General features: G+C 37.2%; 3 protein-coding genes across 4 annotated transcripts; all 3 read left to right on the top strand.

Moving 5' to 3' along the window:
* The first annotated feature begins 16,749 nt into the window (after positions 1-16,749).
* LOC124393553 lies at positions 16,750-22,038 on the top strand. The gene is given in 9 exon segments (XM_046861462.1): positions 16,750-17,092; positions 17,193-17,502; positions 19,050-19,198; positions 19,201-19,980; positions 19,983-20,507; positions 20,700-20,939; positions 21,119-21,230; positions 21,293-21,755; positions 21,830-22,038. Coding segments are annotated over 9 exon segments (2,973 nt in total). The 3' UTR covers positions 21,881-22,038.
* Positions 22,039-27,112: 5,074 nt separating this feature from the next.
* ufm1 (ubiquitin-fold modifier 1) lies at positions 27,113-41,375 on the top strand. Of its 2 annotated transcripts, none has more exons than XM_046861623.1 (7): positions 27,113-27,177; positions 27,361-27,438; positions 27,520-27,576; positions 32,317-32,374; positions 36,163-36,202; positions 38,475-38,507; positions 41,048-41,375. In XM_046861623.1, the coding sequence occupies exons 1-7, from the start codon at positions 27,128-27,130 to the stop codon at positions 41,131-41,133; spliced, it is 402 nt and encodes a 133-aa protein (XP_046717579.1). In that variant the 5' UTR covers positions 27,113-27,127; the 3' UTR covers positions 41,134-41,375. The 2 variants fall into 2 exon arrangements, with proteins under 2 accessions (XP_046717579.1, XP_046717580.1); XM_046861624.1 differs by having other exon boundaries at positions 27,166-27,177; positions 27,348-27,438.
* Positions 41,376-73,621: 32,246 nt separating this feature from the next.
* On the top strand, positions 73,622-138,516 carry frem2a (FRAS1 related extracellular matrix 2a). The gene is made up of 24 exons (XM_046862055.1): positions 73,622-78,680; positions 82,359-82,448; positions 89,774-89,920; positions 100,690-100,920; positions 105,240-105,365; positions 106,862-107,113; positions 112,735-112,884; positions 115,387-115,596; positions 115,700-115,897; positions 117,452-117,616; positions 118,319-118,501; positions 119,278-119,408; positions 120,104-120,262; positions 125,559-125,862; positions 126,501-126,632; positions 128,003-128,334; positions 131,810-132,002; positions 132,488-132,592; positions 133,148-133,275; positions 133,556-133,690; positions 133,852-133,978; positions 136,432-136,619; positions 136,901-137,047; positions 137,233-138,516. Exons 1-24 carry the CDS (start codon positions 73,664-73,666, stop codon positions 137,734-137,736), a joined length of 9,354 nt encoding a protein of 3,117 aa, XP_046718011.1. The 5' UTR covers positions 73,622-73,663; the 3' UTR covers positions 137,737-138,516.
* The last annotated feature ends 3,612 nt before the right edge of the window (positions 138,517-142,128 follow it).

The following is a 142,128-nucleotide window of genomic DNA, read 5'->3' as shown; positions in this document are numbered from 1 at the left end:
AATGTGATAAAATTCTTTCTACCTTTTTAGTCTGAGACCTTGAAAATCATTTATACTTGTACGTAGGCCATTGTATAAAATCTCTGTTTTTCCCTGTTCTTCTAATATATCTTCTGTTTCTGAAATCAGTTCGAGATCAGATAAATCTTCCTCTCCAGTAAAGCTGCATTTATATCCAGTAGTGCAATAGCTTAAAGCTAACTCTGCATTGGAACACCATCATTTGTTTTCTTTCTCAGAGACAGAAGTGTCTTGTAAACCTGCACAGTTTCCAGGATGTAGTGGGATTTCCGTCAAGCTCATAGTCATATTAACAATGCTTCTCTTTATCATACATGCTTAGACCCCAACCTCCCTCAGTGGAAAGTGAATGAAACTTTTTGATCATAAGATTTAGTTTTTCCTCAATTTCTTGTTTTTCTTTTGTAGACAGTTGTTAACATTTTGCAGTCTGGATGTATTACAAAGAATATTGGCTTTGATGTGCTGAGGATTTGTTATCACATACAGTGCAGAGTGTGAGAGAGTCAGAAGCAGAAGTGATCTGTCTTGACCTATCAAAATGAATCCACGCTATTTTGCTGTGATCTTTATCACATAAAGTACAACCTCTAAATCCAAAAAAGTTGGAATGCTGTATAAAATGAAAATAAAAACAGAATGCTATTACTTGCTAATTTTATAAACTCATATTTTATTCACAACTGGAGAAATAGTGTTCGAACTATCTGAAAGCTTTCTCGAGCTTTCTCGAGATTCTGAAAGAACATCCAAGCTATTGGGCTCGGAGTGTACATTCCACCTAGTGCTAATGCTAAGGAAGCACTCTGTGTACTCTACGGGACCATCAGCGAAATACAGAACACACACTCTGATGGATTGTTTATTGTCGCTGAAGATTTCAACCATGCCAATCTCAGGACTGTGCTCCGTAAATTTCACCAGAATGTGGACTTTGCAACCTGAGGAGAAAACATGCTGGATGTTGTTTAGACAAACATCCTGGGTGCATACTGAGTACACGTTAACAGTGACCAGCTACATCGGCAAGTGCATTGACGACGTGACCATCTCCAAGACCATCACCACACGCTTCACCCAGAAGCCGGGGATGACCGCTAAGGTGCGTGCACTGCTAAAATCCAGAGACTCTGCCTTCAGAGCCACGGCCACTTCCAAGACAGCAGAGACACCCGGCCCATGTGGCAGAGCATCCAGGCGATCACAAACTACAAGACAACTTCACCCGCTTGTGATCATAACACTTCCCTCCCAGATGCGCTGAACGACTTGTACACCCGGTTCGAAGTGCAGAACAACATGGAGGCGAGAAAGACCACTTATCCTCCCAGTGACCAAGTGCTCTGTCTACCCACAGCTGAAGTGAAGAAAACTCTATGCAGAGTTAACCCACGAAAATCTACTGGTCCAGAAAACATTCCTGGCAGAGTGCTCAGGGAATGTGCAGAACAGCTAACGGACGTCTTTTCCGAGATCTTCAACATCTCCCTGAGCAGCTCCGTTGTTCCTACGTGCCTCAAGGTGACAACCATCATCCCCGTGCCAAAGAAGTCTACAGCCTCCTGCCTCAATGACTATCGGCCCGTCGCACTTACATCCATCATGATGAAGTGCTTCCACCCTCACTGAAACCCATGCAGTTGGTGTATCATCCAAACCATTCCACGGATGATCCCAGCTCCACAATCCTCCATCTGGCCCTCAACTACCTGGACAACAAGTACTCATATGTACGAATGCTATTCATAGACTTCAGCTCAGCATTCAACACAATCATCCCTGCACCTGAACACCTCCCTCTGTAACTGGATTATGGAATTTCTGACTGGGAGATCTCAGTCAATCCGGATCGGCAACAGCATCTCCAGCACCACCACACTGAGCACTCGGTCCCTTCAGGGCTGTGTGCTCAGTCCACTGCTGTTCACGCTGCTGACTTACAACTATTTAACAATGCACAGCTCAAATCACATCATCAAGTTTGCTGATGACACGACCGTGGTGGGCCTCATCAGTAATACAGAGAGGAGGTTAAACAGTTACCAGCATGGTGTAGAGCCAACAACCTGTCTCTGACATGACAAAACTAAAAAAGATGGTTGTTGACTTCAGGAGAAAACAGAGTGACCATTCTCCACTGATCATCGATGGATCCTCCATGAAGATCATCAAGAGCACCAAATTCCTTGGTGTTTATCTGGAGGAGAACTTCACTTGGTTGCTCAACACCAGGAAAGCCCAGCAGCGTCTCTACTTTCTGAGAAGGCTGAGGAAAGCTCATCTTCCCCCATCCTGACCACGTTCTACAGAGGGACCATTGAGAGCATCTTGAGCAGCATGGTTATATATATGGTTGAAATGACAATAAAAGCTTCTTGACTCTTGACTTGAAATTTACCATTTTAAGGAAAAAATGAGATCATTTTGTAGCTGCAATTAGTCTCCAAAAAGTTTCAGCAGAGGCAACAAAAGGCAGACAAAGTAAGTGACCCTAAAACAGCTGATTTTAACATTTTGCAACTAATCTGGTTAACTGCCAATTGGTCATTAACATGATTGGGTATAAAAAAGTGGATTTCAGAGAAGCAGAGTAGTTGCAAAAAAGTGCAACTACAAATTGTGGAACACATTCAGAGTAATGTTTCTCAACATCGAATTGCAATTTAAATATATTTCATTATCAAAAGTACATAATCTTATCAAAATATTCCAAGAAATATCTGCATACGAAGGGCTATTCAGGCTCTCAGATGACACTGCATTAAAAACAGGCATGATTCTGCAATTATTAATGGGTTTAGAAATACCTCAAGAAGTCATTTTCTGTCAACACAATTTGCTGTGCCAAGCTCATGCAAAGAAGAAGCCATACGTGAACAAGATCCACAAATGTCTTCTCAGGGCCAATGGAAAAATGTTCTGTGGTCAGACGAATTAAAAATGAAATTCCTTTGGGAAACCATGGAAGTTGTGTTCTTCAGACTAAAGATAAAATGGACCATCTGGCTTGTTATCAGCATTCAGTTCAAAAGTCTGCATCTCTAATGTGTAATTTGGGCTGCTGGCACACCTGGAAAGGCTTCTTTTTCAGAAAGGCAATGTTAACCAAACTCTGCATCTATTATAACAGCATGGCTTCATGGTAGAAGAGTCATGGTGCTGAACTAGCTTAGATGCAGTCCAGACTTTTCTCTAATTCAGAACATAACATAAAATGAAAAATACTATTTAGAAGACCCAGAAATGTTGAGCAGCTAGAATTCTGCATCAGACACCAATGGGACAACAATACTCTCTGAAAACTCCAGCAATTGCTCTCCTCATTTCCCAGATATACGAACTGTCTCTAAATGTATGCAACTTATCTGAGATATGTTGCAGCCATCAAATTTAAAATGACATTTTTCCTTTAAATTTCACATTTCAGCAATTTAGACATTTAATATTTTCTTCTAATTTGAATAATTTTTTTTTTCAAATTTGTAAATCATTGCATTTTGTTTTTATTTATAGTTTACACAGCATCACAATATTTTTTGGAATTGGGGTTGTAATACAGAACTAATATTTCTGTTGCACAATACAACATTCAAACTATTACTTTCGTGTTAAAATGGATTGTCAGTTCAAAAGTTCAAAAGAAAGTGCCGTACTTCTGAATTCCTTCAGTAGGGATTTGTATATGCTATGCCATGCAGAATTATTCAGCTTTTTGTGTGCTTACTTAAAAGCCTTTGTTATAACTGTTAAAGAAGTTCCATTCCACAAAGGGAATGTAATCTCTACCATATAGAATGTTGATGAATCTTCTTCTTCTTTATTTGTGGTTCGCATTCTTAAGAAGAGCATTACCGGCATCAGCTGTGGTAATAGATCAGGGACTTATATCTCTAGTCCCCAGATCAAAGAAACGCTGTGGTGCACAAATCCATCAATTAAAACCGTCCGTGTGAAAGCATTGCAAATTTTCCGTTTGGTGTCCTGATGATTTCAGTAATTTAAAACATCATAATCACTTAAAAACATTTACAGGTATATTTGTGTTCATGCTTTATGTTGAGTTTGGATTTGATTATAATAAACATACATTTCCATTAAGCCTCCCTGTTGATTAGAGTATTAAAAACTTGAAAAGTATACATTTAGAACAGATAAAAATGTGCGATTAAGTTGTGATTAATCGTGAGTTAACTCATGACAATCACAATTAATTATTCTAATCGATTGACAGCCCTAATAAAAACTATTCTATAAAAACTATTATACTCCACTCCTGGCACTCTGTTACTTGTTGCACTATGAAGTCACCATGAAGTCTGTTTCATACAGACAAACATACTGAAGAAAAAATGCTACTTTATTACACACCTGCTGCTGACATCTTGAATAATATGTAAGCAAATATGAATATTGCATGTACCAGATGTGTCACAGTACAACTGTTGGATGCTAAGAGCAAGAGCCTAAACATTCAGTTGTTTACATTGTCTTTTCGCATTTATAAATAAGAAAAATTATGAATTTGAAATCATAGGCAAAATGTAATAAATGCAAGTGCAAAAAATACTATAACATGCAATTTTCAGTTATCTTTGCTATTAATAGTTGACAGGATTAAAGGCATCTAGCCTTTAACAATTATTTGGGTGGCTTGTTCTTAATACAAGTTTTGATAATGTTAAAATGAAGCATTTTTAACATTTACATTATATTTTAGTCATCTAGAGGAGTGCTGAGAATGGAGCTGCCAGGAAGGAGGAAAAGAGGAAGACCACAGAGGAGGTTCATGGATGTGGTGAGAGATGGTTTGAAAGAGGCAGATGTAGAAGACAGGGGGGTATGGAGACGGATGATCTGCTGTGGCGACCCCTAATGGGAGAAGTTGGAAGAAGAAGAAAAAGAAGACATTGTATTCATCGAGTTAGCATTTATTTATCAGCAAATAATACTTGTATTATGGAATGCTTATGACTACAGGATATTTTAGCTGGAATAAATGTGTCAAAGAAACAACAAACTATCTTAATGATCTTTGTGTTCATAACTGTCAAGAATAAAATTCCTGTATTGCATAAGATAAATTACATTGTCTCTGTTTAATCTAGAGCAGAGGTCAAAATTTGAACAACAAAACATAGATAAGTCTTTCTTTTGGATCAATGATTATTGCGGAATTAATAAGTGTATATAATTAATAACATCATAAATAATTAAATTAATCATGTTTGCAGCTGTGGTGATAGTAAAGGAATCTCACCAGTTCTATTTCTATTGATAAATATTATTGATAAATATTAATTATTTCTATACAGGTGACTATTGATATTTTGTTGCTGCATGTCTCACTAACTCATCAGTCTCAACCAACTTCTTTTCATTTTTCTGAGATTTCTCAGATATTTTTTGTAGCTCTCAATCTCAGTTAAAAAAACTCATATAAAAATGCCACTGCAGGAATTCTCTAATTTCAACAAATACCCTTACATTACACTTTGAAACACTACAGAAAATAATTAAGACATAAGAAAAAAAGAATTACATAAATTGCAGCATCATTAAGTGGTTACAATTCAGAAGCAATTATTCATTGTGGCTTTGGAGAAACATATATTATTCTGTAAGTAATATAGTTAAAGAAAAGATCTTTTTTAAATAAGACCTACAGGGGTCAAACCAACATGTATCAGGGAATGATACACATTTGAACATATTGCTTCAAAAATGTAGCTTAACACTGCAATGTGTTAACATGTGTTCCAGAGCAACAGCCCTGAACTTATTCTATTAAACCTAAACCCTGGGAAGTGGTCCAAGGTGAAAAATTCATGTAAGTCTAATAAGGAAGCTTGAGCTTGTGCACACCACCAACTGCCATCTACTGAAGGTAATTATCTGGCAAATAAGCCTAATTTTCTTCTCTGCATATGCAGTGAGACACTCTCTGGACATTTTAAGTAACTGGGTTACTTCCTATATACTGGAAAGCTTACAGTACCGTCCAAAATAAAATTGCGTAATGGATGGCTGTGTGTCTTTGTGCTTGTAAGTGACCCCAATACCCACTGGTTTACATTCAGTTGCTCATCAGGGGTTTGTCCTACAGCAAGCTAATGACCCAAACCAACCTCCAGACTGTATCACAACTGCCTTAGAACTGCCAGAAGAGTCTTCAGACTTCACCCTTATCATGCTAGTTTGGGATGAACTGGACTGAAGGGTAAAAGCAAAGAAACCTACAAACGCAACACATTTGTGGGGAATTTTGCAATAGTGTTGGAAGACCTTTTCGAACAAGATTTGAATTTCGTTGTAGAATGGATGACATAGGAGTGTATCGCTGCTATATCTGCAAATGGTACAATGATCAGTCAAAAATTTAGATTAAATTCTGCTAAATGGAATGATTCCTTGATTTCTTCTTTATGTCCAATTTTCTCTTTTGAGCTTTAACTTCAGCATACTTTAAAAGATCCTTTAGAGACATTTAACTACCTAAATGTCAATGCAAACTGGACAAGGGAGGTGTTCTAAAAACTTTTGACTGTATGTATAGACTCAGGTAGAGCTTTGGAAATAATCTATTTTGGCACAAAACATGCAGGCTGAAGAACAATTTCACATCTGGTAAGATAAAAAGCCAAAGCACAAATCCAAGTCAACAAAGAAATGGCTTCCGAAGAAGAATATCTAGTCTAAACATGAAGAGGTATGCACAGAAGATCTCCTCACAATTCCATAGATCCATAGATTTCATTTTGGGATTTTTTCACTTTTGCAATTAGGTTATAATTGCTTTTTTTAAACCCCCCCCCCCTTAAAATTTAATTAATTAATTAATTAATTAATTAATTAATTAATTAATTAATTAATTAATTAATTAATTTATTAATTTATTTATTTATTTATTTATTTATTTATTTATTTATTTATTTATTTATTTATTTTTATAATTTTGCTGGTTGTTATATCACATTATGGAAGAAGATCTGACATGATTCATCTTGGCTGTTATTCATCATAAACCCCTGCCATTTCTACAGGGTATGTATGCATTTCTGTATCTAATGGATATCCTTTAGGAAATCCCAAACATAAAGCAGAATCTTTTAACAGAGAATATTTTTTTGGCTGTAACTGAAATAAGGAGTCACAATAAATGAGTGGTAACAGAACAATGTTTCTGTCTAGTTAACAAATGGCATATTTATATGTACTGTGGCAAGAAGCTAAAATGTCAGAACAATAATATTAGTGTGACATGCCAGCTGTAATCGAGCAGAACAGTGCAACACTGAGTTTGACTTTTTTGTTTGTGACTGTGTGAGCTAATGGGCACCAACTATCAAAGGAATCATTAATAAAAATTAAAAGGCTATTCTTTCTCTTTAGCACATCAACAAAGTACTGTATGTAATAAAGATAAGTAAAAGGTAAGCAAAATATAAACACAAGAAAAGATTAATAAGGGATTAAGATGCGGTTTACTTTCAATCTAAAAATACATGCAAAACATTCCTCATTTAAAGTGTTATGTACAACCCTAATAAAAATAAAAAAAAACAAAAAAAGGAACACTATATAAAATGTAAATAAAAACAGAAAGGAATGCTGTATAAAGTTCATAAACATCTACGGTGGCTGTGTAGTGCAAAACACATTAACAAATCGGAAAACAAATTAACAAATTAGAAAACACTAACAAATTTGAAAACAAAATAACAAATGCAAAAACAAAATAACAAATCCGGAAACACCGACAATTTAGACAAACCGGAAAAGATAGGTATAGTTTGTGAATTGAACACTTACCGATCTGTCATGTATTACAAATCAGTATATTCACAGTAAGGGATTAATGTGTGGTTAGAACTGGCACACTTAAAGCATTAACATATTTTGTTCTTAATGGGTGATTTGTCAAGAGTAATAAGTGTGTCAAAGAACAAATAGGCAAGATTTGAATTGATGTCCAGAACAGAGGGTCATGAAGCAGCCATAAGTGAATCCCATGCTACGTTTTAAAGAATAATAATGGATAGGCTCCGCCCATATAATTTAACTGGAATGAACCTGGGCATTTGAAGATAATTGTAGAGGATAAGGGAATGATTGGAAAGCAAAAAAGATGTGCAGAAGAGAATATTTAAAGATTGTGTGTTAACTGTGTTTTTAAGGTACTTCTATGGAACTGCCTGGCTTTTTTTCTGCTGACTAAAAGCTTCTTCTTTGACACAACCACCTGGTTCCTGAACTTAGTTTGTTTCTTTTACTTGGTATTTTAATTTTGTTATTGAATTTGTTACATTTGATAATAATTGGCAATGACACAACATGTCTCAAAAACTTTGGAACGAAAGGCTGGAAAAGAAAGTTGTTACTGCACATACCGTAAATAGAAACATCAAATGCACAATAGTGGAAAAGCATGAAAAGTTGACATCATGATTATTACCAATATTACCAATATGTAATATATTACCAATATAAAAGCTAGCTCGCTTTTGGTAATTCACACATACTGTATTTCCAGCTATATATTTTCCAGTTGCATAGCTAAATTTCCCCCCTTATGCATTATCCTGATCAATACATATAGGCTATAAACGCACATCAATTAAAATATATTTAAAAGGGGAAAAACATAAAAGTAACATTGTACGTTTAAGATTTTGCTTTTATATGGTAAAAGATATATTACATTTTGCTCATACTGTCTTTTAATTGGTTTAAACTCACATGAGGTTAAAAGCCATATAGACACTTTTTTTTTTTTACTTTGTAATTGTGATCAAACTTGAAAGAAGCAAGGTTATGATATTAATATTATTATTATTATTATTATTATTATTGTTATTATTATTATTATTATTATTAATAATAATAATAATAACTATGTAGTAAACTATGCATTAAAGTATTGCAACAAGAGTGAAATTACATATTTATGAAGCCTGAGTGTTTGTCAATTCCACCTCTAGTGACAAGAACATATTTTACTTAAAGCCTGTAGTCTTTGACTCTGTGAATATTAAAGAAGTTGCCATCTGGTTTAAAGTTGACAGACATCCCACCGATTCTCTGCAGGTCTAGGATTAAATCTTGTAGCACGCCGTTACACAAATATGTATAATGAATTAATAATAGGGGGACAAGGACACTTATTTGTGCCCTTGTGGGCTATATGTCTGAGCAACATCATGGAACTTCTGAAGGAACCTGGTGGACTTTGTTGAGCAGCTATACTTTCAGTGAAATTTTCATTGTATTTATAGTATTCATAGTATTGTATTCATAGATAAGTCTATCAGTAAATTAACTTGCAGTTTTGTCTTCTTCTAGACTTTTTGTGTTATTCACACTGAGATTCTATTAGTAAGTATTCTGGGATATTCCGTTAAATCTTGTTTAGCATTCTGCCTGCTATTGACATCATCCAGTCCACTCTATTGCCACACTCTGATTTGTCATTGTTTTTTTTAACATTGTGACTATAATTTCCGCTCTCAATTTGTGTGGGCTGCAATATGTAGTCCACACTTCCTGAATGAATAAATGGACAACTCTGGTTTTGAGCAGATAAAAATGCAAAAACATTTAGAAGCTAAATGCACAATTTGTTATGTAGCACCAGGGTTCTGGAGAAACATTTTCTTCTTTGACTGTGTACAGCTATACAGTATATGTTCAAAATGACAATAAAAGCTTTTTGACTTAACTTGACTTGACTTGAAAAAGATAACTAAGGGACGAGGCTGGCTTTTTTTCTAAACATTTGTTTCCACTTTCTACCTAATCCCTGCACCATTATCAATTTATACATGTATTATTTTTGTCAGCAATTCAATGCAGGCATATAATACAGTTTTTCTGCTGCGCTCTATTTGTTTCACCATGTCAGAGGACTTTAAGGGGGTGGCTTTCAAAGCAAGTTCAACTTTATGATAATCACTTTCTTCTAAAACTCACTGTTTAAAGCCAAATAAACCCGTCTGTTCTCTTACTTCAGATAAAAACCTGAAAAACATCAAATAGATTTTTTTAACATGTATTTCCCTTGTTAGACTCCAGTGCTGAATAAAAAGGAAACAGAGACAGGGAGTTGGAGAGACATACATTAAACCTTGTTTTTTTAAATGAACATGGCTGTTGTGAATATAATAACTTTACAACACAAGACAATATTATTTTTAAAAGAAAATACTTAACAAAATTAATATGATTACAGTTCTGTTTTCCTTTTATAAACCTGCAGAGCCTAATAGTGTATTCACATGTACTTGCACATGAAGAGAGTAGCAATCCAACATTTTACCACTTTTTCTGTTTACATTGAAAATATGCATTACAGCATGTATTAGTCCTAGTATGGTAACCTTTGGAAAATGTAGATTTTGTTGAAAACTGCAAACACTTGCTGCTACAGAATCAAGGCCATGACTCTGAAAATCACCACCCGGAAATCGAATCCAGAACAGCAAGAAAAAAAAATTAGAGTGGGGTTTTTTTGTTGTTTTTTTTTCTCTCATGTATTGCCTTGTTTTTTTAGTTTCCCCTGTCTTAAAAAAAAAAATTATATATATATATATATATATATATATATATATATATATATATATATATATATATATATATATATATATATATACAACACTAAGATAAGGAGGACAGTGTGTACAAAGATTAGTGTCAGAACCTGGTGATTAACTAATTTGTCCCTAGAGTAATTTATGTCTGTTTTGTTCCTATGCTCATATGTGTATACAATGAATAAGGCCTGGTCAACAGTTAAAGTTTACCCTTTTTAAATACATTACATTTAATATTAAATACAATACATTTAAATTGCTTGCTTGAATTCTTGATATCTAAGTCATCTCAGTGGGGAAAAGAGCATAATGAAAAAGTTGGTTTCGTGCAAATTGCCCACCCCAGATATTAAATAATAATGATTCCTCACCTCTTATTCTGAGACTCTTGTTATATTTCAGCTTTAAAATTACCATGTGCAATAATAGTTTCTGACAGTCAAGAGCCAAACCTACAGTCCAACCTATTTTGCAACAACCATCTATTTAATGAAGCACTTGCATGAAGCACATTTACAATAATTTATGTTTATCTAGTTACACATAAAAAAACTATTTTTTATTTTTTTTAAACTATTAATTATTTTAATAATAAATAACATTATATCTCTACAAATTTCAATATGCTGTGTTTCAAGATTGCAAAACATAGTTCACAGAAAGTTTTGCACAACTGTTTACACAAATATCTTCAAATCCTGGACCAAGTGGGATTGAATAAACCTAGTTATATTGCCTAAAATATGAGCTAGCCTGATGCAAGCTTACACATTTCGTTGTTGTTTTTGTGGTAGAACATCATTTGCATACCAAAGTTATTAATACAACTAATGATCACAAAAATAAAGGACTAATACATTTAATAAAGGATAATGAAAATTTTTATTTGTCTAGTCAGGGTGCAAAGTAGTCATTTGCTTTAATGTGTGGTACCGTCTGCTACTTTATACTCTTAGGCATATCTAGTATTCTCCTCCATGTGGGCCAAAGGGAGATTTCATTCAATTGATTTGCAGATTTGTGCAGAGGGTCTTTCTCTGATCATGTAAACTACATCAAAAGTCTACATAGACTACATCATAAAGCCTTTTATGTGGGTGAACTATGTAGGTATTTTTGCATTTTGCAATGCAATAAATGAGTTTGTACGATGCACAATCTGTTTGCTCCTAAACATTTTTGATTATCCAGGTAAATTTCTCTTGATTAGAACACAATTAAGAGTTTGTCTCTAAATATCCTCTGAATTTTAACGGTTTCATGCTTCCCACACTCATTAACTCACTGCAAAAAACATACTGTGGTCTGCACAAACCATGCATGTCTTCTGTGCAATACAGTCATACTTCATGTAAATTTCCCTTGCAATGCTGTTTCCATTCTTTGGTGGAAGATATGGAATTTCACCCTGTTTTTTAGCACCCGTTGTTTACAGATTACCTGGCAAAAAAGCTGACACAATTTGATTGGATGCACAACATGAGATAATTATTTGTTTTACTGGCTGGTTACTGCTAAAGGGATTTTTTTATTTGTAAATACACTACCTGAACACGTTAATAGGAACAATTGTAAACCTATTCCGTCATGCACTTATATTATTAGGTAATTGTGTGAGTGCATGGTATCAAGCAGATATGCATCAGCAGCTTCAGGTAATATTCACATCATCCTTTGAAATGGGAAGAAATGTGATCTTAGTGATTTTGACTGTGGCATGGTTATTGGTGCAAGACGGGCTGGTTGGAGTTGTTCTTTCTAATGACTGGGAGTTCTAATGTAATAGAAATTAGCAAGTACAACAAAAAATTGCCAAACTGGTCCAATCTGAAAACAAAAAGCATGTCTGTACACTTGTGGTGCATGGGCTACAACAACAGAAAACCACATTGTGTTCCACTTCTGTCAGCCAAGAACTAAAAGCTGAGGGCAACTGAACTTGAAATGTAGTCTGGTCTGAGGAAATCTCGAATTCTGATGAGGCACACAGATGGTAGGGTGAGAATTTGGCACCAACAGAATGAATTCATGACGGAACTTGCCTAGTGTTAACAGTCCAGACTGGTGGAAGTGGTGAACGGGTGTATACAATGTATAAATGCAGCATTCACAAGATGGCATGTCTGAGCCAAAGAATTCTGTCTGATATATTTATAGCAATTTCATCCTCAGTCCTCATCCTCATTGTGTCCCACCTAAAAACTTTCTGTCATGGTTTTGACTGCTATCATACTGTTTTGACCTGAAAACTCAGATCTTATACTCAAAAGTATTTACTGCTTTAGAAAATCCAGAAGACTGTACTTTCTGTCATGTTTGAAGGAATGAAGGGTTTAAATAAAAAAAAAAAACACCTAAACTTGGAAACACATATTGTAAGTATGCTACAAAACTGACAATGCATACCTCATTGTTACTTCCAGCTACTCTCTGTTGACTATGAAATATTCTGATATAAGAAGTTGCTTAGTAGCAATCAGCAGCAAGATTTTGTAATGAATTCGACTCAAAGTTCTCAGTCATTTCACCGTCAATTACAAAGCTCTATTCCTTCACCTGTTTGCTTAAAGGACACATAAAGGGAGCAGCTTCAAGACACACAACAATAAGAAACCTGGAATGAAATCTAGGAATAACAAAAAAATGTGTAGGTTTGAAGGAGCTTATTTTTAGAGAAGCTCAGCATGCACAGTTGAAGTTTGGTCCCTTATTTGGTAGATAGCTGAGTCATGTCACAGCTGTTTGCCTTTTACATTTATGTTTGTCTCCAGTGCTTTCCCAATCACTACGGCAACAAGCTTGAGAAAGATGGATAGGGAACGGGTGGGAGAATTGGTTGGGGGGGGGTGCGAAGGGGGAAATTTCAAACTCATTAATAGGGTAGTTTAATGAGCCTTTAAGCCCAGTTTCTAATAAAAAAAATATGTAAAAAATAGCTCCTTTGTTCTTTGCTATATAATATAAAGGATAATTAATAGTGTTATGCAAGGCTATGTAGATGTTACTTAGTATATACATTTAGATCGTTTTTTTCATTAAAACAGTTTGTCATTATTATTTTAGTTTTTAAAATGGGTTCGTTTATGACAGTCAGTGGCAAGTTATAAATAACTAAGCCTGGCACAATCTTTGGAAAGCAGTGTATAGAAAAAAAGCAGGAAACAAATGCAAGGTTCATTTAACCTATTAATTTTAAGAAGACACTGTCCACATTATAAAATGAAAAAAAAAACACACACAAAAATAGGCTACCAGACATAAATACACATATATGTCCTTGATAAAAAAGATTAGGATGGTTGTTTGTAGCCTTTTCAGATAGAGGACTGAAAATGTCACTCAAAATCAGTTAGAGGTAGAAAGGTAGAGGTAGAATGGTTGTCAGGGAGCACCCTGCTTCTTCTCCTGTGCTTGCCCCGTCCGCACGGAGCTCCTCGCCATCATACTAACTACCCACACGTGGCACTCATTTCACATGCACATATAAATCCCTCACTTACCCTTTGCCCGGCGTCTGTTATTGTTTCCCCGTACGTCCGTTCTGCGGCTAAACTCTTTTCCTCCAATCCTGCGATACGCTACTTTCGAGGCGCTCGCCGGATTTCTCTACACGGACTACGTTTTGTTATTTCGGGACTTTTGTAGACCGCGCTCCCGGAGCGCACCACAGATATTCCCATACACTCTCCTCTTCACTGCTGGTATTTTGCTGGTTTTGCATTTCTTCTAATAAACTGTGTTCGCTTATACTCCGGCTTCCGCCTCCGTTACTGGCGCGTAACAGAATAACGGACCAAGTAAATTAAAGAAGGATTAACCAGCTTTACCTCGCTATGGAGCCACAACCCGGCACCTCGTCCGACATGGTTCGGGATTTCGTCTCCGCCCTCTGAACCACCTTTCCATCCGCCGCTGCTCGCCAGAACCCGCCCGCGCTCACCGGCAACCTGATGGCGCTCCCGGCTGCCTTTTTGGGAGAAGCCGCCGAATGCCGCGGCTTCCTTCTAAAGGTAAACCTGTACATCGAAATGCAACCACAGCAGTTTCCCTTTAAACGCTCCAAGTTGGCTTTCCTAATCTCCCTCCTTTCCAGGAGAGCACTGGCTTGGGCACAGTCGCTGTGGAACGCAACCAGCCCCCTGACAAACTCCTATGCCCAGTTTATTACACACTTCCTAGAGGTGTTCTGTGCCGCTTCCGGGGTCCCCACCACGGCCGACCAGCTGCTCAGCTTACATCAGGGGAATGAAAATATCACCGAATACAGCCTCCATTTTCGCACCCTGTCGACATTTAGTGGCTGGAACGCGGTGGCGCTACTAGGTGTGTATAGGCTGGGTCTAGCTCCAGAAATTAAACAGGCGATGGCTGTGCACGATGACACCGTGGGGCTGGAGGACTTCATACAAAAGTCCATCGGGCTTTCACAACGCCTGGCGGCTTGCCACCCAACTCCACCTCACACTGGTGTTCTGCCTGGATCCGCAGCCATCCTTGACTCCGAACCAATGCAGCTGGGTATACAGAGGTTGTCCCGGAGTGAAAGGAACAGCCGCCTGGCCGCTGGGAGATGCCTGTACTGTGGATTGTCGGGTCATTCCATAAACAGATGCCCCACACGCCCTTCTTGTCCTGCGGTGAGTACCATTGAGTTCCCTACCGACATTTCACCCCTGTCCAAACTCACCGTGACTCTCCTAACCCCCGCTTTCTATATCTCCGTGCGCGCTCTAGTCGACTTTTAGCTGGGAACTTCACACACCAGTTGTCACGCTGCAGGTGGGGTTTGTTCCATTGGGAGGAGATCCGGTTTATGGTGTTGGAGAACTCAACGGTCAGCGTGATCCTGGGGAGGCCGTGGTTGCAACAACACACGCCAAAGTGTTTCTGGGACCCCTGTAACATCCTGGAGTGGAGTCCTCACTGCAAGGAGCACTGTCTCTCCCAGCAACACATCAGGGCCGCATGGCCATGGTAGGTGCCACCCGGGTGGAGGACTGGTGGTGATTCCCGAGGAATACCGGGTTTTCAAGGACATGTTCTGTGCACAGGCAGCCACTCGTCTCCCCCCTCACCGGCCCTGGGATTGCTGCATCAACCTGCTTCCTGGAGCTAAGCTTCCCAAGGGTCGGGTGTATCCCCTGTCCGCTCCGGAACAACAAGCGATGGAGGAGTACGTTCAGCAGGCTCTCCGCCAGGGTTTCATCACTCACTCCTCCTCCCCAACAGCGTCAAGCTTTTTCTTCGTGGGAAAGAAGGGCGGGGGTCTTCGCCCCTGCATCGACAATAGGCAGCTGAACTGCCAAATTGCTCCCCCTACCTTACCCCCTCCCGCTTGTACCAGCAGCTCTGAAGGACCTAAGGGAGGCAAAGGGTGTTCTCCAAGCTCGATCTCCGGAGCGCCCACAATCTGGTACGCATCAGAAAGGGAGATGAGTGGAAGACCGCCTTCATTACGCCCTCGGGACACTACGAATATGGGGTCATGCCATACGGCCTCTCCATCTCTTTCGCAATCTTCCAGGGGTTCATGAACCAGGTGTTTCGGCCATACCTACAGAGGTTCGTCATGGTGTACAAAGATGACATTCTGATCTACTCACGGGACCTGGAGGAGCACCAGAAACACGTTTGTGACATCCTGGAGGTACTTCGTTCCCACCGGTTATACCTGAACCTCTCCAAGTGTGAATTCCAACGCCCAAAGATCCGCTTCTTGGGCTACGTCATCAGCGCGGAGGGGATCCAGATGGACGAGGGGAAGGTAAAAGCTGTGAGGAACTGGCCCGTCCCAGAGTCTATAAAGTAGCTCCAGCGTTTCCTTCGGCAACCTCTATCGTCGGTTCATCCAGGGGTACAGCCAGATCACTGCTCCCCTCACCTCTCTCCTCAGAGGAAAGGCAAGAACCCTGAGGTGGACCCACGAGGCCCAGGAGGAAGGAAATAGTCTCTGACCGCGGGCCCAAGTTCACATCTCGGGTCTAGAGGGCCTTCTTTCAACTCCTGGGCGTGTCCGTCAATCTAACGTCTGGCTATCACCCACAGTCCAACATCCAGGCGGAGCGGAAGATCCATGAGCTGTACTTGAGGACCTACTGTGGCCGGGACCAGGCGGGTTTGGTGCTGTTTTCTACCGTGGGCCATGTATGCCCAGAACTCGCTCCGCCAAGACTCCACGGGTCTCAACCCTTTTCAGTGCGTGTTGGGGTTCCAACCACCCCTGTTCCCTTGGTCGGAAGAGCCGTGCAACATGCCCTCTGTGGATTTCTGGTTCTGGGAGAGCAACCGGGTCTGGGAGTCGGTGCACACACAGCTGCGACGGGCCATTCGTAACACCCGCCGACGCGAGATGGCTGGAGTCCCCGTGTTTCCATCCAGGGGACCTCGTGTGGCTGTCCATGAAGGACCTAAAGCTGTGGCTGCCCTGTTGCAAGCTGAGCTCCCGGTTCATCGGGCCCTTCAGGGTCACCGACCAGATCAGCGATGTGTCCTACAGGCTGGAGTTGCCATCAAGGTACCCCATTCACCCCACATTTCACGTGTCTCTGCTAAAGCCCTGTGTCTCACCTGTGTCTCGCCCCCAAGGTGACCCCGTGGCACTCGCCCAGCCGGAGGAAGTGGATCAGCCCGGTGCCTATGCTGTGTGTGAGGTCCTGGATTCCCGTCGGCGCGGGGGTCGCCTCGAGTACCTAATAGACTGGGAGGGGTACGGACCGGAGGAACGATCTTGGGTGGCCTGTCAGGACGTGCTGGACCCGGCGCTACTTCCGAGCGCTACTTCCGAGGCGCTCGCCGAATTTCTCTACACGGACTACGTTTCGTTATTTCGGGACTTTTGTGGCCCGCTCCCAGAGCGCACCACGGATATTCCCGCACAGGCTCCTCTTCACTGCTTGTATTTTGCTGGTTTTGCATTTCTTCTAATAAACTGTGTTCGCTTATACTCTGGCTTCCGCCTCCATTACTGCCGCGTAACAATGGTAGAGGTAGACCAAGGTTCAACACTTGAAGGAAACCTACCTTGCTTCAGCATTTTCTGCAAATTCAAGATTAAGTGGATAAAATAAGTCCAATCAAGGGTGGCCTGAAGTGCACATAAACTAATGATAAAACTAAAAAAAAGTGTTTATTCACCTGGTCAATATTTCAGAGGCCTTAACAAAAGTTAAGCTTATAGGGAGGTGTGTCCCTTCAGGTCTCTGATCAAAAGCCATAATTTAAATTGTGAAAAGAACTAAAAGTCACAGTGTAGTGGGTGTTGTTAACAATAATATAAAAATCCTAAAGGCAAACTACATTCATATTTGAGTTAATCTACCTAATCTGCAGTAAAATCAATTCACTGTATGTGTGTGCTTTATTATGGAGACAATATACATTTCCTGGTGAAATGAAAAGATTGAGCCTAACTGCTTGGAATTAGGCAGAAATGTAAGATGCAGGGTAATGAAATTCAATAAACTTGAGTGTTTTTTTAAAAATAGCCTTTAAGAACGCTTTTGCTTCAACATATTCACCATAAATTGATCAATGACCATGATGTAAGCCTCATCATGTTTATAATTATGATACGCATAATCTCCCTGAATATTTAATGCTAAAAACAAAAAATCTGTAAAAATATTTACCTCTCTAGCCTGAATTAATTCCTGCATAAAACATTCATTTTTTCAGATTTTTCTATAAAAAATTTTTTCTTGTTCTCTTGTGATGCACAATCAATGATTCCATAACGCATATATTCCTAAATTCATGTCATCAAGAGGACAGCTGTGTACATGCATCAAGCTTAGATCATCAGGAGATATTGAATTATTATATCTATGGTTGTCAATTCAATAGCTTTTTACAGACAGTCATGGAACAAATCACGAGCTTCAGTTTGCACCACATTGATTAACAAGGGTGTGTGCTGTGTAAATAACATTACTTGTTGCATTTAGTCATATTATTCATATGTTATTGTACACTGCTGTGGACTGAAAGAGCTATTTATTAATGTTTTGAATATCAAACCATATTACTGCAGGAGAAAGGCTGAATTAATCAAACTTTTCTCAGGGGCAGGCTGGAATTGTCAAACTAACTGCAGGGGCAGGCTGGATATTGCAAAAAATATTATTGCAAAAAATAAACCAATATATTGCAAACAAAACTCACCTCAAATTAAGACTTTGGTGTAGATCAGTTACATTGAGATCATAGACCTCTCAATTTCAGGGTCAGCTTCCTCTCTTCTCCTTTCTCATCTGCTGTTCTAGGCCAAAAGAAGAATGACCTCGGTCAGCACTTTTAGGCTGGCTATTTACAAGATGTAGATTTCCATACCTCATAAGAAATGGCATAGGAAACTGTTTAGTCTGTTAATCAGGGTGAACACCCAAGACACTAATCTTGTTGGCAGACATGCTGGCTCTCCTCATGTCCAATCGTCTTATCCAGTCGCCAGATTTATCACCCAGTCCTCCTCCCGGCAGCTTCTAGCTTCTTTTTTGTGTCAAAGAAGGACGGAGGATTACGCCCCTGCATCGACTACAGGGCCCTCAATGCACTGATCTCCCCGCTTCCGTATCCGCTTCCACTGGTCCCGCAGCTCTAGAAGATCTACGTGAGGCCCGCATCTTCACCAAGCTGGACCTCCGTAGTGCATACAACCTGGTGCGTATCCGTAAAGGCGATGAATGGAAGACGGCGTTCATTACCCCCTCTGGTCACTATGAGTATCGGGTCATGCCGTATGGCCTTTCCATTGCTCCGGCGGTTTTTCAGAATTTCATGAATGAGGTGTTCCGCCCCTTCCTCCATCGGTTTGTGATTGTCTACATTGATGACATCCTGGTCTACTCGAGGTCGCTGCAAGAACACCATCAGCACGTCACCCAGATCCTGGCACTGCTTCGGAAACACCGACTGTATCTTAACCTCCCTAAGTGTGAGTTCCACCGTTCAGAGATACAGTTCCTGGGTTACGTCATCGACGCAGCAGGCATCAGGATGGATGAGAGGAAGGTGGCTGCCGTACGGGACTGGCCAGTTCCCGCCTCAATAAAGGAGCTCCAGAGGTTTCTCGGATTCGCAAACTTCTACCGCCGGTTCATTGGAGGCTTCAGCCTGGTTTCCACTCCACTTACGTCTCTTCTGCGGGGAAAAGCCAAGACCCTCTCCTGGACCCCAGAGGCTCAACGGGCATTTGAGGAGTTGCGCAAGAGGTTCTGTGCCGCCCCACTTTTACGTCATCCAGACCCCCAGCTCCCGTTTGTCGTCGAGGTAGATGCATCGTCCACAGGCGTAGGGGCCACCCTCTCTCAGCAGGCGGGAACCCCCCCGCGGCTCCATCCCTGCGCCTATTTCTCCAAGAAACTGTCCCGGCCGAACAGAACTATGACATCGGGAACAGAGAGCTCCTAGCCATCAAGCTGGCCCTGGAGGAATGGAGACACTGGTTGGAAGGAGCCGCTCATCCTTTCACAGTAATCACAGATCACAAGAACCTCCAGTACCTCCGTGAAGCCAAGCGACTAAACCCACGACAAGCACGGTGGGCTCTCTTCTTCACGCGGTTTAACTTCAGCATTACCTATCGGCCAGGGACAAGGAACTGTAAGGCTGATGCCCTCTCCAGGATCTATGGGCCCGAGGAACCCGCCGAGCCCGGACCCATCCTGCCTCCGGCGCTCATTCTGAGCCCCATCGTCTGGGATTTGGACGAGGCTATTCGCACGGCCACACGACGAGAACCGGCACCCCCTGGTTGTCCTAGGAACCGAACCTTTGTTCCTCGAGAATGTCAACAGGCCTTACTAAAGGCGGTTCATGAAGTCCCGGCTCAGGGCACCGGGCAGAAGGCAGACTCTACGTCTGGTGCAGGGGCGGTACTGGTGGCCAGGAATGAGCAACACGGTGGCCGAGTTTGTCCGGGGCTGTAACATCTGCGCCATCTCAAAGACTCCTCGGCACTTACCGGTGGGCAAACTCATCCCCCTGCCTACTCCACAGAGGCCATGGTCACACATCGGCATTGACTTCGTGACTGACTTGCCACGGTCGGAGGGGTTTACTTGCATTCCAGTGGGCGTCGACTGGTTCTCCAAGGCCTGCAGATTTGCTCCCCTCCGAGGCCTCCCACGGCTTTGGAAACAGCAGAAGCGCTCTTCCACCATGTCTTCCGCAACTTTGGCCTCCCGGAGGAGATAGTATCAGACCGGGGCTCTCAGTTCACCTCACATGTCTGGAGGGCGTTTTTCCAGCTGCTGGGAGTGACCGTCAATCTGTCGTCCGGCTACCACCCCCAGTCCAACGGCCAAACCGAGCGGAAGATCCAAGAGCTGGGAGGTACTTGAGGACGATTGTCACCAAGACCAGGGGAGTGGAGTCGGTTTCTGCCTTGGGCGGAGTACGCGCAGAACTCGTTGCGCCAAGACACCACAGGACTCACACCCTTTCAATGCGTGTTGGGTTTTCAACCCCACTGTTTCCATGGTCTGATGAGCCGTCCAATGTACCCGCGGTAGATCACTGGTTTCGGGAGAGTCTCAGGACCTGGGAGGCCGCACACACTCAATTGCGCAGGGCGATAAGGGAAACCCGGCGACATGCGGATGCACGGCGGTTGGAGGCCCCCTCGTACAGCCCCGGAGATTGGGTTTGGCTGTCCACTAAAGACCTGCGACTCGTCTCCCCTGCAGGAAGCTGAGTCCCAGGTATATCGGACCCTTCAGGATCGAGGCGGATCAACGAGGCGGCCTATCGGCTGGAACTCCCACCACGATACCGAATTCACCCCACTTTCCACGTGTCGCTTCTAAAACCGTATACCCCATCTCCGGCCCAACGTACCGGCGAGGTCAGGCCCCCTCCGCCGGAGGTGTTGGAACAGCCTTCGGTCTACTCGGTACGGGAAGTGCTGGACTCTCGGCGTCGGGGCAGGGGCCTGGAATATCTTGTGGACTGGGAGGGCTACGGCCCCGAGGAACGATCATGGGTGGCGCGGCGGGACATATTGGATCCAGCGCTCTTGGAGGAATTCCACGCCACTCGTCCACTTCGTCCTGCGCCCCGGGGTCGGGGTCGTCCCAGGCGCAGGGTCAGGGCGTCGGGAGCCGCCCCTGGAGGGGGGGGTACTGTCAGGGATCCAGCAGCCACACCCACATCAACCCCTCCAATCACTCCAAGCAGCTCACCAACTTACTAATCATCCACACCTGGTCCATATCAGTCACCACACTATAAAGACCCTGTTTTTCCACATTCCCACCGTCCGTTCTACAGCTTAGGCTTATGAACCTACCGGACTGCCCAAAAACTACTCAGTTATAGTTGTGTTCCAGCTTACTTGCTTCAGTGTGTTTCGTCTGTGTTTTCTGCCTTGCCCATTTTGCTTTTTTCATTAAAGAAAAGCCCTTTTTGGAATTCTATCGGTCTCAGAACATTCTTTGCGCCTGACAATACCCTATTTACAGATCTATTTATAACAGTGTGTTACATTTTAGGTACTGCATACATTTTATTTACTACAAATAAATTTAATTACCTACAAAGAAAAATAATTAAGATTATACTTAAGTCCTATTCTTCTTCTTCTTCTTCTTCTTCTTCTTTTAATATTATTATTATTATTATTATTATTATTATTATTATTATTATTATTAATAATAATAAAATACCTAAATACCTTTAAAGAATAGTATACATTATAAATACAAATCTTTACATGTTTTCCCTATAAAATCAAAAGTATCTTCTATTTGTATTACAATAGTCAATGGGTATTCCATGAAATCTGTATTTGAAGCCATCTCAACTGAAATACATATATTATATTTGGTGTACACATTGAGTTTTAAATGTTATATGGCTTAAACTGATGTTTGGTAGTAATATATAACCTGAATTTATGACTATTCTTTCAAATCTGTGGATTTGCAAAATGTAAATGTAAATGTAAAAAAATGTTTTATAAAAAAAAAAAATAGAGCCAATTTCTTTCATTTTTTATGCTTATAGCTACTCTGATCACTAATTTTATACCTAGTCATATTTTAGTTTTTTTCTTTTTTTTTTTAATCCAAGAAGCTAAGGCATTTAAAGTGGGTGGAGTGCTACAAAGCAATATACACAAGCAGAGGAGTTGGCCCTGCCACACTGCAGAAGGCAATAAATGATTGTATTGTTAGAGTTAACCACCTCCCAGGAACTGGGTGGATAAATAAAGTTTGTAATCAATTCTAATTACAAATGTAATCAATTTTGAATCATACGCAAATTGTGGAATTGTGTTTAGACCCTGCTTGTTAATATATTTTAAAAAATCCTCTATTTTTTTCAAAAGCTAACCACCATCCTTCCACAGTGACTGTCAAACAACCTGTCAAACTCCTTGGTTTTTCCAAATGTGTGCATCTTCATCCAAATATAATGGTAAGTATAAGTCCCTTCACACCTCAAATATTACCTATTTACACTGCGCACTTAATGTTAACTTCTTCAAATGATTCTTATTCTTCTGCCTCTTTCAAACCAACTACCTGCATGTCTTCCCTCACCACATTCATAAACCTCCTCCTTGGCCTTCCTCTTTTCCTCCTTCCTGGTGGCTCCATCCTCAGCATTCTCCTACTGATATACCCCATGTCCTTCTTCTGCACCATCTCAATCGCGTCCCCTTACCTTGTCTTCAAAACGTCCTACATGTCCCTCTAATAAACTTGTTTCTAATCCTGTCCATCCTTATCATTCCCAATAAAAATCTCTACTTCAGCTCTGCTACCTCCAGCTTCACCTTCATCTTTTACTCAATGCCACTGTCTCTAAAATCATACAACATTGCAGGTCTCACCACAGTCTTATAAACTTTCCCTTTCACTTTTGCAGATACCCTTCTATCACAAATCACTCCTGTCACTCTTCTCCACCCTGCCTGCACAATTTTCTTTACTTCTCTAACACACTCTCCATTACTTTGCACTGTTGACCCCAGGAACCTGAACTCCTCCACCTTCTCCACCTCTTCTCCCTGCAACCACACCGCATTATATACTGTATATCTGAACATATTAATAAAAAGTTATATTGAGATTTATCTCCAAGTGTTATATTGTAATTTATTCTTCAAAAAATAAAAGGAGGTAAGTAATTAAATAATTAAACACAAGCTTATTATATATCTAAAATTGAATGGCCATAGTTCAATGATAAACAGGAAAACAAAGAAAATACATTTCTTAATATTATGTTTCATGAAGTTAAGAAATACTGAAACAAAATTGCACAGTATTATTTAAAGTATAAAATCGTTTTATTAATAACTAACAAATTGTTTATTGTACATTGTATGTTAACAAATATGCCACATTATACCATTTGGGTAAATTCAGGTTCAAGGATCATTAAAAATTAAAACATCTTTAAATTGTACAACACTTAATGCTCAAGTCTAATTCATGGTCATAGATTGGCTTCTGGTCACAGATTGACCATTTGCTAACTGAATTGGTAATGACAAGGAGAGGTCACATATTAAGTTTTAGCAACCTCTATTTATTAAAAGGAGAAGAGTGTTCTACAGAAATGCACTATATTGTAAAACAGAGTTTTGCATTATTTAATTTAATTTTATTTTATTTTATGATGTGCTACACATTAATGCTGTGAAAAGATTTCCCATTTCAATTAATAGTCAAAAGAAAAGTAGGTACAACCTCATTTAATTTTGTTTGTTTGTTTGCTTCTCAACTATTTTTTTTAAACAAACAGATAAACATGGGTGACAACAAAAGTCACAGATCATTAGGACTTGTGACTACCACTATAAAAGCGGAACATTTCAATGTCAGTTTGGTGTTCTGGAGCACTCAGTGTATGCCCATCATAAAGAAAAGGGGCAGTAAGGATAACTTTGGAGAAGCAATTGTGGCTGCTCACTAAACTGGCAAAGGTTATGAGGCCATCTTTAACCTTTTAAAATCCACTATTTTCTGTGGACCAATGAAACTAAGGTGGAGATGTTTGGTCATCATGCACATTCACTCTGTTTGGTAAAATCAAATACACACCTATTGCTGTCAAGAAATGAGGTTCATTGATTTTGGCTTGCTTTGTAGCCACAGGACTTTGGGATTTGGGACAACTGAACAAAGAACAACACGTTCTCACCAAACATCCATATGTAAAGAGTTAGGATTGAGAATGGGTTGAAAAGGATCATACAACAAGACAATCACCCTAACCAAAAAATAAATAAATAATAAATAATTCGGATGTTGGATTGGCCAAGCTGAAGTCCAGACTTTAGCTCCATTCAAATCCTGTTGCTGGAGCGTAAAGAAGATTTGTGATTGAATGAATGAACCCAAACATCAGTGAACTAAAAGCAATGTTTTTAATAAGAGAAACAAAAAAAATATGATCCTGACAAACTCCTACAGAAAAATCATTAACAAAAATTATCTGGATTTAATTAATCTTCATGCATACAATCAGTACAGGTGTGTTATGACACTTTTGTGCATTGTTTTATAAGTCATTTGTTTTGTTAAGACTGTCCACATGATATACAGTCCTACAGATAGAGGAGTACTCACAGACACTGGCACTGAATTGGCTCTAGAGCACCTTTCACGCATTCTGTTAACACTTCAGGTGCTAAGGATGACTCAAAGAGAATGACTAGGAATTACGATTTCATGCTGCTTTTGTGAAAGCAGAGAAAACACATGTGCGCCACAGCAGTTGGAAAGTGCATTGTGTTTGTCCATCACACACATCACACACAGTCATTTATAAATGTCTCTTCTAACTCATTGGAGTGGATTTCACTTTTTTAGAATCTTGAAATTTCTCAAAACAGCCTGCTCAGGCACTCTGGTACATTTCTATTGCTATCTTTTTTAGTGTTAACTTTATTTCCATAAAGTCAGGATCAATAATGATGTGGACTGTGAATAACCCAGTAGATTGTATTTACTATCCACTGTTCTTTTTGGTTCTATTCTTAAGCAATTGTGCTTCAAATGCTCCTATAGCGGACCACTTTATTTCAGAACAACATCAAAAACCCCCAACTCTTTCAGGCTTAGTCATGCTCTATTCTGGTCAAAAATATCTCCTTTTTGTTCTGACTGCTATGGCAGAATCAGTAAGGCTCATTATGCATCTCATGCAGCCCCCACTCTGCGGCCATGTTAACAGCATCTGCATAACTACACAGAAATCACAATGACAGGCCATGTGTTTTGTTTAACACAGTCAGTTGTGGCAAAAGGTTTTTAAAATATTTTATTTGGGCAATGGAAGAACTCGCTGGTGCTCATCTTTGTTTTGGATTGTTTTGGTCCAAAACCTAGCAAAGCTGATGGGAAAGATAAGATATTCCCATAAATTTTGAAGGCACTGGACAAGATTGGTATTGTGTGCCACTTCCATATAGCATAAAGATCTAGGCCAGTGTCTTTAAGCTAAAAAGAAAATCGATTTGGAATTGGAATTTGACCTCAAAGTACAAGACTGTGTTTCTTTCCAAGAAGAAAAATGTGAAAGAATGATATTGCTGCTGCTTCAGTCTGTTGTGGTGAAGCTGGAGTTTAGTTTTTAAATGAAGCTCTTTGTTTACAGATTTATATACTTACAATTATACATTTATATACTTACCTGATGCATGTAATCTAGAAAGAATTGAATGGAAAGAATGTCATAGGATGATAAAATACCTAGTGGGTTCTTTACATAATATTGGAAGGACACTTTATCAGTCCTCGGTTGTGGAGAGTATGCTGTGTTGGGGAGAACAATGACAACAATAATCACAGTATTTATTTCAACCATCTGTGACGGCTTAAGCTACATATTACACTGTTTACTTATCATGATGAAACTGGCCTAAGCTGCGTGCCTGCCATTAACATTTGCATTGTGACCCTGGTATTTTCTCTGGATGAAGCATATCTCCATATCTAAAAAAAAAAACATTGCATTTGATAAATTCTGTATGATTCTTTACTGATTTTCTGATTATACTAATTTTACGGAATTTATTTTGAGTGATTTTGTAAACAGACAGACAGACAGACAGACTGACTGACTGGCGTGTTCCTGGCATCAAAATGATCTGCCAGCCTATAGAAATCAGCTCTGTGGGATCCTGGTTGTGTAAAATACATGCGAATGCAGCTGACACAAACAATGTTATTTAGATAGATAGATAGATAGATAGATAGATAGATAGATAGATAGATAGATAGATAGATAGATAGATAGATAGATAGATAGATAGATAGATAGATAGATAGATAGATAGATAGATAGATAGATAGATAGATAGATAGATAGATAGATAGATAGATAAGTAAACAAACAAATAAATAAATAACAGGCACTTGGCTCACTATTGTTTTAAACCAACTGAATTTATATAAAGCTACATTGTCAGAATAGTAATTTCTTACACCGTTAAACAGATATAAATAAACTGGAACTAGAACCGATCTGTTTTCTTTAGAGGGTCTGTTCATTTCGGATAATGTGCTATGGGTTTTTCTGATTTTTTTTTCCCAGCACAGGGAATACAGTGTTTACGGTAAGCGATTAGGTGTCTCCAGAACTTGCCTGGCTGTAATTACACATTCAGTTTTATTTGATCGTTTCATGTGTTAGTGTGTTTAGGCTGTCCTCAAAGAAAATAAGTAATATTTAAAGAAGGGAGAAATAGATGGAAATAATACTGAAAAGCAAAAAAAAAAAAAAAAGTCTCTGTTCGTAGGTTGACGTGTTCCATCAGGACCCCGCTACTTCCGGTTCGGCATAAACTCATTGCTGTGGTCTCTGAAGTTGAAAACATGTAAGTGTAGTGCAGTTAAATGATTGTGTGACTTGTGGAGATTTATACCGAACTGAATGTGTGTATGTGTTTGTGTTTTAGGTCTAAAGTCACTTTTAAAATTACCCTGACGTCGGATCCTCGGTTACCCTACAAAGTGTAAGTGTGAGCTCAGCATTCAGCTCAGTGCATATCAACTCATTAAAGAATCAGTAAACAACTTAACAGTCAGTCTTTCACTGCGTCTTATATTCACTTGCTCGAATAGATGATCTACCATCTGAGAAATATACAAGCTTGTACTGCTCCCTCGTTTCATCCAGATGTTAGCAGCTAGCCTGTAATCCAGCTGTATAGCAGCGCAGATGTTATATGTTACACTATCGTTACTGCAGTCCCACATAGACATGTATCTTGTGATGAGAGACGTCACCTTGTTGATAAGTGAGATTAGATGAAGAATGTCTGAGACTGGTCTGAGAAGTCATTGGACGCCACTCAGTACAACCATAGTGTGCAGAAAAACATCTCACAACACAACACCTCAGTCCTTGTTGAAGCCGGTGTATAACAGTAATCACAGTTCAGTGAGCAATCTGAGGCTGAGCACAGTCACCCAAACCAGACAGTCAAAGACTGGAAAAGACCAGAGGATTTTTTTTGTAATCCAGTTTGTGTGTGTGTTATAGTCTTTTGCTGTTATAACATAGCCACCTCACGGTTTTTGCCAAGATGCTTGGCAGCTCAGATGGATATTTTCCTCTGATCTCTAATCAACAAGGTGTTTCCATTTCCAAATCTGTCACACACTCGGTTTGGTCTTATATTGGGAGCTCTGTGAGTGTTAGAGTTTTTATTGTACCCATGTAAAAAGTTCTAGAAGTCTTTATTTCATTGTCAGGCTTATGTCAAAGAGACAGCCTTCATATTTCAGTGTACTGTGCATTTTCTGAATGTTTAACAACGAGAGGCAACGTGGGATAAATCGGTATCTTTCAGTGTTTCGTGTATCATTTGGACAGGATTAGATATTAGAATTACATACTATGTGGAATTATGTATGGGTCATTTTGTGTCCATTTATATTTTTGTAAAACAAAAAAATGGGGTCTTTATTTTGGCTGATTTCTAATGATTTAATTTAAATCTGTTGTTTACATAATTTTTGTTTTGTTTTTTGGGAAGCAATGTTTAGGAATCAAAATCTACAGAAATCAATCAAATCAAATTTTATTTGTGACATACACACACATACAGAGTACGACATGCAGTGAAATGCTTTGTACGACTGTCCAATGTTATCCTGTACGACTGTCTAATTATATAAGCATGAAAAAATGTATAGAATTTAAGAATAAAAAAATAAAGTAGATAAATAAAAAGTATAAACTATAAGTGATATATGAAAATATATGTATATACATGAATTAGTATGGCAGATATTGGAAGTACAAATTAAAATGATTTAGTGTGTGATTGTCCTTAAAGTGTCCATGTGCAGTGGGGTGTGATATAAAGTGGCACTGTGCACTGTTCAAGTCCAGAGTTGAAGTGACAGTCCAGAGTCCGGAGCTCTGTGAGTTTTAGAGTTCTCATCGTACCCACATAAGAACTTCTAGAAGTCTTTATTTCGTTGTCAGCCTTATGCCACTTATGCCTCTGGAAAATATAATTAATTTATATAATTAAAAAAAAGAAATCCCATATGGGGAGCCATTTTTAGAATTTAATCCCTCTAAAAATATTAATTCCAGCCATGTGAAATTTATCTTTTAATTCTGTCAACATTTTGTATCCTATTTCTCGTTCGTCCGGCAAAGCTAAAGAAAATGCTGTGGCTTTTAGTGTCTATTAATTCAAGTGGAAAAGAACCGGCTTTCTGTGGTAAATTTGAAGTATTTAGACACATTAAAATATGTTTGGGCAACTCAAGAACTATCAGGATGAATTCAGACTGTAATTAATATAAACTGCTATAATGGCTTAGGACCGCAGTTTGCATGAATATATAAAAATATAATGAATAAACATTTGGTGCCATCCAGATGAGGATGCATTTTGAGTCTGGTTCCTCTCAAGGTTTCTTCCTTCTAGAACAAACTTATAGGCACTAAACTTAAACATTCTAACTTTTATAACCTCTTTATTTTTGTAAAGCTGCTTTAGGCCACTGTCCATTATTAAAAGCAATATACAAATAAAAAAGAAATGAATTGAATTGTTTGTCCAGATGTATGGCAGATTTTATGTAACCGGGAAAAATATTTCTGGAGATCTTATTTATTTATTTTGTATTTATTAATTTTATATTTGTCAGGGGAGTGGACAGTGTGGTGTTTGTCACATGCCACAAATAGAAAAAGGCTAAAACAAGTTTTAGACATGTATCTGACATGTAATGACTCATATGTCTGTTGTAATGTTGCATCTGGAGTCAACATGTTTTATTCCCACTTGATAAGTGATCTCTCGATAAGTCATAGAAATGGGAAATATCTTTATGGTGTACGCATGCTTCTTACACTTCATTGCTGGAGAGTTGATGATTAGAACTAGATGAGGCTACTTGTATTTTGGGTGAGCCTGTGATTTCTTCCTGGCTGATGGGATTGGAGCCCCGATCTGGTCTACTGCTGTTGTGGCTTGTATGCTTCAAGTTTCTCCATGTTCTATGCTTCTCTGCTCATTATGGTTATTTGTCAGCTCCAGTTTGGTCATTCTCCTATGACCTCTCTCATCATCAAGATTTTCCACCACAGAACTGCTGCTCACTGGATGCTTATAGTTTTTCCTACCGTTCTGTGTAAAATCTAGAGGTTATTGTGCATGAAAGTCATAGCAGCAGCTTCTAACTATTGACTATTCAGCTTATGCCATGGTCACTTATCAGCATTGACAAGGAATAGCAGTCTGCAGTCATTTTCATGAACTGTTCATTTTTACATGATTATAGATAGAGGAATTTATAATTCTGCCAGCTTTAAATTATACACAGAGATAAAGAAGTGTCACATTCATTGTAGTTGATGTTAATTAATAGTGTGCTGTGCTCTACTAATAACGAAGCTGTTGGTGTTACTGCCATGTGCCATTTTTTTTAATTTAAGTTTTATTTTAAGTTTTAATTTTATCAAAATGTTGTATGCAGAGAAATTCCAGTCTTTTTCTGCGGTTAACGCAGAACGCTTTTGAGGCTGTAGTGAAACCAGACCTATTTTCACAATATTTGATGATGAAATAAGCGTATAAATAGCGTGATATTAAGTCCATGATGTGTACTCAATTTCTCCCAGAACAGCAAATGTAAATCCATATGAAAAACAAATGAATTGGAAAATTCTTGCATAAGAAATAAGGTAATTAAAGCAGGAAGTTATTTATTTAGAGATTGGTCCATGTGAGAAACTGCAGTGTAAATTACAAGTTCTAAACTGGATTCTTTATCAGGGACGAAATAAGAGTTTGGCTGACAACCTTTTAGTGTTCGTCCTCTTTCACACTCATCGAAATATTCAGTGAAACCTATTTATTTATTTTTTATTGTTTTTTTTGTTTGTTTGTTTGTTTTTTCGGGAGGGGGGGACCCTTGTCACCTCACACAATTGCACATTTCTAGAATAATTAAACTAAAACATTCTGTGCCCCACTTTTCAATGGAAACCTGACAATTATGGGCTAAACCTTTTATTGAGAAACAGTTAAAACAAAGTAAAAGAATAACACTTACAGCTTTTTCCACACCCTGAAGACTCTGGAGATTCATCCACATGAGCCATTGCACAACTCCGTCACACCAGTGAGTTATTATTAAATATGAGCTGAGAACTGTAAATCTCACCTAAAATGTCTCACCATAAGCCTTCATATTCTGTCAAATAAGGTTTGTGTAGTAGAAATTTCTTTAATTTATACAACATTGTAATTTATTGTATATTCACATTTATACCTGTGTCTTTGGGCGATAGGGGCAGGAAAATATTAAAGCACTTTTTTTTTTTTTTTTTTTGCAATAAATTAGTGACCATAATCATTTGATCTGGAGACGGATGATCCGCTGTGGCGACCCCTAATGGTAGCCTAAAGAAGAAGAAGAATCATTTGATCTGTTTAGAATTATTCCAGATGAACGAGATGATTTAAGGCAACCACTACAATTTTAACTAATTAGGATTATTTGATATAATTATTTGTTTGAAATTATTTGACCTGATTTGAAGTACATGATTGGGATTATTTGATCCAGATTAATTGAGCTGATTTCTCTGTATTTAAGATGGTTATGATTATTTAATCGGGGTTGAGATAATATGAGGTGAATGTTTATTTGAGCTAGTTGTGGTCATTGTAGCAGGCCGTGATTTTTCACTGACTGCATGCCAGGCCTCCTCACCTACATCAGTACCTTTACCAGCCTTTTGAAACACTTTTGTGGCTGATAAATACAAATATCCATAAGCACATTCTAAAATGTAGTGGAACAGCTTCCCAGAAGATTCCCAGATATATTATTATATAAATTAGAGTTTATCTTGATTGAGCGGTTCAGGATTATTTCAGAAAATTACAAAAACTATGCTTTGTCATAACAGCAGTAGTTAGTGTCGCTGTATATATTTACTGTATATTCAAATAATCGGTTAGATTTTTTTTACTTTCTGTATGTGCACTTTTCTGAATTTGCAGTATGTTCTTTTGCTGGTTCCTAGATAGCGAATCAGTGTGTAATATTATGGTCAGTTCTGATTGCATCTTTGTGTTATGCACATTGCTATAATTTGTAAAGCCTTCAGTGTAGTGGAGAGTTATTATATTATTATATTTGTACCTGCCATAACCATTTTACATGAAGCATCTTAGCCATAATGAAGATACAATTTCTCTTCTCATTGTATGTTTCAGATTAAGTGTACCTGACAGTACGCCATTCACCGCTGTGCTGAAGTTTGCAGCAGAAGAGGTGAGATTGTTTTAATTTAGAAAACATTGTGGTGGATTGGAAGTGAAATAACAGCAGTGTGATCATACTCTGAAAAATTAATATGCAACACTTGTGAACTAAAGCTGGTTTTTAAGATCTAATTTTTTTTCTTTTAAAGATCCAATGTTATTTTTTTTATTATTTGGATAAAATCCTGCTTGTGTCCATCAATTTTCCAAGACAAAGAATTGAATACAAAAGCCAGTAATGGGTTGTGGAAATATCAAATCATGTTCCATGTTTTATTTTATTATTTTGTTCTCGTTTTGGTTTTTTTTTGTGTTTTTTTATGTTTTTTTTTTATTATTTATTTATTTTTATTTTTAAACACTGTAATTTCCTGCTGATTTGATCTGGTTGTGGTAAGCTTGCTAAAGATGTTGATCATATCCCTCTCAGCCTAATGATTCACTGCTTTTACATTCGTCTCTTACATATACTGTAATTGCAATAAACCCTTCTATACACACACACACAGCAAGCTTTAAGCTGTCTAACAGGCAAAATGTAGGGTTCTTTGTTTTTGCTGCTGCTGTTTATTTTTTACATTTTTTTTTTTATTTTGTCTGTCTGCTAAATAGAGTAGCTTTAGTAGGCTTTTTTTGTTTAAATCCCTTGCTCATTTATTGGCCTTCAAAATCCCCCTTAGTTTTTGTTTTATTTTCTTTGATGTAATTGTTCTTCTAGCTTCCATATTAGCATTTATTATAATGGCTAGCAAGCTGCCTTTGGATTATCAATACAAACATGTGTTCTTTAAGCACTAACTTCCAAGGTTTTCTTTATGCTCACATCTTTACTGCTTTCACCCCTTTTATATATTTCAGTTAGAAAAATTTACAATTTTAAGAAAAAAAAAAGGTCATTATTGTATTTGATGGCTGTGACATATCTAAAATGCAGGGGCAGCAAAAGGTCTTGGAAAGCAGGCGTTACTAAAAAGAAACAGCTGGAGGAACATTTTGCAACTACCCGTAATTTCCGGACTATTAAGCGCACCCAAATATAAGCTGAGTGAGCTAAGATTTTTATTTTGAACATAAATAAGCCTCACCTGTCTATAAGCCGCAGTGTCTACATTGAAACTAATGAACTTTACACAGGCTTTAATGAAAGACAGTGTCTGTTACACGGTGTAACGGGTGAAATATGTTGTGGCTCCTTTAAGAGCAGAGCGGTATTTTGGGAATAGCCTGCCGCCGCATTTTTTCCGGTATTACTGCATGTGTGCAAGACCGAGGAATATGTCCTTATTATTTTCTGATGCTCATTTCTAAGTTTCTTTGACTAACCCGTAACGATGTTGCCAAGAAAAATTAAAAAAAGCACGAGTTTTGGAAACCTGTCTGTGCTTATATGATTTCTGTTGCAACTGGAGTTAGCGAGCTATCCCATGACCCTGACTCAACGCGCTACAACGGCTTGTATCACAATCGGTGAAGCTTTTTTCCCGATGCCGTGCAGCTCAGAACACAGGTAAAGTGTGTTTTTTCATGCCCGGTTGTTTTCAGCATTTCCTGTTGACAGTCCGAGTGAGCGGCAGGTCAAACGTCAGAGGATCCTCATCCATATTTATGATTTGGTGCGGGCCGATTTAGTGGGAGCACGATTTAAGAGTTTAATTGGTTCACCTGAACCCGCTCGCAATTTCATTGGTCTAATGTTTTGGCGCTCAGTTTTTTGGCTTGGTGTTTGTGAAACCGGGAAAACCCAGGAAAAATTCATAAATAAGCCGCTTTGTTGTTTAAGCCACGGGGTTCGAAGCGTGGGGAAAAAAGTAGCGGCTTATAGTCGCTTATAGGAAAATACGGTAATTAGGTTAATTCAGAACAGGTCAGTGACGTGACTGGGTATTAAAAAGAGTATCTTAGAGAGGCAGATGCTTTAAAAAAAACTGTGAAACAATTTCAGAATGTTCCTTAACATAAAAAAAAAGAATATCTCGCCATCTACAGTACATAATATCATCAAACGTTTACAAGAATCTGGAGAAATCGCTGTGCACAAGGGACAAGGGCAAAAATCAATATAGGATGCCCTGCTCTTCGGGCCCTAAAGGAAGCCTCATCCTTTGGACTGAAGAAGAGAGGGACCACCCTGCTTGTTATCAGTGCTCAGTTTAAAAGCCTGCATCTCTGATGGTATGGGGTGCATTACTGCCTTTGCAGCATTAACATTTGGAAAGGCACCAACAATGCTTAAAGATATATATAGGTTTTAGAGCAACCATCCAGACGCTGTATTTTTCAGGGAAGGCCTTGCATCACCGGTACTGCATCTAATACAACAGCATGGCTTTGCAGTAGAAGAGTCCGGGTTCTGAACAAAAAATACGACAAAGAAGATCTAGGACTGTTGAGCTAGACTCCTGTATCAGACATACATGGAACAGCATTATACTCCCAATTCTCTAGCAACTGCTTTCCTCAATTCCCAGACATACTGGGATGTTACACAGTGGTAAACTTTTTTTTTTTTTTTAGGTGTGTTGCAGCCATCAAATGAAACAATTTTTTATATTCTTAAAATTGTGCTTTTTTATTAGTTTCAGCATTTGTTTTTTATTGTGAATAAAATCTGGGTTTATGAAATTTTTAAATCATTGCATTCTGTTTTCATTCACATTCTACATAGTGTCCCAACTGTTTTTAGAATTGAGGCTGTATTTCCTTTATTTCTGTTGCTTGCACAGCCATGGTATGACATCATTCCGTACAATACAGGGAAGAAACATGGATTTTGTTGTGGTGGATGTTTATGTAATAAAAGACATATGTAATATTTATAGACGATGGTGGTAGTGTTACAAATTGTTCACATTTTGTAGTCTATTCTAATAAATAGAAAATGAAAAACTAATACGCCAATGTATTTATAATTATGTAAGAAATTAGTTCATTAATTATTAATTGTTCAAGAAATAAAAGGAAATTATTGCCCTGCAATAACCACACCTGCCATTTCTGCACTTGGCCTGTACTGTACTTGCTTCCTTTGACTTCCTTCAGTGCTACAGCTCTGCATGCTGTTTGGAGCACTTTATTCTGATGACTTCTCTCCAGTGCTTCCTGAATCAAATGCCAAGGTTGAATGAATCACAGTAGTCTCAGGGGAAAGTGTATAGTGGAGACTGGAGGCTCTTTTGTCCCAGAAGGGTAGCTGTGTGTGTGTGTGTGTGTGTGTGTGTGTGTGTGTGTGTGTGTGTGTGTGTGTGTGTGTGTGTGTGTCTGTACATATATGTATGTATGCATGTATGTACACACACACCCACACACCCTGCACATGCAAACACACACTTCATTAAAAATAAACAGGAATTATCTCAAATGATTACGCATTAGTTTGAATTCAGATTCTGCGAGAGGCAGCCAGCAGGCAGTCATCACCCTTGGTTTCTCCGGCTTCGCGCTGAAATGTCATTGTGACTTGTGTTGTGTTTTCGAGGACCCCTGACTGAGAGTTCACTTTCTCCAAATGCATCTTGTTCTCTCGCACTTTCTCTCTCGCACTCTCTCTCTCCCTTTCTTTATCGCTTGCTCTCACTATTAAACCCTGAGAACCTCTTTTGTATCCGTCTGTCTCTCATTCAGTTGTCAGAGACCTCAATTACCTACACAGATTACCTGTTTTGCTGTGTCTGAGAGGCCATGCTGCGCCTAGTGACAGTATTTATCCTGTTGTGAGTGGCTGTTGGAATGTGTAACAATTTTCTCACATATGCCCCTCTCCCTTTCTCATTCTCTCTTTTTTTCTTCTCCCCCTTAAAGTTTAAAGTGCCAGCCGCAACCAGTGCTATTATTACAAATGGTGAGTAGAAATGACACCACCACCACCCACCCCTCCTTTGTAGCCTTAAGAGAACAATATTTACTGAGTCTGGAAATGACACAAGCTTTGTTTCCTTACATATAACTTGGGTCATTCTTTAATAGAACCCCCTACTGTATTTCATCCCATTTTAGAAAATATTAGGTAGTTTAAATTTAGGGGAGTAGGGGGAGGAAACCACAACTGAGCCAATAAAATAGAAGCAAGCAGAAAAAAGAATCTGGCATAATTTTAGACATTAGCAGGGATGGAGAGGATTTAAATAGTAAGTCCACCTAGATTAAGTCTATCTTAGGTTTAATTATATACATATAAAAAAAAAAAAAAACACATCCATTTATTTCATCATCATCCTCTTCATAGCTCCACTCCAGCTCTGGTGAATCACAATTATCCCTGTCAATTATTAGTATTTCTGTGCCTGTCATCTCTCTGCACAGACACACAAATACAACAACCTGAATCTCAGAGAATACTTTCCTCACAGGTATAATAAATATATGTATAGAAAGTTTGAAATGTCTACTTTTAAATAAACCAATTCACATAAACCATTTTCTCTGATTCAAATATTTTTGGATTATGTAATCATACGAAAATTAGAAGAGGTACAGTTTCTCCGGTATCACCTCATTTACCGTCCCTGTGGAAACATAGCAAAAGTTTAATTATCCACTATAATTGCTTTAAAACATTTACAGGAATATTTTGTCTTTATGTTCAGTATGGTTTCACTAATAATAAACATACATTTGCATAAAGCATCCATATTTGTCCATGTCCATGTTGATTAGAGTATTAAAAACCTAAAGTATTAATTTAAGGTTCGTGATTAGGTTGCAATTAATCACGAGTTAACTCATGACAATCATGCGATTAATCGAGGTTTAATATTTGAATTGACTGACAGCCCTAATATTTAGATATTAGATATTATTTGCATAGAAATATGCAAAAACATAATTTTATTTCAATATTTCTTAATTTTTTTTTCCAGCTCTTATTTAAAGCTGCGGTACATCCTCGATTATCTAGAGCTTAACTACACTGTTAATAAAATGATACAATTAATAGTAATAATACAATTTTTATCCACTCATAAATAAAAAGGAACGACTAATTTAGCAAAATGTAGATATTTGACTTTGAAATGTAGTGAAGTTAAAGTAAAAGTCTCCCCAAATGGAAGTATTAGAGTAAAGTACAGATATGCGAAAAAGCTATTTAGATACAGAAACAAATTACATTTACTTCTTTACTTTCCACCACGGTTTTTACCACCATTATTATTACCAACATTATCATTATCTTCACTTGCATAATTACCGCCATTATAATTATCTCCAGCACCACTATCATGACATCATCTTTACCCTCACCATTCTAACCACCACTATCACATCATCCTTATCACCATCACAGTCATCGCTATGCCACCATTATCATTATTATTATCATCATTATGGTTATCTCTACCACTTATTAACCATTTTTACCCAATCATTGTTTTTACCATTATCTCCACCAGCATTGTCCTTATAACACCACTTCAGTCATTACCACCATATTTACCTTGAACACCGTCCATATTACCACCATTAACTTCCCTGTAACTACTGCCATGTTCAGATTACCATCATTATTGACTCCTCCACCACTTCAGTCATCACCACCACATCATTACCCTTATGATTCCCCCACAACTATTACCTTCTATTATCATAATCACATTTATTATTACAACTAATGTTGTCAGTAACATCACACCTTCATTACCACTACTAGGAATAACAATGATAATTACCTCTCCCCAGTCACCACCACAATCATCATTACCACCTTATGACCATCACAATAACAACAACACTCCCGCAGTTCTGCATATCATCACCAACAATTTTATCAACATTACCACCACCACCACCATAATGATTCCCCCTACCATGCTGGTTTGTTTGGCGCTGAACTGCCCCCTAGTGAACAGAGCATTTAATCTTACAAGGGGTACGTAAAGGAGCACACGCGGTCACGCTTGTTTAGCTGCGTACTAGTTATGTGTCGAGTGACATCCAGTCGTAGTCCAGTACACACAGCTTTAGGATCTGCAGAGATGTACTGTAATAATACAATCAGTATTCTAAATGTTACTCAGCAGTCTGTCTTTTACTGACATATTGTTTGCTTTCCAGTCTGATAGCTTTTCTCACATAAACGCCATTCTAATGATTTCCTAATTTTTCTTTCTGTGCAGATGGCATCGGAATCAATCCAGCACAAACAGCAGGTTTGTCTCATCATGTAGAGTTGCACAGTCTGAAGCCTTCTATGCTTTCTGTTTGTAGAATAAGTTTTTCCTCAAAGCTAATAAAGAAATGGATTTTTGCCCCCTCACCCCTGTTCCTCACCCTAACCCCCCTACCTCGATTGTTTGAGCTATGTGACAATGTAGTTCATGGAAACAGACAGTGTTTTCCGTTTAGTCTGCTGGGTACAGGCCTCTGTTAGCTCCCCCTTAGGAAGAGCAGACTGAAAGAATGGTTCTCTATGGGGGTTGTTATGTAAATTTCACATATTACACAATGAATATTGATGCTGTGCTCTGAGAAGGCGATGTGCCTCTTTCTCCTGTTATGAGATCATTTCCCTCGTGAGAATTATTATTTTACATTTGAGATACATGCAGGTCGGCGTTAAAGTTCAGCTTTAAGTACAGAAGCTCAGTATCTCCATTAGAATTAAAAATCTATGATGTGAACTAAATTTGTGTCATAACCGTGTTAGAATAATTATCATTATTATTATAATTAAGGCCCATTATAACGAAAATGGCGTCATTCTATATGCGGTATCATCAAATATGAAAGAAGACTTGCAAAGCTCCTTTTAATAAGCTGAAGAAATGCGTCTAAATATCTATTAATAGAAACAAACACTCAAGCTAACAAGGTGACTTTATTGTAAGCCTAAAAACAAGCTAATGCGCCGTCTCTATGTATTCCCATATTTAAACAATGCAACTGAAGATGTACGATTTTCACAATTCGAAAACTAAAAATGTGTCATATCCTTGAGTGCATGTAGAACATTACAAGGTAAAAAACCTTTTATAGCTCTGCTTTTTTCATAGATTTCACATTTACCCGAAAGAAAAAAAAAACGCTACATTTAAGTTATGAATTCGCTTAAGACCCCTTCATTATTACTTTTAAATATCTTTAGAAGTTCTTCCTCTCTGGTCAGAGTTCTAGACTTTTTTTTAAAAGCAATTGTACTTAAACCTGTGCCTAAAACGTGATGAAGCTGTGTCCCTGTGGTGTTATTTCCTCCAGAGTTCTGACCCATGTGCACAGTGTAATTTATGGAATAATGGCATAGATGGATCCCTCAAATTGAAACCATTAACTCTGTGCTGGTGCAGTGTCATTAAGGATATTTTGACCTCAGACTCTAAAAGATATTTTTCCTGCAAACTCCATTTTGTGAGTGTATATGCTTATTATATCTTTTATATAGATGTATTTCATGTATAAATCATTAAGGAGGCCTATAGTAAAACTTTTAAGGCCTATATATTAGATCTAAAAAAACAAAACAAACATGCATACAACAGTCTTTTCACTTTAAACACGTAGTGGTTACAGTGATACCCTGTACATTCACACACAAACAAGCGTTCTGTGTAAGAACTACAAGTTCTTGGAGTTGGCAGTTCTGTCTGCACACAGGCTGTTCAACTAAATAAATCTCAGTAAATTTCTGTCAAATATTTCATGATTGCATCTGTTTCAGCACAGTATTATAAGGTTAAAAGGCAGTCTTGCATCTATCTCGCTATTGCACTCAATAGGTTTTTAAGATATAGCTACGTTTACGCATAGACAAAGAAGACCATTGAATATTTGTTTTTGCTTGATTTTTGTACAGAGCATTTTTCTATTTATTTGTATTTCAACTGGCAAATGAATGTTAGTGTGTTTCGAAAAGCAACAAGTTTGTAATTAAGATAAGGCAGAGATGAGTTTTAAATACATTGACATCATGAAGAAATGCATTTTATTATTCTATTTAAAGGTCTATGTCCTTATTTTATTACTTTATTTTCATCCACTTTTATTTCTAACCTGAACTCATTTGAAAATTTATAAAAAAAAAAAAAATAAAATAAATTCTGGGATTTACCTGACTTAACTTAACTTACTTGACTGTTGATTAAGTACATATATTTATAATGACCAGGCATAACATTATAACTTCATGACAAGTAAAGTGAATAACACTGATTATCATCAAGGCACCTGGTAGTGGGTGGGATATAATAGCAGCAAGTAAACATTTTGTCCTCGGAGTTGATGTGTTAGAAGCAGGAAAAATGGGCAAGCGTAAGGATTTGAATAAGTTTGACAAGGGCCAAATTGTGATATCTAGACCACTGGGTCAGATCATCTCCAAAACTGCAGCTCTTGTGGGATGTTCTGGGTCTGCAGTGGTCAGTATCTATCAAAAGTGGTCCAAGGAAGGAACAGTGGTGAACCTGTGACGGGGTCATGGGTGCCTGAGGCTCATTAAATGCATGTGGGGAACTAAGGCTGACCTTTGTGGTCCATAAATGAGCTCCTGTAGCTGAAGAAGTTAATGCTGTTAATGCTCAATGGATCAGAACTGTTTTGGCAGCAAAAGAACGACTAACACAGTATTAGGCAGGTGGTCATAAGGTTATGCCTGATCAGTGTGTATTTATTTTATAAATAAAATGTCTGTAATATACTAAAATGTTTTATAACTGATCTCAAATCATGTTTTCTGTTTTTGTCTTCATCTTGGTAGGAAACGTTTTCCTAAAACATGGATCGGAGCTTCGAATCATTCCTCGAGATAGAGTTGGAGCAGGTCAATGTCCGACGAGTGTCTGAGCAATCAGGGATTATTCATCATCGTGGAAAAGACAAACATGCTTGTTTATTTATTTCCCAGTCATGAGGTGTTAGTTTGCTTTTTTTTTTTTTAAACAAAAGCAAAAAAAATCCCTCCTCTGTCATCCATTCATGTGGACTTTCTCCCTCTCAGTGATTCATGTTTACTGGACAGAAGATTTCCCAAAAAAAATTCAGTTTGTCCATTAATAATTTAAATAAACACTTTTTTTGGCACATTATTCGCTTAATTTGATACATTCTTAATGTGACCTGTATTTCAGTCTTTATGTCTGTATTGAGTCAGCTTTATGTTGGAGGTTTGTAACATTGATCAGATTTATTTAAAGTCACTCACTGCATGGCCAAAAAAAGTCACCACTTGGATTTAACTAAGCAAAAAGGTACAAGCCTTCAATTGGAGAATTACTGCAACATTATTTATTTTTAACTGCAGTTAGAAGCTTCTAATTTCTTAACCATCTGAGAAGACATTCTGTGGTTATAGCAAATATGTTTCTCTATTTCAAAAGGATCTAAATTGCCTTGCATCAAGCAAAGAAAACAGCTAGGGAGATAAAATAGGGTTAAACACTGTCCAACGCATTGTTAAAACCCGGAAGAATGGTAAAATAGATAAGAATACAACTCACGGCTATGTTTAATAGTGAAAGTAAGAGCATTTGCACACAAACAATGTGAGGAAAGCTCAGGGGATTGCGATTAAAGAGCTGTGTAGCCTGTAGAAAACTCCTTATCGCTGAGGTTTTAGTTTGCTAGGGAGCATAAACATTTGACTCTAGAACAGTGGAAAAGGGTTATATGGTCAGATGGTCTCTATTAAGAAGAGAAACCTTTTACATAGCAGTTTAATTCTCCCGTCATCTTTACAAGATCTTGTTGAGGAATGCAACTCTGGAAGGAAATAACTGTTGCATAAGCTTATCGAAACTGAGGAAAATGAGGGCCATAATCAAAGCAGAAGGTGGTCCACCAAAATATTATAATGTGCCTTTTTTGGCCAGGCAGTGTATTTCAGAGCACTTTGCATGTGGTGTACTTGTGGTCTCATGGCTACTTGAAATAATGGCTGTATTGAAATTCTAGCAGTCTTGCAGAAACATTCTTTGCTCAAACAGAAGGTTTAAAGAGAATAAAAAAATATATAATAAAGAGTACAATCCCACCACCAAACAGTGTTTAGTGTTTTCATATGTATTAGTACATTGTGTGAAAAAGAAGTCAAAGCAAGAGATGCATGACAGGAATGGGGTTGTTTGGATGGTGGATTTTGGAAGTAAAAAATATAAAAGCCTTGGTGATAAACAGTACAAACATATTCTGTACTGTAATAACATTTGAAGATGCGAAATATGAATTTCACTGGGCTGTAACGTATATGTGACAAATAAAGGCTACTCTATATTCTTATAACATTCATGTAAAACTATTGGCATGTTCGTTTAAATCAACCAGTTTATGCATCCTTACCTATGTATTAAATTCTAACAGAACATACTGTACATCCACAGTCTATAAGTTTATCCATAGCATTTTTTGCACGCATTACAGCTCAAGGTATATGATTTATGAAGGCGTATAAGTGCACGGCCTGTCTAGTAAATGACATCTCCTGCTATTTCTTTTCTTTTTGTTCGCTCTCACCCTCCATTAAAGGCCGGGTCTGGTATTTAATAGCTTGTCATAATGGATGTTTCATTTGTTTTAATCAGAATGTGAGCAGTGCCCATTGCCTGCCACTCATTACTGAGGGAAAAAAGGGGGCCATTATGGATTCAGCAGGACTGCTATTATTCTAATGTACTTCCTGTTGCGTTTAAGAAACCATTGCTTTCGGTGCGCCTGCCTCTGCTTCGGCTGCGGCTCTTTCATTAGCCAGGGGAATGTGGCATGCGCTCACACAGCTCAGGTGTTTGCAAATGTTGCGCTCTACAAATAGAAAGCTTTAACTTAAACTGATAAAACGGAGGCATATTGGAAACAATGTGTGCCATGCAGTGGTGTTTAGTTCTTTTGTTCAGTATTTCAGGACATGCAATCAGTACATACACTTTATCTTGTTGTTTCATGTAATGAATTAAAAGAAAAGAAAAAAACATGAATGCCACATACAAACATCCTGGATTTTGCACACGCAAGTTGTGAATAAAAATTCAGGTCAACTCTAGGAGTTCAATCATGCAAATCAAATGCATGGAACTGATGAATATTTATAAGATTTTGCATTTAATAGATTTAATAGGGAGCAATATGATGCTGCTGTGAAACGTTTTTGTGAGATCGTGTTCTGTGTGTGAGGGCTACACAGTTTGTCAGAAAGCTCAGACTTGTGACAAATGGTGCGAGTCCTCAGAAAGTAGAAAGCGTCTCAAATTGTATTGGGTTGCCATCTGTTTTGTCACCAAATCCTTTCTGAAAGCACAAATAAGAAGCCAAATGAATTCAGACTGAATCGCATGTATGTGTATGAGGCACACTTATACTGGGGCAGAGCCTTTCCTTGGGCAAAGTTACTATATGCAAGCCAAGGCTATACTTTTTAGCCTTTTATTAGCTGTACCGTATACTTTTGAGCGAATGTCCTTTTTTTATGTGCTCATATTGTACCATCCTTTTCCGCAAAGTTTACCACATAGTGTCATACCTTGTGACACATTGATTGATTGTTTGATTGTTTTCTAGAACATAATATCCACAAGCAGACTTGATATATGGTTTGCATGGGCTAGAGTGGAAGATCTTGAATGATCTGCTCTGACCTCAATCCTTTGGAATAAGGGCTCTTCATCCTACTCCAGTACCTGATTTTACTCATGCCACTGTGGTTATATGAGTACAAATCTAAAGAGCCATAATCCAAAATCTAGTGGAAGATATTCCCAGGAGAGTGGAGTTTAATATAACAGCAAATGGGGACTAAATGTGAAACTGGATGTTCAAAAAGCACATACACACCTTATAGTCAGGTGTTTACAAACCTTTTTCCATACAGTGTATCACAAAGTGTTCATTCAGCTAATTTCCCAATTCCCTGTGGGATGATACCCCATACAGTTACAGTTTAAGTAGTTCTGCAATGAGGCTGCTTTAAAAATCTGCACCTTGACCATTGTTGTGTACGGTACTGAAGTCCGATTATTATTCTTTGAATTGAAATTCAGACAGCTGTCTCAGCAGATTTCAATAAGATGCATCTCAGACAGCACTATATACTCATATATCATGCACTATACAATACCTAAAATTATTTTTTTCCCTTGCTTGGTGTCCAGCAAGTCATGCATTCCCCTTATTCATCTCTAGCTTTTTAGTTTTCCCCATAGAAGAAACTACAGATTTTTCTATAAGAAATTGACATCCCAGCATTCTGTAAAGCATTGTTCTGCACCTTCAATCTGTCCAACTGTTTAACTGCAATGTCTTCAAAACATCTTTCCTTTTTTTTTTTCTTTTGTAAACATTTTTATTTTTATAGATAAAAAAATGAGTCACTTTAGAAATGACAGGAAGTTAATAATGTGTTTATGATCTAAACGGTTGTACACTCTGCATTAACCCAGCTGCACTTGTTTCTTTATACATCATTTTGACAGCATCAGAAAGAAAGAATACTGTTCATTAGTTTGTGTTGACTCATAAATCTTAAGATTAATCTGTTGTGACTGAACATTTCAACAGAGAGCTTCCTGAAATGCCATCATTGCTCAGTTACTTCAGTTTCATTCAACTAAATGATTCCTCCCTGACTTGGCTCACAGACTGGGCTAACAGGTCTCTGTTTAATTGGGTCCTTTCCAATGCTGGAAGGTATTTAAAAATCAAATGAATAGTAAACCAGCTTTGTTCACAAGCATCCAAATACTCCACAAGGCATTAACCGATTATCTATCCATAGTGTAAATGGCATTTCATCCAGTGGCCGACAGACACTACACTTCAGTGCCATGAATTCAAGTCTACAGGCTGCTTTCTTCTCTTATCCAAGAAGCTAAGAGCCTATCTTTTCTGTAACTAAGTCAGATTCTTACTTAAAAATGTAAGCATGAGTTTACAGCTAAAATAAAATGAAACAATATGAGCATAGTCTGTCCAAAGAACTAATGAACAAAATGAAAGTATTTGAAAAATTCAGTTAAAAAAGAGAGGCACAATTTAGCTTCTTCAGAGAAATTAATGCAGTTCACATTCTGTGTTATGTAAAGGAGGTTTGCACTTCTTGAACATCACATTAGCTTTTGCTGATTCTACTGCCATTACTTATAGGCACATTATGAACAAAGACCTTGACGTCACCAAAACATATCCACAGTCTGTCAACACTAAAGTCTAAACTAAGTCTTGCTTTGTTTGTTTGGTTTGGAGGTTGTTTAGATTATCTGATCACCTCTCACCTTGACTCTCTGAAATAACTTACTGACTTCTGCTGCTGAATGTTGCAAGAAAATATTGTGTTCTTTGTTTACTTATCAATGTAATGGGTTTTTCAGTAGGATTGGTGTGAACAGCTTTCCTACAAGGGCATTTTGTAGCAGCGTTCTGAATGTGGCCAACTTGAAAGTCAGTAGGAGTGAGACAGAGTACATGTGTGTAAATGAGTTGGAGGGCAGTGGGGTGCTGCAGTTACATGAAGGAGAGGTTGTAAAGGTGGATGAATTTAAGTATCTGGGATCAACTATGCAAAGTAAAGGAGAGTGTGTTAGAGAAGTGAAGAAAAGAGTGCAGGTAGGGTGGAGTGGGTGGAGAAGAGTGGCAGGAATGATTTGTGATAGAATGGTATCTGCAAAATTAAAAGGGAAAGTTTAAAGGACTGTGATGAGACCCGCGATGTTGTATGGTTTAGAGACAGTGGCATTGAGTATAAGACAGGAGGTGGAGCTGGAGGTAGCAGAGCTAAAGATGTTGAGGTTTTCTTTGGGATTGACAACGATGGACAGGATTAGAAACAAGTTTATTATTATATTCAGCAACTAATACTGACCTTCATTGACAGAGGCATGAACAAGCTGCAGATTATATAGTAGCGTTAAATGGCTACCTACAAAACTTTGTATTTATTTATACTGTATATAATTGTTATAAAATTATTTTCTCAATTTTGTTTATTGTTCACCCTTCTACCCTTTCCCTGGATGTGAGTTTACATGTTACTTGTAAAAGAAGTGACCTGTATGTCCTAAAGTCAACTGGTCTGTCTGTTTGTTTAGACCTCCTTTGATATGGCCTGGTCTAAAACATCTATGTAGTTCTGTGTATGTGTAGAATGCTCTAAATAAAAAGAATTAAATGATATTTCCTTTGCTGGATTGTTTGTGCTTTTGCTTCTTGCATATTATGTTCAAGAAACCTTTTATTTAAAGGGTTAGACTTTCTATGCAATTACCCTTAATTATGTGGTTAGAAAGTGCTGCTTTACTGCCTCTGTTCAGCAGACCAGTAGGGCATCAGCTTTATAATATGCCCTTTTCTTTTTAGTTATCCATCAGCTACACTGACTGCCCTGTTTCACCAAATTTAACATTTATTTGTACTTTTCCACCAGCGGGTAGGGTTAAAAGAAGTAGAAATAACAAGCATGTAAAATTATTTATAGTTTTAAAAAGCGATTTTTTCAATGTAAAAGCATGTCCATTCACTAAAGTGCTACTAAAGTATGTCAGTTAAGGTTGTTATTGGGTCTTGCAGAGGATTTAGGCCTTAACAGAAATTCTGTGATAAATCGTCACGTACTGTCAATAAATTGGGACAAAATGAAAATTGCTCACTAAAAGATTATGTTTAATCATTAGTGTATTTCCTGATTATGTTTACGATCATTGCAAAACATATTGCATTGTTATTATGTCAATGATCACATATAGGAAATACTTTTCATAGAATACAGTGGAAATTTGACCTACGAGTGCATTAATGTACGAGTTTTCTGAGGTACGAGCAGTCACTCTGTCGATTTTCTGCTTTATTATTCAAGCAATACATTGAGGTACGAGCTCGAGACGCCGCTGCTAGATGGCGAAGCGAAGCCAGAAAAAGAAGATTGTGACGAAAACTAAGATAAGCAAAGAAGAAAAAGTAAAAAAATAAATGTTTAGGGATACGTAGTGTACAGTAGTGATAGTAAAAAAACTAGTTTTACCTCCTCCTCCACTTATCGCCTCTTAGTGCTGTGTGTGATCTCTACAATAGTGAAAAATGTACATACACATAGAAAGCTTGTTCAGGTAAAACCTTGTTTATTGATATTTACTATGTTCTAAAGTAAAAACAATTCTTTCACTTCTTGGTCATTGTATTTTGCCAAGAGTCTTCAAATTCTATCTCTGGATAATGAATAATGAATAGTGTTCCTCACATCAGAATCTCCAATTAAGTTTTATTTAATCTCATCTTGTAAAACAGGAAAGCCGTCACATAAACATTTCAAAGTATGCTATATGATTTATTGTAAGCACCCTAAATGTCAAATGAACACATCCTCTAGTTTGTTTAGTCTCATTTTATTGTCCTTTAGCCGCTCTGGTGAGAAATACAATTGAACAATGTGGATCAATGCTTTTTTTCCTGTTTACACTACACTCTGTCACTGAGCACAGGGATATTGAAGTAAAAGCCAATAAAGTAATGGAGGTCTACTGGAGGAAGAAAAAAAATATGATATGGTTGTTGTTTTGTACTGATTTGTTACAATGTCTCTTAAAAGCACTATACAAATAAATTCAATTCATTTTTATTTGTATAGCGCATTTAAAAATGAACATTGTCTCAAAGCAGCGTTACACAGATAATGTGGTGATTAAAAGTGAATATGTTCTCTATAAGTAAGTTTGTCCCTGATGAGCAAGCCGGTGGCGACTGTGGCAAGAAAAAAACTCCCCAAGATGGCATACAATGTTGCGGGGTACAGTGTTGATGATCAGAAGCGAAAAGAAGTCCAGAGTCAATGTAGCAGATTGTTGGCTTTAGCTACAGTCTAATTCATCCTCAAAATGCACGTTCTTACTCTGGAATTTCATGGAACCACCCAAGGTATTTATGAGAAACCATCCCAAGCTGCACAGAGTGGCCTTTAATCGAAGAGAACAATATCCAGAGGCAGGCCTGGATGAAGTGGGAAGATCCACGGAGGAGGGAGGGGCAGGACCAATGGTCACCTCAGGAGCATGTTTAACTCGACCGAGAGAGAGAGAGAGAGAGAGAGAGAGAGAGAGAGAGAGAGAGAAGAGGGGTGACAGGAAGAGAAGGATATGGATTATTATGTGTCGTTATTGTTGTATGAAAGTTAATGTCACTGTGCAGTTTGGACTTTGGCAAGACTCGCTATGGCAGCATAACTAAAAGGGAGAACCAGAAGGTAACACAGACATGATGGATCTCAGGGATAAGAGATGACCCACCACGTGAGAGTGAGGGGACAACAGCATACAAATATCCCAGTTCACCAAACACTCTATATCCATATTCCCTCCAGATCTGCCTTCTATATTTTATATTGGTAACAATACAAATAACTTGAAGAGCCTTTATTATTTTAAAACCAAATTTCATTATGTCTATGATTAGGCTGACTTTTTTTTATTTTACCTGTCTCCATACCCCCCTGTCCTCTACATCTACCTCTTCCAAACCAACTACCTGCATATCTTCCTTTAGGATATCCATAAATCTCCTTCTTGGCCTTTCTTTTTTCCTTATTTCTGATAGCATTCTCTTAATGTTATACACCATGTTTCTCCTCTGCACATGTCCAAACCATCTCAATCGCACCTCTCCTTGTCTCCAAATCATCTTACATGCGATGTCCCTCTATTAAATGAATTTTTAATCTTGTCCATCGTCGTCACTCTCAACTCCACCCTGCCTGCACTATTTTCTTCACTTCTCTAACACACTCTCCATTACTTTCATCCACCTTCACCACCTCTTTTCCCTGCAACCACACCACTCCACTGCCCTCCCTCTTATTTACAAACATGTACTCTGTCTCACTCATACTGACTTTCATTCCCCTTCTCTCCAGCACAGACCTCCATGTCTCCAGGCTCATCTCAACCTGCTCCCCACTATTACCACAAATCACAATATCATCCGCAAACATCATAGTCCATGGTCTGCTCTCGTCCATCAACCTGTCACCACTGCAAACATGAAAGGGTTCAGAGCCGATCACTGATGCAGTCCCACCTCCACCTTAAACCAGTCTGCACCAGTCCTGCACCACCCTTACATACTTCTCTGTCACACCTGACATCCTCATACAATACCACAACTTCTCTTTTGGTACCCTGTCGTTTGCTTTCTTTAGATTCAATTATTAGGCTGACCATTATTTATAAAAAAAAGCACAGAATAGCACATTTGTGTATGCAGGACAAACCGGAAGAGGCATGGCATTTCTTGATAGAACACAGATGCAAATATGATGACACGTTACTGACATTTGGAAAAGTCTTACATGTTTCATAATGCCAATATTTATGCCAGTAAAACACACATAAACATCTTCTGTGGTAGACATATGCCTATATCATATATCATTTATTTAGTGATTAGTTACCTTATGTCTTCACCTCTAAAACTAACACCTGTCTATACCACTGAAGTATCTCATGCTTGGATAGCAACTTACTTCCCTCTCCTGCATACTGTTTGAGAGACTGATTTCAATAGATATAATTCCTATCATTATGTCTTTGTTGCCATTTTACCTGCATTCTATCCTTGCTTGCTATCTATTTACTTCATTGTTTCACTTTTTTCTCCCCACATTGAGTTTATTGCTTGCATTTTGCTTTGCATGATATAACAGCCATGGCTGATTGACAGACATATTTAAAAGAATCTTTGACAAGCAACTCTAAAGGCTAATGTTTACATGTTTAAAATGAACTGCTTGCAAAGAGCTACCAAAGCATTTGCATAGAGAACATGTTTAGAGTTAATTGCCTCTGATTCTGGTTTGCATAGTACATGCTAAAGTTAAATAGAGGCTCTTTTCTTTGTACACTTAAAGATAAATGTAATCCTCCAAAATTAAGTCACACTGCAGTGATATGTTTCACATCACAGATCGATAGCTAACCACATTAGTAAGTGAATGTATTTGCATGTACATTTCATGCCTAATTGTATTTGCCATTGGATTTAGCTTGACAGAATTTTTTTCCACCTACGGTTGTACAGACTAATGGTCACCTAGGTAAGTAATAAATTCACAGATGCGAGGAGCTGATGACTAGTAAGTCTGTGGAGGTAAGTAGACAGACAGAATTTTGCAGTCAAGATAGCAAAGAAAACAAGCTAAATGTACTTTGTTAGTCAAAAAATGTCTTAGGCAAGATAAAGCATATCCTAGAGTCAGCTGCAGAAGATCAAAAAAAAGGTTGGAATTTGTTTTTTTTTGTTTTTTTTTCTTCAGAGCATCAGAGCAGAATATGCCAGTTCAAGGTTGCATTAAAAAGCATAGAAATGTAGCAAGGGTATGGCTGCTAACTGTAGTGTAGTTTGACATGTTCTATACTGCAAAAATAAACTCTATGCTTTTGCTTTAAATATGGAAAGGACAAAGTCACATACTTTGTTTTATTGCTGAAGAACTAGTAGTCATTCTACAGCAACTACAAAGCTGTCTAGACTGTCACTTCACTTATTTATTACAGTATCTGTTAGAAAAAAAAAGGACAGATTCATGTCAGGGTAAGGAAGGTACAACCTACATGCTGATAGACTGTTTGTGAACCATTTTGAATTTCCTATATTTTCTGCACTATTTTGTTAAGTCAAGTCAAGTCAAGTCAAGTCAAGACAGGTCAAGTCAAGTCAAGTTTATTTCTATAGTGCTTTTCACAACAGACATTGTCTCAAAGCAGCTTTACAGAAATTAACAGTGAAGGTGAATGGTGTACATTTATCCCTGATGAGCAAGCCATGGCGACTGTGGCAAGGAAAAACTCCCTTAGATGTCATGAGAACGAAACCTTGAGAGGAACCAGACTCAAAAGTGGAACCCATCCTCATTTGGGTGACATCAAGAGTGTAATTATTTTCTTTAAACAATACAGACATTTTTGTCCTGAAATGTAATCAGAACTTCATATATGAACTAATACGAGACAAGGCTTTCTCGTGTATTGTTGTCTTACTGCATTATCCACACTCCCCACTGACATTCTCCTGTATAATTTATAGGTCCATCGACGGCAAAAATGTCTTAGACTCCCAGGTAGCAAAGCATCTCTTAACCAATATACTGCCACCACTTCACAGTTGGGATGAAGTTCTTATGTTGGAATGCATTTGTTAATTTTCACAAAAAACATAACACTTTTGATTTCACAGTCCACAGGAAATTCTTCAAAAAGGCTTTTGGCTTGTTCATGTGGGCTTGTGTAAACTTCAAATAGGATATATTTTCTTTTAGAAAAGTAATGATTTCCTTAATAGAGTAATGTTTTAAACACTAGTGCATGCTGGAACATGGACATTACTCAATGCAAGAATGGCTTTGTAGATTCTGGTCTTTGGAGTGATTTGGAGTGGCTGACCAATTTTTGGGACAGTAACAAGTAGTGAATTTCCTTTATTTGTATACTATTGGCCTCACAATGGAAGCCAAACTCTTTGGAAACGGTTTGAAACGATAGAAATGGTTTTTGGGGTCGTCAAGTATCTTCTTTGATAGAGACTTGGCAAATAAAAATGTGTGTTTAACAACATATGGTGATAGTTAATATCCTTTAGTTTATGTAAACTCACAGCTGATTGATATTCTCTTGGAATTTGGAAAATTCTCTTTGATCCTCTTTATCTAGTTTTAGGACGTACATGAAGATTTTATTTGAGATTAAGATCTTAAGATTTTATTTGATTTTAAATGACCTAAAAAATCCCTCTTTACCTGCTGCTGCATCACCTTGTACTCCTGCCTACTTTTCTCATCACTCTGTCGATCCCAATTCAGTTTTACAAAATATTTTATAGCTTAGCCTTTCATTTTTGAACAACAGTAAACAACAAAAAAAGATATATTCTTTTGTTATCCACCCATATGGTCAATATAATCCGGTACTTACAGTGGGTTACAACTAAATATCCTCTTTTTGGTGTTCAATATGAACTTATCTAAATATATCAGACTAAATTCTTTACAATTTCCAATACTATAAGACATCACTGTGGGATTAAATAGGGTCTGAATACAATGTAGATAAAAAATATCACCCTTTGCACATGCAGATTTTGCATCCATGCACGCTCAGGAAGAAAATTGTGGCCTGATTATAACCTGTCTCTTCGCTTTGTGCTCCCCCGCAGAATTGTTTTCTTGACTTCAGAACAGTAATTAATTTGGCAATTTGGGTAGAGATGCAAATAAAAGGAAATGCAATCTTAGCAGAAGCAAACTGTTTTGCCCTGAAATGAGTTTGGCTTTTAAGCTGTTGTGCTTTTGTATTAGAAGTGGACACATACTGAGTGACTGCACATTTTAATTAAAGGATTCTCTGCAGAACAAACTGGGACACATTCATGACATTTACTCCTACCAAAATTAGTAAGTTTGTGTTAAATGAGTGACACTGAACTTTATTTAAACCAAAGAAATTGTTTAAATAAAGATTTTAAAGATGTTCATAGGCAATTAATTCATTTATGTAGGTATCTGTATTTTTATTGAAGGTGCACAAATTTCTGTTCCTGATGCTCAGTTTTGGTCTTCAATTGTCCAAAATACATGCCTTTTAAATCATCAATGCTCAGGAAATTTCCAGCAGTTATCCTCCTAGCAAAAATCTCCATCACCGAAGGGTAAATGTGTTCATTAATTAAATGCCCTGTCTCTTTTATCATGGTCTGATTGCTTCGTCTTAGCACTTCATATTAAGCAGCCACCTGAAGTAATGAAAGAAATCCTCCAATCTGCCTCCTGTGTGTTTTTTTTTTCTTTATTTCTGTATTCCTAAGATGTCCTGACCTGGTTTAAATCCGTTTAGATGAAAATGTCACCATAGTGTGATGGTGCTTTTCAGAGCTGCAGGCTGGTTTTAATTTTACACTTCATGTCACAGTATTGGGGCCTCTGCCGCAGTAAAACTGAGATCTGAGGTTGGATGTGGGCTTTATCCTAATAAATAATAATTGGAGTTTGTGGATGGGGTTGAGAGGATGGTTATAGATCAGTGGAAAAAGTGTGACAGAAGCTTCATTTTAAGAAGACTGAAGGTTCTGTGAATGTGTGGGTGATAATGAGCCACTTGGGTGAAGTGATGTGTGTGTGTGTGTGTGTGTGTGTGTGTGTGTGTGTGTGTGTGTGTGTGTGTGTGACAATGTTTTAATATCTTGGTAGGGATATCCACACAAGAGTAGGAATATGTGACTTTTTTACCTTCTAAAAACACCAGGCATGTCCCCATGAGGACAATGTTTTTTTTCTGTTTTGCTTTGATAAAAAAAATAGTCTACACATACCAAAAAGTTAAGGTTAGGGGTAGACTTTACATGGTTACATTTCCTATTGTTCTGATTTAAGATCCCTATTGAAAAGCAGTAAATGGTTTACAGAAGACACCCAAACACAAAACTCAAGAATGTGACTGCATAAAATCCAGCACCAAAAAATTAGCAACCTGATGTGCCTCAGATACCAATAATCCCTCAAGCAATGCAACAGTTAGGAAGCCTGAGTGAATGAATAGCACATAATTACTTCTTGGCATTACTGACATGCCCTGAAATATCTTAATAATGTTTCAGCTTTGCATGTTTAACCTTTACGTTCTGGTCAGGTTAAAATTTTATGTTATTTTCTTTCTTTTTTTTTAGGCACCACGACTAAACAGCAAAACATGGCAAAATGAAAGGGATTTTTACTTGTCATATGTACAATATAGCACAGTAAAATATTTTATTTTCATATTCCAGCGATAGGAAGCTGGGATCAGAGCACAGTGTGAGCCATGGTACAGTGCCCATGGTGCACAGAGGTTCAAGGACCTTGCCCAAGGGCCCAAGAGACCCAGAGCCTTAACCATTGGGCTACAACTTTGATGTAATTACATCAATTTAGAACATTTCAAGCAAAATCGCTTACTCATTTAAAATGTTTGGAACAAAACACAAGACAGATAAGCATCATGGGAGCATCATGCTATGGGGCTGCTTTTCTTCAATTCGAACTGAGGTTCTACAGTCAATATGGGGAACCATTGATAGCAATCCATTTTGGCACAAAACCTGCCGGCTTTCTTTAAACAGCTGAATTTTCCTGAAAGATGTACAAATTAATTTTTACAAGAAAGAGTGGAATAAAAGGAAAGATTGAATATTCTTCTTTCGGCTTCCCCCAATAGGGGTCGCCACAGCGGATCATCCTTCTCCATACTCCTCTGTCCTCCACATCTGCCTCTTTCAAACCAACTACCTGCATGTCTTCCCTCAACACATCAACAACTGCTTCCTTAGCTTTCCTCTTTTCCTCCTTCCTGGTAGCTCCATCCTCAGCATTCTCCTACTGATATACCCCATGTCCCTCCTCTGCACATGTCCAAACTATCTCAATCTTGCCTCCCTCACCTTGTCTCCAAAACATCCTACATGCGCTGTCCCTCTAATAAACTTGTTTCTAATCCTGTCCATCCTCGTCACTTCCAACGAAAACCTAAACATCTTCAGCTCTCTTTTTTTTTTTTTAACTTTTATACACCAATAGGGACACTTAATAATCCATATCCTTCTCTTCCCGTCACCCTCTTCTCTCTCTCTCTCTCTCTCTCTCTCTCTCTCTCTCTCTCTCTCTCTCTCTCTCTCTCTCTCTCTCTCGGTCAAGTTAAACATGCTCCTGAGGCTCCAGTGACCACTGTTCCTGCCCCTCTCCCCTCCGTGGATCTTCACACTTCTGTGCAGCTTGGGACGGTCTCTCATCAACACCTTGGGTGGTTCCATGTAATTCCGAAGTAGAACGGGTGCTTTGAGGACGGATTGGACTGTAGTTAATGTCAACAGTCTGCTACACTGACTCAGGAATACAGTTTGCTTCTGATCATCATCACTGTACCCCGCAACATTGTATATCTGCTTCAAATGGACATTTGGTGCAACCCAGATGAGGATGGGTTCCCTCTTGAGTCTGGTTCCTCTCAAGGTTTCTTCCTTATGCCATCTCGGGGAGTTTTTCCTTGCCAAAGTTGCTCATCAGGGAAAAACATACTTACAAAGAACATATTTACGTTTAATCACCACATTATCTGTGTAAAGCTGCTTTGAGACAATGTTCATTGTTAAAAGCGCTATACAAATAAAAATGAATTGAATTGAATTGAATTTTTCAAAAGGAAAGATTTAATAATAATAAAATCAAGTTGTCTGACTTGAGGGCTGTATTACAAGTAAAAGAGTGATTTAACAAAGTACTGACACCCCCTTTCTCTCCCTGTCCCAATTAAATGTGGGAAAATCAGAGAAAATGTTATCTTTTATTTACTTTTTCACACATCATAAAAGGCTATGTGTATACTTTATATATTTACTTTTCATATAGCTGCAAGATATCACAAGACAGTTTATGAGACTTAGAGTCCTTTTTTCTTTTTCTTTTTCTTCTCTGCAGGAAAAATGTGGTCAATTATAATGGCTCAATACAGTTTAACAGAAAGCATAAGAGCCAAGCTGCCTTTCCAAAGCCTTGTCGGTAACCTCCAGAGAGGGAGGTTAGTGGGGATGTGGGAAGACAGGCAGCCACTTGACAACCAGAACACTCACATTTCAGCATTAATGACCATTACACAGAAACTACCGTGTAACTCTATACCATAATAATAATTTAAAGTTATTTTGATACTGTGATAATCAAAATCTTTCATAGTCAACACAATAAAATAATTGAGTTATAGCCAGAGAAAAAAAATTATGTCATGAAATGCAGCTTATTCGGTGGAAAAAACAACATTTGCACATGCAGTGTGATCACAAGCAATTACATTCAACATACAACCATTACAAAGGTTGGGGTGCTATGCAAATTTATATAACACCCAATTCAATGATTTTCAGATCTCATAAACCCACATTTTATACACAATAAAACATAGAAAACATTAAATATTTTAACTGAGAAAAAATATACCAATTTAAGGACAAAAAAATATTTGTTTCCAGCAACACGTCAATTAAAAAGTTGGGACAGGCCGACATAAGTCTGGAAAAGTAAATGTTGCTAAAAAAGAAACAGCTGGAAGAACATTTTGCAACTAATTAGGTTAATTGGCAACAGGTCAGTAAAATGATTAGATACAAAAAGAATATCTAAAGTAAGTTAAGTAAGTATTTTAATATCTGATGTAAAGATAAACAGAGGTTCAGAAATGTGTGAAACACTATATCTACAAATTGTGGAACAATTTCACAGTAATGTTCCACAATATAAAATTGTAAAGATTTTGAATATCTGTTCATTTACTGTACATAATATCATCAAAAGATTCAGAGAAATATCTGTGCACATCTGAAAAGAGTGAAAATCTATGTTAAATCCTTGCGGTCTTTGGGCCCTCAGACAGCACTCCATTCAAAAAGGCATGATTCTGAAATGGAAATCACTGCATGGACTCAGAAACACCTCCAGAAATTATTGTCTGTGAACACAGTTTCCGTGTCATGTACAAATGAAAATTTTAGATCTATCATTCATAGAAAAAGTCATATGTAAAAATTATCCAGAAACACTGCCATCTTCTCTGGGCCAAAGTGCATTTAAAAATGAACTAAGGCAAAGTGGAAAACTGTTCTGTGGTCAGACGATTCGAAAATGGATTTTTTTAAACCACAAATGCTGCATCCTTTGCACTAAAGAGGAGAGGGAGAGTTCAACTTGTAATCAGCGCTCAGCTCAAAAGCCTGCATTTCTGATGGTATGGGTGTGCATTAGTGCCTATGGAATGGGCGGTTGGCACATTTGAAAAGGTACCATCAATGATGAAAGGAATATACAGGTTTTAGAGTAGCATATGCTTCTATTCAATCTTTTTCAGGGAAGGCCTTAAATATTTCAGCAAGACAATGCTAAACTGCATACTTGCATCAATTTCAACAGCATGGCTTTGTAGTTTGAGTCTGGATGCTGAACTGGCCTGCCTGCTGTCCAGACATTTCACTAATTGAAAGCATTTGGTGTAAGTTAGAGCAATAAAGGATGGAGATGAAAATATGTTGACTAGTGATGAGAGTGTGTTGAGAAGATGGAGAGAGTATTTTGAGCAGCTGATGAACGTTGAAGAGTGAAAGTTGGATGGTGTGGAGATGGTAAAGCTGGAAGTGGATAGGATTAGTAAGTAGGAAATGAGAGCAGCAATTAGGGGGATTAAGAGTGGAAAGTCAGTTGGACCAGTTGACATAAGGGTAGAAGCATGGAGATGTTGAACAAAATTGTTTACCAGGATTTTGGAAGGTGAGAAGATGCCTGAGGAATGGAGAAGGAGTGTGCTAGTACTGATCTTTAAGCATAAGGGAGATGTGCAGACCTGCAGTAACTACAGGGGAATAAAGTTGATCAGTCACACTGTGAAGTTATGGGTAAGAGTAGTGGAAGCCAGGCTGATAGAAGAGGTAACCATCTGTGAGCAGCAGAAAGGTTTCATGCCGAGGAAGAGCTCTACAGATGCATTATTAGCTTTGAGAATGTTGATGGAGAAGTATAGAGAAGGACAGAAGGAGTTGCATTGTGTGTTTGTGGATTTAGAGAAAGCGTTCGACAGGGTGCCAAGAGAGAAGTTGTGGTATTGTATGAGGAAGTCAGGTGTGTCAGAGAAGTATGTGAGGGTGGTGCAGGACATGTATGAGGACAGTGTGACAGCAATAAAGTGTGCAGTAGGAACGACAGACTGGTTCAAGGTGGAGGTTGGACTGCATCAAGCATCGGCTCTGAGCCCTTTCTTGTTTGCAGTGTTGATGGACAAGTTGATGGACGAGGTCAGAGAGAAGTCTCCATGGACTATGATGCTTGCGGATGATATTGTGATTTGTGGTGAGAGTAGGGAGCAGGTTTAGAAGAGGTGGAGGTACACGCTGGAGAGAAGGGGAATGAAAGTCAGTAGGAGTAAGACAGAGTACATGTGTGTGAATGAGAGGGAGGGCAGTGGAGTGGTACGGTTGCAGGGAAAAGAGGTGGAGAAGGTGAAGTTCAGGAGAAGCCGAAGAAGAAGAAGAAGAAGAAGAAGAAGAAGAAGAAGAAGAAGAAGAAGAAAAAAAAGAAGAAGAAAGCATTTTTAAATCATAAAACAAAAATAGGGCAAAGAAGCCCCAGGACAGTTGAGCAGCCAGAATCCTGCATCAGACACAAATGTAACAACAGTACTGTATAAACAAATGCTTTATAAATGTATGTTATTTATTAATTTATTATAATTAAATTATTATTTACTTCCTATGCTCATTGCCATGAGCAGGATCACTGTTTTTATTTCATAGCTGTTTATTTGTGTTTTTTTGTGAAACATTAGCCAAAAAAAAAGCACTGAACTAAAACAAGTCACAAAACACTCATTCTTCATTTGTCAGTATGACAGTAAACAAAGCAACATCATTCACGGCATGATTATGTGTTCAATTGAATCGCTTTAATTTAAAAGTAGACTAAATTTAAACACTAATATTAGCTGAATTTCTGAAGATGGTATACACTTGTTGAACACTTTATTAGGAGGATCTGTATACTGACTCATTAATGTAGTGATCTAATCAGCCAACCATGTGACATTGGTGCATAAAATCATGTCAGTGAACAGGGGTGGGGACACAATGCACGGCTAGATTTTCAGTCAGTGAATGCGGGTGACTAGGTGAGTGAGGACCCAAATGCAGGAAGGCGAGAAGGGGTTAGGTGAAAACAGGCTTTAATAAAACAGCACATTAAGTAATGGGGCAAAAACACAGTCCAAAAACAGTCCAGGGTCAGAAACACAGGCACACAGGGCGATGCAGGGAGAACCAAAACCAAAATCCAAAACATCCAAACAATCCAAAAAGCCAGCAAACAACCCAATATAGGCAGGGCAGAAACACAAACCAAAAACGAGTCCAGAGGTCAAAACCAAAACCAAAACAGAGTAGAACAGGGATCAGGAGCAGGAGCCAGAGCAAGAACAGGAACACGAACAGGAACGGGTATCCAGAGCAGACCGCGTGGCAAGAATAATCCCAGGGACTAAATGAAGCCGGTGATATAATCTGGCCTCAAGCTAAAGTCTTGTGTGTCCTTAAATACCGGGAGGCGTGGGGAAAATGGCAAGATGGCTGCCGCCCCGGAAGCGCGCGCCGCGGAACCGGAAATGCATGCTCGTTGCCCAGAAGATCCTGACAATCATGCAGACAGTGAAAGAGTTTCAGGTAATATTCACATTAAACATTAGAATAGGTTTGGAATTTTTATACCTGCTGATCGCTTGGGATTTTCACACACAGTTGTCTCCAGCATTTTTGGAATGTTGCAATTAGGAAAACACATCTGGATGCCACTTAAAACAAAGGCCTTTGCTTATGACAGGTCAATAGAGAATGGCCAGAGAGGTTTAAGCTGCCTAAAACAGCCCAAAGATCCATGAAATTACTGAGCAACACAAGAAATGTAAGGATGGAGTTGGACAGTCTACTATAATGGGTCAGGACCAGAGGTTGCATTTAGTCACCTCTCACTACATACCTTAGCAATGATTAATTGTAATGGATGGACATTTGGTGCCACCCAGATGAGGATGAGTTCCCTTTTGAGTCTGGTTCCTCCCAAGGTTACATCATCATGCCATCTCAGAGAGTTGCCATTAGCTTGCTCATTAGAGACAAACTTACGATTTTAAGAAACAAACTTATACATGCTTTTATAACCGCTTTATATGTGTAAAGCTGATTTGAGAAAATGTCCATTGTTAAAAGCGCTATACAAATAAAACTGAATTTAACTGAAACGACTTGAATTGAATTAAACCAAATTGAATTAAAAGTCTTATCTAAGTCAGATTACCAGACTGTAAAAAAAATAATCTTAGAATGTACACATTCAATCACAGAAGTCTGCCTGAGGCTATAGTAGGTTCAGACTCACCAAAGTTGGACAGTTGAAGACTGGAAAATTGTAGCCTGGTTTATTGAATATCTATTTTTGCTGAAGCACTGACATGGTAGAATGAGAATTTAGTGTTAGAATCATGAATCTATGCACAGAACTTACCTTGTGTCAACAGTCCAGGCTGGTGGAGGTGTCATAATGATGTTAGCAATGTGTTCTTGATGCACTTTGGGTCTTTTAATACCAATCAATCATCACTTGCATACAACAGACTATTTAAGTATTGTTGCTGAACAATGTGCATCCCTTCATGGCCACAATTTACAAGTGAATGCAAATGCTTAGTAAATATATATGCTATATCTTTGATCAACCACACATGCAAACTTGATTAGAATAGTTTAATTTTGTTACTAGAAAATTAAAGGCCTTTGTGTTTGAAGAATTTGAAGTCAATGAATGCAACACAGAAACAAAAAAGCATCAACACAAAAACAAATCAGATACATTTCAGATAATTTTTTGCAATATTTCCATAAGGAAGAACAGAAAACACTGTGGGCAGTGGATCTTGCAGCCTCAAAGATCTTTTACCTAAAGTCTTTTGTTTAATCTTGCATGAAATTGTACATGTTTACTTTGTCTTTATTTACATTTACATTTAAATTTGCGGCATTTAGCAGACGCCCTTATCCAGAGCGACGTACAAAAGAGCATTGAGTCTCTAGAATCGTCGCCCGAAGATAGCCAGAGATTTGGCTGTACAGATATCTAGGGGAAGTTCAATCCACCACCTCAGTGCCAGAACAGAAAGAGCCTTGAAGTATACTTACCTCTCATTCTGAGAGAAGGTGGTACCAGTCGAGCAGTGCTGGAGGATCTCAGACAGCGTGGTGCAGTGCGAGATGTGATGAGGTCTCTGAGGTAAGATAGTGCTGGTCCATTTTTGGCCTTGTAGGCAAGCATCAGTGTTTTGAATCTGATACGTGCAGCTACTGGAAGCCAGTAAAGGGAGCTCAGCAGTGGGGTGGTGTGGGGGAACTTGGGCAGATTGAACACAATCTCACTCACTCATCCATGAATATATGTCTGTCAAGCATGCCGAGATCCGAGCGGAAGCTGTGGGATCCAAGTTCCCTTGTTTCCTCCGACTTTTTAAAAACATTGATTATTTACTGGCAACAGATGTCTTAAAGCAGATTGGACGTTTGTAGAACTGAGCACAACAGCATCATCAATAGTGTTAAAAAAATATATACCGAATGGTAGGCCACTATGCTGGAGGGCGAAACTTTCAACCAATAGATTCATGCAGCTGTGTCCAGTGAAATTCCCCTCCTAGATTTAGTGTGTATCTACAAAATATCATGAGCAGTGAGGCAAATATAAAATACAATTAAGTATGTAATGAAAGTGAACCAGATAATTTGCTTAGTTAGCCTTTTCTCCAGTGGTGGAGTGGCTATGTTGTAGGAATAAAGGGAACAGCTCTCTCTTGGCTCAGGTCTTATTTGACTGATCGCTATCAGTTTGTGGATGTAAATGGTGAGTTCTCCACGCTCTATGAGGTAAAGTTTGGTGTTCCTCAAGGATCTGTCTTAGGCCCACTGCTTTTCTCTTTATATATGCTGCCTCTTGGCGAAATTATTCATAAACATGGGATTCGCTTCCATTGCTATGCTGATGACACACAGCTGTATATTTCAGCAAAGCCAGATGAGAGAGATCAGCTCAACAATGTTGAGAAGTGTGTAAAGGACATTAGACAGTGGATGCTTAATAACTTTCTTCTGCTCAACTCAGATAAGACGGAAGTACTTTTACTAGGACCACATGCAGCTAGAAGTAAACTTTCCGATTACGTAGCATCTCTGGATGGTGTTTCTGTTTCAGCATGTGCGGCTGTCAAAGACCTTGGTGTGATTATTGACCCGAGTCTTTCCTTTGAGTCTCACGTGAATAATATCACCAGAATCGCCTTCTTTCACCTTAGAAATATTGCTAAGATTAGAAATATGATGTCGTTACAGGATGCAGAAAAACTGGTTCATGCTTTTGTTACTTCTAGATTAGACTACTGTAACGCTTTACTGTCTGGGTGTGCGGTAAGTGCATAAATAAGCTTCAGTTAGTCCAGAATGCAGCAGCAAGGGTCCTCACTAGATCTAGGAAATATGACCACATCACCCCTGTTTTAATCAGTCTACACTGGCTCCCAATCAAATCTCGCATTGACTATAAAATATTACTACTGACGTATAAAGCACTTAACGGTTTCGCACCGCAGTATCTGAGTGAACTTCTGTACCAGTATGATCCTCCACGCCTACTTAGATCAAAAGGTGCTGGCTATCTGTTGGTTCCTCAAATAATGAAGACTACAGCAGGGGGCAGATCTTTCTCTTATAAAGCCCCACAGTTATGGAACAGCCTTCCAATCAGTGTTCGGGACTCAGACACAGTCTCAGTGTTCAAGTCGAGGTTGAAAACGTATTTATTTAGTCAAGCCTTTTATCAGTAGATTTCTCTTAGGTAAAGGCACAGATCTGGAGGGAACATGGATATAGAGTGTTTGGTGAACTGGTATATTTGTATGCTGTCGTCCCTCACATTCACACGCTCACTCAGGTTTGTTGACGGTGGTGTGGTGGGTCGCCTCATCCCAGAGATCCCTCATGTCTGTGTTACCTTCTGGTTCTCCCTTTTAGTTATGCTGCCATAGCGAGTCTTGCCGGAGTCCAAACTGCACAGTGACATTAACTTTCATACACCAATAGTTACACTTAATAATCCATATCCTTCTCTTCCCGTCACCCTCTCTCTCTCTCTCTCTCTCTCTCTCTCTCTCTCTCTCTTCGGTCGAGTTAAACATGCTCCTGAGGCTCCAGTGACCACTGTTCCTGCCCCTCTCCTCCTTGGATCTTCACACTTCTGTGCAGCTCGGGACGGTCTCTTAATTCCGGAGTAGAACGGGTGCTTTGAGGACGGATTGACTGTAGTTGGTGTCGGCGGTCTGCTGCACTGACTCGGAGTGCAGTTTGCTTCTGATCATCATCACTGTACCCCACAACATTGTATATCTGCTTCAAATGGACATTTGGTGCAACCCAGATGAGGATGGGTTCCCTCTTGAGTCTGGTTCCTCTCAAGGTTTCTTCCTTATGCCATCTCGGGGAGTTTTTCCTTGCCACAGTTGCTCATCAGGGACAAACATACTTACAAAGAACATATTTATGTTTAATCACCACATTATCTGTGTAAAGCTGCTTTGAGACAATGTTCATTGTTAAAAGCGCTATACAAATAAAAATGAATTGAATTGAATTGAATTGAATTATACTAAATTGTTCCTTGGTGTAATTAAGTGTATAGATTGGGTCTTGCTGATTCCATCCTTATTAATATTGTTGTGTTTAATTTGGTCTTTGAATCATAAAAGAATGAAATATGAAATAATGGACAAACCGTATTTACATTTCATGCTTCTAATCATTTTAGCTAATCTTGTTACCAGACCCTGAACATGTTTGCACTAAAAGATTTGCTGTGTTGCTCTGTTAAAAATTTCCAGAACCACATCAAATCATTAACAATGCAATCCAGATAGCTCAGTAATCCTGTAACAATGAATGGGTTCCTAGCATTTTAAATGTCCAGTCGTTTTAATCTAGAAAACTGGACTTGTTACACTGTTGAAGACATTTCATAATGAACTATAGAGAGTTTCCTAATAAGCTTTCTTATTGTCTGATATTGGAACTACACATTCACAGATTATTAGAACCTACAGTATAGGACAGCTGAAAATACTCTTTGGGGTGTTGCTAGCCACTATTAAAACCTCTTACTACAAATGCTGCATCTGTAAGGTTAGCAGCATTGCTCTGGCAGAATCTACTAGAGCATCTGTGCCATCAAAATCAGGCTCTGAAACCGCTTTTACCCTGAGGCAATCAGACTCCTCAACACACTACTGCCTTCAAACACCCACCTGGACTAATCAAACCCTTCCCAAGACCTGCGATTATAGAAGCATTAATGCACACCTGCATTCTTTGATTCTATTGGACATTTGCTGCTGGTATGAAGCACTTTCTTACTTGCTGCTTCTCTATTCGTCACAGTTTGCAGAATGTATTCACTAGTTTCTTCAATCCATATCTGTCCTGTTGTCCTGTTTAGTTAGTTTACACTGTCTGTAATATTTATTTTATTGTGTATTTATTGTGCAATGTTTTGCTCATTTTAACACTGCAGTGTATTTGATTATTGCTTGATACTGCATGTTATCTTCATTCACACTGCTGGGAAAAAAAACTACACTGGATCTTCTGACATTTCACTGACTATTGAGCTACCAATGGTTATTGATCTGCTATTAAGTTAATCATACGGAATGTGCTCTTAATAATGTCCTGAACATTACTGAGTCATTGAACAGACTTCATTTTTTGTGAATTTATATACATGTTTAAAAAAAAAAAGAAGGATGCCTTGAAGACTGCATTATTGGGGTCAGAAATGTAGAGTTACCACACTTGGCACTTTTCTTCTCTATTCTCGGTGAATTTCCTCTGTATGCTTTTTCTTCTCTTGTAATAGACAGCCATCTGCCTTTTTCACAGTAGAATTGAGCCCAGGATCACATAATCTTCTCAGTTCACACCGTCTTCTCTTGATAAACAGTAAAACACGATCAGTTTTCTGCTCGTTTCCAATATCATTGAGCTTGCAGGTGGAGCCTGCATGTGCAACAGCCATATCTGCCCATCCTCCATGCAAACTCAATTAGATTTTATTTTAGATAGCTGCTTCTGATGGAAATTTGTGGTTTCTCCACATGCTGAGTGACAACTCAGAAAACAGAAGTGCTAAGCTTTTATTTTATTTTGTTTCATTGCTCTTTCTGTTCTTTTTTTTTTCCACCTACAGTTCATTTTATTCTACTCTCAAAAGCTCTTTATTTGTCTTTTGTGCTTGTGGGAAAGCTGTAAGAGAAGTATGTAAAAGCCAGCATGCTTACATGATTACATCTTTATCTTCCACGTAATTATGGAGGCACCACAGTACAACATTGCCATCTTCTGGTTGTTTAGGTACTGTTTTACATCATTTAGAGTAATTAGTACCTAAAGAACTCGCAGTACAAACCCATATCAGCCTTTTATACAGTGGGGTCCAAAAGTCTGAGCCCACAATTTATATATATATATATATATATATATATATATATATATATATATATATATATATATATATATATATATATATATGAAATAAAAAATAATGTTTGAAACATTTTAAACAATTAAGTAAATGTATTCATATATTTATTTTTTATTTTTTATATATATTATTAAACTTTATAGTTTATATTTAACATTTAACATTCTGCACTATTTTGAGGTCCACATTCAAGTTTATTTCTATAGTGCTTTTCACAACGGACATTTTAAATAAATAAATAAATAAATAAATAAATAAATAAATAAATAAATAAATAAACCTTTAAGATTCTCTTGGATCTCACTGTATAATCACACCCAGTGTTAAAATTTTATTTAGTGTATAGTCTTATAGTAGTAGTGGCAATAATCCAAAGACACTAAGATTCAATTTTTCTGTTATTATTACATTTAATTCTCAACATTTCTATAAAGAAAAATGAAAAAAAATGTTTAGACAAATACATTTCTGTCCTTAAATGTTAAATTACCAAAGCTGTCTTTGTCAGTTTTGAGATCTGCATTACATTTTCAAAGTTCTTCAACACTATTATTCCATGCAAAGGTTTACATTTAAATAAAAAAATATAGTACCAGACCTCTTGTTTAAAACAGAAATGGATAAGTTCAGTTGTTTAGCTTCATACCAAGTCAACTCTGTAATCACATTATCTGCCTACAATTACATTTGCCTATGTTTTATTTTTTACATACCTTTATGCTTCTTTTCATATAGTGTAAACCTAGAGGCAGTCCACATGGACATAGAGAGAATGTAAGAAACTCTACATAGACAGTAAGTGGACCTCAGAGCCAGGACCCTGCAGCTGTCAGGCACAAACTCTATTTTTTAGGACTCCATCTCAAGCATGGCAGCCATTAAAACTAGGATAGTGAAAAACTCATGAAGCCACCCACTGCACTTTATGAAATACTACTAATCCAACACACTTGGACGAGATTTACCAACTGCTTGTCATTATAAAATTGACTGGAGTTACACTAATAAGCAGAGGGAATGCAAAAAAAAAACCCATCCTTCTCACCCAGTGAACTGGAGCAGTTATCCTCACTTAGACCTTCAGGCACAGATGATCGTGGAATTATTGAGATTCAGCCTTGCATCCTTGTTCTCAGTAAGAAACAAATTAATGTTTTTCAAGGAGCCTTACATTCAGTGGTAGGTAAAGGACAAGTAAAATGCATCCTAAGTAAACAATATTAATTCGCAGCCAATAATGAAATACACACTATGGCCCCCTGTGACATAAATACACAAATACACACCGCACTAAAAATAAGCATTGGGAGTGTTTCTGTGTTAGTGAAAATGATGTAAGTGACATTTCAGCACATTGGTATGTACTTTGGACTATCTCAACTTTCTTATCAGCTCTAGATTACCCGAGAGGCACACAGAATTTATAGTCGCTTGGCAGACACAGTAGTGCAGAAGCTAGCACTCACAGCTCCACAGTCCCTGATTCGAACCTGAGCTAGATATAATAAGCAGACTTGCACATTATTATATAAATTGTTTTTGCTTTGTGAGTTTTGTGTGGGATTTTATGTAGCTCAGTGGTTTTCTTCTTTTTCTGTTTATTCTTGTTTTCTTTTCTGTTTTACAAGTCACACTTCACTCCCTTCCTGAAATTGGAACACATTTCAAATCTACATCAATGGAATTCTCTACACTTAGGATGTGAAGTTATGAACACAAGCAATGCTCACAAATACATTATGTGTCATACAGGCAGTTTTAAAGAGGAAGGAAGAAAGTCAATCGAGAGAGACATAAATTCCAGTGCAATAGACAATGTGATGATGGGTTAACTACAGAGCAGTGGGCATCTCCAAGCAGTCATTATTTTGTCTGTCATTACTTTGCAGCAGACTGTACTTGTGATTACAACCAACACTGTTCAAGGTGGTAGTGAGTTCTCACGCTGTCCCTGCTCACACGCCTGTTCATTAAATGGATGTGTTACAAAAAGAAACAATGAATGTTTCCTCATCTTTTTACCTTGCGCATGCAAGAATTGTACGAATATCATTCTACCATAAGTCACCTAATGCATTTGAAAACTCGTTGATGGCCTCTGGATTGTGCTATGCTCTCCTTGGATGCTTTTAGCACCTCTAAGGTGTCAAAAGCATGGCTGAGTTTAGCAAAAAATCATTTATCCATGTGCTTTCATCAGGTAATATTTTTGAATTTTACATTAAATTACCAGGAAATTTATTCAGAAAAAATCGAATGCACTTTTGGTGGTTTTGATCCTGATCTTTATTACGAATAATGAGATAGCTTTTATGAGATTTTGTTAAGTAAAAAGTTATCTCATTAATCTCATAAAAGATCAGGATCAAAACCACCAAAAGTGCATGAGATTCTTTGTCGTTAGATAGTCACTTTTGTGACTATATAAAGAAATCCTGAGTAAATTTTAGAAATGCAACAGAATTTAGTTATAAGTGGTTTGGAATATAATTTAGAATAAAGTTTAGTGCACACATAATAATATTAATAATAATTATAACAACACAAAAATGTTCTGTACAAAACAATTTAAGACAAGGATTTTTGAATAGCGTCTGAGAACACAGTTTTACAGTGTTGTAACTGGTGCTGTAATTACAGAGAGCAACTGAAAATGTCATGGTTAAGAACAAAGGACTTTATGGGCAATCCTGAAGAAGTTCTAACAGCTGGCAACTTTATCACAATTTTTTTTTTTTAACATGAACCTGACTTCCAGTATGGTTGTTCAAAAAAGGAAGGATTGCATTAAAAAGCTGTAAAGACACCAAAAAAACAAAAAACAAAATTCCCATTGTGTGTCCCCTGTGTCAAAAACTTTTTGTCTTACAGTTTTGATTTTGTAAAAATAAATCAATAAATATAATTATTTAAATAAAAGAAAAACCACAATAAGACGATGCAGAGGATCACTCTGTTAGTAATTCATAGTAAGCATTGTATCAGACATGTTAAGTGATAATTGGTGGGGAATGTGCACTGTATATTGTACACATGAATTCAGAAACAGTAAATGTTGCTTCAGCCCAGCTTTAGGCACAAAACAAGTGAGGCTGCATTGTGTCTGGAGTTGCAGATGATAAGAAGAGAGAAGAAGCCAAACCGGATAAAAGATAAATTAGACCAATACTTGTCTGTACAATACAAGAAAATCATTTAGGACTGATGGAGTTTTAGCAATTTACTTTTAACCCATTTGTTTATACTCTAATTGTCTTAAAGTTAAATAGACAACACATAATGGCTAGTGATTTACTGGAGGTGTGCTCTTTTGTATTTATGTATTTCAAAATCAGTTACATCAGGCAACAGTGAGTCATCTATTGAGTCTGCTCATTCGCAGGTCTATATTAATTGCACTTTTTTTTTTGCTTGTTTGTCTGATTTATGGCCAGTGTTTTAACACTATTTTGCAGAAATAAATACACAGATAAATCAATTATATGGAGGACACAGATCATTAAATTATATACTCTGTAAACTATCAGAGCTGTTTTGTTTTTTTATGTTAAATGTTCAGCTTTTTCAATTTGTATTTAGTAATTAGTGGGTCTATTCTAGTTATGAGAAAGAGAGAATCAATAATGCAGATTATGTTGCCTCATAAACCAGAAACATTCGCTCTCTGAGTGGTTACCTGATGTCATGTTAATTAAACACCTGCTGGAGATTTTAGACTCGCTTGTTAGACAGGGATCCCCACTACCAGATTTAAAAGTCCAACTAATAGAATATTATTTAGAAGAAAAGTGTTCTTTTCAATAATGTTCCAGAATCTTGTACGATCTTCACCAAGGCATTTTAGACTACCTTCTTGAGGCTGCTTACTTAGACACCTTATATAGTTACCTTTATATTGCCTCCTGTTTATAGATTGGCACTTAATTACTGTTGTCATTACTATTCAAGCCTAGCACTAATGCATTATTCGTTATTGCCCCACTAAACTCGCTTATCTGTTTTTAAACCTGAATTGACATGTATATGGACATTCGGGGCAACCCAGATGAGGATGGGTTTCCTCTTGAGTCTCAAGCTTTCTTCTGTATGCCATATCGGGGAGTTTTTCCGTGCCACAGTCGTCACCGGCTTGCTCATCAGGGACAAACTTACTTATAAAGAACATATTCACTTTTAATCACCACTTTATCTGTGTAAAGCTGTTTTAAGACAATGTTCATTGTTAAAAGCGCTATACAAATAAAAATGAATTGAATTGTATATGTATGCATGTATAATCTAAATTTGTTATAACCAGTCTCTCACTTAGCATTCACTCACTGTCTCTTCTTTGTGCTCTCTATCTACTTTTCTCAAAATAGATCAGCCAAATGTTCAGATGCACATGTATGAATAATCTAGGGCTGTCAAAATGAACACGTTATTAACGCATTAGCGCAAATTAATTTTAGCGGCACAAATGTTATTAACGTGCGATTAAGGCAGTGCACATTTCTGTTTGACCATTTTTATAAAAAGAAATATAAATAAATAAATAGATAAATATAAAAGAGGCAAAAAACCTTCACTGCAACATGCATTTAATCAAAAGAATTTTCTTTACTCATATATAAATAAAAAAAAAAAACTTCACCGTAATTGTTTTAATCACTAAACATTTAATTTACTGATGCGCCAAGTCTCAAATCAATCACCAAAATACGGCATGATGCACACATCCGGCAATTACAACCGCTCCTGTGTAAACATAGCAAAAGTTGCCTTGGTGTCCTGATGATTTACGCCATTGAAACATTATAATTTAAAACATATACAAGCTTGCGTAAGTAAATTTCTCAGTGCAAAGAAAGAGAAGTAATGGGAAACTGGTATTTCTATGTTCTTTTTTTATGTGTCTAATAGACATGAACAAGTTCTTTAAGAAAACATCTATGACCTTTGAAACATGTCTAGTTTTAGTAGATTTACATAAAGCATCCATAGTTGTCCATGCCCATGTTGATTAAAGTATGAAAAGTATTCATTTAATGTACTTTTAAAACAGATAAAAATGTGCAATTAAGTTGTGATTAATCATGAGTTAACTGATGACAATTGTGCGATTAATCGCAATTAAATATTTTAATCGATTGACAACTTCGAAATAAACATTTATCCCTTACATTTTCTAATTTGGTCAAAATGAACAATCCAAAACATAGCATACTTCATCCTTTTGCTGATTTTCAGTAATTGTTTTATTCTAGTGTGGACTCTGGGAAAAATTTGTATGTGAAGTGAGACATTATGCTGGATATAATGCAAGTCCATTGCAGGGCACAGTGCACAAACACACTCAGACACTCACAGCACCTAGGCAAATTATTCATTTACTACCAGAACCATGGCACCACTTCCTCACTATACCCATTTACCCCTGTTTTTTGGAAAATAGCCTTAATCAAACTGGATGTGTTTTAATGTATTGCATGATTTAGAAAATTTATTTTTTTTAAGTCTTATAATAACTTATTTTATAAATCAAATCTTAAAAACCTATATTTTATTCACAATAGAGCAAAGACATGTTTACACTTAGGAAATGTACTGTTTTTTGTTTTTTTGTTTTTTTTTTAATTAAAGTTTGAATTTGATAGCTGCAAAAACGTAGGAAAAGGGACAACAAACAGCTGGACGAAGATTTTGCAACTAATTAGGTTAATTGGCAGCAGGTCAGTAACAAGAGTGGATGTTAAAAGAGTATCTTAGAGAGCATCTCAGAAGGAAAGATGTGCAGAGGTTCACCAATCTCAGAATAATGTTTCTCAATCTAAAATTGCGAAGACTTTCAATATCTCACTTTAAATATCCCATGCATAATATCAGGAGAAATCTCTGTGCACACGGAACAATGGCAGAAATCAGTATTAACACTGCATTTGAAACAGCCATGATTTTGTAATGGGAATTACTGCATTGACTCAGTAACACCTCCAAAAATCAGTTGATGTCGCCATGTCATTCACAAATGCAGGTTAAAGCACTATCATGCAAAGAAGAAGCGACATGTGATCCAGAACCAACATCATCTTCACTGAATCACAACTTTACAATTTTAATTTAAAAACATGCTGAGACAAAGTGGAAAATTGTTCTATGGTCGGACTAATTGTAATTTTGAATTCTTTTTGGAAACCAGGTACACTGTGTCCTCCGGACTATAAAGGAGAGGGTGCTCAGTTTAAAACCCTGCATCTCTGATGCTATATGGGGTGCACCAGTTGAAAGATTTGGCACATAATGAAATGAAGAACACGACATAAAGGACTGCTGGATTTGTAGGCAGCCAGAATCCTGTATCTAGTGGGACAACATTTCGCTCTGAAAACTCCAGCAACTGGTCTCAATTTTTAACTTAAAATGGTACATTACAAGTTAACCATTGTTTTCTATGTACTATTGTAAAGAAAATATAGGTTTATGAGATTTGCAAATCATTACATTCTGGCATTGGGTTTATATAAATACTGCATAAATGTATGTTAGCATGATCAAGTTATTATTTGCTTGCATTTATGCTCATTAGTTTGCCATGAGCAGGATCACAAAGCATCTGAAGGGTTTTTCTATACATATTGTTTATATTGATTACAATTGACATGCATCTAAGTTATAGATAATTATAGATATTTTATATTTGCTGAAAGCATTTTCTTGCCCCCTGCTTGTCTGAGGCACCAGACTCCTATTTAATGAGGGTTGGGAGATGATTTGAGGTTTGCAGGAAAGTTCCCAGCACACAGAGGTGACACTGTGCTGACTGTGACCTCTCATTCTCTAATGAGGGAGCTGAAAACGGAAGGACAAAGAACAACGTCCTTCCACAAAACCTGACAGCTGGTGAGGTCGCCCTGGAATAACAGAGTGAAAAAAAATCAAACACTTGTCCTAACCACAAGGAGAGCACAGACGTTTGAATCAAACCCCTGAATTTTAGACAAACTGACTGCCATTTTACCACAACAAACCAGAGGCAGCACATGAATGCATTCTTTTCTACTTTATTACCTATGCTAGGTTTATTTATTGTTTTGGTTCCATGACAGCAGTTGTGGTCTTTTTTCTTTTCATAGTAAAAGATATCATAACCAACTATTATAAAAATGATCACCCATCCCCCTTTCAGTACAATTACGTTTGTCATGCCATACATGAAAATATTGAATAAAAGGACCAGCTTCATGTTTTACATTACAGATCAATATAGGCATTCAACTCTGTTGTACTGTACAATAAATTGGATAATTTCTTATTGTACTGCAAGTTTTACTGCAATAAAACTTTGAAAATAAAACTGTTTTATTTAAGCAGATTGCAGTCATGTTTTTCATTTATTTATTTATTTATTTATTTTTAAATATGATGAAATCATAAATGAGAGGAAACATGGCAAAGTTTTACATTTTATTAATATTATATTTGGTATAATAACATCATTTATTGTCAGCACACGGCCCTCAATGAAGTTTTAAATGTTGCCACCTCTGATTTAAAGTATAAACTGAGAAAAAGTTTGGCTTCACCAGTCTGGCTCCACCAGCAGGTGGAGCCAGAAATCACACGTTTGGATTTAAATGGCTTTCTGTTCTTTTTTTTTTTTTTTGCTGGTTTATTTATTTACTTATTAAATATATGTCTTGGTTTATTTCAAGTGTTTAAAAAGAAAAAGAAAAAACGTTTACAGATGTTCTAAAAAAGAAATGATGAATATTATTAGTGTTTTTAACGTGGCACCCAAATAATAGCATGTCTACCAAATATATGCATCTAAAAATAATGCAGGATTTAGACTTCAAGGCGTTTTAAAGAAAGACAGAGAAACGTGTGTAGATCAATGCTTCCCAATCCTGGTCCTGAAGAACCACAATGAAGCACACTGCAACTCAGCAAGGAGTGTCCATTAGTTAGGGAAAACAAACAGATGAAGAGATGAGGTATCTCAAGATCAGGGATGGGTACGAGCAGGTCGCGATGGGCGTGTGCACCATCTTCCAGGTTCTCAATCAAACAGGCTTATCCAATAGAAGGACTCGGTGGGCGTGTCGCGCTACACACGCTTCTCACGCGTCCATTCAGACCAAGTTAAAACTCAGTGCGCGCTCGCCAGTGGCTCGACGATGGCACGGGTGGATCCCGAAGCGCGCGCTCGGGGTTTCCCAAACTTTTCCTAACCAGTGTTTCTTTCCAGACGTGGATTGTATGAAAGAGGCTTATTCATTCGTTTCTGAATCAATCAAGCGCATCATGGAACTCTGTATAGGGCTTGTTTTCTTGTCCTTGGTGGCAGGTTGTTATGGACGCCACGCCGGCGCGCACGGACTGTCTTACGCGCACAAAACGGAGCTCTCCGAGGACTCGATCCTTGTAGCGAACAACAGGATACGCGTTCCCTTCGGGAGATCGGTTTTCATTGATCCTATCAACGATTTGGTGATTGAAGTACAGCCGGGAGACAAGTGCAGCTTAATAGTCTTGGATAATGATCCGCTGACCCAAAGACCTGGACATCTTTCACCCAAAAAGTTCCCATGTGAATTCGGACCCAATGATGTGAAATACTCGCATTTGGGCTCCAGGAGCCCCAACGCGGACAGAGTGAGGCTGCAGCTCAGGTACGACACTCAGACTGAAACGGTCATCATCCCGTTCATGCTGGAGATAGAGGTCCTTTTCACCCAGTTGGAGATAGTTACTAAAAATATGCCTCTCACTGTAGATAAACTCCATGGCATTAGCAATTCAATTGACAGAAGAATCCTGGAATTTACATATGATAGAAACTCTGAGCAATGTGAGGTCACATCACTGGCTGCAAGCAGTTCACTCCCTAGATATGGTGAACTTAGTGATAAATTGGAGAAAACGATAGACTGTGATGCTTTTCTCCGAGCAGATATTCGCTACAAGCACACTTCTATACAAAAGTCTCCAAACCGGGATTATATTCCGATGGTCGTGGAACTGAGGAACAAAGAAAATAATCTACTGAAGCAAGAATTCTTTCATATCATGACCCGCATAAGAGAAGGTGTGCAAAACAGTCCTCCCAAACCCAGCTTTCTAGCCATGATGATGATGGAGATTGACCAGTTTGTTATGACTGCTTTAACTTCTGACATGTTGGCTGCAGAGGACACTGAATCCGATCCAGATGATCTTATTTTCAACATCACCACCCCCTTCTCGTTCGAGGAGGGTTACATTGTGAGTACAGATGATAGAAATTTACCAATAACATCTTTTTATCAGCGAGATATAAAAGACCTGAAGATTGCATACAAGCCCCCAAGTATGGATTCAGATACTGAGAGAATAATTCAGATTGAATTTGAAGTTTTGGACACAGATGGTGGAGTTTCCGAGCCATTTGCTTTTATGATCGTTATAAAGCCAATGAACACACTAGCACCAGTGGTGACTAAAAATGCAGGGCAGCTTCTCTATGAGGGTCAGTCCAGACATTTGTTCACTCAGAACAATTTAGAAATCAGCGATGAAGACAACCTGGATAGTGTACGGATAACTGTTGTAAATGGTCTCCGTCATGGTGATCTCACCATTCTTGGCTCCAGCATGAAATATTTCACACCCGCTGATTTGCAAGTTGGTATTGTTGTCTACCAACATGATGGCAGTGACACATACAGCGATAACATCATTTTCAGAATGACAGATGGCAAGAATGAAGTGGAGTTTTTGTTCCCTATTACGATTGTTCCGACTGACGATGAGCCCCCCATTATAAATGCTAACACAGGACTGGTGGTATTTAAAAACCAAATGATTCCCATTTCACCCCTAATGCTTAGTGCAGCTGATATTGACTCTGAAGATTCCACCATTAAGTTCACTATCGATCCTCCACTCTCAACTATTGGTGATGTGCTGCTAAGGCAGTCTGAGGCTCCAGAAGATCCATCCTCATGGAAATTCAACATGGAAGATGGGCTTTATGAGAAAGCTGTGAGAGAATGGTTACAAAAAGACATTACAGATGGGAAACTTTTTTACAGGCACACAGGGCCCCACATCACAGAGGCTGTCACTGATCAGTTTATCTTTAAAGCTCAGGATGACGCTGATCCTCCAAACCAATCAGATGAGAACACCTTCTTCATTAGGATTCTCCCTATTGACGATGTTCCACCTGAACTTTTTCCTGGCACATCTTTACAGATTACTGTCCATGAGTATCAGGTGACTAGTCTTAACAAGACTGTTCTTCGTTACACTGATTTGGATTCTGATGACAGAGATCTGAAATACACAATAACTCAGCCACCAACAGACACAGATGAAAATCATCCTGTCAGATTTGGGTCAGTAGTTTTAACAGAGCAGCCTCACACTGAGGTAAGCGAGTTCACTCAAGCACAAGTGAACCATCATAAGATTTCCTACAGCCCACCAGATATAGAACTGGGCATCACAGCCCATGTTTCACAGTTCCATTTCATTGTTGAAGACACTGCTGGGAACAGTGTAAAAGGGATTTTCACCATATTGGTGCAACCTGTAAACAACAAACCCCCAGAGATAACTAACACTGGCTTCACAGTCTTTGAGCGAGGAATGCATATGATTACAAATGCTGAGCTTGATACTACTGACCTTGATACAGATCGTAAACAGATTTCCTTTACTCTAATTCAGAGTCCGCAACATGGTCAGGTCCAGTTAAGCTTTGCTGATTTAATTAAAGACAGCACTTTCAGCTTAGCAGATATCTCAGAAGGCAGAATCTCTTATGTCCACAATGGGGATGAGACAACCAATGATGCTTTTAAACTCGATGTCAGTGATGGTGTCCATGTTGTACCAATTACAGTAAAAATTATAGTGAAGCCAATTGACGATGAAATGCCAACTTTGACTCTCCCAGCGGGAACTCTTGGTTCTCACGTGTCTGTCTTGGAAAATGGTGCTACTGAAATAACAGTCAGTGTTATCCAGGGGAAAGATGAAGACACAGATGACCTGAGATTGACCTTTATTGTTGAGGATGCCCCTGCATATGGAGAGATCTTGGTGAATGGACTTCCTTCTAACATGTTCACCCAAGCTGATATAATTAATGGTTTGGTGAGATATACCCATACAGGTGGTGAGATTGGGTTTTCCTCAAAAGAGGACATGTTTAACTTAACCCTTACTGACATGTCTGATGAGTGGGCTGTAGGAGGAAATACAATTACTGGAGTGTCTGTTCATGTCACCATTCTCCCAGTGGACAACAAGGCCCCTGTGGTAACAGTGGTACCTACATTTAATGTCACTGAAGGAAACAAAAACATAATTGGAGGCCACCAAATAATTGTTAAGGATGCAGATACACTCACTGAAGATATCTTGTGTACTATCATTGTCCAGCCGAATTCAGGTTATATGGAGAACATCTCTCCAGCACCAGGTTCTGAGAAGTCCCGGTCTGGCACAGCCATTAGTGCTTTTAGTATTACAGACATCATTGATGGCCATATCTGCTATGTCCAAAGCATGCATAAAAGAGTTGAACCAGTTGAGGATAGATTTACATTCAGTTGCTCAGATGGTGTTAACTTTTCAGAGAGACAAATTTTCCCAATTGTAATTATCCCTACCAATGATGAGAAGCCAGAAATATTTATGAGAGAATTTGTGGTGATGGAGGGTATGAATGTCATCATTGACACACCTATATTGACTGGAGTTGATGCTGATATTCCGGTTGAAGATTTGACTTTTATCATTACAAAGCCACCAAAACATGGTTTTATTCTTGACCAGCTAATCACTGGCTCTCTCCCAGTTACTAACTTTACTGTGGAGCAAATCAGGGAAGCTTCTAGCATTATTTATGAGCATGATGATTCTGAGAGCACAGAGGACCAATTTAATGTGATTCTCACTGATGGAAAACATAATGTAGAAGGTACTGTAATGATTATGATTATTGCTGTTGATGATGAGACTCCAAGATTGGCTATTAACGATGGTTTGGAAGTTGAAATTGGGGAGACAAAAGAAATAAATAATAAAATTTTGAAGGCGACTGATTTAGACTCAGAAGATAGCACACTTACCTTTATAATTCGATATGGTCCAGGTCAAGGCATTCTACAGAGAAAAACAGAACATGGGTTTTTTGAGAACATCACAGTTGGGATGAACTTCACACAAATGGAACTGGACAATGGTTATGTTCTCTATACTCACAATGGACAAGAAGGTATTCGTGACATTATAAAGTTTGATGTAACCGATGGTCATAACCCACTAATTGACAGATATTTCTACATATCTGTGAGCAACATTGACAGGGTGTTTCCTGAAGTTATTAGCAAAGGGGTATCCCTGAAAGAAGGTGGAAGTGTGATGCTTACCACTGACCTACTCAGTACAAGTGATCTCAATAGCCCAGATGAAAACCTTGTCTTCACTATCACCAGAGCCCCAGTAAGGGGACATTTGGAAAGCACTGACACTCCTGGAATGCCAATCGTGTCTTTCACTCAACTTCAGCTGGCTGGAAGTAAAATCTACTATATTCACTCTTCAGATGATGAAATAAAGATGGACAGTTTTGAGTTTGAGGTCACTGATGGGTATAACCCTGTTTTCCGCACTTTTCGTGTATCGATAGTTGATGTTGACAATAAAAAACCTGTCCTGACAGTACATGAGCTCTTGGTTTCAGAGGGACATTCAAAACTTATCACACCATTTGAGCTGACTGTAGAAGATCAGGATACAGCAGAGGAATTCCTGAAGTTCACCATCACTCAGTTGCCTATCCATGGTAAACTGCTCTTTAACAACAGCCATCCAGTTACTACCTTCACGAAACATGACCTGAATGAAAACCTAATCAGTTACAAGCATGATGGCACAGAGTCGACTCAGGACAGCTTTTCTTTTACTGTCACTGATGGAACACACACTGATTTTTATGTATTTCCTGATACAGTGTTTGAAACTCGTAGGCCTCAAGTCATGAAAATTACTATTTCATCAATAGACAATGGTGTACCACAAATTGTGGTGAACAAAGGTGTTCAAACGTTGAAGGTCTTGCCAATGAGCCACCTAGGCTATCCTATCACTAGCAAAGTGCTGAAGGCAGAAGACAGGGACAGCATCCCAGACACCCTGGTTTTTTACATCACCACACAACCAGAGCATGGCTACCTGATCAACCTTCAGAAGGGGAATGATTCCATCATTACATTCACTCAAGGTAAAGTCACATACAATATATAATTGTTCAGCTTGTATTTATTTGTCTCACTGTGTTTTCAGGCAATGATGCTGTGTGTAAATCTTGTTTATATCTGATATGCAGAAATGTGTTAATTCAAGACTGAGCTTTTGCCTTTTGTAATATTTATTATATAGATAATGTGTATATCACAATAAGAATCATAGAAAGGAAAAAAAAACAGGTATAGCTGTAAAACCTGCAGAGTTATAATCAGGGATATATATTATTGAAATATAAACAGTGTTGAAAGAAAAAACTGTAATTATGTTTAGGGCCACAAATAATATTTTGCAAGGTTTTGAGCATAAACAAAAATATTTTTTACAATATTTTTGGAATATTAATATGTTTAGTTTTGACTTAAAATATTCTGACAAAATGCTGCAATATTTTGAGAACTAATTTATAATACGTTTTATGGCCAAAAGTATGTGGACAGCTGCTTGTAGTGCCCATATGTGGTTCTTTCCCAAAATGTTGCCACAAAGGTGTCATTGTCTAGTCATGCAATTGTCTAGAATTCCTTTGTCTTATTCCCCCTTACTGAAACTCAGGGTCCCAAACATGTTCCAGCATGACAGTGTCTCTGTGCACAAAGACATGGTTTTTCAAGGTTGGTGTGGAAAACCTTGACCTCAACCCCACTGAACACATTTGGGATGAGATGGAATGCTAAATCCACCCCAGGCCTGCTCTGCTGACATCAGTGCTTGACCTCACTAATGCTTTTGTAGCCCAGTCTACATGCTTTTGTGGCCCAGTCTACACCCAAACAATGCTCCAAAATCTATTGAAAAGCTTTCCCAGAAAAGTGGAGTTTATTATAACAGCAAAGCAGGGACTAAATAAGGAGTGAGAATTCCAAAAAACACATATAAGTATGACGGTCAAGTGTCTATATATCAATGCAATGTTTGTGTTAAAATTAGGGTTTTGTGATGATATACATCCTTTGTATTGTTTTTTTTTTTTTCAATAAAGAAAGAAATAACTGATTATTATTAAATTAGATTAGATTAGAGTATATTAGATTGGAAGTTTGAAATAACTGTGCATAAAAAATATGATTATTTAGAAGTACCAAATAAACTTGGAAAACCTTCCTTTTGAAGGAGAAATCATAGGCAGTGGTTGCCTTCAAGGTTATCGATGGTTACATCAGTGTGTCTTTGAAGGAGGGAATGTGGTTTTAGAGGACAATGCAATGGGGCTTGATTGCAAACCAGAGACTCACTCCTTCAGAATCAATCATTTGAGAGACTGTCATTCACATTTTTTCTGTGAAACTTTATGAATGCAGATCTAATCACTGATTGAATGAAGGCATTAAGGAAACCAATTAGATTTTTTAAATATATTTTCATATGTACAGTAAATTTAAATAAAATTCTATACGAAAAACTAAAATTATTCCTTTAAACAATAAGTGAAAATGTAAATGTGTGTGAGATCTCTTGAGAAAACATTGAATATTCACAATTTTTTTCTTTAGTGTGCATTATGTAAATTCAGCATTTTTAAACAATCATTTTTTAATATAACTGATGATCTATGCAAGTCTAGTGCTTTTTCTGTTAACACTTAAAGGCAAAACACTTAAAAAACACGGAACATTAACTTTTAACCATTAACCACAATGAATTGTCTGTGTTAGCCCTAGGCTTAAAAACTTGATGGGACAATTGGAGCATTTACTTATTTAAATAATTAATTAATGCATATTTCCCTTAGAACACAATGAATTTGTAGCTTGAGAAGGAATTCTTTTTAGACTTTGCCTTAAATTAATGGGCAAAAAGAATTATAAATACTTACTTTATTGTAAATATGTTTGAAATATGTTGTTCACAAAGAGCCTTTTTTATCAGGAATTTCACATTAAGTTCTTACAGAAAGTGAGTTTCTTAACACCAAAACAAACACACTTTTCACATTTCACTGCTAAAGCTTTTGCAAACGTAAACAAGCTTCATCGGGAGCACTCAGTTCCTTGTACATTGAGTTCATTCATTTTTGATTTCCAAAAGAAAATGTAATAAAGAATTACGATGCCTTAAATATCATAATACCTTTTTTAATATTAAAAGCGGAAGAATTTGAAAACTTTACTATTTCTGAACACACACAAACACAAAAAAAGAAATGTATTATTCTTTAGTGTGTAGTAATCAAAATCTCATAAAACCAAATATGATCAATGACCTTAAGTGAAAAATATTTTCAATCTAAAATCCTAACCTGTAATTAAAAAGTGAATTTTATTGGTGGTCTTTTCTTAGAAAGAATGTCCACTCTTTAGCCATTTGTGCTAATGATAAATAATGTGATACAAACTAGAGTAACATTTAGAGATCACAGAAAGTTTAGTAGAACCATTTAGCCATTTTAAGTCAAAGCTACAGTTATAAAAAAAGGCATTGTAACTGAGAAATATATTATTGGTGTTGTTTCAGCCATTAACATTTGATGTAGATATTCATTTTAATCATAAGCCTTAAAGACATTCAAAATTAGAAAGACTATTCAGACCATTTCTGTATTTAGCAAAGTTTGTGATATTGATAATGATAACTTGTATAATTGTTAGATTTTCCATGAGACTTTTTCCCTTGTGCTGAAGCACATCCTAGCAAATACTAAGAAATACTAAACAATTTTGGAATTCATAAAATTCAAAAATGCAATACAAATAAATTGAGCCAAAGATTATCTAGTTGTTGCAAATAATATCTTTTGTAATACATTGTGTTACACAGGATTTCAGACAAAAACATTCTGACAAACAGTGTGTGTTAAATATCAAATTGCAGAATCAAATAGAAGAAATTTTATTGAACTGTAGGGTGAACAAATATCTCTAAGCATGAGTGGGATAGTGTAAGAGCGTGACACTAGAGCATGTCTCATGGGAAAAAGACTTGGCAAACTGTCACATCAGAGCAAACATTGAAGCGGAAGGGACAGTGCCTTTTTTAATTTACACAGCCCTCTACACTTGGCCTAACATGGCACTGTCACAGACTTAGAGGGATAAAATTAAATATTTGATGACAAGAGGCCACACCGTCGCAATGAGAGTAGACACATTACTTTCAATAAGAATTGAAGTTAGCTGTGTGCATAAGAAATCACAGCTTTACGATTTTATGAAATTTCTTTCTGTGGTATCAATAATGCAGGCCATAGGGCACGGAATGGCACAGCATGGCAAGAAGTGGGAAATGGGGATGGTACTTACATACAACCTGAGTTTTTTTTTTTTTTTGTCCCTATATTTTATTAATGCTTTGCAGATAACTGGCTTTATTTGAGAGATGGAGTGAAGCAGTTGTCAACAAAATGGGTGTTAGAATCCTATCTTTAAGACTCATGGACTGGTCTGTCATTAGAAAAGGGTCAATCAGCCATTTAAAGCAGGAAATTAACTGTCTTCCAGGTTGAACTGTGTGAAAACTCTACTTCCCTTTACAGATTTAATGCAATTCTATTATTTATGAATGATAATAGAAATAGTAAATCAATGCTCAATGCTAAGCTTCTTATTAATAGTAGCATGCATTACACATTATGTTGCTGTTAGATCCCTGGGTGTGCATGTATTGGATTTGTTTTGTACTGTAATTAACTTGTTAAGATTTCTTTTTGTTTTCTCAGCCGACATTGATGACCTGAAGATCTGCTATGTGCTGAAAGATAACAACAATGCCACCAGTGACACCTTTATATTTTATGTTGAAGATAATGGTAAGTTTCCTTAAGTTTGTTTGGAGTGTATTAATTATTTCTTTATTTGACCTTTTCTATTATTTCTATAATGAAATCTCTAATTTAATCTATTCAGAACCTACCTAGTCCCAAAACGGGTAATCTAATACAATTTATTAAGGCTTTTGTTTAATTAGCTGTAGAATTGCTAGAAATAGCAACCCTATAGCTCTTAAATGCCAAACAGACTTGAACTCGTACTTAATATTCATTTGCAGCAAACAGATGACAGACAAAAAAAAACAACCATATTGGTTCCTGCACATTTGATCTGTTTGTCCGGATTGTCTCCTTCCTCTATAAATGAGAACAAACAAATCTAAAAGCCTAATTGGGCTTTATTGAAAGTGGCTTTTCTCCCTCTAGCAAGACCAATATTAGCCTTTTGTCTGAGTCACAAAGTCAGACAGAGGGGTGGCTTGTTAGGACGGCCAACAGTACAAAAGGGCATTTGATATTTAAGACCAGAGGCAAGATAGCAAATAATTACAGCTTAGGTGTGGGAGAGGAGACTGTTTTCCTGCCCAGGGTGACAATTACCCTGCATATTACAGGGCATGTTTAAGTGTGAACTGCTGGATAAACATATACTTTTGGCATACAAAACCAGATGGCTATAACTCGGTGTGTTTTCCAAATAACGTACCCGTTACTACTTTTTCTTTTGTCCACACATTATTTCATACCTTTTACTTGAGAATTTGGTGTGCCCCTAATTATGAAGTTCTCTCTAATTCACCTGCAGGTCTAGTGTAATTAGCCTCGAACAGGACAATGTTAAATGGCTGAATTTATTTCTTTTTTTCCACTGCTTGAGAGGTTTGTCCTTCCACAGTATTCACATCATATGGGGAAATTTTATCTCTGTGTCTTTTCATATAGCGAGGCCTACAGTTAGAGAAATAAGAATGCTTTAACTTTTGGTATGTAATGAGGCTACATATTGCTCCATCATGACCTATGGGTTTTTATGATGTTTGCCTATAAGCCTTTAAGATTGCTTCACCTCTCCAGAGCTGAGGGCATTTCTTTTTGCAGAAGGCAACCTAACTGTTTGGAAGTTTCTCATCTATTTTATTTCAAAGCATTGAACCAGTACAAAAGGGCACTGGCTTACTCACATTATACTACTAGTGTCATCAGGTGATTTCTTTCTTGCTCAGAAATACTACTATAATCTGAAGGTTAAGATAGTTACAGTTCAGACACTACAAACACTTACAGAGCAATTTAGAGGACTTTAAAGATTTTCAGTGGCTTAACTGCAGTGTGGCCCATTTGTCCTGGGAAATGTATTCTCAGCTCTGAAGCTGATTTCATAAGCAATTTAACAGCTGAAGTCGATGTGGAGTGACATTTCAAGAGGCACACTTGTGCGCTCAAGTGTGCAGAGTTACACGTAACACTTACACACATATTTCTTTCTTTCTCTCATTTTCGCTTATCTCTGTCTGTATCTACAGTAGCTTCAGGCTATGGCTACTAGATTTGGCTTCAGGCCCTCTGTTCTTCTATGCAGATCCACATTCTTAGACAGACTCTCTGAGAGCCAAATTTTGAGAGGCCCCAGTTCAAAGATCAAGACAGATAGTGCTTTTTCTAGTTTGTCATGTATCATAAAATGCTATGTAGCTAATAGGTGTTATAGGTCTCATAGGGCAACTTTGGCAATTGTGGACAACTTAGGAATTTTTTCCAAACCTAAAACCCTATTACACAGAAACAATTACATTTTAGAAAAAAAATTGAATGGGTTATTTTTCATGAATACTGAATGCATCTACAAAATGGAATTAATAGTAATTTTAATGTAGCAAGAATGCATCCAGGTTTGTGCCAAAATAATGCAATTAATTATTCAGTGAGACTTTCACTGTTTGCATATTTTATATACATCCAAACTGTTTATCTTGATTCTGCTTTTGCTTTTCATATCTTATAAATATTTGATGTTAATAGGGAAATGGGGTGCCTGGTTTTATGCTCGTAGTCTTTCTCTAGGGACTCTGGTGCACATGGAGAAATACCTGCAGAGATCTCTAGTGCCAGTCAGCTTTTGAACTTTCAGACGTGCCAACCAGTAGCAGGCAAAGACTTCTTGTTAATTGATTTATGAATTGGAGTTGGGAGTCTACAAATGGGTATTTTCTAGTTCCAATAACTCTAAGACAGCAACTTTGAACCTTCCCAAATGAGCAGAGGATAATTATGTTAAATTGAAGCTTAATATTGCATCTCAAAATTGTGACAACTGAACATTTTAACTAAAATGACCAATGTTATGCCATTTCGTGGCATTTGGTGCATATGTTGTATTGCTTCAATTTATAGTGATATCAGCATTTTATTTCAGCTTAGGATAAAGACTTACTTTTAGCATTTGTGTGAACTCAAAAAAAAAAAAAAAAACAACTTCCATAACCACAGATTGGCCATTAATTTTCAAATCCTGAAAATCTTGTGTCCAAAATACGGCAGTACAATCTCAACAGTCCAAGAAATATGTACAGTGATATTCAATGTCAGTCTTCTCTGCCGCTCTAATAAGGCAAGGAAAATGATCTTCAATGTGTTCCACAGACAGTCAGAGTAGAAGTGTTGTTTAATGAGGATTCTTTTTTTTTCTTTTCTTCATTTTTTCAGAGAATGCTACTTACATTCCACACAGTTTGGAGTCTCTCTATAGATGAGGTTTATTTGACAGTCTGTTAAGAGATGTCTGCTTTCTCTGAAATTTAGGCAGATCTTATGCAGTAGACTGGGATCACATTAGATAAATGATTTCTTGGAAGTATTGTTTGTTTGTCAATTGTTCAAAACAACTCACTGCAAACAACAACATTATTTACTTCGTAGATATAGTGGTATATACTCCGATTGCTTTGTAGGACTTTACTTAAGGGAGGTGGTGCCAGGGCTACGTACAATGCACCTACACAAGCTTTTGACTTGCCTAGACTGTCAATTATTTATCTAACACCTTAGTCTAGTGACAGATTGTTGTGTTGTGAAGCTCTCCATATTGATTTGCATTAAAAGCCGTAACAACATTGCAGTTAAGGCTACACTATATGTCAGTCACTTAATGCTGTTAATATTAGGTTACTTACTAAGTGAGGTTATGTAAATCTGATATATGATGCACAAAGCATAAAGGTTTTTCCGAAAAAAATATCAAGTTACATAACACTTAAATTATACTTAGGTATGCGAATGAGAGCTGGCTGTTTGTTTTATTATTTTAAAGATGGAGAGTTCAGCCAGCACTTGCTCTAATTTATCTTATTCCCTCACAACCCATTTTTCTCAGCGGTTTCACTCGTCAGAACACAGCACACAGAGGGCAAGAACCTACTGGGTTTCCCACTCCCTATTTAACAATTACAAATAGCTCCATTAGCTTCCCTGCTTTTGTGTATGCCCCAAACTGACACATCAGATTTATTGGTGGAATTGTAGCTCAGACACTTCAGATGCCTCATTTAGAGTTTGCAAAAGGAGGGACCATTAGCAGAGTGTGTAGATAGATGTAGTAGAAGTAGTAGTAGAAATTACATTCTGTACATCATGTCCGTCCTCTGCTGCCCAGAGTTCCACTGTGCATAAAACTGAACGAAATTAGAAAAAAATATTTGATGAAAATATTTTACATTTAATGAGCATCTTTGGGGATATTAGTTTCTGTGCAAATGTTATGCATCTAATATGGGTAAGGGTTAGGTAGACATTACAGAGAAGGATTGTACTTATAAATAAAAATTATATAAAAATAAAATATAGAATAGATAATCATGTCTTTTGGGAATGACAATTTAATTTTGTGAGCCAGTTCCACTTTAGAAAAGATCATACATGACTCTTTTAGCTGGACCAATAAGTTTCTGTTCACAATAAGCCTTTTAACAATAGTTTCCTACGCATAATGTTATGAAAAAGTTAATATACTGTAGATACTGAAAAATCTGTGTATAATTCAATATATAGTGTTATTTCCAACAAGCATACTAATATATACTAAAATACTTGCCATAGCAGGTACACTTACGTGCCATATATTAGCTTGACAAAATAAGGCCCTGATTTATTAAGATCTGAAATAATGAATGCTCATTTGCCTGTGCAGTACAATAAATAATTTGCATAAAGAATGTGAATGTTGCAGGTGATCCACAGAACAAATTGCCTGAAATACATATCATGCAAAGTTATACAGGAAAACTAAAATCATAAACTTATGAGGAAAAAGACACATATTCTATAAAAAAAAAAGATAAATAATAAATAAATAAAATAGTATATACATGAGGTATATTAATAAATGCTTTTTAAAAATGTGTTGGCATCGAATGTGCAAATGTGGTGAATAGCTAATAAACCATTTTTTCTATGGTTATAATTCGTAAATATTTTGATAACCTGCTCATTTATATAGTGGCATGATATAGATTTTATATGGTATAACTGGATTTTACATGGTCTTTTACTTTTAGCTTGCATATCTTTACAAATTGCACACATACTCAAAGTGATTTTAAGGATTAGCAAATCAAATTGCGGATAAAAAAAATGTTAATTTAATTGATTTAGTTCTGTGTTTATCCCTAAAGGACAAATTCACCAAAAAATGGAATAGATGTGCTATTTTGCTGAGATATATGAAATCTTATTTTTAATTTTATTGATTTACTTTGTACATTTGATACAAGTTTAAGTGCTATTTTATGCTTAAGGTTTACCTTTGATATTCTAGGATATTTAAAACTTTGTGAAATTCATACTAATTAGATTTTGCAGTGCAGCACTCCAGCCAACACTTCTTGTCTTTTTAATATGCTATATAACAGATAATCCACCTCAAGGTGTGCATTACATGATTTTAATGCACAACATGGAGGCAAACCACCTGATGTGAAACGGAGTGCATTAAAATCGTGTAATGCACAACTAGCCGTGTCTTATCCCACATACACCATGGTCAGTTGCCAGCATTGACAAATTAAAGCTGTCTTTGATGTTTGCAGTGAAGAAAATTTGCCCAAAGATAAAAATAAAAGTTAACTTAAAAAATATATATATATATATATATATATATATATATATATAATTTAAATAAATGTAATCTTATCAAACCATTTTATTTCTTACTTTCTGATTTAGAGTATATAAAATAACTAATGAAAATTAATGCTTATTTGTATCGATTTAGACAGTTTTGCAATGCAAACATCAGTGAAAGCTTTAAATTCTAAGTGCTTTTAATGCACTTTGCGGAGGTCATGCATTGCGGAGGTCAACATTTTGCAGTAGATTGCGTAGGCCTGGTTTGACTCATACAGTAAAACTGAAAATGAATGGAAATGAGTCTTATAATTGTTAAGTGTTTTGCCTGTGTTTGAGAGATTGTGTGTACGAGACCGCAGGTGTTTTATAAAGTATATCCAGTTAATAATGTGTAAAGCAGGTTCACTTCTACATAGAAATAAACTTGAACTTGAACTTCATCTTCAACATTTTTATAGCAGTTTGAACTAAAAGATTTTATTCATCTTTCTTTACATTACTCAAAACATATATTGTAGAAAGTTTCAATTTATTCTGGAGCAAGTTTATCCTCTGTGTGCATATATATATATATATATATATATATATATATATATATATATATATATATATATATATATATATATATATATATATATGCAGTAAAGCATGTGCTCATATGCTTTACAAGAAGCTTTAAATCATCTGAGTAGTTTGCGAATTTTTTTAATAAGACTAATATAAAATGTATTTTTTGCAAGATGAACTTTCAAATGTCTGAAAAAAGTATAAATATTATACTTATTCTTAATGAGGTTGTTTAACTAAGTATGGTGGTTGAGATACTGAAGATGCTTGAATCTATGGAGATGTTTGAAGTCTGTGAAGAGTCCTGTAACAATATTTTGGCTTGAGAGTGTGAAAACCCAGCCTGCAGGCAGGCCTAGCGAATTACCATGCACAGGACAGACATGGTGGCTTTCCTTTATATGCAAAATGTAGGACTGGCATGAAACAGAGGGCTGAAGTGAAATAAAGATGTTTTGCATGCATGGGAAATCAGCAGGACAGAAGTTTATCTTGACCCACATATGGCTGCTTGGTACATGACATGAATGGATGTGTGGGTGACTGTGATCACTTCTAGTCATGAATAAGTAAGCGAAAGAGTGAGAGTGAGAGAGAGAGAGAGAGAGAGAGAGAGAGAGAGAGAGAGAGAGAGAATAAGCTTTTAGTTATGCCAAAATACAAATATTATAAGCAATCCTTCACCACTGCTCACCAGGGTCTAATTAAATTGGTTGAACTTTTATTAGAATTTCAATCTTTAGGAACATTACAATTTTATTTGCTTTAGTTGAATTAAATTTTGAGTTGGATTAAGTATGTCACAATATGATTAGAATATTATTCTTTTACAGCTCTATACATTTGTTTTATTTTTGTAGCCTTCATCTAATTTTTCCAGTATCGTATTTAAAACCCAGTGATTTTTATCCATCATTAAAAGCATTAAGCTTATTGTGCCATAGGTTTATTTTGCATCAGAAATGTTTAGTGCTGTCGACATTTTTTGCTTACAAATATATGGTGTGTGTGTGTGTGTGTGTGTGTGTGTGTGTGTGTGTGTGTGTGTGTGTGTGCACTAAAAAGCATTGGGACACCTGACTTTTCCAGCCATATGGTTCCTCCCCGAACATTTACCAAAAAGTTGCAGGCACACATTGTATATTATGTCTTTTTTTGTATATTATGTCTAATAAAATTAAAGCACCTTCAATATGAATTGCACCCCTGGCAATTGCACCCCTGATTTTACTTATGGACTTAAGGCTGAACCAGCACACATCACAATCAAACTTACACTTCAAAATCTAGTGGAACATCTCAGAAGTGTGGCGGTTCTTAAACCAGCAAAATGGGTCAGTGGTAAACATGACCCTGCCCCTACTTTTTTGAGACATGTTGGAGTCATCAAATTTAAAATTACCTTATATTATCCTCAAAACCATATTTTTCCTCAGTTTAAACATTTGATATTTGATAGAAAGAAAGAAATTTAATGTAATAAAACCTGTGAATTATATTATCATTAAGTTATGATGCACGTTGGCTAATGCTAACTAACTACATTGCAAATGTGAACGTTCAAAAACACGTGAATGTTTGAATCTTGATTTTTTTGGAGACCACATTTACACTAAGCATTTGAATACATAAGTAAAAGTGTATATTTCAGATGAAATCTTTTTGTCCCTGCTCAGGTCGGAATAAACTGAAGGAGCAGCACTTCCGCCTGGATTGGTCCTGGATCTCTTTACAAAAACAACACTACGTGGTGGACGAGCAGGCCGGGGTACTGGAGGTTGTGCTTAGACGTAGAGGATACCTGGGGGAAACGTCTTTTGTAGGTGAGTCTGTAGTAAATATGTAGTCCCCTCTGAACATTTTAGAATGACAAGGTCAATTCTATTTTTATTTTTTGCTTTGCTTTACAATGAAGACATTTTGTTTCACATTACATTACACATTACATTTATATAGTGCTTTTCTGCAGCACTCAAAGCGCTTTACATATGAAAGGGGGATTCTCCTCAACCACCACCAATGTGCAGCATCCACCTGGATGATGCGACGGCAGCCATATTGCGCCAGAACGCCCACCACACACCAGCATATTAGTGGAGAGGAGATAGAGTGATATAGCCAATTAATATGAGGGGATGATTAGTAGGCCAGCGGGCAAGTTTTTTTTTTTTTTGGCCAGGATGCCGGGGCACACCCCTACTCGTTTTTCGAAAGACATCCTGGGATTTTTTATGACCACAGACAGTCAGGACCTCGGTTTAACGTCTCATCCGAAGGATGGTGCTTTTTTTGGGACAGTATAGTGTCCCTGTCACTATACTGGGGTGTTAGGACCCACACAGACCACAGGGTGAGCACCCCCTGCTGGTCTCACTAACACCTCTACCAGCAGCAACCTGGTTTTTCATAGGTGGTCTCCCATCCAAGTACTGGCCAGGCTCAGCCCTGCTTAGCTTCAATGGGCAAGTTGTCTTGGGCTACAGGGTGGTATGGCTGCTGGCTGTTTTAAGATCAAATGTTAAAGATGAAATGATAGGTAAAAATTTCAGCTTTCGTTTCCTGTTATTTAGATCTAGAACACGGCACTTTATTTTTGAAAATGATAAAAAAAATATATTGGAACATGTGACTGATGGGTGCTCAAATGAGCACTCATACTGATTACTTAAACACACTGGTGGACAGTAACGAAGTAAATATAATTAATTTTGTACATAAGTAGCTTTTTTTTGCATATCTCTACTTTACTTCCATTTGGGGACACTATTACTTCAACTTCACTACATTTCAGAGTCAAAGGTCTATTTTTATTTAGCTACATTATGCAAAATCAGTTGTTGCTTTTTATTTGAGTGGATAAAATCACAGCAAGCCACCAATCAAAGTAGAGAGCGCGCTCTGATTTGAACTTGTTTTGATTGTCGCTTGATGGTATCTACTTAGCACAAACATACAGTTCAGCATCAGTTCAACAGCAAACAGAACATTTTGAGAGTAATAAACGATAGAAGAAACTCCTGACTCTAACTCGCAACAACACCCGTTGCCTTATTTGTGTGATTTTTTTAAAGTAGTTGAAAAGAAGATTTTGGGCTCGTGAATTTTAATAGATGTGTACTGAGAGTAACGTTAAAGTCCTTTTACAAAAACTTAGTTGATTAAGCAAGATTATTGTGACAAAAATGATAATAGGAACATTATAGCCATAATAAATCATAATACATAGATACTGAAGTACATTTGAATGCAAATACCTTTGTACTTTTACTCAAGTGAAAGTTTAAAGGGAGCACTTTTACTTTACTGGAGTAATATTTTGGAGTAATATTTTACAGAGTATATATCAAAATCAAATCAAATTTTATTTGTCACATACATACAGGGTACGACATGCAGTGAAATGCTTTTTAAGACGGTCCGGCATGAGGGAATAGGATGGGGAGAAAAATAAAACAAGGAAAAAGAAGGCAGATAAATAAAGTATAAAACTATATAAAATATATAAAAATATATAAAAAAGTGAATATACAAAATATGCTTGTGGCAGTAAACAGTAAATCGGTAAACAATTTAAGGTGGTTTATGTAATTGTCCTTAAAGTGTCTGTGTGCGGTATGGTGTGGTATAAAATGTAAAGTTCACTGTGCTGTGCGAGTCCAGAGTTTAAAGTGTTGTAGTGCGAAAAGAAAAATATGTGCAGAGAAAAAGTGTTGGAGAGAGTGGGCCAGTTTTTAGATCCTGGTTTTTTCTTGGTGTATATATATATATATATATATATATATATATATATATATATATATATATATATATATATATATATATATACTGTATATATTTGAATGTCTTTGTTATTAAAAAACTATTTGAAGACCTGGGACCGTCTTTGGGAAAGAGGAAAGGCCATTTTTAAGATAACAATAGAGGCAATATTACTCTGAGTCATTGCCTATTCATTTTGCATAGCCATTAAAGAATGTGGAATGCCATAAAAAAAGTCACTAGTGTACTAACAACCAGACATCAAACAGTCTGTTTAAAAGTGATGATAGAATATCGATTGAGTTTTGGAGAAAACACAAAAAACTAAAGTCACAAAAAGTTCTGAAGTAAAGATGTACCCCTATCAAACTGATGGAAATGCTAATGTGTGAAGGAAAAGAGGATCTGCTCATGATTCAAAAACAAAAACAACTGAGTCTGACAAAAGCTCATTTGTCAGACTCAGTGGAGGTAGTGGCATGGCTTGCGCTTAAAAGGTTACTTCTGGAACATACTCTTTATTGATCATTAATGATCATATGACTCACGATGGTAGTAACAGAATGCCGAAATATTCTGTCAACCAATTCACAGGGAATAAAATCAAATCAAATTGAGAGGAGCTCCATCATGCAGCAAGACAGTCAAAGCACACTGCCAGCTTAAAAAAGGACTTCATCATGGACAAGTCAATCACCAGACCTTAGGTGAAAAGACAAAGAAATGGTTTACAATGTTTAATACATCTGTAAACTTTTATTGTCTGTTGTCTTAATATAAATTTTTTGATTTTTAGACTTAAATGTTTTCAGACCATTGGAACACGAAAAGGCTGACCTTGCCTTTCCTGTACATTTAAATGGGACTGTATTTGTTACTCTGATATTTTTTTTGCAACTCAAGCCATACAAACGTACAGTGGTACGCTAAAAAAAAAAAAATAAATAAATAATAAAAAATATATATATATATATTTATATATATATATATATATATATATATATATATATATATATATATATTTATTAATTTATATATATTTTTTTTCTGCGTACGTTTTTAGCGTACGTAGTGTACGTTTTTCCACAATCCCAAATGAAAGGCCGATACAAATGCTGCAATCACTAAACCCCGGCAAAACATAATATGGATTTTAGTCATTAGCATAGAATAATCTTTGGCATTAAAATGAGACTGAGTTCATGGTGTGTGCTGTTATTGCTCTGCCTTATCATCCAATGTATGAGATTTTTTTTCATAAATTTTTTTTCTGAGGCTGAGATGAAAGCTTGTTGTTTTTACACTCCCGTATGTGTGTGTGTGTGTGTGTGTGTGTGTGTGTGTGTGTGTGTGTGTGTGTGTGTGTGTGGCTGTTTTATTTTACTGGTCAGGGATCAGTATCAGTTTTACCACAGAGAGAGAGGGAAGCGAAAAAGTAAACAAAAAAGACAACGAATAAACAGAAACATTGGAGAAAAGAAAAATGTGCTCAAACTAATAGGGGTTTAAAAGAATGAAATTATGTTTCTCTCTTTGGGAGCTGGAGTCTAATTTAGTCCACTGCCTGCTGGCTTAATTGATAAGCTCATATTTAAATAAACAGCTCAGTCAGGCATTCAGCATACACAGCCATCACTTTATGGCAATCAAAAATTTATGCAGTGCTGTAGCAGAAAGTGTTTCATATCGACTTTTGTTACAATTGTTGTCAAAAAATATGTGGACACTTGGACACAGCCATATGGCTGTTCTTCCCCCAACTCAGTGGCAGTTTTAGCTTGAACTGCGCCCTGGGCGAAAGTGACGCTATGACCCAATGCCCCAATGCATGCCTGCCACTACAAAATCACTTCAAAATTTGACTATTTCTTTGTTTGAGAGCTCACCTTAAATGCATTTAATGAACAAATAAATACACATGTCATTGTGCAAATTCTCAGAACCAAAGAACCATACAACTCCTCGGCTAATACTAGACATAAAATACATACCCATAATACCCATAATATAGATGTATTTTAAAAATAGTCTTTAAAGCTGCACTGGTGATTCCCCTCACTGAACTGAGCTCAGGACCTAATCAGTACAATCACAGAAAACTCCAGGTTATTCATTATTTTTTTTTTTGTTTGTTTTGGTTTTGTTTTGTTTTTTCCGTGTGGATGCGCAGTGCTGCAAAGTTAGAAACAAAGAATTCTCTAGAATGTCTTTGCAAATGCTAGGATTTTTTTTTAATTCAATAAATTTAAAAAGCCCAAACCTGTTTTAAAATGTTTAACAAAGTAACGTTTATAAGACGTTTTGCCAAGCAATGACTTCCTCCAAAAAATACGTTTTAGCATTAGCATTAGCCATGACCATTGGTAAGCAATTTATGCTGCATATGAATCTGGGAAGTATTATAAGGTCATAATGAATAAAAAATAGAGCACCTATACGACAGTTACCAATATTTCCATTATTACAGGTAGCAAAATCAGTCTATGATCAGAAGAACTTCAATAGGCTGCATAAAGACCTGACCTATGAAAACCTTTAAGGTTAATCGAAAAGCTAACTGCACCCTAGGCATTCGCACCCATCACTTATTGCAGCTGATCACAAAACTTAACAGATTTGTGACACACACTTCATAATCTAGTGTAAAACCTTCCCTAAAGAGCAGAGAATATAAAAACGCAAAAGAGTTTTAAATCTTGAATGTGTCTTGAACAAGGGTTTAGTTAAGCACTTTTGCATAAGCAAGAGTGTGGCTATCCTGTATATTGGTCATTAGCCATGTGCCACTGGTAATTAAATTCATATTTTTTGCGAATATATTGCTTTTATACAGTTTTATAAACAATAAATATCACATAAGTAGACAAAATGGCCAAATGTTCTGTTTATTTTTTAATAAATAGATCACAAAGAATCAAAATCAGAAATAGCTTTATTACCAAGTATGTTTAAACACACAAGGAATTTGACTTGGTGTCAAGAGCTTTCAGTGCAGGAAAAAATACAGACAAAATGTAACAAAATAGTAAAACAGACAATTTAATAATGCACTATATACAGAAGTCAAAATATTGTTTAATGAATGTTCAGATGTTATTTACAAGTGTGCAGGTTACAAATAAACCATTGGATTGTACAAATGTGTCAGTTATGATGGAAAATGTGTAGTTATGAATATTTCTATTGTTCATGCTGAGTATAGCCGGCGGAAAAATCTAAAAAAAAATGTTTTTTTTTTTTTTTTTTTTATCTCTATCTGATGAGCTTTAAATTTTGGACAAAAAAAGATCATTTTGAAAAATATTAGCTTTTCTGCTGAAAATGTCATTAACACTGATGTAGATATTGTTTTTAAATAGGAAATTACATTTTATGCAGCAAGCACAAATGACTGTTGTGATATACACCGCAAACGTCCTAGTGTGATTATAAGAAATGTAGCCTCTTTAAATGCTGCAAATGCTGAATGTTGACAAATTAGTGTAGTGGACCAAAACTAACTCTTGTGTAAACAATGCACATTTATGTGTGATGGTCAGGTGTGCACAAAAGCTTTCCAATAAAGTGTAACTATAACAGCATTGTTTTATTGCAAACCCAGGAGGGTGTAAGCATTTACAATTATAATTATGCCTTGTCTATGGCACGATTGTTGGTAATGGAACAGAACCTGAATTTGTAATAATTCTAATAATGATAGATTCTGACTGTCAACTGAATTTCAGGCCGAAAAAAATTCAAGGGAAAAAAAATCAACCTCTCAAGAATTCAGGTCCATTAAAAGCCCTCAAGAATACAGTCCATTAAATATTCAGGTTGAGAGATTTTGAGAAAACATTCAGGGCACTTAAAACAAACACACAAGACAGACTCTAATCGATCTTAATCCTTGCCAATCACAACACACCTCTGAGCTCAGAGACAGGAACTTTTTTTAAGTAGTGGGGTGTTCCCAAAATTAAATAACATACACTAGGTTTTTGTGATAAGAAAAAAAAAAAAAAAAGTTTGCATTATTTGTTTAATAAGCTTTCATTATAAGAGATATGCAACTGCTTGATTTCTACTAAACTTATTTTCCATCATTAAATTCATTCCTAGCTAAAGGGCCACTTGAGAAGCTCTTTACAGCTGTTCTGTTTTCCCCAATACACACAGCTTCTACTGCTCTCCTGCGACCTTCCTCTTCTCTACCTCTTCACTTTTCTCCGCACACAGCGCTCTTAGCACACAAAAAACCCTCCCGCTGTTAAAAAAAAAGAATTGAAAGTGAAGCTATTCTTTCGCTTTTTTTCTCTCTTCATTATTTACTTTTTTTCCCCCTATCTATATATCTCAAGGCTTTCCTCTTTGAAGATTCTTTCCATCATGTTTCATGTATTTTCTATTGTTGAGGGAGCACAGAGGACATAGTAGAGGTTGAATGTGGAATGATTCTCATACTGCCTGGAGACTAAATTTATATCTATGCAGAATTCCTATCATGGTGCTTATTTATCAAACCAAACAGAAAATGATTCCCAGTACATGCTTATTTATTTATTTATTTAAAAAATTATCTATTTGTAATTGGATTATAATTCAAAGGTCAGAACGAAGTGTTTCTAGACCCGCTGTTTTAGTCTCAGTTAATCCAGCCTCAGTTAATAATAATTCATGCTCATTGTGGATCAGACTGTTTTCCTTAAAAACATAACTTGCATGGAACATTACATCCAGGTAAAATCATTGTTTTTTTGTTTTTTTTGTCTTTTTTTTTATATTAGCAACTGCTTAATTTAACTTAACCTTTTCTAAATGTTTTATATATTCAAGTTTAATGTAAAGTGACATTTATTAGAATTTTAACATCACACTGACAAATTCCACGAGGAAGATTACTGTTCTACAGGCCTGAATGAAAACTGTATCTTGAAGAAATGTAATTCTATCCAGCTGTTTAGGAGGCTAAGACAGAAGGGACCCTGCCAGCCAATTTGCTTGAAGTGATTCTGATCAAACACTTTATGGCAGATTCACCACAGATTGGCCCAGTGGGAGGGGCGTTCTATACTTGCTCATCATTCCTTGGCAAGTTGCAGTTACAATATTGTACTTATTTATATCTTGGCATTACACATTTTCCAGCACATCTTATTGCATCTAGAATGGCTAATGTTCTAGAATGGCATCATGTCAGGGATAATGGTTATGGTTCTACTCTTGTGACTGGAAACAAGGAACTACTGTATCACTCACACCTCAAGAACTGCTGATAGTTCTTAATTACATTAGCTGTATGTTTGGGTCGTTCTCCTGCTGAAGAATAAATCTGGGCCCAGTCAGATGCCTCTCTGAGGGTATTGCATGATGGATAATCTTCCTGTATTTCTCAGCATTAATCCTGACCAAATCTCTAACTCTATTTGCAAAAGTATAGCCCCAAATTTACAAGGAGCCTTTATCATGCTGTACTGTTGACTGCAGACACTTGTTATTGTACCATTCTCCCTTCAGCAAAAAAACCTGCCTCCCTCTACTTCCAAATATTTCAAATTTTGACTCATCAATCCAGAGCCCTTGCTGTCATTTTTCTGCACCCCACTTCCGTTGTTTTCATGCATAGTTGAATCGCGTTGCCTTGTTTTCAGTTCTGAGGTGTAGCTTTTTGGCCGCAATTCTTCCATGAACGCCACTTCTTGCAAGACTTCTCCAGACAGTAAATGGATGGGCTTGGGTTCCACTGGTTCTTTGCTGACAGGACTGCTGGACATCTTCTGATGTCAGATTGAAGTAAGCATGATGTGTCTTTAATCTGCTGCATTAAGTTTCCATGTCCAATCATTGTGCCTACGGTCGTCAACATTGCCGTGTCTTTCAGCTTCTTCAAAATAGCTTGAACAGCACATCTTGAAACCCTAGTCTTCCTTCAAATATTTGCCTGGGAGAGAACTTGCTGTTTTAGTATAACTTTTGTCTTTTTGCTGTGATTAGTCTTGCCATGGTGTATGGCCTGTGACATTAAACTCTCTTCAACAACCACATATAAGTAGAATAGTTGGCTGTATTTTACCCCATTTAAGCCTCTCACATATGTTTCTGTTTCAGTTAATGACTGTGTTTTAACCTATATATGAAATTGATGATCACTAGCCCCTGCTTGGTATAATTGGTTCATCATACACCTGAATAAAAATCTTCCTGATTAAAAAAAATCTAATTCTTCAACATCCCTGATATTGTACCAAGTGTGCAAGTGTAAGAATTATTAGCCAAAGAGGATTTGATTTAGATGTTTTCCTTTTTTCTAGATTCTTCTTTTTTCTTCTTTGCTCACTTTGCAACTTGTAAATAGCTAAACGAAATAACCTATATATTACTAATATATAACTAATATATATTCCTATAATAATGCTTAATCAAACCAAACCAAAAAAAGATTCCAGGCTTATTTATTTATTTATTTGATTAATAATCTTTTTTGTAATAGGATTATAATGAGAATGAAGGCACATTGAGAATGAAGCATTTGTAGACCAGCTCTTTTAGTCTCAGAACATTACATCCAGTTAAAACCTTTGTTTTTTTTTTGTTTTCTTTCATATTAGCCCCCATTTAAGCAGGTCTAAATACATATATTCAAGTTTAATGTAAAGTGACATTTATTATAATTTTAACATCACACTGACAAATTCCACGAGGAAGATTACTGTTCTACAGACCTGAATGAGACCTGTATCTTATAGCATCTTGTAAATTGCAACAAAAAAAGACTATATATAACTAGTACTAGTATGTATATGTGTATGTTTTTTTTGCAAATAATTTGGTTAGTTGGCAACAAGTCACTAACATGATTGGGTAAACAAGAGGCAGGGTCTCTAAGAAGTAAAAATGGGCAGCGGTATATAGGTATATACAAATCTTAGAGTAACATACTGTACTGTGTGTGTACATGGAGGCAAAGTCTTTTTCAGGAAAGGCCTGGCATATTTCAGCAAGACGATGCTAAACCGCATATTGAATCTACAACAATTGAATAATGGAAGAGAAGTGTTGAACTTCAGAACTTCATTCACATTTGGTGCATCATGAAACAAAAATTCTGATCCCAGGACTGTTAACTGCAGCTAGAATTCTGTATTAGAAACAAATGGGACAACATTCCTCTCCCAAAACATTAGCTGGTCTCCTCAGTTCTCAGAATTTTAGACTGTTGTTAAAGGAAGAGGACATGCTACACAGTGGTAAACATGGCGCTGTCCTCACTTTTTCGAGTAGTGTTGGACCATTAAATTATAAATTACCTTATCTTACCTAAAAATAAAAAAGTTTTTTAGAATTGGGGATTTATACAGTACATATTTAAATGTAACATTATGTTCATTTTTTTAAGTAGCTTTGTGACAATGTCCATTGTTAAAAGATCTATACAAATAAAATTAAATTAAACTGAACTGAATTTATATTTAACCTTTTAATATGATGTACTGTTTTCCTAAGTCGTTACATTGTAACGTTGCACTGTATTTATTGCATCAGATGCGTAATATGGACAGAAATTCAAGACACATCAATACATCATTACAACAGAGGCACAGAGAAAGCATGTCAAAATATAAAAATAAGACCATTGTACCTTTTTAAAGTAAGTTTAAAGTTGGCCTATCTTTTTACAACAAAAATAATGTTTTTGCATTTGTATATTAAGAACCAAAACACTGACCTAACATTTAACAATTTGTTGTTTAATTCTTCAAATAACATGGTTGTCATCTTTAAATTTGTAATCAAAATTGTCCTTGTTGCAATAAAACTGGCTTATCACAAATAAATCTGAAATATGTTGGTAAAATTAGTCAGAGGTATTTATCTAAGCTTCAGCAGATGGAGTTTTAAGGTGTTTATATAGGACATTTTATGATATGCCACTGTAATAATTCTCTTATTAATTTACAAGAGAGGATTAGCCAGGGGAAAGGTAGGTAGATTGTGTCACCAAATGTTGCCAAGATGTACAAACTCCAAAGATGGATTAGGAGTGTGTCTGTTAAGCCAAATTTCATAGAGGACTTGTAAATTGACAGTTATTATATTTCATTGTGACAGTTATTACATTTCTTTGTGGAACAATTCTGCATTATCCTGACTGAAATGCAGTGAAAATGATTACTTGGCAGAAAGTATATAAAAGTGTTTGTCATTTAGTTTAGTCATTTAAAGGAGTTGAATGCAGTATGAAAAAACAATATGAAAAATGTATATTTCATTTGACATTTTTGGTAATGATTGTGTGATGGACAGGATTAGAAACGAGTTCATTAGAGGGACAGCACATGTAGGACGTTTTGGAGACAAGGTGAGGGAGGCACGATTGAGATGGTTTGGACATGGGCAGAGGAGGGACATGTGGTAAATCGGTAGAAGAATGCTGGGAATGGAGCCACCAGGAAGGAGGAGGTTTATGGATGTGGTGAGGGAAGACATGCAGGTAGTTAGTTTTAAAGACGCAGATGTAGAGGACAGGGGGTATGGAGACGGATGATCTGCTGAGGTGACCCCTAATGGGAGCAGCCAAAAGAAGAAGAAGAAGATTGTGTTTCAAAGCGACACAGATTCCTTTTCTTATTTCAACATCAGATTTAAAAAAATTTTAAGACTCTTGAAAAGCAGTGTGAATGCGTGTTAATTACATGCTTTTTAATTTGAGATTCTTAGGCTATTGGATCTGCTAATGGGGAAAAAATTATCCTTTCCCTTAATAAATTATTCATCTCTTAATAGCTTAATAAAGTCAAAAATAATATGGCAAATATTTCCTCACTTTCTCAATTTCCATTATTTCTTTTTGAAGCAATTGGTACACTGGACGGCAGTGCTGAGAAGGACAAAGACTTCCGGGGGAAATTTCAGAAACAGGTGCAGTTTAACCCAGGCCAGAGCACAGCAACATGGAGGATCAAAATTCTTCCTGATGAGAGGTATGAGCAGTCTGAGACCTTCAACATCATTCTGTCCGAGCCAGTTATGGGGGCACTGGAGTCTCCAGCAGTGGCCACAGTGGAGATCATGGATCCAGAAGATGGTAAGAAAGACACAAAATTTAACAACAGCTTAAGGCTGTGAATTTTTAAGGTTCTATTTAGCAAATCTTTGATCGCACCATGAAATTTTGCTACTCAATCATTTTTTGATTACCTTGATTTGTTTTATTAACGAGAACAGCTTATGTATAAACTGCCCGGCATATGAAAAATTAATTTGCAAACATCAGATAGAATTTTATTATTCATTACAATATCCTTCATAATAGTTTTTTGTAATTCATATAAATTGGCAATGATTATAAAATATTTTGCAAAAACATTCAACATATTCCTAAGATGCTTAGTTATATACACGTTACATATCAGTGCACTAATATTGCACATATATATGGGTGATAAATTCAAGGATATGAAGTTTTACTAAGGTTTTTGGGCCTTAACAAGCCACCAGAACTGTTTAAATGTCCCTGGGGAAAGATTCACGGGAAAGTCACAGAAACTGTAGTAAAGGTATGAACACCATTCTTCAAGTGTTTGGATGATGGTGGTGAAGAGGCCTGTCTAAAATGTCAGTCCAGAATCTCTCATAGTTTTTCTAGTGGTTAAGATGTAGAAACTGTGAAGACCATACCATATTATTTCAATTTTCATACTCATCAATCCGATGCCTCATGTCGTGTGGATGGGGAGATTGTCATCCTAGTAGACAGCACTCCTAGGACTTAGGTTTAAGGTGATCAATCAGAAAAATTTTGGATTCTGATAATATGTTTTATGTCTAAGGGAAAGCAAAATGCTCACAACAGCAAAATTCTCTCACATGACAAGTCCAACAGTTTTTCCTTCAGGTTTTTGCCTTTTATACTGATTCTAGTAATAAACACTATAATAATTCGGTGCAAACACCTTATATCACTCAGGAAAAATAATAGGTCTGAGATAAATTCCCTTTGATTAAACAATTTTACTTTTTTCAACACAACCGTTTCACTGCATTTTTACCAAAATGCCAGTACAAACTTCATAACAGTAGGGTCTGAGTTACTGCACATATAACTGGGAAATTATTTCTTGTGGCACAGCATGGATCCCAGCCGCCTCTCCATTGTACAAACATAAATACAATAAGCCTCATACTGATGTTTTTTTTTCAAGTAGTTCATAATTATCTAAGCACTTTATCATCCCTGCTGGCTGTTACAAACATTCATTTTTCTCCCTGCTTTTAAGTAGACTAATCTTCAAGATTCTATTAGCCACACAGCATTAAGGCAATACAGAACATCTAGTCTGTTCTGGTAATTTGCACTTTAGAGTGAATATGGCACGTGTAGGCATTAAGAGTTTTTTCTAGAACAAGGATTTTAGAAGAGTTCTCTTGGAAAAGCATATGGGGCGATGAGTACAAACACTATATATGCTGTATAGATGTATGTACAAACCACTGCTTTCTGATTAGGCATCAGCTTCTAATGAAAATCGTTGTAGAGAAAAAACACAGCCCCTTGTAATTCGAATGGCTTTTCTTTGTCTAGAATTAGCCTCTAGATATGTTGACTTTAGCTTCATTGTTTGCTCCACTGCCTTGGGATTTTTGCATTCTTACTTTCATATGTATAAGATTGGTAGGCTATGAATAACCAAAGCCTTATTTATATTTCACAGTGTGTATGTGTGTGTGTTTTCTTTTATTGGTTTTGTGGAGTTTTTTGATAATTATAATTCAAGTCTATCACACGGAATGCAGCTCGTGGCACTGTTAGAGTGAACTTATTTCTCCATGTTGGGAAAAAAAACTCCACGGTATCCCCTGTGAGCTAATTACCAGTTTTTACGACAGAGTTTGTTGTTGCCGAGGCCACATTCCCATGGGAAGCTTGACATACTGCAGAGATGTGGCTTTCTCTAATGTCAGGATTGTGAAAGAAGAGAGACATTTGACTAGCCTACATGCTCCAGGCCTGTAGGCCATTGGGGTTCTATATGTATGGGATTAATTTCACTTTTAAGTGTCTGCGTTTTTTTGGTAGCCGGCAGTGTGGATCTGTATTCATTTTTCCAGATGAACTCTTATCCACATTAAAATTTTACCACTGGGCTGGGTTTTTCCATCAATTTTTCTGATTGGGGAGTTCATCTGCTCTATGATTACACACAAGTCTTCATGATTATACTGCAGGTTCAGTTGCCTATATCCAGTGACCGATGTAGAAGAGAGCACTTGTCTGAGGTTAAAAAGTTTTTGGTGTGAAATGCATGCTGCTAGTACATAGCTTGTGTCCGTGGAACAAGTATGAAAAAGGAAAACGGCGTCCACAGGGATAAAATCTAGCCCCTGTGCTCTTCTACATCAGTAATTGGCTGTTGACATTGATGTTGTTTTGTAGTTTGTATGAAGAACATTAAAGGGTTTTGATTTCAGCAGTATCCATTGAACCCTAGTGCTAATTATAATCTTCTGTTTCTGAAATGTCTATCTATTTGTAACAATGTTTGGAGAAAAACAACGATGATTTCAGGAAACTGAAAAATGAATTAACAAAAGTTTGTTATTATCTCGAGAATTATTTTCTTACAGTGGGTGGTGTGTGTGCGCAATACAATAGCTTGTATTGCTTGATCGTTTAATTGTGCATATGTAATTTGTTGCATTTAAACCTAACAGTTCGAATACAGGACAGTTGGGATGCATTTATTTAATCACAAATTCATTTCGCACCCACAGTGTAATTTACCAAGTCTGAATCTCACTTCAAGGACATTACAGAAGGGCAGGTTTTACATTAGCATTTTACATTCATAACATTTTAGTGCGTGTTCTTATCCAGATAAGTGCAATGAAGTCTGTTTTGAGAAGCATATACACACTAGTACAATGATCTAATGATATTTTAACCCACACTAAACATACTTTGTACCCTTACCATGACAAAACCATACTTCTTTTTTTAACATTAAGCGTTTTGTGAAAAGATGAGTCTTCAGTCTTCATTTCCAGACAGACAGTTTCTCAGCTGTTCATGGTCAGGGTCAGTACATCCCACTTGGGTGCCTGAACAAAGAAGTGTTTTGATTGGTTTTACATTAGCATGAGCTCATTTTGAATGCTTGAGAAAAAAAAAACATTCTATGCATGTTTGCCCTCAATCAGTTTTATATTTGAGGCATAATTACACGCATAAGAGATAACTTGCATTTTTACTTTTCCAGGAGCTCCAAACATGCAAAAACCAAATATTTAATTTGTTTCTTCTCCCAAAGTTATCCACTGCGCAAATGACCCCATTAACTATACGAATTTATTAAACAGCATGTGGCAATTTCTACTCTTATTTGAGATCTTTCTCTAAATCAGGGACTTTGTGTTTAGTTTTATTAGAGAGATTTTGTGCTAGGCTTTAGAGCTGAATATATTTACATAAATCAAAAACAAGAATGAAACATGCCCAATTAGTATTACTCTGGCTTCTTTATCTCTAGAAAAATCTGCAGGAAACATCTCAATGTTTCTAGTAGGACTAGGTGGGTAAGTAATGCAGTGTTTGAGTCTCCGGGGTGTTGTGAAAGATCAGGTTGGGTCTGAAAGAGGTGAAGAGAGAGGGAATAATGTCTAGGGAAATTGTGGTCTCAAAACTGGGCTCTCTTGCTTGTTAAGACCTGGAAGAAAGTGTGTCACTCCTTGTGAAAGGAACCAGCATGATCTCCAATCTATACATTGTTGTTTCTTCTGTGTTTCTCCCTGTCTACATCCCCTAGCCTCTCTGTGCTTTGTAATGAACAGTCTAGAGATGTGAGTGACAGATCAGGATTAATGAGTCCCAGCATGGAGATCTGGGACGAAAGCAGAGTTTGAGCTTTTACTTTATTTTTTATTGGTCCCATTGTTGAAGATGGAAAATAGCTTGCATTTCACTTTGCTAATTGCACAGAATAGTAATAATATAAAAAAAAACTCCTTCTTTTGATTGGTTGACCTTCACTTCCTCAATCTGTTTGATGCACTATAAAAACATTTTTGAATGTTCACTTTTCCTGGTATTTGAAAACAGAAAAACCTGAATGCATTCCTATTCAATTGACAGTTCCATTTACTGTGGCTAATAATAATGTGGAAAGAACAAGATGGGAGTTCCATACTGGCATCTCAAATCTATTTGAAAAATAAAATGTGGAACAATCTGGGCTTTGCACAATTTTTTTTTATGCTTAACTTAAGTTTAAGTGAGGCTCCTCAACCATCATCAGTCCATCTTTGATAGTTCTTTAAACTCTATTCTTCTCAGCTGCACACTTTAACTGTTTCTGACATTTTAGCACACCAAGAGAGGAGAATAACAGTTTCTCCTGTTTTTGGCAGAGTCTACAGTCTTCATTCCCCAGGCAACTCTTGTTGTCGAGGAAGACATTGGAGAGCTGCTGGTACCGATACACAGAAGAGGAGACTTGAGTGAGGAGCTGATGGTGCTCTGCTACACGCTGCAAGGTACATTTCACCATCTGTGCCACTGTAGCAAATATAGATTGGTGCAGGCGTTGGAAAGCCACAGTAGCATCCAATACTTGTTACTGGGATCAAAATAGTAGTTTTTGTTTTGGAGGCATTTCAGGACTTAAAGGCTACACAGTAGATCTTCTAACAGATTGTAATCAGAGGATAAATGATGATTTATTAATCAAGGAATATCCCATTAAAGGGTGTGCTGTTATAGAAATATAATCAGTGACAAGTTGGTATGATTTTTTGGCCATGAATATTTTGTTAAGAGTGTCTATTTTGATTTCTTGTTTTTTTTATTTAATTCAATGTATTTTTTTTGTATTCATTTTTATTCGTATAGCGCTTTTAACATTGGGAATTGTCTCAAAGCAGCTTTACAGAGATAATGTGGTAAGAAAGAATCAGTAAGATTGTTCTACATAAGTGTATGTTTGTCCCTAATGAGCATGCCGGTGGCGACTTTGACAAGGAAAAACTCCCTCAGATGGCGTAAGGAAGAAACCTTGAGAGGAGCAAACTCAATAGGGAACCCATCCTCATCTGGGTGGCATCGAATGTTCATTTATTACAGCTAAATGATGTTGAGGTGTACAGTGATGGTGATTAAATAAAAAAAAACTCAGTGTAACAGACTGTTGACATTAAGTACATCCAAATCCAACCTCAAAGCTCCTGTCTTATTCCGTAATTTTATGGATCCCCAGGCCGTTGATGAAAAACCAGCCCTAGCTGCACAGTGTGGCCTCCAATCGAAGAGAACGCCATCTAGAGGCAGGCCGGGACAAAGCAGGCAGGTCCGGAGAGTAGTGGATTTAGTGGATAGTATAGAGAGATTATATAGTTAGTATAGAATTATAACATAATTATATAATACTAGTAGTAATATATAGTATCATATTATAGTTAGTTTAATCAATCACAGTCAATCACACAAACATAACAGCACTTTTTTTTTTAAACGCTTTATTATCAGCCTTAGATTATATAGAGCATCTGTCACAGAGCTCTTAGTTCCCTGCACTGTTTATATAAAAAAAGAACAATGTTAGAATGAGTGCATTCATATAAGGCTGTGATTGAAATTATACAGGTTGTAGCTGAAATACTGTCAGAGCTACTTTTATAGAAAGCTAATCAACACTGTCTGGCCAAGTAGCTTTTGAGGTGCAGTATAAATTAGCTTCATATTTTGTTAAAGATTAACACATCATAAGTTGTATGAGTTTGCAGATACCATAAGTTCTCAACAACATTGCTAGGACTTTAAAATAACAGCATTATATCTGTCTGGCACAAAGTACTCTTTTGACCAAACAGAATAGAAAATTCACTGTGCTGTAGTAGATCCATTACTGTCATCTTTGAAGATGCTTTCAAAGAGGAAATCATTTAGAATTTATTTTCAAACACATGTAGCCATTTTAATGTATTGTTTTTGTGATTTTCTGAATTTTCTCTGTTGTCTTGTACGTTTTATGTAGGTTCAGCTACAGGTACAGTCCCCAGCACCGTTCTTTCTTTCTCTGACTACATCTCCAGACTGGAGGGACAGAGCAGCATCCTACGTTTTGAAAAAGAAGAGACAGAGAAGAATTGCCGCGTGGTGATAATCGACGACTCACTATACGAGCCAGAGGAAAGCTTTAACGTGTCCCTCAGCGTAGTATTAGGTGGCCGCTTAGGATCTAAATACCCCAGCACACGCATCAACATCCTGCCGGACTTGGACGATGGTAAGAGACTACATACAGATATTCCTAGGAGATATATTTTATTTTTATCAACAGCTTAAGGCAACAAAACTTTAATAATCCATGCTGAGTGATACTAACAAGTGGTGACAACTGAACTTGATCAACCAAAAATAATTTAGTTGGATAAATAGGTACCTCAGTTTTGCTTAAGTACCCAATTCCCAGTGTATTCTAATAAAACGGAATGCATAATACACAGCAAACTCATCACTGTTGAGGATAATAACACTCTACATTAAAGGAAAACATTAGAGTTATAATATCTCAGTCAATTGTATGGACAGCATCAGCTTTTTGGAGAATATCTACGGTTTGTTTTAACACACAGTACACCAAGTGCACAGGAGTGTCTTCACTCTAGAAGCTTTATTTCCCATTATATGCCTGCAAGAATGGATAACGATGAGGTTGTTCAAATCCGCTTGCTTCTTCGGTCTATAGGGAATCATTGTGTTCCAGTTGTAAACATGGAATATTTGTGCTCTCGGCTCTTTTTGTGTTTCCGGCTCATTGTGCTCCTTCTCCGATATGATAACAGCAGCTTATGGATTACAGCAGGTATGAGCTATTTCTGTGAGATAAATTAAATTCTCAGAATAATATACGTTCACAGCATGCATCTGGAGACACGCACAGTAATGTGTGCATTTGTATGTGCCTGACTATCTACTTATAGCCTGCATCCTCATTATAACCTGGTCATAGATTAGCTAAAAAAATTTGTACTGTGCTGTAGGCCAAGCAGGTGGATGGTGGCATGAATCATTTCTTTTTATTTAGTTCTTTTTGGTTCCTATGCGGTCTAAATGGACCTGGACCTTTCTTATTGTTTTACTCATGCTCAGGATTTGTGTTAATGTTAGATGGTTGGAGGAAAGTACTGGTTGATAAGAGCTCACCCTGGGTTGCTTGTTTTGACATGCTGCAGTATGTAAAGTGCTTTTAAACACCTTAAATCCCCTAGTGCATGCCACACACACACACACACACACACACACACACACACACACACACACACACACACACACAAACAGATGCCCCAAGGTGTTAGAGGTTCCAGAACCATGTCACTGTTAACCATCCTGAGAGCTATAAATTGCATCTCTTGCATATTTAACTCTCTTGTCATCGAATCAACATTGTAACCACTCAAACATTTATTGAATATATGCATGTTTATGGGCCTCTGTGTTTTAGAATTGTCTCTTATAAGGTACACGTACAGACACGGGAATGATCCACAGACGTTTGTGTTCATAAAGTCAGGCAATGTAGTTTCAGAAGAATGTAGCAGAATAATATGGGGATGAAAATCCAATATAGACATTACCAGAAAAGCTTTGTTGTTGACCTTTTATTAGCTATATATCCATACTATATAAACTATACAGAAAGAGGCACAACGTTTTCTGCATTCAGTAGCATTTAGACCCCCACAACACCTATAGAAAAATGTGAAGTGTTTCCTCTCCTGAGGTGATCTAACATGTGCCTTCGAGTGTGAAAAGAGGATTTAAGGGGTGAGTGATGGGGGCTGGTGCGTTCAGGTAAACAGACTCTCAGGACCTCTCAGGCTTTGCTGGCATGATCTTTTTTTTGTGTGTATCAGACAATGGGAGTGTGATGGCAGTAGAGAGTTCAATCTTGTTATCTCGACCCTTTGCTCTGTTGAAACTCAATTTCACCCCAATCTACTTCTACTACTGATATATGTGTATATGTGTGCACTTATATACACTGAGGGTCCAGATGTCCAACCATACAGAAAATCTAGGAGTTTTTTTATTATTATTTTAATTATAATCAGTAATAAACAATTTTTTTTTACGAAACAATAAAAGTAAATTTTCAGTATTTTGATGAATTAATTGATTTGGCTACACCATATTTACTGATATATTTATATATATAGTTTGTTTAGATTTTCAATCAATGATGGTTTGGTTGCAGTGACAGTGTCAGTTCTAGCACTCTTGCCATCTTTTAAGTAAAGGAAATAATTAGAATATAACACACACCTCCCCATGGAACAGCTGAGCAGCCAATTGTCCCATTACTTTTGGTTTCCTGAAAGATGGGAGGGTGTGGGGGGTGGGGAAAGAGTAGGTGACAATGGGGGATGCTACATCACATATAAACATTGCTGTCATTTCTACACCTTTTACCTAGTTTGGATTTACTAATAACTAATTTTTCTTCCAAAACACTATAAAACAGTACAGTAAAATAACAATATAATTTTTAATTGCCTGAATATTTATGGACCTGACTGCATATGGTATGCAAAAAAATCTCCTGTGATTTTTTTGGAGACACCAGTCTGATACAACGCACACATAGAATGATGCACAACTATAAAAAAAAAAGCTCTATTTAGCATTAGTTCTGCAGTTGCTGATGGTGGAGGTCAGGAGAATGGCCAGTTTGAGCTGACAGGACTGGAGCAAACCAGATGACGGTCAAAAAAACTGAATAATGCACTTTGCTAAGGACCATATGGCAGTAAAAAAATGCCTTTGTGAGGGCTCATTCACAGCTAGGTGTGCACTGCATGATTTTAATGCAAGGTGGGGGGTGGGGGGTGCCCATTTTATCAAATTTGCTCTATTCACCATAAAGGTTAAATGGCATGCAAAAGTCATTAATGTTGCTCAGTAAAATAATTAGGAAATTGTTCATATTAGCTGGCTCATTCTGTATGTTACTGTGACTGTACAGTATATTACTATGGTTACAGTTGTTTATAAGGCAGCTCATTAACTTAGAGCAGTGATTAAACTGACTAGAATTATCTGCTCCTGCAGTGGTCTGAAAACACACACACACAGCTAAATATGAATGTCTTGCTCAGACTAAACCTGAGGTAAAATGAGCTATACTGTGCATCAGGTTTGTGGATGAGACAGGTTAGGTTATTCATGTATGTGCTCATCTTAACTTCATAATTCTCAAAGCTTTTATATAGTATACACACTCTGCATTCTGTCAGTGGATTATTTTTAGAAAGCAGTATTTGATCTGCCATATATTCTATCCGATTGCACTCATTAATATGATGTGCCATACAACACGGAAAAGAATTGGTTTGCATAACACACATCATCTATTGTAATGTATTGTAAAATGGTTAAATACATTTGGGAAAATGTACATACTATATTGATTCTCTTTCTCTCTCTCTCTCTCTCTCTCTCTCTCTCCCTCCCTCGCTCTCGTTCCCTCTCTCTCAGCTTTTTTCTCTCTCACTCTCTCATGCCACTTTTCTCTTTCTCCTTCCTCCCTCTTTGTGAACGCTAATGGATTTTTTCCCCCCAAAACAAATACCTTCCAAAACCCGTAGCTCGAAGTTGTTTGTCCATTAGCACTGAATCACTACTGAGATTAAAAGCACAGTGAGGTGGTGTTGAGTTTCTGCAGAACAGAACTGGTTCATTGTGCAGTGATACATTTACTGCTGTCAAAGAGTTCTAATCCATCTGTCAGTGTGTCCAACAAGACCACACACTTAGACAATGCAGAATGTGTGCCTGAGACATAATTATCTGAGGACAAAAAAGTTTATTTCATTGAACTCAGATGGAGTCATTATCAGTCACTCTGCACCAGCAGTAACAGAAACACAGCTGCAGGAAGAAATCCCTTTGGTGCTATGAAACATAAATGCAAACATTTCTATGTAAACATGTTTCTGTCCTCTCTCCATAAATCTGTAGAATGTCTTTGGAGAGCTTATGTCACTTTTGCTTCTAATTGCTACCTCAAGGCAGACAGAGCACTGTTATTGCACTGGAGGCTGAATTATCGGTTTTGTCTTGAGACCCTCAGAATCAAAGCACCTCATCGAGCGTGAAGCATTTAAAGGAACATTCAAGCAAATGTGATATTTCACATCAAAATGACAACTTTGATATGTAGCCATAGCATATTCACAAGGTTGTATATTTCTTTCTGATATGCCTTTGTTCAGAATGACCAGCTGCATCTGAGTCACAGCACTTCACCCTTTGTTGTAGAAATAGCAAAAGTTACTTTAAGAGCAGAGAAGATGAGCAGGTCGGATAACTACTGTTTTATTTCTTTATTTGAACCAACTTGACTTCACTGCTTTTTAGGCCCTTTATTTATCACCCTCTTGCCAAAAGCAAAATTTTCACCCTAAAACCCAACAATTTTTTTTTGAATCAGAACTAGGCTTGTATCTACGGACTCTGATGTTTAAAAAGCATGACAAGTTTGTGCCTATAAGGGACTCGGGAGGGAAACAGACTTGCACTGTTCTGTTTTCAGACGAGACTCTTGCTGTCTGTATATAGCCCCAGAAGTGAGCTTTTTTTTGCACTGTCCGAACATATACCTTATCTGTCTTACAGGCAGGCAGCTGAGTCAGATACTGCACATTGCTAGACCTTCTTCTCCCTATAAAAAGTTGACTTTAAACCTATTTATGCACAGAATACATGTTTAAATAATGAATTGTAATTGAAAATGCACATTTTTTTTTGCTATTTCAAAGCTATGTCTTTGTCTAATATTTGCAGTGCAAAGCTGTACATCTTGGTAACATTTGCTTGAGCTTGCCTGAGATTTCACCCTCTTGCTATACCTACATACATAGACGTGACATATTAAATTGGGGGGGGGGGCATAATTTGACTAAGTAAGGATTTCTGCCACACTGAGCCACCAGGAGAGCTTCAGTCTTCTTTAGTATCAATTCTAATTTATCAAGTCTCTAAATCTGTCTAGAGCAATGGACACGCATCTTCTGTAAAACATTTCCTAGTTGTTGCTTTGATGCATGTGGTAAAGAGCACTTAACATGCCAACTCAAAATCTTCCATTGATCTGGAGCCACAGATTATTGTATGATTTCCATAATTATCAAGCTGTGATAGTTTCAGAAAAGGGTGCACAAGATATCATTGACAGTGAAAATGGCCTAAAAGTAACCATACCGGTGGGAGAATTAAGTCAAGTCAGGTAGCTTTTATTGTTAGTTCAAACATATACATCTGGTAGAGTACACAAAATACACACAGCTAATTCAGACTGCATAGACAAATAGAGGACCAAGTTTCAAATATCACAATAATATATAGTAAAATATTAACATACCACAACATGATGTATTGTGAACATAACATACAATCATATTGTGTATTTACTTTGATAAATATTATGTAGGTGTACATCATTGAAGTATACTGTGTATAGTGTTTTAGCATCAACTGTTTTATTAGTGTGGTGTGTGTGTGTGTGTGTGTGTGTGTGTGTGTATGTTAGTCCAGGAGGAGGAAATATATCAGGAATTAATGTGGATTGCTGGCTATTCTAGTTGGTATAAGCTTTTGGATGAAAACAAAATCTCTTTTTGTGTGTTCAGCACGATTTTGCTGTTTTTTAAGTGGATTTAAAGCTGTGAAATGCACCATGTCACAGAATAAAGGGCCTGTGCTGTATAGCGTTTACTCCTACACTAAGTGTTTATTTTTATTAACGTTCTCAACCATTACCTTTCTTTCATTTCAATAAAAGTTTTTTGAAATTGCTTTTGCAATAAAATTGGTTATTGATGCCACTAACATAATAATTTCCCACAGCTCCTGTGTTCTACTTCGGAGATTCAGAGTACAATGTGGATGAGAGCCAAGGTCACATTGATGTGCGAGTGTGGAGGACAGGAACAGATCTCTCCAAAGCAGCCACAGTCACTGTCAAATCCCGTAAAACGGATCCGGTGTCAGCTGAAGGTATCGATATGCACCACGTTTGCAATAAGACAGAAGGGAAATGTATTAAGGATGACTGGTGTTTGAGAATATGAAACTAAATTGTGACTTGATTCCCTCTCACATTACTTTCTAATACTTATTTGCAATCAAGCGTCAGCGCACACACACACACACACACACACACACACACACACACACACACACACACACACATAACTACAAGGGTTTTGTGTGTCTGTTTCTATAAATATGTTGAGTCACGGTTGGAGGTGATATTAAATGAGAGTGCTACAGATAATCTCCTACTTATCAGTAAGTTATTGTTATTATTCTGAAACCATTAATGTTTAATAATATGATATGTGATTTCATTCTTTGCATGAACCTATTATGCATGCAGACAACAACACAGACACACACACACACACACACACACACACACACACACACACACATTGAAAGGCACATAGGCAGCACTATCGAAGTCAAGTCTTTCATCATGCTGTGTCTCTTCTTGAATAGCAAACATGCACTAAAGCTACTCTCACCATTATTCAACCCTTTCATTCAAACCAAGGAACAAATCCAAACAGTTTTGTCATTTGTCCATTTGTATAATTTGTGTTTCGAAAAGACACTTAATCTGTTTACTCTTAGTTTCTCTTTAAAAGGTATTTATTAGGATGGTACTTCACCTCTCATTACACACCACTCATTCACTAAGGACAATGTGTTCTGGATATCTCAGTAAAATGAGTTAGCAAAAAAATGACCCCAATAGACACCAAATCTGAAGCGGGATGGTGTTTTTCATGATTCCAATCCACTTTATCCTGAAAGAACTGAGATGCTTGGTCGCCGGTATGATTTTGTCCAATTGGAAATAAATAAATAGTTCTTACAGTTTTTCTCAGTTGCCTAGGAGCATCTCTCCAATCATCCTTAATATTTGTAAACCAGTAAGTGCATTCTCAAAACAATTTGTACAAACAGCACAAAACATTGTATTTCTTGCAAAAGTCTGTACTTTTCTCAAAATCCTTAGTTCATCTCTCAAAAGTAAGTATTTGTGTCAATAAACATCTCATTCCCATCAGAATAAAAAGTCGCTTTGTCATTGTTCACCAACAAAATCATCAAAATGTTTAGTCATGCTGTCAGTATGATGGTGCACAGTTTCAGGATTTATTTATATAAATTTATATATATAAACTATTTATATAAACTAAGGTTTGGATCACAGTGACTGAAAATGCACAAAATTGGACTTCCTTCTGTATGGCATCTATGAATTTCAGCAGCACAAATTAATTTATTTGATTGTATATTTGATTTATATTGATTGTAAGAGACCGGACAGGATTCACACTTTTAATGTACTGTACTAGTGTTCGTTTTTTTGTTAGTTCATCCATTTTCAGAAATTATAATTCTTTGTTTTGCTCTGTCTGTATAAACTCTCCAATTGAAGGTTCATGAGAATTACCTTTGACCTGTTTTAGAGAACTAGTTGATTATTGGTTGATCTGATGCCGTTCACTCGCCTTCATTAGTGACATTCAAGATTCATCTGCACAATTCACCAATTAAAAAAAAAAAAATTAAAGATGACAGATGATGACAACTGGTTTAACTATTTTGCATTCAATGACTTATGCAATGAACTGATGCCGAGATGTTTTGGGGGTTCAGACTATTTAGGTGAAACCAGTATAATATATTTTGATCAACATGACAAACAACTGATAGTGTAAAAAACAGCAGACAATTGTACACAATCGATTAAATTAATGTACAAAAGCATTCGCAATATGATCAAAGCAACAAAAAATTTTCTTATGATGAGCACAAATGACTAAATGATGGATAAAATGTGGAGGTTGAACAAGTAGTTTTGAGAGTTCTGAGAAATCCTCCAAAACAACTGAGAAAAACTGTAAAACTATTTTGGAAGAAGTCAAATAATGTTATCGATATGAGACTTTTTAAACTGGAATCTACAAGAACAATAACAAGAAATGAAAAATAGGCCATAGAAAATAAAAACAGGTACAGAGAAGATAAAGTTGGCATAATAGATAGACAAAGGTTTTTAGGATTCTGTAAAAATATCAGTAGCATATCAAATATATAAATAACAGACAGATAGATAGATAGATAGATAGATAGATAGATAGATAGATAGATAGATAGATAGATAGATAGATAGATAGATAGATAGATAGATAGATAGGCGATATCCCTGTAATTATTTTTCCACAGTTTTTATTTAGCTTAGTAGTGCTAAAACCTTTTTCAGCACTTTTTGAAGATGGACTTGTAGGGTGCCCACCCAATAGCCTAACGACGGAATCCACTGGTATGGGTAAAGGTATGCCCTTACAGACTCCTTCTGAAAGCAGGGCTATTCGAGAGCTAAAGAACCTGTCTGGCTGATGTTACTTTGACCAATTAAGTGTGTAACTTCTTCTTGTTGAATATAATCTCATGTCTTTTTTCTTCACTTATTGTTTTACCTAGCTGGAGTGGACTATGTGGGCATTAGTAAGAATTTGGACTTTGGCCCAGGGGTGAACATGCAAACCATCCGGGTCACCATTCTAGACGATCTCGGCCAGCCGCTTCTTGAAGGCATTGAGAAATTTGAGCTGGTCCTGCGCTTGCCCATCAATGCAATTTTAGGAGAGCCAGCTAAAGCCACCATCTTAATTAATGATACCATCTCAGACCGTTAGTATACTATTACATGAATCCATTGTAGATACCACTGTATTTGTACAAGCACATACTCATTAATTTAACTGTCATTTTGTTTTGTTAATTTTTGTTGCAGTGCCAAAGATGCAGTTTAAACATCTACTTCTAAATGGAGAAGAGAGCGATAGACGTCTCACTGCTGTGGTCCAGCGCAGTGGAGATATCTCACACCAATCCACTGTGCGCTGTTACACACGCCAGGGATCTGCTCAGGTGACCATTGACTTTGAAGAGAGACCCAACACTAATGCATCAGTCATCACCTTCCTACCAGGTAAAAGTCCAGATATTTATAAATGTACGTTATTTATTACATACAAATATTAAATATAACAATTATTTAATTGGTACATGTATAGTATTATGACAGGTAATATCAGTTTAATATAAAATCCTCTAAATGAAGTTTTATTAAAAGGATTTAAAACTTTTTTTATGTTTATTGTAATTTGTGTTCAATGTGTTCCTATCAAAGAGTCTCTGGTTTACTAAAAATTATTAACTGCAGATGTTGATTTACTTTTTGTCAGTCCCGAATCAAATCCCACTCTGCACCACAATCCCATCAAGTCTCTAGCACAGCTTGGCATGACCCCCCGTTCCTAAGTGTACAGGGAAGACTTGCATCCACATTTTTCACTGTCATGGCACCAGGTGGTGGAGTGAACTTCCCCTTGCTGTGCCAACAGCTGAGCCCATGCCTGTCTTGAAACAAACATTGAAGTGCTATTTTCACTTGACATTTAAATGAGCTCTAATATAAAAAAACAATATGCGCTGTTTCAGTCGCTGTACACACTAGTTGCTTTAATATTATTTTCGCATGAGGAAATTATTTTTTTGGACTCTTTAAAGCAGTTGTCAATTGGATAAAGAATCTGCCTAATGCTGTAAATGTAAGTTCGGATGCACATCCTATTCCCTAGAGCTGTGTAGTTATCAGGCCAATACAATCTGTCTGTACAACCACAGCAAGTCGATGTCATGGATTGACAAATCCAAAAAAAGGTGATTCAATTTGGAGCACCTACAGTATTTGCAAAGTAGAAGTCAATGAGTTTGAAAATTAACAAACAGCTCAATTTTTAGTGTGGTTCATGGACAGGGCAGAGACAGAGATGTTGAACCAGAATACTAAAAGCTGTTTTACTGGGGTACACTATTCCTGTTATGGATGACAATACACATGTTGCATTCAACAGCCTATGTACCCATTGATGCATAGTGATGAATAGCAGTGAGTGGATGTCTATGTGCTCTACATGACCACTGCCCATCAGACCAGACCTTTTGTTGAAAATGATCAGGTCACTGTGGCACAGCAGAACACACACATTTAAATTTTATATATGGCTCCTTGAGAACATCCTTAAGAGACTTTATATGTACTGGTTGTATGCAAGCAAGAGGGTTGTTTTCACACAATTTATTATCTTGCACCATAGTCTGAGTGTTGTCTGTTATATACTTGTGAAATGCATCATCAGGACATATTAATGAACTCATAATACAACACTGATACACAGCTTCCACTAGCATAGGCATTCGTAAATGAAATTAAATTTATGCATCTGGTTCTATGACTCAGCAAATGGATGCCTTTTACACCGGGGTCATACAGTTGACCAAAATGGCCAGAGAATAGTGGCACATGTTCAAGGTTACCTACAGTATCAGATAGCTGAATGAAGATCTAATTTTATTTGAAAATTAGTATAAAATTAGAGAGAAAAAAGATTCAGAGATATATTTCATGCCTTAAAGTGAATTTCACTGCCAGCTATGTACATATGAAAGGGGTTGATCCCTTTGATCGCTTGCTTTCCAGGTGATACGGAGAAGCCATGTGTGTTAACTTTGGTGGATGACTCAGTGTATGAAGACGAGGAGGAGATGAGGCTTGTGCTCGGGAGCGCTACGAGTGGCTCCCCATATGGTGCATCTATTGGCACAAAGAACGAGACACTTGTCAAGCTTAAAGACAGTGCTGACAGTAAGAGAGAAAGAAAACACTGTTATATTCTTATCTTTATTGTATATTTTATATTATAAAATCTTGTCTTGTATATATATCTTATCTTGTATAAATTATATTATGATTCTTTTTGTCAGAATTGGGATGGGACATGCAAGTTCTTGTATTGACTTGAAAGGAGCATTTTTTCAACATTATACATAAAAAAATAGAGATGACATTTAGGTAACACCAGTAAATGTCAACCCAAAATTAGTAAAATCCATTTGACTTATTGTCAAATACAGGGTCGTTTAGGTTATAAACACTTTTACCCAGAATGAAAAATTAAACAGGGTGGGCTACAGAAAAATAGCCCGCCTCCAATACCTTTGCCACGCTCTTTGGAGGAGGCTGTAGCCACTTGTTATCTGTTTATCATCTGGCGACGGAGGTGGACTACTGTTTTAATTATTGTCTAGTGAAGGAAAGTGATTAAGTTACATCAGCAGCCAGACATTATTTCCGTCTGGTCAGGGTCGTGTTGTACTGATTTCTCAACAGTACCTCTAGTCTTCAATACAGTGTTGTAAATTCCCTACAGATGAAATATGGGGTGTTTAATTCACAAAGAGAGTTTTAAAAACAGCATTACCAAGATAATAAATAATAATTTTATTAAATGTTGAAATATGCAGCATTGAAATATGCAGTTTATGAACATGTTCCTCTTTTTTTCAGAACCAATTATCAAGTTTACTGAGACAAAGTTGAGTGTGAACGAGCCAAAGGAGTCAGGGAAGATAAGCATTGTGCGGATCCCTGTGCATCGAGTGGGAGATTCCTCCAAAGTGTCTGTAGTGAGAGTGCACACTAAAGATGGTTCTGCTGTGTCAGGAGAAGACTATCATCCCATCTCTAAGGGTGAGAAAGCGCAACGTGTTTTGCATAATTACGCTACATTTCTTTTTTTTTCAGCCTTGACTTGATATTATTTGAGTCCGGGTTACCACCTCTATTAAATCCCAAGTTTAGCAGTTTGCTGGTCTAAAGCGTTCAGGTGTGTGTTAACACCACAAAAAGGAGACATCTGCAATGATTTTAGCAATTGAGAAGCAATATATGTTTCCCCTCAATCCCGGAAGGGTATTAAGGCCATTTTCAAACAATTTAAAGTCAGTCTATAGTGATGAATTTTTTTACAAGTAGAAATAATTTAAGACTTGTGGAACAAGTCACCAAATGTGAGATTTTTGGCCATAATGCACAGCACCACGCCTGGTGAAAACCACACAAAGTAAATCACCTGTCAGGCATTGTGGTGGAGATGTGATGATTTTGGCAAGTTGTGCAGCCACAGGACCTGGACACCTTGCAGTCAATGAGTTGATCACGAGCTCCTCTGTATACTAAAGTATTCTAGAATAAAATGTAAGTTTGGCCGAAATTTTGGTACTTACCTTTTCACGCACATTTCTCAATATCAGCTTGACTTTTTGTAAACATAAATAATGACACAATTGAATAATTTATGTTTAGTTGTTTATCAGAGGTTGTATTTAAATAATTCCACGACCTGATAAGGACTAAATCACTTTTTATTATGTCCTGAAACAATATAATTTCCTTATCACACAACTGTAAATAGATTTTTTATATTTCAACTCACACTAAGGAAGCTGGCATGTTTTCATGTGCAGATGTTGAATTTAAGGAAGGTGAAACAGAACACTTTGTGGAGGTGGAGGTCCTGTTTGATGGAGCCAGAGAAATGAGAGAATCCTTCACTGTCCATCTCAAACCTGATGAGAACATGGTGGCTGAGATCCAGGTATAGCAATCATTTGGTTTGCTACACTTCAAAGTTTCTATTTTAAACATGTATGTATAAAGATTTTCAACTAAATAAGCAATAAGAGAGTTTCGAATAAACAATAAGATTACACTGCTGTTTGTATAGTATTTGAAGGTGCCTCATTTTTCATTAAATGTGATTGTTTAATTACTGTGAGAAGCTGTGAGAGTGATATTTGACGAAAGAGCCAGTGCTGTTTACAATGCAATGCTTTGTTACCCGATCTCAACCTCATTTAATCTTCTCTGAAAGAAAGGATAAAAAAGATTTCAAAGAAAGAAAGGTGTCCAGGACCTCAACAAACTCTAGGAAGTCTTGCATAGGCTTGGCAACAACAGAAAACATCACCTGTGCACAACAATTATGTTTCAAGAGATACTGTTCCTGAACATGCATACACAGACACATTAAAGGGAACACTATACTAATATTTAATACGGGTGGGGCCTTCTTTATGGCATGGATTCCAATTTGTGTAAATGCAGAAATAAAAATTCTCAAAGTGGCCTGTGCAGCACCAATAACCATGGCTTAATGAAAATCATGATATTTTCCCCTATTCTGATGTTATCTGTGAAATTAAATTGTGACCTTGTATTGATGTTTGTTTATTTAGAGTTATAAACAATTGTCTCAGATTACAATGCTGTATTATTCTTTTGTATTAACAGATGTCTAAGGCTATAGTGTACATTGAAGAGACCAATAGCATGGCCGACGTCACATTCCCCTCACTGCCGCATGTTGTGTCTCTGCTGCACTATGATGATGTCAGAAGGACTATGTACAATGCTCACCCACCAGCAGGCTATCCAGTGGTCTGTGTGACAGTAAGTCTGCCAATGCTGTCTATAACATATAACAACTGCGTAACGTTACCATTTCCCCCAGCTTTAAAAACGTGCTCCAGCTACCTAGTCTACGCGGCCACTGCCGTTTTTAAAGCTGGAGATAAATACACAGAAATTTCAAGCAGTTTTTCCAGAGACAAGAATACACATCACGATACTGTGTGAGATTTAATGAATAAATACATGAGTGAGAATGATAATTAGTTTCATTAAATATGTTTAAATATGTATAATGTTTTCTCTTAACCTACTCTACGTGACCACTGCAATGGGACTTTTTACTTTCTCTCTCTCTCTCTCTCTCTCTCTCTCTCTCTATATATATATATATATAAATATATATATATATATATATATATATATATATATATATATATATATATATATATATATATATATATATATATATATATATATATATATATATATATATATATATCTTCTCAATAGACCATACTATAGAACTGAAACTTATTTTAGAGTATTCAAGGTGCATCTTGTATAGCAGTATAGATTAACTGTCTATTGAAAATAACTCAACATACAGCCATTATCGTCTAAATAATTGCCAACAAAAGTGAGTACACCCTAAGTGAACATGTCAAAACAGAATGTCACCAAAAATATTTTGTGTGAGCACCATTGTTATCTATCACTGCCTTAATCCTCCTGGTCATGGAATTCACCAGAGCTGCAAAGGTTGTTGCTGGGATGACATCAAAGATCTGCAGGATGTTAGACACATTGTGCTTCTCCACCTTCCACATGAGGATGCCTGTAGAGACAGGTACTCGATAGGGTTTAGGTCTTGAGACATACTTGGCCAATCCATCACCTTCACGTTCAATAAGGCAGTTGTCACCTTGGCGGTGTGTTTGGGGTCACTTTCATGTTGCAATACTGCTGTTCGGCCCAGTTTCTAAAGGGGGGGGCATCATGTTCTGCTTCAGAATGTTACAGTACATGTTGGAATCCAAGTTTCCTTCAATTAACCGCAGCTTCCCAGTACCAGTATCAGAAGAGGCTTCCTTCTGAGACAATGGCCATGCAAACCAACCTGTTGCATTGGGTGGCATACAGTCTGAGCACTGACAAGCGGACCTTCCCTTTCTGCAACCTCTAAAGCAATGCTGGCAGCACTCATGCGTCTGGTTTTTAAAGCAGCTTCTGCACCTGACACACAGCATGAGGACTCAACTTCTATAATCGACCCTTGCAAAGGCCTGTTTTGAGTGGAACCCATCTTGGAAAACCTCTGTATGACCCTGGCCACTGTACTGTAACTGTTTCAGGGTGTTACTGATCTTCTTATAGCCTCGGCTATCTTTGTGGAGAGCAACAATACTAATTCTCAAATTCTCAGAGTGTTAACATGAGGTGCCATGTACATCCAGTACTCAGTATGAGAGAATTGTACTCAACGCAACAAATTTTAACTGCTCTAATACACACATTTGTATGGTCCTGTCAAGCAGACCAAAACATAAACATGATGAATAGGACATGTGGCTTTGCATGATTACACGACATACAGCTTTATCACTTTGACAATAATGGCTGTATGTTAAGTTCATTTCAGAGGACATAATACACACATACAATAAATAATAATAATAATAAATATTAAATTAATATTTATATAAATCTAACTATAGATTGTGAGAAATATGGGTGTATGAGATCTGCAAATCATTGCATTCTGTTTTTATTTACATTTTGCACAGTGTCCCAAATTGTCTGAAATTGAGTTTATATAAAGAAAAATGCCTATTATTGCTATTGTAAACAAGGCTAGGCATATTTTATGCACCACCTGTTTTATTGTAATATGCACAACAGTAAGGGTGCAATGTGTTTTTATAAAAATTTCAAAGACTAACCATCAAAGTTATTATATATGCAGTGTTTTTTTTTTAAGTCTCCTTGAAGTACAAAGAAACATGCAAATTTTTGCCTTTCTTAACGAAAGTTGGCCAACTATGAAAGCCTTTAATATAAAGTCGTTCAATTCCTAATTATAAAGTGTCTGCAATCTAAAAAGAAAGACAATGTAGAAACATGACAGACTGTTTGAAGTACTCTATTCAACAGTAATAAGAATACTTATTTTGGATGCTAGTGCTATATAGGAAAAAAGTAAAGTCTGTGTTTAAAGGTTAAAGCCCATATCACAGGCAGAATGGGTTAATTCAAGAAAACCAAAGATGGACAACAGATTAAATCATGTTGGGCAAGTACAATAAAGGGTATTAGTATTTATAGATCCCAAAAAAAAAACTAATTATATGTGTTCAGCAGTTTGGTATTTATTAATTTATGTCTCCTTAGTGTATCTTCCTGGCATTTGTGGAAGTGAAGATTGTTACCCAGGGTGTTATTAATTTTTATTATAAGTAATAAGTCAAGAACTTCTGTCATAATGTTGAAAGGTGAAATGTAACTCAAAAGGTAATGCAACTAATTAACTAACTCAGACATAACTAACACTAATGAGTCATTATTCACAGTCCAGTTTAATTGAAAGCTTAATTTTATTGAGTGAGGACACAATGTGTTTTTGATTAGAACAGATGAAACCTTTGTATATGAGGCAAACCATCTTCAAGACTCTCAGGACTTAATATTCATGCAAAGAAAGCATAATCTTCTGGTTAATGCTGGTTTTATTGCTGTTTTGATCGAAAGCAAGTCATTTTTTCCCCCATTTGCTCACTGTTGCTTTTCTGTGGTCATAAATTAATGCCCTGTGCTGACGTAGTTGGTGGGTGCAAAAGGAGGTGTGACATTCAAAATCTGTCAGTGCATTACCACCTCCTAAAACCATTTCTTAGCATAGACATTAGATAAAATGATATTATTGTAAGTAAAAATATAGCTTTATCATTCCTGTTCTCTTCTTATATCCATGGTTTGTGCATGTCCATGCAAATTCTCTAAAATGCAAAACAAAATACATCAGTAATAATTACTGTTTCTGGAACACCAAAAGAGCAATCAAGTCATTAGTGGATGCTAAATTCACAATAAACAATTCTAAACAATCCTCCATCCTAAACCATTCCAAATAATATTGCACTATTTAAATACCACCTTTTTTGCATAAGAGTTGCTATTAGGATACAAAAAGCACTCTCATTTAAATGTGCCCTTTCTGGTTCCCCTGCTCTACTTCTTCTCTTTTTAATGACCTTATCTTTATACTGCATTAAAAAATCCCCAATCCTGGTCCTGCTTACGGTAAATAAAAAGCCCCAATGAAACACAAATTTAGAAAATTCAACCTTAATAGGATGCATATACCCCATGTCCCTCCTCTGAACATGTCCAAACCATCTCAATCTCGCCTCCCTTGCTTTGTCTCCAAAACGTCCTACATGTGCTGTTCCGCTAATAAACTCATTTCTAATCCTGGCTATCCTCGTCACTCTCAATGAAAACCTTCAGATCTTTAGCTCTGCTACCTCCAGCTCCACCTCTTGTCTTTTACTCAATGCCACTGTCTCTAAACCATACAACATCGCAGGTCTCACCACAGTCCTATAAACTTTCCCTTTCACTCTCGCAGACTCTCTTCTATCACAAATCACTCCTGCCACTCTCCTCCACCCACTCCACCCTGCCTGCACTCTTTTCTTCACTTCTTTAACACACTCTTCATTACTTTGCACTGTTGTGCCCAAGGTACCTGGACCCCTCCTCCTTCTCCACCTCTTTTCCCTGCAACAGAACCACTCCAGTGCCCTTCCTCTCATTCACACACATGTACTCTGTCTTACTCCTACTGACTTTCATTCCCCTTCTCTCCAGCACATACCTCCACCTCTCCAGGCTCTTCTCAACCTGCTCCCTACTCTCACCACAAATCACAATATCATCTGCAAACATCATAGTCCATGGAGACCCCTGTCTGATCTCATCCATCAACCTATCCATTACCACTGCAAACAGGAAAGGGCTCAGAGCCGATCCTTGATGCAGTCCAACCTCCACCTTGAACCAGTCTGTCGTTCCTACTGCACACATTACTGCTGTCACACTGCCCTCATACATGTCCTGCACCACCCTCACATACTTCTCTGACACACATGACTTTCTCATACAGTACCACAATCCCTCTCTCTGCACCCTGTCGTACCCTTTCTCTAAATCCACAAACACACAATGCAACTCCTTCTGACCTTCTCTATACTTCTCCATCAACATTCAAAAAGCAAATAATGCATCTGTGGTGCTCCTCCTCGGCATAAATCCAAACTGTTGCTCACAGATGGTCACCTCTTCTCTCAGCCTGGCTTCCACTACTTTTTCCCATAACTTCATGGTATGACTGATCAACTTTATTCCCCTGTAGTTACTGCAGGTCTGCACATCTCTTATTCTTAAAAATTGGTACCCGCAAACTCCTTCTCCTTTCCTCAGGCATCTTCTCACCTTTCAAAGTCCTGTTAAACAATCTTGTTAAAAACTCCTAAACATCTCCATGCTTCTACCGGTATGTCATCTGGTCCAACCGACTTTCCACTTTATACATTTATTTATTTATTTATTTATTTGTAGAATCATTGCAAGTAAACATTTAGCAGCAGAAAATCTGTTAAAGCTCATACAGTTATAATTGCAAATCGTGTACACAAAAGTGTGAGTCTTTTATTTTTGTTTGTGTTTGAGGGTATACTGGTAAATTGTGGTAAAATTCATTGCTGCACTTTTGTTCATAATGCCTTCAGCTCTCTGAATTAACTTGGTATGCTATATTGCCAATGGTTTGTAGACACAAGCATCACAGACATATGTGGGATTTTCCTTAACTAGCCACAAAGTATAAAGCGCACAGCATATAGGATGCATTGTAGGCTAGAGCATAATAATTATTTTCCACTGAAACTAGGAGGGCAAAACCCATGAGGTCCATAAACATATGGTTTGCCAAGTTTGGAGTGAAAGAACTCAAGTGGCACCCAAAATTGTGGAATTTATTTTAACTTTTACCGTTTAGAATAAAATTCAAACTTGCATTGTGCCATTACCACTAAAATATTGCCATATATTCATATTTGAAAGAACACAGAAAATATATTTCATATTTTTTCTAAATCTGAAAGTTCTTTTAGCCAGTTGGTTATTTCTTTAGAATAAGTAAGTCAAATCAAATGGCTCTCCACCAAAGAGCTAAGTTTCCAGCTTATCCCTTGCTATCTTGTATATGCTGTGATCATGGTGACTGCAATTTTCCACAACTTACCACATCTCAACACTTCTTTTTCATCTTTTCTAGGCATGCAACCCAAAATACCCAGAATATGAGAAAACAGGCTCCATATGTGCAAGTGAGCACATCAATGACACGCTAACACACTATCGCTGGCTCATCAGTGCCCCCACTGGGCCTGATGGCGTCACCAGCCCTATGAGGGAAGTGGACATCGACACCTTTTTCACCTCCTCCAAGATAATCACGCTGGACTCCATCTACTTCCAGGCCGGCTCTCGGGTTCAGTGTGCTGCTCGTGCAGTTAACTCCAATGGAGATGAGGGCCTGGAGCTCAGCAGCCCCATTGTCTCCATTAGCATGGAAGAGGGTCAGGCAACATACAAACTTCCTGATCATTTCAATGCAGTGTTAGAGGAGTTAGAGGTGGAATTATATAAAGATTCATATAATACACTGTACTGTATATCCAATGCTGTCCATAATTATTGCCACTCTTCTTAAAACTAAGCAAAAATGTTTGCTTAATATAAAGTTGCACACAATAATAGAAAATTTCACTTTAAAAAGATATCTTAGTTGTTAACCTAAAAAACTCTCCACAATAAGAATCACATATTCAATACAGTAGAAAATGTATCAGGATTTGGATACATGTGCAAATCTACATTTATGAGCATAGATTTTTGTAAGGGCAGGTCCCGCAGAGCCTGCAAACAAAAATAAGTTGAGAGGGGTTTTTTTTTAGCTATAGGCTGAGAGTTGAGAGCCGACAACATCCAGCATACAACCCAACAGCAATTTTTTAACAGCTTTTAGACATACCTTTGTTCAAATGTGTTCGATAGAACAGTTTTCAGCAAAAGTGCTGTCACACAGCCTTTTTTTTTCTTAGAAAAATTGTGTTTATTGTGTGAGAACAGTGGATTACTGCACAGCTGTAGGCTACTCGAAGGGCTTCGATATGACTTCAGTGTGCTAATCACTTCATTTGATATTCCTCCACAGGAATGTGTCACCCTCGTAAGGTGGGCACAGTAGGTGCTGAGCCTTTTTCTGCCAAGCTACACTATACCGGCACTGAGGATCCGGAACACGCAAACCTAATCAAGCTTAGTGTCACCATGCCCCACACAGATGGTGAGCATTGTCTAATGTTGAATAGAACTTTGTTTGCAAAGCTTAAACTCGGTTTGTTCTTTACCAAATGCCACAGGAATAGCCAGGTATTATTATAGGATTTATGTTTCATTGTTCGTGAAGATAAACATGTACATAACAATTCCAAGCAAACCCCTTTCTTTGTGCTGCTTTAATGATTATTTAGGGACATCCAAGAAATTCAGCGGCCGCATTATCATAATTTAGAAACATCAACACAACATCTGTTTTACCTTTTTTTTTCTCGCACATTTCAAGGCTGTAATGTAGGCCACAGGAGAAATTGCACCTATAAATAGAGAGTGTAATTCTACTTTATTACACCTCTCTATTTTACAGCTGTTTCATTCTTCATAATGCCATGGCAACCAGCAATGCTTGCAGTTTGTATGTAAGTTTGGTATTAAAGTGACACTATAAATCTACCTAGTGAGAAGGATTTTAAAAGACTGTTACATTATTCTTCTCTGACAAAGCATTTTTCAAGCCTTTTGTTGAAACAGCTGAGCTATGAAGATCTTAGAGAAGAGCACTGTTCTCACTCCTGGGGATTCAGTGCTCTATTTTTACATGATATCCCTATTGTGAAGTTCTTGATTTGATTCATCTGGAAATGTCAAGCCCAAATGGGCCAAACAATGTGTTTTTAAGTAACTGAGGTGCCTGTCAACACTGGTGCAGTTAGAAAACAAAATTGTATCTAATGCATTGGCTTTATTATATTATGGCAAATTTTTATATAATTATTATTATATTGGCTAAATTTCCATGCAGCGGTTGACGTCCATACCAAGAGGGCTGGGTAATAAAAAAGAAAATTCATACTCATATCTAGTGAAACAAAAAAGTAAGAAAACTCAGAACTCCTAGAACTTGGAACGAAAATGTAAAGAATATGCCTGACGTAGGACCATCTAAAGGTGACAAGAAATACTTTTTGTGAAGAGCGAATACATTCTGACACAAGCGCAACCTGATGTGGTCTTCTGCTCTTGTAGCCTAATCACCTAAAAGGTTCTGTTTTGTGCATACTAAGATACTTTTCTAGTCACTATGATTGAAAAACAGTGAATATTTGACGTGCTATAGTCTTTTTGGCAGCTTGAAATTATCTGGCAAGTTTTCTCTGCACAAATCATTCATGGGTTTTTTTTGTCTAGACAATGTTGTGTGTGAAATTCCCAGGAGATCAGCAAACTTTTTCCATTGTTCTTTAGATACATTAGAAAATTAATTAGAAAGCTGCATGAATGTGTATACTCTACATGCATTGTTTTTACAGGATATAATGAAAATAAAGTAGAGAAAGTTACGTTATATTAATTTTGGGCATATTTACTTGACATTAGGCATGCTTCCTGTGCTGTCTACCCGTGCTCTTTCTAACTTCGAGTTGACCCTGAGTCCGGATGGCAGCCGTGTTGGAAACCACCGCTGCTCCAATCTGCTGGACTTTGACGAGGTTCCCACTCGCCACGGCTTCCTGACAAAAGCCACAAAGACTGTGGAACAAGTGGGAGAAAGCGCTCCTTACCAATATAACTCTACTATGAGGGGCCTGAACACATTACGTTTCTACAGGAACCTCAACCTGGAAGCCTGCCTGTGGGAGTTTGTGAGTTATTATGACATGTCTGAGCTCTTCACAGACTGCGGCGGGAGCATCGGGACTGACGGACAGGTCAGCAGGTCTTTTTTTTTATCCAAAACTGCCTCTTTAGTTCCTTACAGGCGGCAGTGATTTTCTGTGAAGAGTGTGATAAAGAAAATATATATTATCAATATCCATATCCATTTCATAAAAATAAAGCATACACATAAATAAATCAGCACCATAATTCTTCTACCACTTAAAAGTGAATAGTTTGTTCAATTTAAACTGTAAAGATCTCATGGTCTATAATCTGCTTTATATGTAGCCGCTGGATGCAGAACTAAGCAAGAGATTATTATCTGCTGTTATTGTTGCACAAATCCATTAACATACAGCTTTTAAAACGAGAAAAGGAGACAATCAGACTTCCATTATCTCCTATTTGCAGCTGCTTAATTTTCTTATGTAGACTAAATCTGTTAACTTGGTGCTGAGCTCAGTTAAAGAAAATGATGCCTTGCTGGCTGGACTGCAGAGAACTGAAGCTTTTATATACAGAACTAACCAATAATTTGTTGTGCTGGAAAAATTCAAAAGGTGCAATGCACAAGCATCATCAGGGGTGGACAAATCATAAATGTATTATCTAGCCCACAAGGTAGGTGTAAGCTTCGGTGTGCTTTCCCAGAGCCCCAATGAACTAAACCCCAATTAACTTACAGGCCCACTGCAAGAAAACAGCAACTAGCATAATTTAATTCCAAAGTATACCAAGCTAATTGTGTGTATTTATACACACTGTGAATCCCTGTGATTAGTGACTTTATGCAGATGATGTCTCTGGTGATTAAATACATTGTTTTTTTACTCTTTGACAGAAAATAAAACACAAAATGTCTTTGTGTAGTATTTTTGGGTACAATATGATCTGTTTGTGTGTTATTTACCATGCCATATTTGAGTCAGAGTAGAATCTTCATTTTCATTCAGACAAGTGTTAGCAAAAGTGTACTCCATTTGTTTGTCCTGGTTTGTTTGTTTGGGTGCAGGGGCTAGTGGTTTGTCCACTCTATGAATCATTGAGTAAATAAAGCTTTCATTAAATGGCAGATAGGTGCTCAATCCTCAGCATTCTTTTTTCCTATAGCTCAAGTTTCTGAAAAACTTATTTCGTCATTTTATTCAGTACTTATAATTCCAGTCTAAGAAAAGAAATCCTTGTAGCCAAGCAACTGCGTCACTGCTATTGTAAGTCTCAATTTTGTGTCCCACTGCCCTTTTGTTGGTATTGGCCTTTTTCAAGTGCGCACTTAAGCATCCTTTTTTGTTGTTTCAGGGTTATCTATGAGAAAGCTCTGCTGGAAACACTGGGTTCAGTTCAATCAAACACTGCAGTCAAACAATGCAGTCAGATTACTTTTAAACCATTTATGATTTGTTTTAAATTTATAATCCACTGCAACAGACCATTTATATACTAAATTAATAAATGTGCTTTGTTTAAAATATAATATTTACTCCCCAACAGAGTTAGTGGACCTGTATGAGGATGTACAGGTTCTTCTCTATGTTTCTCTTGATTTTGTCATCTAAAAATTTAAATAAATTCATCTTCATTTAGTCACATTAATCTTTTATATATTTTGTGTTTGTGTCTTTTTTCTCATTAATCTACACTCAGTACCCCGTAATAACAAACAGAATACAAGTGAAAACAATTACTGAACAATTGATTATACAAATTACATTTTTGTGGGTATGATGCAACAAGCTTTGCAAACATTGGTGGATCTTTTGCCATTCTTAATGTCCAAGTTGGGGCTCTGACTGAGCCACTCTATTAAATTCACAGAGTTGTCCCTAAGCCATTTTGTAGTGATTAGGGTTGTTGTTGTGTAGGAATGTAAACCTTTGGCCCAGACTGAGTTCCTGAGTGCAGTGGAACAGGTAGTACTTTTCTCCATTCAGCTTTCCTTTAACCCTGACCTGTTGCTCAGTCCATGCTGCAGACAAACACCACCACCACCCACAGCATGATGCTGCCACCACCATGCTTCACCTTTGGGTTGGTTTTGTGCAGGTGATGAGTGGTGTCTGATTTTCTCCAGATATAATTTAGAATTAAGGCCAAACAATTCAATCTTTCTTTCATCAGACCAGAGAATCTTGTTTCACACAGTCTGAGAGACTTCCAGGTGCCTGTTGGCAAACTACAGGCTTCCATGGGTTTTGCACTGAGGAGAGGCTCCCGTTTAGCCACTCTGCCAAAAAGCTGAGTTGTTGCAGCTGAGGGCTGCAGTGATGATTGTCTTTCTGCAACTTTGCACATCTTCACACAGGATCTCTGGAGCTCAATCAGAGTGGCCATCAGGTTCTTGGTCACCTCTCTTACTAAGGGCTTTCTCTCCTATTGCTCAGAGTCATCAGCTCTTGGAAGAGTCTTGGTTGTGCCACACTTCTTCCATTTGAAAAGAAGAGAACACTATGCTCTTGGAAATCACTTTTTTGTTTTACCTTTCCCCAGATCTGTGCCTTGCAAAAAGTCTGTCTCTGAGCTCTGCAGACAGTTTCTTTGACCTCATGGTTTTTGCTCTCATATCCATTGTCAGCTGAGAAACCCTCTATAGAGAGGTGTGTGCCTTTCCAAATTATGTTCAATCAATTAACCTTTCCACAGGTGGTCTCCAATCAATGTATAGAAACATCTCAGCAACGATCAAGAGAATCAGGAGGCATCTGAGGGGTTATACATTTACAGACATTTCTAGAATTCTGTTTTCATGTTGTCATTATGGGGAACTGACTGTAGATTAATGAGAGAAAAAAAAAATTAAACAATTGTAGTATCAGGCTGCAACATAACAAAACAACAAAAGTGAGGGGAGTCTGAATACTTTCCGAATGCACTGTAAATACAGACGTGTATTTATAGCCATAGTACATTTCTGTTTTTTAAAAAATTGTGTCATATCACTTGATTTAGTGCTATGTTCATGTTCTCTTGCAGTAGATGTATTTCAGAGATTTTTTCCTTTCTTGAGTAACTCTCTGCTTGCAGGTGTTGGGGCCATCCTCATTACCATACCGCACTGTCCTTTGATTATAATTGACTGTGTAAATGAGGAAACATTTTTTCTTCCAATCAAGCCTAGATTATCTTGAGGCAGAAAGAAATGTATTTTTATTTTTTTGACAGCAGAAAGACTGTGGAACTATCTGGGTTTTTTTTTTTTTTACTGTTGTAAGTTGTAAGATGGGAACGGGTTGATTACTAAGAGCACTTTAGTGAAGGATCAGAGTGTCTCTGTAGTGGTTATGAGTTTATATCAGAATCAGAAGTCTTGGGTTGTAAAAGTCATAGGAACCACATATTGCTATTTTATTATTTGCTCGATTTGGTGTCATATGTTATTATAATAATCCTATAATCCACAAATATAATCTGTGTTCCATACACATATTTGAGAATGATCCTCTTCAGTGTAAAGTTCTGTTCATCGCTCTAAAAAAAGCTTTATTGTTCATTTGTTCATCTTGGATTCTTGCTGTTTCTGTTTTGTAGGTGCTAAATCTAGTGCAGTCCTATGTGACTCTGCGTGTCCCTCTTCATGTCTCCTACGTGTTTCACTCACCTGTCGGCACCAGCGGCTGGCAGCATTTTGACCTGCAGTCTGAGCTGCGGCTTACTTTTGTTTACGACACTGCCATCTTGTGGAAAGATGGCGTCGGCAGCCCTCCTCAAGCCGAGCTGCAAGGCAAGTCTAGACACATGCACTATTTACAGTAATATCAAATAGGAAAAAAATACTTTTCTTTTGCTGGAAGGTGTGCTTTATTCAACATATATGTCATATTAAGCTGTGCTTTATTCAACATGTATGTCATTCTTTTTTTTTACAAATCATAATCAAGATAGCTATATTACCACCATTTCTTAGTTGCATTAAAAAAAATATATGAACGATCTATAGATCTAAAATATTAACATTTTTGCAGACATGATCGTAGTGATGGCTCAGTAGCCAGGTTTCTGAACAACACTGCAATTGCAAATCAATTTGATCACTGTTCTACATCAGCATTTATAAAGCATTATTATTATTATTATTATTATTATTATCATTATTATTATTATTATTATTATTATAAACTCAAATATAGTCATAGAATTTAAGTGACTTTGGAATAAATCACATGATACATAGATTTGGTGCTGACCCACTCTTAATGTGTTTTTTAGGAGCTCTTTACCCAGCCAGTATGAGGATTAATGAAATGGGCTGTCTGGTGGTCAACTTCCGCACCAAGGCTCATTTTCGGGGACTGTTTGTGGCCTCACATCAGGGTGAGAATTTTAAATAACAATAATACAAAAAATTTTGAAACATTTAAAAAATTACGTTTTTAATTCTTTTAATAAAAAAATATGCAGACATTTCTAGAATTCTGTTTTCACTTTGTAGTAATGCAGTACTGCATGTAGAATAATAAGGGGAAAAAATCAATCTGAACGATTGTAGTATCAGGCTGCAACATAAAAAAAAAAAAGGAAGGGGGCTCGAATACTTTCCGAATGCACTGTATGTATACTGTATATCAAATCATTATGGCATTTATTTCTTTACTCAAAATGAAACAACATTAAAATGCAATTTTCCCATCATTTACCTAACCCAGAATATCTTAAATAAACATAAAAGTAAAGAATGATGTCTGTTACTAACAAATGAACAGAAAAGTCGGTTTATTGCCTCCTTTTATTATCAGCTAAGAGTCTGGGTGTCTGTGAGTCTTAATTAGTCTCTTCATAAGTACTTGTAGCTGCTTGTGTCTTTTGTGTTCTGCTTCAAAGCTTTTCTCTGCCTAAGGCTTTGACTTTATCTTTGTCTTTTTTGTCCAGCATCTTCTTTGACCTCATTGGTCATAAGTACAGCCCACCCAGGGTTAACCTTTAACCTTTCATTGGTCAGAACCGAGCCAACCTACACCCAGCCCATGCAGCAGTGGAGGTTCACTTCAGATTTTGCTGTGAGTGTTAGAGTAGCCTGGATAAAACTGAATGACTAATATGCACTGTTTTAGCACTGTTTAAAAAATATACAAATAAATATATCATTAAAAATCTTTCCATTTTATTCTGTAAGCTCCATATTAAAGGATTTTAATGTGTTTTATTCGCTTTCTAGCAGACCATAGCTTAGAAAAGGACTAAATATGGCTCATTTATTAGTAATTCAGTAATTTATGATGTTCAGTAACAATATAATCACCTATTTTACTGGCTGTTTCATGGCTTTGTGTCACACAGGTGCGTGATTACTCTGGTACCTACACAGTAAAGCTAATCCCCTGCACTACAGTACTAAACATGGAGTACTCTGTTCCTGCAGTGTGTGACCCCAGAGAGCCGGTCACATTTGACCTGGACATCAGATTCCAGCAGGTAAAAAAAATAATACACTGTGAAGCCAGAATACTGTGCACACATATTGTGCCATTATTTACATAGGTGCTTGTTTCAACACTCAAATACAGATCAAGTCTTCCCTTGCTATTATAACCTCCACTTTCTGAGTTTTATTATTTTCTTTTTGCTCTTTATAGGTGAGTGACCCCGTTGCTGTGGAGTTCAATCTGAACACACAGATGTTTCTGCTGTCGAAGAGATCTGTCTGGCTCTCTGATGGGTCTATGGGCTTTGGACAGGAGAGTGATGCTGCTTTTTCACAGGGTATGTTCATAGAAACATTTACACTCACAACATACCTATTTTTAGGATGTTTTCAAATGCTTGTGGGTGATTAGCATAACACATACAGCACAGCTGATTATACAGTGACCCATGAAAGCACCAAAAGATCAAGGCCAATTATTTGTTTTTGCATTGAGGAAATAGTTGTAGATCAAACAATGAATATATGATAAATTAAGAAATCACATTAAGATTTGACTTCCTGATATTCACATTGTGTCAAACAGTTTAGAACATTGAATCTTTTGTTTGAACCCACCATTTTCATGCCCTGTTAAACTGTTTAAAAACCTAATCTTTCTTAAATTCTGGATTTTACCTGTAAAGAATGCATTTGTTGTTAAAACGATAAACCATTATGAAGACTTGAGAGCTATGTAGAGGAGCAAAGGAAGCCATTTTGAAAAAAGAGGGAAAAGAAATTGGAACCAATGCACTTGTAGGATTACAGGGCTCCAGACAAAAAAATAAAAACAATTAAGGAGCCATTGGCTCCTATGAGAAAAACAACAGGTGCCAAATTATATTTTTAAGCGCCACACAAGAATAAACTTAAAAAATGTAAAACACTTACTTCGAGTCATCCTGTCATGTATACATCTGCCATCATTTTACAGCATGGCCTGGGAACTGAAGGGATCATATAGGCAGTGTTGAATTTTATTTTCAGCTCAAGACACTTGAGCTCTGCGGCACGCTTTTCGCCATTATGTGATCACGAGCATTTTTATGCTTTTTGACTATCCCCCCGTGTTTTCGTACTGTCTCTATTCTTAAATAATCTGTTTGGGTAATGAAATCAGTTTCCCTGCAATTTATCTGTCTGCTTTAGAGCAGAAGTCGCAAAACATTTTCTGTCTCGTGAACGTACCTCAGCCATGAGAACTTTTGAATTCAAAAAGGTTTTCAAATGTCTTTTGGCACATTTATTTATATTTTCACTGACTGGCATAGAAAGATGGTCCTCAGTGACTCTGTTGTTTTCCCTCTCTCTGATGCTGACACAACTGCAGCCTGCCTTTTTACTACAGGTGTGTCATCAGCAGAAGAGTTGGAGAGAGATGGAGACTGTTTTAAAAAAAAAGTCTGATATTTTTAGTTTCGTTTAATAAACGGAGAATTAAGTCAAGCGTAGGTGGTGCATGCATCTACGTTTATTACGTCAACAAATTATGTGATAGAACACGCATATAAAAAGTCATAACATGCAGATTATACGGTCATAATGTGTACCTTTATATGGTCACAGGTGGTGATCTAGGCAAAAATATTACTCGCAATTTATTATTTTTGGTCGCAAATGCAACCATTTTAGTCGCAGTCTGGAGCCCTGGATTAGCTAATAAACAATGTGGAATGTAATGAAAAAGAAACCTCTGGTGTTCAACAACCAGATACAAAAAGAAGAGAAAATATGAGCAGACGATGGCAGAATCATGTTTAAAAAACTGTGAAGAAAAACCCCATAGCAACAGTCAAACCAATCAGCATTAAGAATCAGAATGCCAGATTGGAATTCAAACTACTTCAGACATCTACAACATCTTATCTTTCAATTTCCAGAGAAATGATCAGATTAATAAAATCAGATGAATATTTCTAATTAATAAGACTAATGATTTTGACTCCTAGAATAGACCAGTTAGTATGCAACATTTTACTTGCTTGTTTGCAAAGACTCTCAGCAATCATTTGCTTCTGATCCTTGTAATGATTTAGTTTGTTACGATGTTATGCTTAAACAAAATATTTTGCTGACCTACAGTACCTGTGAATAGTTTGGAAACACCTATTGTTTTTGAGAGTCTAAGTAGTCTAAATGTTTCTTTGTTAGTCCGATATTTCTTTCTGACCTTGTGGTCAGGTTTATCTCAAAACATTTCAATAGGATTTTGGTCTGGTGGTTGGACAGGCCATTTTGTGATAGATAACACTCCAGACAACTGTTTACTCTCTAAATAATGCTTACAGTGATTGAAATACATTTTGGGTCATTGTCTGGTGAATTTGGTTCTAATTAGTTGCAGTCCAGACGAAATTGCATGCTTTTGAATGGTAGCCATGTTGGTTCAGTATTCAGTATTTTGAGAATTAAACCTACATTTAACCTACCTTTAAAATTGTATTAACATTTAAAATTCATCTATATAATGGCTTAGCATAAACTTGTGAAGTGGAATGTGACACAGCTACATGTATTTCATCCAAAATCTACTGTTATTGTCTAAGTTTAATGAAAATGAAAATGCATGTGTCTCTTAAAAATAATACAAGACTAGATGTTTCCAAATTTTTGACAGAAACTTATAATTTCTGACAAATCCAAATAAGGAGACAGATACCTTTATTTTCATAATAGAAATATTGTCAAAACACAAACATTTCCTATTTGAATTGTGATTGCTAAAACTTACCCAAGTTTGCTCTTTTAGGTGATATAATATATGGCAGAGTGATGGTGGATCCAGTGCAGAACTTGGGAGACTCGTTTCACTGTAACATAGAGAAGGTTTATTTGTGCACTGGAGCAGATGGATATGTGCCTAAGTACAACCCCACCAAGTTTGAGTTTGGCTGCTTGGCAGATTCACCTTCCCTACTATACAGATTCAAAATAATTGTAAGTATGCAAAGAACTCTTTACAGAAATACAGTTGTTAATATATTCTGTGTCATAAATAGTAGTGATAAGTTTAAAAAAAAAGGAAAATGTAATGTTTAATATTAAAATAGAAGCACATTCTAGCCTTTACCCTCCCCAGTTGGTAGTTTTTGTGGTCTGAGGGTGCTAGCTGGAACTTCATAGTTTACCAATTGGAGATACAATGATGGAAAATCCAAGACAAAAAGAGAAATAAATCCATTGTTGGTATTTTTGTAAATCATTTTCTTTGTTTACAGGACAAAGCACAGCCAGAGACTCAGGCTCTGAGTTTTGGTGATATGAAGTTCAATGCAGTGCTGGCAGTAGATGACCCATCAGCCCTCTCGCTAGTGAAGCAGCCCAGCTCAGATGGGTTCCGACTGGACTCTTCTCCCTTATTCCAGGTCTCTGCTGTATTCACAAAACGTTTATTAAATATTTACACCATCAGTAAACTACAGCAACAAGAACTGAACATGTAAATTGAGTTTAGCGTTTTAATATCCAGTAGTAAAAGCAGATAATAAGCAGACATGGTGATTAAAATAGCATATTAATTCCAGCTTTACTTTCCTCTTCACTCTGGCAGGTGGCAGCAGGCCGTGAGTGGTACATCCACACCATCTACACTGTACGCTCCAGAGACAATGCAAATCGTGGGATCGGCAAAAGAAGTGCGGAGTACCATTCTTTTGCGGCGCACAACACTCGTGCCAGGCGCTCTAATCAGGACATGCCTGCTATCGCCGAAATGATCAGTGCCGAGCACAATCGAGGCACCAACATCATGCACATCATTCTGGAGCACCAGCAGGCAGTGCAGGATGGGGAGGTTCCTGCCGAAGGCCTGGTACAGCATGAAATGGCCAAAAGTGGCACTGGAGACGAGGCAGTGATGGTAGGGGGAGTTTCAGTTGGGCTGCTGCTCTTCGGTCTCATCATAGCAGTGCTTTTACTGATGCTGCGGTCACAGAGACGACCAGTTAAGGATGTGAGAAAGAAATCAGGGAAGGATGGATTAACAGTCTCTGGCAGCAAGCAGCCAGTTATTTTGAGGAGCGGTTTTGAAGGCAGCGATGGCTCTGAGGTGTAACGGCTGCAAGATTCACTCCTGATTATTGTGTGCCATCATGAATGAGTCCCAAAGCATTGTACTTGCAATTTAACAAGTGCCTCAGAAAGGTTCAGTCCTGTGGAAGGCCTGTCAAATCCAGCTGCATTCTAAACATCTGTCTGAGTTTGTTCAATTAACTTTGCTATTCTGAATGAGAGACAAAAAATGTCTCAGGACTATTTGCTCAGAAGATGGTAATGGTAATTTTTATGATGTATGTCATGATTTAAAAGGACCATATTACAACTGTTAAATCTTGGCAAATTGTATTTAATTTTGGGGCTAGGTAATGGGGTTACGTATTTAGTATAAAACAAAACAAGCACTCAAAGGATAAACAGGAAGATATGAACTGTTATCATATTGATATGTAGAATAATAAAAGGTAAAAAAAGATAAAAAAGGAAATGGGAATTCAATCGAATTAGCAAAATTGAATGGTTATTACAATATCTTTCCCGGTACAGTTTCTTTGATCAATAATCATTAATTTAAAATGTGGTTGTGCTGTGTTAGTAGAGAGAACCTGCTGATTGTGTACACATCAAATCAAACAGTAAGAAACACTGAATGCCTGCTGCGAGTTGTTTACATAGCTTGGTGTAATGAGCTATACACATGTACATGTTTACATGAAGTGTACCGTGTTGTACATCTTCTCTTTTTTGTCATCAGTATTCATTATCACTATTTGTTATGTATTTTATTCACATTCAACTGAACTTAGAGTGATAATACTGTATGTATTAAAGATCTGAATAATTGTGAAGTTGATTCAGGTTAATTTATTTCCTGCTGTGTTTTCTCACATGCAACAGTGTCAAATTTAATGAAAGGATTCCAGTATAATAATCAGTAAGTGATAATAACATTGATTTTACTCACACCCCTTTACATTTTGATGCAAGTAAATTAATTATTGATTTAATACTGGAGACAGATTCAGACTTTATAGACATAAATATGGTGAATTGTGCTGTGTATAACATTATATGTGTAACATAAATTGGTGTAATTTTTTTTTTTAAAGGTATAAAAGCTCTTTTTACAAGCCTGTAAGCTTTATATCTGCCCAGCTTTATTAAAGTATGAAAAAGTTGTTCTCCCAATACACAGCTCTAATCAGTCCAGAAAAAAACACCCATCTGGACTTTCTTTTCTCTAACTCAGTACCTTTGTAGCCCTTCACTTGAAATAGGAGACCCAAACCTGTTCCAATATGATGGTGGTCATGTAGACAAAGCCACCTACATTAAGACATGGTTTACATGGGTTGGAGTAAAAGCTTTTGAGCTGCACCCCAGGCCTCCTCACCCTACATCAGTACCTGACTTTACTTACACCATGGTTGCTAAATAAGCATAAATTTGCAACATACAACTGTAATCACTTAGGGTGTACTCACTTTTGTTGCCAGCTATTTTGACAACAATGGCTGTATGTTGTGATATTTTCAGAGAAATGTAAATCTGTACTGCTATACAAGCTCCACACGGACTACTCTAAAGGGGTATACTCACTTTTGTGAGATACTGCATCTCTAGATGGATGGATGGATGGATGGATTTTCATTGCTGTAAGATGATGTAATTTTAAAAGTAGTAAGATGGTAAGTGTTACTAAAAATAAACAGCTGGAGGAACATTTTGCAACTAATTATATTGATTGTCAACAGGCCAGCAACATGATTTGGTATAAAAAAGAAAAATAAATCTTAGAGAGGCAGAGTCTTTCAAACTCAGTGAGCATATTCGCTTCTGATGCAGCAAGCGGGGCAAACTTGGTGGATCTCTCCAATCCATGTTTCAGCTAACCGTTGTTATGAACAGTAACTATTGTTCTCTTTCATCATCCCATGCTCATATATATTTTACAAATATATATATATATATATATATATATATATATATATATATATATATATATATATATATATATATATATATATATATATGTAAAAGCAGAGAGTTCAATTACACCACCAGTAAAAGCTGGGAAGCATTCAGGCATGAAGGCTGGGTTAGGCCTGAGAAAAAACTTATCTCCACTGAGAGAGAATTTGGTGCATTAAGGAATCAACAGAGGGTACATGCAGATCGCTGACACATTTGGTGGAACATTTGGGCCATGAGCAGAGAGGTCTTGAAGGACAAAAGTTTAAGGGAGATATTTCCCAGGGTCTTGTAAGGCTGTTAAGGCAAAGCCTCCAGCACCATGGAGAGGTCCCATTCTGGTGACTGGTTGGTAGCAGTGAGCATTCTTCATAAATCTTTGAATTAAGGGGTGTTGCCCCACTGTAGTGCCGCCAAGCCCAACTTGACATGTAGTGACAGCTGAGAAATACACCTCAACCATAGAAAAGGATCTTCCACCATTAATAAGGTCTTGCAAAAAGCCCAAAATATCAGTGACTGAGCCCTAATATGAATATCAGCTGATGCCTCTCAAATCACTCCTCAAACACACACCACTTGCAATCATAGAGGCCCTAGCATTCTGAATAATAGCAATAACACATAGGGAAAGCCCATTCAGAAAATTTTTCAAAGTCTTCCACACATTAAGGAGCTCCAAATAATATTTATGGGCTGGGTGTAATGTGTTTGGCCACACACCAGTCACTATTTTGGCCTCCTGGGGATTTGGGAAGTAACGACATACAAATACTGTACTTAAGGAGTGTGGTAGAGCGAATGGTTCAGGGAAAGGAACACCACTACAGGACAGGTTCAAAATCAAGAAAAATTAAATTTTTTTATAAGCTCCGTGCTCAGTGCCGCAGCTTTACGTTCCCAGGCACACACACACACACACACACACACACACACACACACACACACACACACACACACACACATCCTTTTGCTCCACCTTAAATGCTCCCTCTGATTACTGCAAGAGAGAGAACACACATTAGTCATAATCCCTAAAGGGACTTGGCTCGCCCTGTTTGGAGGCAAGAAAATGCTGAATATGACCCCAAGAACACCATCCCCACTGTCAAACATGGAGGAGCAAACATTCTTCTTTGAGGCTGTTTCTCTGCTAGGGGTACAGGAAGACATCACCACATGAACAGGGCCATGAACTGTAGAATCTTGGATGAGAACCCCCTGGCCTCAGCAGGAAACCCTGAAGATGCATACACTTCAAGATTCACTTCCAGCATGACAATGACCCATAACATACTCTATGGCCATGGAAACAAAACGTGATGATGTCTTGTAGCCAATTCCACCCTTGTGTAGGTCTACAATCTTGTCCCTGCAATCTTGCTGGTTGGTAGGGGATCAAAAACTTATTTCACTCAATCAAACATGAATGAATTAATAACCTTTCTTTAATGTTTATTTTTATGTATTTTTTAAAAATATATACTGTGTCTCTCTCTCTGTGTAAATAAGCCCACCATAAAAGTAAGGGGGTAAATTTACAAAATCAGCAGGGGATCAAATAATTATTTTCACCCCTGTACCTGCCACTGGACACCCACTCCTGTCTGTCAAGCCAGACTTAGTGCAATTGATGCTTCTGTGGAGGTCAGGTACAGATGCACTTCCCATAGGTGGATCACAAACATGAGATAATAAAAGAAAACTGTTCAGTGGTCAGATGAAATAAAGTCTGTTAGCAGAGCTCAGTTCAAAAACCTGTATCTATTATATCTAATATATTATTAGTGCTAATGGAAATGGTCAACTTGCACACCTGAAAAGGCACTATCAATTTTGAAAGATATATACAGGATTTAGAGCAAAATATGCTTCCATTCAGATATCTTTTTCAGGGTAGGCCTTGTATATTTTAGCAAGACAATGCTAAACTGCATACTGCATCTTTTACAACAGCATGGCTTTGTAGTTGAAGAGTCCGGCTGCTGAACTGGAAAAATATAAAGGACCACACAACTTCCCAAGAGCAAACATGACAGCATATAAGGAAGGGTTTGATACAGCTGTCTGTTACATCAGCTGGCCTGATAATTTTGACAGGACATGGCCCTTAAGTGTAAGCTTGGCATCAGGGCATCAGAAATGCACGTTTGCCAGGTCTGTATCACAAATCATAGTCAAAAGCCCCAAAGATTAATATCCCCGTAACATTCGTGGCGATTGGATGGCAGGCATTGACTTGTAAGGTGTGTGATCAGTCAAAACCACAAAATGATTACCTGCAAGATGCTAGTGGTACTCTCTAACACCAAAAACGACCATCAAAACCTCCTTAGCAACTTGAGAATAACTTAGTGGCAATCACTGATCTAGAAGCAAAGCAAATAGGTCTCTCTTGGCTGGCATGCTTCATGTGGAACTATAAAGCCCCAAACACATAAATTGAGGTATCACAAACAAGAGGTTTATTTTTTTATTA

This window comes from Silurus meridionalis, chromosome 11, assembly GCF_014805685.1.
Source record: "Silurus meridionalis isolate SWU-2019-XX chromosome 11, ASM1480568v1, whole genome shotgun sequence".
In the NCBI taxonomy this organism is placed as follows: Eukaryota; Metazoa; Chordata; class Actinopteri; order Siluriformes; family Siluridae; genus Silurus; species Silurus meridionalis.
Note: the sequence above shows the minus strand (reverse complement) of the source record. Positions and strands in the feature narration are given on the sequence as shown.

What these genes read in the sequence shown, in the direction of transcription:
- ufm1 (XM_046861623.1), top strand. Translation starts at nt 27,128, where the DNA reads ATGGGTTTTTCTGATTTTTTTTTCCCAGCACAGGGAATACAGTGTTTA. An exon ending in CAGGGAATACAGTGTTTACG is followed by an intron (nt 27,178 to 27,360) that starts GTAAGCGATTAG and finishes CTCTGTTCGTAG; the next exon opens with GTTGACGTGTTCCATCAGGA. An exon ending in CCTCGGTTACCCTACAAAGT is followed by an intron (nt 27,577 to 32,316) that starts GTAAGTGTGAGC and finishes TGTATGTTTCAG; the next exon opens with ATTAAGTGTACCTGACAGTA.
- frem2a (XM_046862055.1), top strand. Translation starts at nt 73,664, where the DNA reads ATGAAAGAGGCTTATTCATTCGTTTCTGAATCAATCAAGCGCATCATG. An exon ending in AGTCATCACCTTCCTACCAG is followed by an intron (nt 115,898 to 117,451) that starts GTAAAAGTCCAG and finishes CTTGCTTTCCAG; the next exon opens with GTGATACGGAGAAGCCATGT. An exon ending in TGGACATCAGATTCCAGCAG is followed by an intron (nt 133,691 to 133,851) that starts GTAAAAAAAATA and finishes TGCTCTTTATAG; the next exon opens with GTGAGTGACCCCGTTGCTGT.